Source organism: Stegostoma tigrinum, chromosome 30 (assembly GCF_030684315.1).
Source record: "Stegostoma tigrinum isolate sSteTig4 chromosome 30, sSteTig4.hap1, whole genome shotgun sequence".
NCBI lineage: Eukaryota > Metazoa > Chordata > Chondrichthyes > Orectolobiformes > Stegostomatidae > Stegostoma > Stegostoma tigrinum.
The window spans coordinates 20,138,857-20,283,035 of NC_081383.1; the positions used below are offsets into that span (position 1 = coordinate 20,138,857).

General features: G+C 39.8%; 1 protein-coding gene across 3 annotated transcripts; it reads right to left on the minus strand.

The window, feature by feature from the left end:
- Positions 1 to 1,008: 1,008 nt before the first annotated feature.
- onecut3b (one cut homeobox 3b) lies at positions 1,009 to 100,876 on the minus strand. 3 transcript variants are annotated; one of them, XM_059638490.1, is made up of 4 exons: positions 99,734 to 100,652; positions 52,185 to 52,254; positions 37,144 to 37,194; positions 24,882 to 24,980 (listed from the first exon to the last, which is right to left on the minus strand). In XM_059638490.1, the coding sequence occupies exons 1-4, from the start codon at positions 100,644 to 100,646 to the stop codon at positions 24,938 to 24,940; spliced, it is 1,077 nt and encodes a 358-aa protein (XP_059494473.1). In that variant the 5' UTR covers positions 100,647 to 100,652; the 3' UTR covers positions 24,882 to 24,937. The 3 variants fall into 3 exon arrangements, with proteins under 3 accessions (XP_048415944.2, XP_048415945.1, XP_059494473.1); XM_048559987.2 differs by lacking the exons at positions 24,882 to 24,980; positions 52,185 to 52,254 and adding an exon at positions 1,009 to 2,966; XM_048559988.2 differs by lacking the exons at positions 24,882 to 24,980; positions 37,144 to 37,194; positions 52,185 to 52,254 and adding an exon at positions 1,009 to 2,966 and having other exon boundaries at positions 99,734 to 100,876.
- Positions 100,877 to 144,179: the final 43,303 nt, after the last annotated feature.

The following is a 144,179-nucleotide window of genomic DNA, read 5'->3' on the forward strand; positions in this document are numbered from 1 at the left end:
TTTTCTGGCTTTTGTAGTTCAGATTATTTTGGACAGGATGATTCTCTCTGCGCTTAGAATGGTGTATCCCTCTGGCCTGAAGTGTTTATCTGGAATCTATAAGGTGATGAGCAACTCTTCAGCAATGATTCTTCAGAACATAATCCTTGCTTGAGACTAAATTAATTTGTGAATTATTTTATTTTCATACACGCAACATAGAAAGTATGCTTAATCCCAAAATGACCTAGGTATTGTTATGGTTGGACAGTGAAAGATACAAAATGTAGCCACAGATCATTTAAATCTCACACATTGAAATATATAACCTAAGTAACAGTATTCAGTTTGTAGGAATATACAGAAGAGAATAGTAACAAGGAATGGTTCAATGGACAGAGAAAGACTTTTTTATCCAGTTTGTTGTCATCCAGGAGATAGATTCATTTCACTGAGCTCTTCTACAAATGTCCTAAGCTTATGGATTCAGTGGGATTTCTCAGAAAAAAAGTACTTATGTAATTCTTTGCTTAACCTGAACCTTTGATTATTTACATAATTTACATGATCCTGATCCTGAAGGAGTTTTTGGTTCTATATGCTCCCTTTTTGCTTATAAACTGATGAATCATAGTCACAATTGAGGATGAAAGATGTATGGGGAAAATGAGAGGGCACCCCCTCATTTCCAAATTCTTTTAAGACCTAGGTATGTTCCTCTCTCTTTCTCCATATTCCACATCACAGAATTGCCCTTACTGTCACCCCCAATATATACCAGGTTAAGCCTCTGCTATGAATGTATAATTTAAAGCATAATGTTTAAAAATGTAGATGAGTAAAATTCATAAATTAAATAAATACATAAATACATACATAAAACAAAAAGTTCACACTATGCATTTTGCAACTATGCAAGTATCAATTACATTTTGAATAGATTGCCATTTAAGAATCTTCCCAGACTCAGAAGCTTCTGTTTTGTTTTTATAAAAAGCAAAACATGTGCACTAATATCATCATCAGGGCAATAACTTTAGGCAATCATTGCATTTGTCTGGGGCAGATTTTGGCAACATAACTTGACACCCGGTCTGTTAGATTAAATTCAAGGGCAGTGCGGCCCACTGTACTCAGTTGTCTCAGCAAGATTAGATGTGCCCCTGTAACTCCATAACGTAGGTAGGATGGCGAAAGGCTCAGCAGAAAACTCTGCTTCTAAAACTGAGGTTTACACAAGTTTCAAAGCACAGAGGTCTACAAATAGTCATCGCTTTGGTTCAAGCAAGGCACTCGTCTTGTGGTCACTCTCTACTAGTAGTCTCCTGCATCACTGTAAAAGGTTTAATGAATTTTGTTATCAGGGTGTATTTGCGATTTACAGGGTTGAGAGGTTGAGTGCGGGAGAAGTTACAAAACGCAGATCGTGCAAGGAAATCTTTGGTATCAGACGTGATTTTAAAATCACAATTGAAATTCAGTGAGGTAGCCTTTTTGGTTCTCACTATAAATGTCTCTACAAAGTTCACAACTGGAAGCCTTTTTTGGTTTGCTTCCCACTTAATACTACTAGATTTGGTTAAAGAATCAAGCTTTACCACATCACAACAAGACAGAAACAACATTAGAGGAGTTTTAGCGAAATACCGATCAGACATTCCATCTGTGCCTCTTCAATAGTACCTTAATATTCATTTTTGACAATGTACTATTCATCATAATGTTATTACTCTTACATACCAAAAGTTTGGTTATTTTTGGTTCTTTTCTTTTGTGAATCTGGTAAGTCGTTTTTTTCTCTCAGTATACTAATTTCGTCTTCATCAAGGTGCCTAACTTCCACAGCAAAGCGAATTAGTTCATTGAAAAAGAACCTTTATCATTAGATGGTACTCTACCCGCATTTTTTTTAAAATTCAGTATCCAGTGGTGTTATGCCTCATGAAGTAGCACGAGACATTTAAAAAAAAGATTTTGTTTTTCGTGGAAAATTCTGTTTTAGGTATAGTATATGGCACAAGTCATCTTGTAGGTATTGCAACAACAAGTCATGTCGTACCATCGCAATGTGATTATCATTAAGGCAGCTGTTGCTATTGGCACAAGTTTTCCTCTCTCTCTCTTCGTTTCTGCAACTAGCCATTGAGTGACAACTCATTTTCAATCTTTACTTTTTCTTTTGGGGGGGGGGTGGTTTGAGGACCGAGGGGGAAGGGAATGGGGACAAAGAGTTGCTTTGGATTCCAATCCTTGTTGAAAAAGTTTGTATCTTTTATCTTCTTTGGTAACAGAGACATTTAGGAAACAAATTCCATCCAGACTTAAATATCAACAAACACTTTTTTAAATATATTTAGTCTATGACTAGGTCATTTCCTCATACAGGCTATTCTACAATGACCTTTATAGTGCGAGAGTTTGTCATGAAAATTACCCGAATATGTACTTTTTATGTGCTTCCAGACCCGCATCAACAGCCAGCGACACAGTGCAACTTATCTCCCGACCAGCTCCTTTATAACCCTGCCGTGGAGCAAGGTGTACACGTGTCTCCGATTTGATTTTCTTTGGAATTTATTTATTTTTAAAAATTGTGTTTTTATTTGGTTTAAAGCCTTTTTTATGTTTTGTTTTTTTTTGTCTTAATTTCAGAGTGTAGTAGCAGGCACGCTTGCTTGCCCACTATCTCCTCTGTCACGCTTTTGTAAAAGTGCTCGCAGCTGACGCTGGTGGCCCAGTGGTGGTAGACGGCTCATCCACCCATCTGTCCATGCTTCGTCTGCGGGCGTTCATGAAGAAGTTGCTGACTGTGTTGAGCTCCAGCCCCAGCTGCTGGGAAATGGTGACCTGCATTTCTTTGGATGGCCGTTTGTTTTCCTTGAATATGGCAATCAGTGTGCGACGCTGGAGATCAGTGAAGACAAGCCGCTGCTTTTTGGGAGTCGTGGCTCGGTCTCGGTTTTGCTCTTGTTCTTTACGCTTGCAAGCTAAAGGGGGAGGGTAGGGAGGGAGGGAGGGAGGGAGGGAGAAAAAGAACAGAAACAAAAAAATTAAAATGAAATGACAATAATTAAGCCACGTGTTGAGGCTGTGGAAATTACTCCTGTGGGGTACAGCAAGTCTGTATTTAAAGTTATAGCTCCCTTCATTAAAGTCGTGGCTGGAAGTGAAACAGCTTTAAGTGAGACATTGTTTCCCGTAGGAATTAATGTTAAAACGCGAAGTAGGCTCCTGTATACAATTTTTTGTTAGGAAAACAATGAGTGAGTTGAATACTTTACCGTATGCGCAGTGCCATGTGTTCCTAAATAAAATAAGTTGCAAACTAAAGTTATCGCTAAATATTGAAAAAAAGGGCAGTTGGGTATCTAAGGATCTTATTCAGCAGAAAATAAACCACATTAAAATGAAGTGGTGTAGTGCTTTCCTAAATACTCTACATTAATAAAAAAAAACTTTAAAATGAATAAATAATATATACAAGAAATAAAAATGTGATTATAATGCACTTTAAACCAACCTGTTTAGAAATGTTATTACACATCTCTGGAGCAGGGTGAAACTTCAGGTCTCCTGGATCAGAGGCAGGAATCTTACCACTGTGCCTCAAGAGCTGTGTTCTACATGTAATCCTGATGAATGTTAGAATTAAACTTACATGCTAAGGTTTTAGAGATAACAAGGTGTAGACCTGCTCTTGAGATGCTGCTGGCCTGCTGTGTTCATCCAGCTCTACACTTTGTTATCTTGGATTCTCCAGCATCTGCAGTTCCTATTATCTCTGATGCTAAGGTTTTAATTGACCAGCCCCCATTTAGCATAGAGGTTAGTCAGTGCCAGCAGAACTATCTGTACCAGCCAATTCAAAATGGCAGCCAGGGCAGAAATGGACACTGTCAAAGTAAGAAGAGCATGGGAATGGGGTTGGGGTCAGGATGGAGTTGACAAGGAAGTGGAGAACAAGGCAGAAACAGGAGGAAGGTCAGAGGGACTGAATGTGGGTGCAAAGCATGGAGAAATGGCCTTGAAAGCAGGTAGGCTACAAGTCAGGAAGTTTGACAAGCAATATTTAAACTGAAACTCACAATGCTAAACAAATATATTACCAGTATTAGAGTAACAACATGAAAGCAAACCAGCATGAAATGAGTCATGTTTTAACTGTGACTAATTCCAACTGAGCTAACTATTTGAGGGAATTTTCTACAGAGGAAAGCCTTTTTTTGCTAATTGTCATTAATGGATAGCCTTGGCAGCACAAACAAAGGTGAGAGTCACTATTACTTACATAACTGTGCATAGCAGTCTGTGGTGACTACACGTGCAATTAAACACATTCATCCAGAAGTTACTTTCCAAGAGGGCTAGTTTCTACAAAAGTTTTCTGAATAAGGCATTTCGCCCTCTAATTCCTTTTAAAGCAAAAATATATTTTATTCATAAAAAGAAACCTTTATATACATACACAGGTGTTATAGCAGTTCTATGTTGTCTTTGCATATGAAGAACAAACTAACATTGGAATTTGACTTTCCCTTTGACATACATTGAGGCAAAGAGAGGGTCTGATAATTGAATGCACCCTCATTGTATTTCGACATAAAGACTACACTTTCCCCACTGTGCCTTGGCGACAGCTGCCCCAAGCTTTAGTGTACCCCTCAGTCTACAACACTCTGTCAAGGACAGCTCTTTGCACTGGAAGAACAAGAAGTTCCCGGCAAAGACCAAGGAATGTCTTGCACTGAGTTATTGGTGTCCCAGACGCAGTCGATGTTTGTCTCGGTGTGCATCCCGGGGAACAGACCATAGAACACAGAGTCCTGCATCATGAGATCGCTCAGGATGAGCCTCAGCAAAAACTGTTGCATCTCTGTATAGATGTTCTTTGCACAGGCACATTCCAGAAGGAGATGTGTGACCGTCCTCCAGCACCCCCCACCACTCACAACCGTTTTGAGGACAGCGCGTGTTGGTGGAGAGAGTCCGTTCAAATATATTGAACTATAAGAAGAGTACAGCAGGCCAGGCAGCATCAGAGGAGCAGGAAAGTTGATGTTTCGGTTTGGGCCCCTTCTTCAGAAATGGGCATTCAGATTTCCTAAGAACGGTCCCGAACAGAAACATTAATTTTCCTGCCCCTCTGATGCTGCCTGGCCTGCTGTGTTCCTCCAGCTCCACACTCTGTTATCTTTGACTCCAGCATCTGCAGTTCTTACCACCTTTGAACTATAAGAAGTTGCTCTGCGTGCCTCATAAAAGGTTGCAGCTTGTTCAGTGGGGCATTCTTTCAATAGTGCGGTAGGTTTTAATTGCTGCAAAACAATTTCTGCAGCACTGAAAATGAACTTTTATAAGTCTGACATCTCATTCCTTCAGATTTTATTTATTGTTGGAGATTTGCAATTTTTTTTTCATTCTTTCTTTTCCTTATCTCACTCACTCTCTTCATTTTGCTTTATGTGTCTGATTTGATGTTGAATTTTATATTTCAACTTACACTTTCTGGTTCAGACTTTGAACTGCTATAAAAGACTATAAATACTCTTCAATCAGAATTGATAAGAGGCTGATTACCCTCTTGACATTGGTCCCACATCCCCCAAAGAAGCTGCTGTGTGTTTTGCATTGTGCTGCTGACAGGAACTTATCTTACAAAGAGCCGTAGAATTTCTATGGGCATGTGCGAATCTACCAAATATTGCACCATTGGATCACTTAGCAATATCTGATGGATTACATTAATGATTAATAAGAGCAAATGTACAGGTAGGGAAAATATATTTATTTGTTAGGCCATCACAATAGTCCCAGAACTTGGATCACAATCAGTTCTTCAACAATGTGTTCCAAGTGTCATGAAGAAAAGCACTATGTCATTTCAGATCTTTGAAAAGGAAACTAATCTGACTCTAACCTGACACAAGAAATAGGAAAAAAGCCATCATGACTCTGCCTATAGCTGCAAGTTCTAAGTGGATTATAAAAAGACATGCTGAGGTTCATAAAGGTTCTTGAGCTATCAAGAATTTGCAAGCAGAAATGAAGTGTGAAAATTAAACCTTTGCAGAGGACAACAGACAAGATGAAGAATGTCAAAGGAATTTGTCATAATTGACTTATTGGGTTTGTGGAACATTTGAATCTAACCACCATTTTGTGCTTTGACTGCTCTGTTTCAATGTGGCTAAGAACAGTCAAGGTACAGAACTCCAAGAAGGTCTGGATAACAAAAGCCCAGAATTGAGTTTGACTAAGACAGGGAAATGTGATAAAGTTCATGGAAACCAAATATATTTTGTTTAAGGAAACTGAAATTATGCAAAAGTGTCAAAACCTCAGAATTAGTGAAGAACAGGAACTTTCTGCCTCCCAAAATTGCCTATTTACACACAAAAAAAACAACTACTCAACCGCAGAACCCATCACTATTGCTTGATCTAATTTTGTGTTAATCTCTTCACAGCATCAAGTCAGTTGGTGGTCCTGGCTTTCCGCTATCTTGCTTATATTTGAATTATCCCTGGGGTTATATTCTTAGTCACGTATTGAATGACTATGCAGTGAAGCGAGCTGGAAGCTTCACTGTACGTTGTCATTTGCATTCTGTCCAGCTGCAAAAGGTTTGTGCATAGGCGCTTACTTATATGCAAGAGGGTTGGAAATACATCATGGGTGGCAACACAAAATCAGTGAGATAGTATTGTTTGCTGAGTATACAGTGCTTTGATATCAGTCCCACTGCTATTAATGGATCTAAACACCTTTCTCTACCATATAACAAGCTGATCTGATGCCATCCTTTATGCACCACTAACCAAGGTGAATTTTTAACCCTAGGACTCTCGTCCTTCATAATTATTTCTTAGAGGAAATTTAGTACGGGAGAGAGGCAGCAGTAATTTTCCCTTGCTATTAAAAACGTATAATATTTAGTTTGTAAAGTGTTCATGAAATCCATGATTTGAAACCCACTCTCCTGCAGTGCCACAATGATGCCACCCGAAGGTTGCAGGAACAGCAACTCATATTCCGCCTGGGAACCCTGCAGCCTAATGGTATCAATGTGGACTTCACCAGTTTCAAAATCTCCCCTTCCCCCACCGCATCCCTAAACCAGCCCAGTTCGTCCCCTGCCCCCACTGCACCACACAACCAGCCCAGCTCTTCCCCTCCACCCACTGCATCCCAAAACCAGTCCAACCTGTCTCTGCCTCCCTAACCTGTTCTTCCTCTCACCCATCCCTTCCTCCCACCCCAAGCCGCACCCCCAGCTACCTACTAACCTCATCCCACCTCCTTGACCTGTCCATCTTCCCTGGACTGACCTATCCCCTCCCTACCTCCCCACCTATACTCTCTCCACCTATCTTCTTTTCTCTCCATCTTCGGTCCACCTCCCCCTCTCTCCCTATTTATTCCAGAACCCTCACCCCATCCCCCTCTCTGATGAAGGGTCTAGGCCCGAAATGTCAGCTGTTGTGCTCCTGAGATGCTGCAGGGCCTGCTGTGTTCATCCAGCCTCACATTTCATTATCTTGGATTCTCCAGGAGATGGATTTCTGTAAAGGACTTTACACTGCTGAGCTTTGTTGGAGTTAGCTATTCACAAGTTATATATTTGTTTTTCTATGTGTAAAAGTGGAAATATTATTGTAAACAAAAGCAAAGTAGAAGTGCAAGATATTATCTTGGAACTCCTGAGATGCTGTTGGGCCTGCTGTGTTCATCCAGCCTCACATTTTATTATCTTAGAAGTGCAAGAAAACTGAGGAGAATTGTAAATGGGATAACAAATATGTTAAAACAGTGCACACATGATTTGCAGAGATTACAATATACATTACTTGTAGGTTTATCTGCAGTAATTTCAACATTATTTTTGTTAAAGAATGAGGATCCCATGAAGAGACTAAGGAAAAGAACTTCTTCTAACTCAGTTGTACCTATTCTTCATCTGTGCATCCAATATATTCAATTAGCCAAACTTATGAAGAAAGGATTTGGACCATTACCTTATGCAATTATGCAATACCTTTCTATTTTATTAATAAATATTTACAATTAAATATATCTCATTTGCTGTGTTATAAATCCTGCTTTCTCAAATAGGTGCAGTCTAGATGGAGGGTCCAGACCCAAAACATAGACTTTCCTGCTCCTCTGATGCTTTCTGACCTGCTGTGCTCCTCCAGCTCCACATTTTATCAGCGCTGACTTCCAGCATTTGCAGTCCTTACTATTTCCCAATCTAGGAATGTGTTAGTATTAATAATTAGTTCTTCGGATACTGTCTCACAATCTAACTATGTTATCAAACATGTTAACAGCAGAGAACCAGTACAGGCAAATATACATGTGAGAAAGCTACAAATAAAAGACCTTAGACCATGTCCATTTATAACAGCTATTTTTTTCTTTATTCATTCACAGGATGACAGCGCCACTGGCTAGGGCAGCATTTATTGTCCATTCCTAATTGCCCAGAGGCAAGTTAAGAGTCAACCACATTGCTGTGGGTCTGGATTCACAAGCAGGCCAGACCAGGTAAGGAAGGCAGGTAGGCCTCCCTAAAGGACATTAGTGAACCAGATGGGTTTTTCCAACAATCGACAATGAATCACAGTCATCATTAGAATCTTAATTCCAGATACTTATTGAATTCAAATTCCACCATCCACCATGGCGGGATTCAAACCCAGGTCCCCAGAACATTATCTGGGTCTCTGGGTTGACAGTCCAGCTATAATACTACCAGGCTGTTGCTTCCCCAAGCTACAATTCCGCAAACCCACAACTATCTGGAATTCAATAGAATTTCAGTTATGAAATTCATACTATAAATATGGACAAAGATAGCAAAGCGCACAGGTGTAGGATAAAGGGTGGAATTTCATGTGTATGGTAGGGAGCCTGGCACACATAATAAATTCACATGGCACCCATACCAACCTGATCACTCATTGAACAAAATTCCTAATTGGTGGAGGAAATGCCAATTGTTGGGACTCCTGTCTGCACCAGGGACATTTAGTTGCTGCACTTTCTACTGTAGGTTGGATACCCTCATCACCTCCCCCACCCCCCCTGCCACCACTCCTCCTTCCCCCGCAAACCCCACCCCCCAATAAAGGCTAACAGCTTTGCATTACTGGCACTGGTCACTGGTGGTATTGTATTGGGTTCTGCAGGGAGGATTGAGAGATGGATCCTCCAGGATCAGGTAAACAAAGTGGTATGGGATTTTGAGGACCCCTCATCCAACAAAGTGGCTTTCCTTCACCGACAGGGGTGGGAAGTGGTGGAGTCTCCATTTTTCAGCCCCTCCAACCTTGTGTCCACCAAAAAGAGTCAGCCAATAGCAACAACAACAAAAGCAAAGTTGCTGGAAAAGCTCATCAGGACTGGCAGCATCTGTTAAGGAAAGAACAGAGTTAACATTTCGGGTCTTGTGACCCTTCCTCAGAAATAGCAAATTTGCTTGACTATCTAGTTTAGCAATGACTACAATAGCCATCTTCTTTTGTATTCTAAGGTCAAACTTTGCAGAGGGTCTCCCAGTTTACCATGTTATCTTTGTTGGAAATCTTTGAGCGCAGGCAGCTATTTTCATTGTTTCTCTGGGTTTATTTTTTCCAGATTTTCTGAAATTATAGCAGAATACTGGGATAACATTAGTGCAAATCCCTGCTAGCAATTTGAAGCCTGTCAGTGTCAGAACATTTCTTTCTCAGTGTCTTTAGTTTCTCATTCGTGGGTGATATGTAATTCTGCCAGCCATCCTTTTTCTTTTGCTACAATACTAATCCTGGAACACATTGCTCTGTTACTTGGTTTCGAAAGACTATAGGCTGCAAAAGGCAACAACAGGTAACTGTAGGCCCCAAAAACTCTACTCCCACTAACTAGTGAATGAGTGAGGACCTGCAGTTCTATTTTTACTCAAATTTTATTTTCTAAAAGCGTGTGATGCCAAGTTTCATTTTATAGATTATTTATATTAATGTCACATTTTTATAATCTTCTGATAATTATAAATGATCTTGGTTAGATGAAAGACACAGGATGTCCGTCAGAGAGTCAACAGAAATTCATAATTGAAGGGGTGAATGTTTGAATCCCAAGAGTTTTCGATCAGAAGACTTTAATGAATGACAGACTGTTTAACCTTCAAGTAGAGAAGAACTACCTTTCAGTCTATCACTTCTACTGTATTCCAGCCAGCCCACATGCAGTAGCAGAGAAATCATCAGCTGAACTCTCAGGTTTCCTCTTCTTTCCCTTGTAAACATTGGCCCACATTATACTCAAATGATTTGCAGGACACAATCTTGAAACTGAGGTATATTTTTATACAAACGATGAAGTCAAATGAGTTAATGAACACAGTCATCATAGAATCAGAGATTATCACCTGACTGAAATATTGGACAATTGATTGCAGCTTCTGTATCACTACAATTCATTATGATATAATCAGTTCAGTTGGAAAATCCAAACATGTCACAGACATTAACACTGAGACACAACTAATTATACAGAGACAAAGTAACTGGAGTTATAGTGAGTGAAGCTGCTGTTTGACCATTGAACACACTCGGATCAAATTTCTATTGTAGCAGAACTATTATTGTCCTTTTATTAAACAGACTAATAAAATTGGACATGACAATAATTGTCTCACAGTAACCTCTAGCTGAGTTCCACTAATATATTGCTGGAGGCATATTTAACAACCATACTCATTAACAAGCCCATAATCATCTACAAACAAATCTTAGAGCACACTTTTGTTATGTATTGCAGTATCACAGATTCTCTCCTGGACACCATAAGACCATAAGAAATAGGAACAGGAGTAGGCCATTCAGTGTCTCCCATGCTGACTCCACTATTGAATAGATCATGACTGATCCAAAATCCCTCACAAACACTTGCCTGTCCATTCCTCATAGCCCTTGTTCCCCTGCTGATCAAGAATGTACTTATCTCAGGCTTAAATATACACAAGAACTTGCCCCACAGCTCTCCATGGCAAGGAGTTCCAAAGAGTCACAATCCTTTGAGAAGCAATTCCTTGTAATCTCAGTCTTATACTGGTTCCCCTTAATTCTGAGACTATGACTTCTGGTCCTAGATTCTACCATGCGGGGAGATATCATCTAAATATTTATTGTGTCAAGGTCCTTAAGAAACATATATGTTTCAATGAGAATGCCTCTCAGTCTTCTAAAGTCCAATGAGTTCTAACCTGTTTAACCTTTGTTCATAAAACAATCCTTCCATACTGGGGATCATGTCTGCGAACATTCCCTGAACTGCCTCCAATGATATAATGTGTTTTCTTAAATAAGGGAACAAAAATTACTCACAATACTCCAGACGTGGTCTCACCAGCACCTTGTACAGTCGCAGTAAGACTTCCCTACTTTCATACTCTAAACCCATTGAAATAAGGGTCCACATTCTATTAGCCTTCCTGATTGCCTGATGCACTTGTGTGCAGGTTTCTATAGTTTTTCTCAATTTAAATAATACTATATTCTTTTATTGTCCCTTCAAAAATGAACGGCTTGACATTTTCTACATCATACCCCCACATTTTGCCAACTAAAATAACCTATCATTGTCTCTCTCATAAACTGTTTGTAACCATGTTGCAATATGCCTTACCACCATCTTTTGTGTTGTCTGCAAATTTGGCTACAGTCCATCTACTTCCTTCTTCCAAGTCACTACTATATATTCTAAACAGTTGCAGTCCCAGCACAGAGCCCTGTGGAACCTCACTGGTCACAGGTTCCCAAACTGAAAATTAATGCCTTATCCCCACTCACTGTATCCTGCCCATGAGCCAACTTTCTATTCACATCAATACACTACCTCCAATTCACGTACTCTTATGACTTAATCTTGAATGGACTACCTTGTTGAATGCCTTTTGGAAGCCCAAATATCATCTGTTGGTTTCCCCTCTATCCAATCTGGTTGAGATTTCCTCCAAAATTCTAATAAATCAGCCAGATATGATTTCCCTTTCATAAAGCCATCTTGACTCTATTTGATTAGATTAAAATTTTGCAAATGTTCTTCTATTACTTCTTTAGTAGTTGACTCTCATTCCTTCCCAACAATAGATGCTGGGCTAATTGGCCCAGAGTTACCCCTTTTTTGCCTCCTATCCTTTTTGAATAGGATTGTCCCATGGGCAGTTTTTTAATCCTCCACTGCTTCCCCAGAAACTAAGAAGTTTTTGAAAATTATAACCACTGCATCAACTATGTTTGTAGCTACAACTTTTAAGATCCTAGGATGTAAGTCTTCAGGGCCAAGGGACTAAATTCCACCCCTGCATTCTTTAGTATTAATGGGATGTTCGAAGTATCTTCCACAGTAAAAACTGATGCAAAATATCTGTTGCCGTCTCTTTGTTCCACAAAGCTATCTTTCCATATTCATTTCCTAAGGGGCTTATGTTCACTTTGATGTCTCTCCTTTTTATTTATTTAAAGAAGATCTTATTATTAGTTTTTATATTCTTCACTAGTTTACCTCCATTTACTCCACTACTTTTTAATATCCGTCTATATCTCTATTAACTTGAGTCCTCCACTGTTGGATTCTGAACTTATCCCAGTCTTTGTGGCTATCATTGACTTTTACCTTCTCATATGCTTTTTCTTTCAATTTAATACTCTCCTTAAATTCCTTGGTCGGCCATGGTTAGTTTATTCCTCCCTCAGAACATTTCCTTCTTACTGGGATATATTTTTGTTGAGAGTCATGAATTACCTCCTTAAATGCTTGTCACTGCCTGTTTACTGTCATTCATGCTAATCTATCCATACAGTTAATTCAAGCTAACTGTATCATTGGAATTCCCTTTATTTAAATTAAGCAGTTATTTATGATCCAAGTATCTCACACTCAGACTGAATATTACATTTTAATTGTTCCCTTGCTGTTTATTACTTCAGCAAAAAATGGACTCTGTATCATCTGAGCCTAGATTGTCTCTCAACTGTTCTCATTTAATCTCTTATTAACAGTGCTACTCCACCCCTATTCCATCCCTCTTTTCTTTGTGAAAAGTCCGGCATCCCTGAATGTTGTGTTCCAGTTTTGAACTCCTTGTAACCATGTTCCCATATCACAATGAGATCATATTCATTTACCCTGTTTTGCACTGTTATTCTTATTCCAAATGCTTTGTGCATTAAGATACAATATTGTTTTCTTGGTGTGATATGACATTCACACATTTTGACCCTTCCTTTTCTAATATCAGTTTTCTGGGAGCAGTCAGCCCCATCAATAACCTGTAATCCTACTTTCTCCTTTACCTTTGAACTTTTTTAACTTTCCTTGCAACTGATACCTCCCACACTCTCCCCTGCCCATTATTTAGTTTAAATCTCTGTCAAAGCCCTTGTTATGTGATTCACTAGGATTCTGATCTCAGCATGATTCAGGTGGGTCCTGTTCCATCAGAACAGCTCCCTCCTTCCCCAGTACTGGTGCCTATGTTTCATGGATTAAAACTCACGTCTCCCACAACAATCTTTGAGCCACACGTTCACCTGTTTAATCTTGACCCTGTGCCCATTAACTTGTGACTCAATAATCAGAGATTATTATCTTTTTGATTCTGCTTTTTAATTTAACCCCAAACTGCTCTGATTCCCTCAGCAGAACGTCTTTCCTTTTTTTTACCTGGACTGTTAGTACCTACGTGGACCACGACAACGGGATCTTTCCTCTCTGACTCCAAGTTTCTCTGAAGTCTAGATGCGATATTTTGAACCCAGCCACCAGGCAGGGAACATAGCCTTCGGGACTCTCAATCTTGGCCACAGAGAACAATGTCTACTCCCCTGACTGCAACTAAGTTTCTCTTTTGTCCCCTCTCTTGCCCCTTTACTCATCCTCCTCACAGCTCACTGTCTCATCTGCACAGGGAGCAAGAACCTCAAACCTGTCAGACAAGCTCAAGGAATGAAGCTCCTTCAGCACCACCTCCTGGATTCCTCTACTCTTTATGTGTGTGTTTCTAAGAAACCTTATATTTTTGTAACATTAGTTCTGTGTTTTAGTATTTTTAACTGGCCCTGTTTCCATAGAGTCATCCTGTCATTGTTTGACACTTAGAATAACAGCAACTATGGCTCATGAAGTGCATAATGACTGATTGAAAATGGACATGGTTTTGGTATTTGAGTAATAAAAAATAATCTTGCAACATTATCCAGTGCTTCTTAAACACTGCATTTATGATTAGTGATTATTTTTAAAACTGTTTAACAATAAATATATTTCAATATACATTAACCCCTTTAATACTGGTCAATATTGCTCCAATAGGAGAGGTTTTCTTGTCTATTCTGTAAGGTTTATTTGTGACTCTCTACCTCTTTAAGCTTTCGGTGTGAATAGACTCTACTGAAAAGTAATAATGTGAAACTCTGAAGAAGGCAGTGAAAGCAAATACAAGTAATCTTAAATAAGAACAATTTAAAGTTCAAATCTGTCTTTTTTCACACATAGGTCAGAAGCTATTCATTTATTTATAACAAGAAAACACTAAGCCTGGCTTTTGAGAATATACTGAGCACTTTGCTGATAAAGCTTAACACAAATCTTCCTGGCTCACTCTAATTACTGCTGTGAGAAAAATCAATTTGAATGAGACAGAGAGCTATTTACCACTAGTGTCTAAGCTGTTCCCAGGCCATCTCATTCACAGCTTGCAATACCCAGAGCAAATCAGTAACCGAATGTCCAGTGCATTCAAAACATTCTATTTTCATCAGGGAAGTCAGACTTACACGTTTATAAATAACTAGAGATGTAACTCAATTGAAAAAGGTGTGGCATTAAATGAGAACAAAAGTGATTATTTAAGACAAAATTCTTTTGATGCAGAGTTTTTCAGGAGGATTCCTTTTTTTCTGTTAATTATCTCATAGCTATACTCTCCACCCACGGTCCCTCGTGACCATGTCAAGCCATGCTCCCAACCCATTACCTCAGTCCCTGATATTCATCCTGTCTATTCAGCCATTGCCCACAGCATAGAAGCAACAAAACCTTATAGTGACAATAGGATATGTAAAAAACACCTTAGAAAATTCATTCATTACTCTGTGGTCTTAAAAAGAACTCCTTTTTACTGCAAACTAATAAAGTATCAAACATGCAGACACTTTAAAGTATTGACAGCAAAAATTATAAGCACCGAAAACCTCAACCTTGTGAAAGTAAACATTGTGCAATTGACAGTAGAGATTAGAGACACAGAATTGTCAATTAAGCAAGGAGGCAGGAGTTTTAACACAGTAATGGATATGTAAGCTTTCAGACAAGCTCAGCAAAAGGAATTGTAAGACAGATCTTGATTGTGCTAGATAATGCAAATATCCAACTTTTTAGCTTTAATGACAACCTTGACTATTAAGTAATGTTTGATTTATGTTTGTTTGTAACTGTAAAAGTGTTCAGATATGAAATCTTTTCCATCAGTTATTTCAGTTAGACACTTGGGAGCTTCACAGGCTGAATCTTATGCTTTATTGACCAAATCTGAGTTGCATGTAGTTTATTGGGGGAGTATGCCACCACAAGACCTTACAAGTCCTCTCGTGATACCTGCTAATATGTTCTCTATAACCATCCTACCCACTGGCATTTACCATGTCTACTTTCCATCCCATTTTAGCATGTGCTAGTGCCACAACAACTCGCCACTTGGTGGTTATCCAAGATTCCACTTGTACCCCTTGAGCATATGCCATCTTTAAAAAAGCCTATTGTACACCCAGACAAGTCTGGAGCAGTTCTAGACATTTCATGACATTTGCCACAGACATGCTAGACTGGGGAAATTTAGACCCCACCTTCTGGGCAGGATCCTGGGGGTCCTGCCACATGGCATGATATACAGGTAATTCATCCTGTTTCCACAGGATCATTGGTGGAGGTCACAATATCAGGCCATGCTAACCTGGTCTGAGGATGCCACCCAGGTTAGAGCAGTGTCAGCCATCTGGAGGAATGCCCACTTTGTAGGAAGAAGGGCAATATCCTTCATGAGGGTAATGTTGACTATTCACTCCCTGAAACCTCATACTCTATCTTAGCTACTGTATCTATCTTCCTCACAGGTTCACTCTCTATTATTCCTCCTACATATGCAACATCTCCCCATTTGCTCTTATCCACCCCAATTCCCAACACCTCTAACACTGTATGCCATCTACCCTACCCAATTGCTTTTTTAGGACACTTCCTACCTGGACCAAAAAGTGAAAACTGTGCCATCAACTTTCAGCTCCTGAAGTACCTACATTCTTCTCGTTCTGTCAGGAAAAGCAGCGCACAGGAGAGCAGAGAGTCAGGCCAGCCCATTATTTGGCTCTTCAGCCCTTACTAGGAAAGGATCCTGACTTTGACAAACTAAGACTAGACTGGCATCATTGACTGCCCTTGATTTGTGTGACTGGACTCTCTGACTGAACACTATACACCTTGACTGAACAAAGACCTGCTGATACCAAGGACAAGCTTATTGGCTTGCAGTCCGCACTGGAAAACAAGCCAGATAAAAGCAATAATAAAGGCCTGCTTTCTCTGGCTGAGAGGGCAAAGTGTAAAAAGCCATTACAAGGAAATGTAAGGCATTGATGGATTGAGCATCAAGGTGTGCTCAGAGTGCATGAGTAATATCTCAACAAGCAAAGTGCTTGGAGATGCCGCTTGGACCAGTCCATGAGTTGGGTGCTTGACCCTAAACACACTGTATCCTTGCTGCAGCTTTACAATGAGAGTTGCCAGTGCAGCTCATGATACAACACTGAAATGTAAAAGCAACCTGTAAGTGATAGAAATATGCCATGTGAATCCTTAGAGGCTAGTGCATGCCAGATGCCAATGTCCATGGACTTTGAGTGTGTATGGTTGATGCCCATGGAGTGTGTCCTAAGATGTTGGTTCCCAGAATGAGTTTAATCTACAAGGTTTTCTTTCACTCTGGTTTCCTTGTAAAGTTTTCCCAATGTCAAGCTTGTTTGGTGGGTTTCTAAAGATGGGAAGCTGAGATTTTATGAGGTGGGTTGTGGTGTTAACAAGGAGTTTGACAAGCAATAATCCACTAACATCACACCACTGAGTAGCAAGAATCTCTCCATACCACTTTTGAAAGACATAAAAGATGGATCAATATAATCTCGAAGTCAACATGGGTCTCACTGCACATGTCACCCAAATCTGCCGCATCTCGCCATAGCCCAACTCACTCAAAGGCCAATAAAATTCTGTCCCATTTGCTTTTAGAAGATATCAGTCTCCATGGGGATTATGATGACTGCATTGAACATGTTACTTCTGTTATTAAAACTTATGTACAATGCATTTGTTTTACATAGAACATTACAGCACAGTACAGGCCCTTCGGCCCTCGATGTTGTGCCAACCTGTCATACCGATCTCAAGCCCATCTAACCTACACTATTCCATGTACGTCCATATGCTTGTCCAATGACGACTTAAATGTACCTAAAGTTGGCAAATCTACTTCCGTTGCAGGCAAAGCGTTCCATTCCCTTACTACTCTCTGAGTAAAGAAACTACCTCTGACATCTGTCCTATATCTTTCACCCCTCAATTTAAAGCTATGCCCCCTCGTGCTCGCCGTCACCATCCTAGGAAAAAGGCTCTCCCTATCCACCCTATCTAACCTTCTGATTATTTTATATGTTTCATTTAAGTCACCTCTCTACCTTCTTCTCTCTAATGAAAACAGCCTCAAGTCCCTCAGCCTTTCCTCATAAGACCTTCCCTCCATACCAGGCAACATCCTAGTAAATCTCCTCTGCACCCTTTCCAAAGCTTCCACATCCTTCTTATAATGCGGTGACCAGAACTGTACACAATACTCCAAGTGCGGCCGCACCAGAGCTTTGTACAGCTTCACCATAACCTCTTGGTTCCGGAACTCGATCCCTCTATTAATAAAAGCTAAAACACTGTATGCCTTCTTAACAGCCCTGTCAACCTGGGTGGCAACTTTCAAGGATCTGTGTCCATGGACACCGAGATCTCTCTGCTCATCTACACTGCCAGGAATCTTACCATTAGCCCTATACTTTGCCTTCCGGTTACTCCTACCAAAGTGCATCACCTCACACTTGTCTGCATTAAACTCCATTTGCCACCTCTCAGCCCAGCTCTGCAGCTTATCTATGTCTCTCTGCAACCTACAGCATCCTTCGTCACTAACCACAACTCCACCGACCTTAGTGTCGTCTGCAAATTTACTAACCCATCCTTCTACGCCCTCATCCAGGTCATTTATAAAAATGACAAACAGCAGTGGACCCAACACCGACCCTTGTGGTACACCACTAGTAACTGTTCTCCAGGATGAACATTTCCCATCAACTACCACCCTCTGTCTTCTTTCAGCAAGCCAATTTCCGATCCAAACTGCTATATTTCCCATAATTCCATTCCTCCGCATTTTGTACAATAGCTTATTATGGGGAACCTTATCGAATGCCTTGCTGAAATCCACATACAGCACATCAACCGGTTTACTCTCATCTACCTGTTTGGTCACCTTCTCAAAGAACTCAATAAGGTTTGTGAGGCACAACCTTCCCTTCACAAAACCGTGCTGACTATCCCTAATCAATTTATTCTTTTCTGGATAATTATAAATCCTATCCCTTATAACCTTTTCCAACACTTTACCAACAACTGAGGTAAGGCTCACTGGTCTATAATTACCAGGGTTGTCTCTACTCCCCTTCTTGAACAGGGGAACCACATTTGCTATCCTCCAGTCGTCTGGCACTATTCCTGTAGACAATGACGAGTTAAAGATCAATGCCAAAGGCTCGGCAATCTCCTCCCTGGCTTCCGAGAGGATCCGAGGATAAATCCCATCCGGCCCAGGGGACTTATCTATCTTCACCTTCTGAAGGATTTCTAATACGTCTTCCGTGTGAACCTCAATCCCACCTAGTCTAGTAGCCTGTATCCTTGTATTCTCCTCGACAACATTGTCGTTTTCTAGAGTGAATACTATTGAAAAATATTCACTTAGCGCTTCCCCTATCTCCTCTAACTCCAGACACAACTTACCACTACTATCCTTGATTGGGCCTAGTCTTACTTTCGTCATTCTTTTATTCCTTAGAACATAGAACATAGAACAGTACAGCACAGAACAGGCCCTTCAGCCCACAATGTTGTGCCGACCATTGATCCTCATGTATACACCCTCAAATTTCTGTGACCATATGCATGTCCAGCAGTCTCTTAAATGACCCCAATGACCTTGCTTCCACAACTGCTGCTGGCAACGCATTCCATGCTCTCACAACTCTCTGCGTAAAGAACCTGCCTCTGACATCCCCTCTATACTTTCCACCAACCAGCTTAAAACTATGACCCCTCGTGCTAGCCATTTCTGCCCTGGGAAATAGTCTCTGGCTATCAACTCTATCTATGCCTCTCATTATCTTGTATACCTCAATTAGGTCCCCTCTCCTCCTCCTTTTCTCCAATGAAAAGAGACCGAGCTCAGTCAACCTCTCTTCATAAGATAAGCCCTCCAGTCCAGGCAGCATCCTGATAAACCTCCTCTGAACCCTCTCCAAAGCATCCACATCTTTCCTATAATAGGGCGCCCAGAACTGGACGCAGTATTCCAAGTGCGGTCTAACCAAAGTTTTATAGAGCTGCAACAAGATCTCACGACTCTTAAACTCAATCCCCCTGTTAATGAAAGCCAAAACACCATATGCTTTCTTAACAACCCTGTCCACTTGTGTGGCCATTTTAAGGGATCTATGTATCTGCACACCAAGATCCCTCTGTTCCTCCACGCTGCCAAGAATCCTATCCTTAATCCTGTACTCAGCTTTCAAATTCGACCTTCCAAAATGCATCACCTCGCATTTATCCAGGTATTCCTTAAATACCTATAGAAAGCCTTAGGGTTTACGCTGATCCTATCCACCAACAACTTCTCATGTCTCCTCCTGGCTCTTCTGAGCTCTCTCTTTAGGTAATAATAATATAAAACGTTAACTCTGTTTTCTTTCCACTGATGCTGCCAGAATTGCTGAGATTCTCCAGCAGTTTCTGATTTTGTCTGTTTCAGATCTCCAGCATGTGCAATTCTTTGTTTTAGATTAATTTGGTTCATCGTCCCATAGTTTTCAGGAAATGAGGTGGAGTTTGTGCCTTGGGAGCAGAGTTCGTGGTGAGGACTGAGGGCAATGCCTTTGGTCTTATGAATATTTACTTCAAGAAAATTTCTGGTCATCCAGCACTGGATGTTGGACAAGCAATCTGACAATTTAGGGTTGAGTTTCATTGTTGAATCCAGTTACAAATTTATAAGTGCATGGAAAACGGTGGAATAGGTTTTATCACTGATGCAACTGTAAATCTCTGCAGAGCTCCAGAAAATATAATTCATTCCTATATGTATGCACTCTACATTCCCCAAGTCCATTTTCATTCTGTTTGACTATTAATTGGGATTATTGAGAATACTCTGTTGCTTTGCATGCCCTTTATAGAAGGTACAGTTATCAGACTAAGCATTATTGTCAGCTGTAGGTGCCTGATGCCTACCAGTCTAGAAAACATTGCACAATTCTATAACACAATTGTAATTTCACTAATTGTCTGTTATATTTATCATAAATTATACTATTGGCTGGATTTAATGTGCCACTGTTGGGCATGTTGTCATTTCAGCAGTGGTGGCAGGGTAGCATGTAAAATGAGTCAGGTCGCTAACATACAATTTTCCCATCCACTCTCAAGCTCACCCATACAGTATACTAGGTGCTAACTTGGCTGCTGGCATGCCATACAGAAATACATGGTTACTGGTAACTATAGAATGTCAGCGAGTCTGTTGACTTGGGTAACACGTAGCCCAGGGGAAAGTATGGCTGACATGGACAGTTTGGCAAGTGTGGGAAGCCCAATTTTATTGGGCTAAATATGTAAAGCTGGAATGGAAGGAGATGTACATCATTCGGAGGCATGACCCTGTATGCATGGGGGGCACCAACTTCCTTCATTTGGTGAGGCTTGCCCTGCCAGAACCCAAGCCTTTACTTTCTCTCCAGTCTCTCAGGATCTCCCCTCACCACAAAGCAATGGGACTTCACCTTTGTTGGGCAGCCTTGTTTGTCTTTATACTTTGTGTCTTGGCAGCACTTGCTACTCAGCTCTCGTGCTGTTGGATGTAATGAAGCTGCCAGTCAATCAGATTTATTGTCACTTCTTCCCAGATGATAGAGTGAAAGTTTAATTATTAGCAAAATTAGACAGCTCACTATTTATTAGGGCTGTAGAATGGTTTTACACAGAATGAGTTGGTATCAGCTGACTTCCTTCTGAAGGGTGGATCAGCAATGTCCCTCCAAACCCTCCTTCATAGAATGCAACATGATAGTTGTGCTGGATGCAGACCCAACATTCTTTTCAGAAATAAAAGTCAGTCATTTAAAATGTATTACAACAATAATTTTATTTAAGTATGAGTTTCACTCTTGCTAACAGAGTATAAAATGTATTGTTGATTCATATAGTTTTTTTAATATTAACTTTCAGTGTTTTTATTCTTAATTCACAATAGGATAGCCCAGTGCTGTACAATGAAATTACATTAAAAATTTAGCATTAGTGCAAAACATTTTCTGCTTTATGTTCTGACTAAAGGGCGGCACAGTGTCTCAGTGGTTAGCACTGCTGCCTCACAGCGCCAGGGACTCTGGGTTCAATTCCAGCCTCAGGCAACTGTCTGTGTGGTGTTTGCCCATTCTCCCTGTGTCTGTTTGGGTTTCTTCCGGTTTCCTCCCACAGTCCAAAGACATGCAGCCTAGGTGGATTGGCCATGCTAAATTGCCCATAGTGTTCAGGGATGTGTAGATTAAGGGGATGGGTCTGGGTGGGTTGCTCTGAGGGTCAGTGTGGACTTGTTGGGCCGAAGGGTCTGTTTCCACACTGTAGAGATTCTATGAACTTCTAAATCTATATCAGATAAATCATGTTGAAACACCGAAATGAAGTAGCTGCAACTTCACTCTTCATACTCCAGGGATTCCACCAATTTCTGCCTACCTGATAGCAAACCCATGGGGAAAACTACAAAATGTCAAGAGCACTCCATCACAAGGTTGTCCTGAATTCTGTTAAAATGCTGCTTCCTTAAAACATGTTTACTGTAATGCTTTGGCAAGGAAATGGCCAGCAGTCTGTTGAGTATATCTTTTGAAACAGCCACTGCTTTCCTTACAATGATCCTGGAAGTGGTAGTCCCATGTTCCTATTCCCAATGCATCTATCTCATTTATTTGTAAAATAATCTTATGATTTTCTGTTACACTATCCCAGTTTAGTATGCTCCAGATTTCTAAAGGTAAAAAAAGTTAGCCTGAATCTCCTGTTTTATATTGACATTTTAATTTGTTCTTAAATGTGATACCCAACAAAATATCTTTCCTGTATTTACATTTTCTTTAACTTTAAAAATCTTAAAGCCTTCAATCCTGCCTCCACTTATCTTCTTCCATTCCCAAATATCCTCAAATAAGGCCATGACAGAACAACATAATTCATCGATTTATCAAAATCTTCTAATTCTTCAGCACAAACATGTACTTAACTCAATGTTGTTTGGTTTTTGTTTGCAATTCTATGTTTCTGTGGTATTTTGGGCAGAATAAGGAGGTGGGGTGTAAGGGGAATGTAGTTAACAAGTTGAGAAGATTTATTGCACTCTTTGAGATTTCTGTCACTTGAGGCAAAGTCTGTGAAAATTGGATCCAATGCTCAAATTGGGAAGCACCTTAGTAAGTACAGATGGTTCCTGATTCACGGCGGTCCGACCCACGAATGCTCCTACTTATGAATGACAACCCATGCAGGGGCTGTATTAATATTAATTTTAAAGATGTGATGTAAATGTTTCATTGTACTTATGAACGGCTATTTTATGTTAATCCATATTGTGTTCTGACTTGTGTACAAATCGACTTGCGAACATACTCAAGAGTGTAACCCATTTGCAACCCAGAAACTGCCTGTGTACACATGCCAAGCAAGGTTGAGAATAAGAGAAAATCTATTCTATGTAATGCTCTCAAATGCCAGGAGATATTTTGTGAGCAAAGTAGAGGTAAGTCTGTGAATAATACAGCTTTAAGACATATAGTTGCATTCAAAATACTTATTTCATAAATAGCAAACAAACCCATGCAAATCCATGTTTTTTAACAATATGTTTGTTGCCCTACTGCCAAAGGTCATCCTACAAGATATTCCATTGTAGCATTATTTGTATGCTTCATTACACAGAGAGGGAAATGGAATTCTTACCAGCAACGTTTATAAGAAAATGAGACACTTGGCACTTTGTCCCATTTCAGGGTAGCCCAAACTGTTTGAGGAATGGTCGCTGTAGTTATGGAGCCAAATGCACCAGCCTGTTTGCATGTGGTAAATTTGCATCAATAACCAAATTAAATGAAAGGAGCAGTTATCTTTTTAAATAGTAGATTGAAGGATAAGTGTTAGCCAGCATACAAAAGAAAGTTCACTGCTCTTTAAAAAGCGCTTTAAGATTTTTCACTTCTACCTGAACTAGGAGATAATAATATGCTCTTTGTGCTGAATTGAAATGTTTGTCTACTTTAGCTCTTCAGTCTCTGGAGCATCGCTTCAACTGACAGCCATTTGCCTCTGGGTCAATTGAGCCAAGTTTCTAAATGTGTACACTAGAAATTAAGATGAAATTTCCATACATCTGTATATAACACTTCATTCTCCAGTAAGTTGTGATCATTCTACTAGCACATTCACTTGACAATGTTTCATTCTGGTGATATGTTGTGGATCTCCTATAGCAATGGAATGACCTCAAGCCATTGAAGAATGAAATCCAAATGATCATTGTAAACCATTCTATTTCCTTGTTGTGGCTCAGGATGTGACCTTAAGTCTTTTAAATTTACTGTCTTTTCACCATTGGCAGTTAACTTTTATGATGATGAAAGTACACCATGGGGTACAGATACTAAAATACTCAACATATTTTTCTGAAGTTCTCCTGTAGTTATTTAACACAAGAGTTAACCTAACGGTTAAGGATTTATATGTATGCATTCCAGAATGTGATTTCAAGGGTGGGAATTAACTCTTTTTGCCAGTCAACCATTCAGTTCCCTTTAGTTTGCTTAAGAGCCATATTTCCAAAGGAAAGTAGGTAGGCATTAAAGCACACTTTGAATTTTCCTTTATTAGCAATTAAACTGATATCAAATTGCTATAATTGGAGCTCTACCCCATGCGCCTTGTGTTACTAGGTCAAAAATCACACAACACCAAGTTAGAGTCCAACAGGTTTATTTGAAGACACAAGCTTTCAGAGTCTCACTTCTTCTTCAGGTGTAAACCCGTTGGACTGTAACCTGCTGTCGTGTAATTTTTGACCTTGTCCACCCCAGTCCAGTATCGGCACCTCCACATCTTGTGTTACTATGAGGTAGCTGCTACTTTGCAATGACACAAAAGTGACAGTATAACTGTGTTTTAACTCTCAATTTGTTATCAGCTTCCTCAGTCAGGGTGTCTTAGCCTTGTTCACCTTTGACCAAACACCAAAAATAGGTCAAGCAGAATATCAAGCTCCTTGCGCAAAGACATAAATCGGGTTACGGACTTCATGACTTTAAGCTGATTCTTTTCATGTCCTCATAAGACCAATGTTTCCACTTGCACTCTTAAGATATAAATGTACTTGTCAAGAGACAAGAATACTATGCACATGTTACCACTCTTAAACAGAGTGCTGCAGTTGTTATAAGAGAGGATTCGAAGCAGCTAGGATAGATGGGCTGCTGCTAACCACAGATCGATGTCACTCTTATCAATCTTAGTCTGGTCGTGGGCTCCAACTGTAGTTACATTTGAAGTAGCTGAAACAAAATGAAAAAAATCTTGATTCCATAAATTCCAGCATGACATAAACCCCACAACAAAATATAAATTGTTTCTCTGGGCCTTGATCACAAAACTAAGCTGAAGGCAAATTTTCCTAAATGGATTAACATGATTTATCGTTCTAATCTGTGTCCATGTAAATGTCACATTTTTCTGTTTTCTCTGTGAATTCATCACAAGTATGAGCTTCAGCAAGCAACAAAGAATTAACAGAGCAGAAATTCTTGATTCCATATGCATTTGAATCCTATTAAGTGCAGTCTATAAAGAAATATAACCTGATCAGATTGATTTTATACGGTGAGGTTTTTGGTGTGGAACTCTGTTGTTTGAGAATCACATTCGGAGCACAGATTCTCAATGCATCAACCCCAGATAAACATCCGAACCCACACTTCCTGTGAGTGAAACACTGCATTGGAAGGTTTATCTCACTCAATTATTGTTTTTTTTGTTTTAAAAGAGAGAATTTTATAAAATTGATGTCTTTAAGATAATTCCAAACAAAACTATGTGGAAACAGCAGAAAACAATGAACAATAATACGTTACTCCTCAGGTTCAAAAAATGCAACTATAGAAATGTTAGATGTACTGGTTATGATTTTCCAAAATTTTGTAGATTCTAGAATGGTCCCAATAGATTGAAAGTTTTTGAATATAACAGTGCCATTCAAGAATGGGGTGAATTCAAAAACAGAAAACTGCAGGGTAGTTTGCCGAACAGCAGTTGGTTGGCAAATGCTGGAATCTGTCATTAAGGAAGTCTCACCAATGCACTTAGAAAATCATAACATGATCACACTGAATTGACATAGTTTAATGGAATAGAAATCATGTTTGAAAAAAGTATTTGATGAAAGTGCCAGATAGCATTATAAAATAATGACTCATAATATTAAAAGTAATATATCACCATGGATGGAGATTTTGTGGACAGACAAATTTCCACATCTCCCTTAATTCGTTCACAGTACTATTGTTGAACATAGAAATGTGGTCCTCAGACCAGCTTATTATAACACAATGTGAATTATTAAACACCACTAATGTCACATTGATTACAGAGTCAGAATGTATATTTAAATACAGTAATATAGGGACGGTTGTGAAGGGAATAAATCTGGACAGGAGAAGAAATATGTCATGAATGTCTGAGAATTAGCATTGAACATTCTATTGTTTAAAATCTGCATCAACAATGCAGTAGTTCAGTTTGAATTCAGTCAGCATTGGAATTGAACCCGCACTATTGCCATCACTTTGCATTGCAAAACAACTGTGTTGAGTTCACCATGAAGGCTCTGCATTCTCAAACTTATCCCTCATTTGAGACATGGTGTCTTTCAGGCTAAGCTGACCACCTGTCATCTTGCTTTAATGAGAGAGCAGTCTATGGTTCTCTGGGACTATGGGGACTGTTGTGTCAAATCCATAGGCAACAATTTCCCTCTGTGTATGAAATGTTAAATGTTACATATATAAATCTGGCACATTGCTGCAAACTAGTGGAACAAGGGAGCATAATCTGAAACTATTGAAGGGTCAATTTAGAACAGATGTCTTTACTGTTTGCTTGGTGATCTTGGCAACCAAAAAGACAACAATCTTAAATTCATTTAAAATCCTATTAGATGAAAGATTATGAACCCATTTTTTCCTGGACAGATTAACTAAGAAGAGCTCAGTTGCATTCTTCAGTTATATTTATCTTATGATCTTCAACAATTGCAATGCAATTTTCAATTCTGTCTGTCTACAGTCTTCTGTCGTTGTTCGTCCCTTGTAATTACATTTTAAGGATGTGAACAACTTAACTTGTCAATTTGAGAGACTGTTAAGTTGTTAGTCTGGATATTGATGTCCCTTCTATTCATGGGTAAACAATAGCTTCCTGAACGATCTTGGAAAAGTGCACTCCTGCTGGTTGTCTCACAACATTGCAGTTTGTGATCTGTGTGCAGAACACTGGGCCTTTCCTCCAAAACAGTTCACCAGTCAATGAGGAAGGAGCAATATGCAATCAGCTCTGAGATGGAATTAGAAACAAGGAGTTACGCATCTGAAATAAATTTCAGGGAAAGAAAAACTAACTGATTATTCACCAATGATAATGGGAACTGCAGATGCTGGAAAGTGTGAAGCCGGATGAACACAGCAGGCCAAGCAGCATCTCAGGAGCACAAAAGCTGACGTTTTGGGCCAAGCCCCTTCATCAGAGAGTGATTATTCACCAAGTTGCACAAATGGAGATTAGAAAAAAGCTGGTCTGATTGGCCAACGGCTGCCATGAAACAGGCATGTAGTTTGTTAAAATTAACTAATTCCTCACCTTTCCAATTCAAATATGAATGCTGCATAGTATGGGATGAGATGACTTAAAAAAAACAAATAATCAGAGAGAGGTTGACTAGCTATAACTTATGGAATACAAGGTTGCTCAATACTTATAATTAGTATTTAGTTCCAACTTCACAACGTTGAATGAGTCACTGGTGAATTGTGCACCAAAATGCCTTTCAAGTGAAACTCACAGTGGAGTTGCACAACTGCTTGACATTGCATTTAACCTCACATCTGCTCCTTCCCTGAAAAATTTGTACCTATTCATGCATAAATAATGGTGAGTGCTATTAGCCTCACCATTATTTTGACAGCAGAATATGGCCCAATGTTTGGCAGTCCGTAGTTCATGAAAGCTTAAGATCACCAGACTGTCAATATTAACCTGCAGCCACCAAGATATTCATTTCCACTTCAAGGGAATCACGGAGTAAGTGAATCAGTTTGGTGTCACACTTCTGAAAATCTGAAATGAAGCACAAGCATATCAGTCATGTTTAGGTGTTGTGAGGCAGGGTCACCGGACCCAAAACGTTAACTCTGTTTTTCCCTTCTCAGATGCTGCCAGACCGGCTGAGCTTTTCCAGCAACTTTGTTTTTAGTCATGCTTAGAGATTTTTTTTCTATTTTAAAACAAGACAGAAAGGATTTGTGAATGAGTTTGTTCAAGACTTGTGCTTCAAAAGAAAGTCAGTTCATACTGGTTTGAAAAATAGCTGCAGCTGGAGAGATTGAAGGTGAGTATTAGACTCAGTCTATGTCAATGGGTTATGGACTATTTCAAAATGATAGATGCAGATAAGTTGTCTCATTGTCTGTTCATCAAGCCTTTTCAGTTTATTATAACAGGTAATATTTTCTTTAAACTCATACCCCAAGAGGTGAAGAGCAGAAGCTGGTTTTTTTGGCACACCTAGTATTTTGGACATAAAGATAAAGTCACCATAGTCCTACCAGACCATAGGACTGCTCTCTTATTAGAAAGAAGGATGGCTACTGGTGGTTTAACTGAAGTGTCTTCGCACATCAGGCAAGGAGAGAAGTTGAGAAGGAGAATCCTTCGCGGTAACCTCTGATGGTGGGGGAATTGAACCAGTGTTATTGGAATCACTGTGCAACACAAACCAGCTGCCCAGCCATGTGAAGTAAACAGCTCTCCTCTTTTGGATGAGGCACTGAAGCAAAGCCTGGATTGAGTATTCAGGTGACCAGGAAAAAAAAATACATAGGAGCAGAAGAAGGCCTTTCAGCTCATCAGGTCAGCCACACCATTCAATAAGATCATGGTTAATCTGATAATCCTCAACTCTACTTGCCTGCCTTTTCCACATAACCATTGATTCCTTTACCGAATGAAAATCTGCCTATCTCAGCCTTGGATATGGTTAATGACACAGCCTCAACAGACCTGTATGGTTACAAAGACATTTCTCCTCGTCTGGCTCTTAAATGTGCGCCCCCTTATTCTGACATTATGCCCTCTTGTCCGAAACTCTCCCAAAGAGGGAAAATTCCATAGCACATAGAATCATATAGAACTGAAGAGGCCTTTTGGCACATCCAGTCTGCGCTGACCTATCTACATTAACCTTTCCAGCCCTTGGCCCATAGCTTTGAATGTTATGACATTTCTAGTCCTCATCTGCATATTTTAAAAAAAGTTTTTCCATTTTTTTTTGCCTGTACTGTCCTCCCAGGCAGTGCATTCCAGATTCCCACTACCCTCTGGGTGTAAAACCTTTCCTCAAATCCCCTCTATGCCTCCTGCATTTCACTTGAAAATCATGCTCTGTATTGACCCTTCAACTAAGAGGAACAGCTGCTTCCTATCTATCCTCTATATGGCCCTTATAATCTTACACCTCAATCAGGTGCAGACAAAAATTTGGAGATCTCGTCATGGCACAACATTCATCTTCTAACGACCACTAGTAAAACACATTTATTAGTCCTTTAACTTATTGCTGATCCTGGTACTGTACTGTGAGTAAATTGTTCTGTTAGCCAGGAAAACAACAGTGATTGCATTGCAAAAGTATTTTTTGTTTGCTGTAAAACACTTGCCAACGCTCTGAAGATATGAAAGATGCTACAAAAACACAAGCCCATTCTTACTCTTTATTTTCCAAGATTCTCATCAATCATTTTTCAAATTTATGGGAGCCAACATTATAACAGAAGTGAACTGCCCCTCACGTTGCTGTTGTTGGGCAGTAACAAATATAATGTCATTATCCTTCTTAAATCAATTTGTGTGGCTCTTAATACACCTGTTGGTAGCCATAGGATTTTGTTTCCCTAACACCTTGTGCTGGACAGAAACTAGTTAGAATATTAGAAACTACAGAGTTGAGTCATGCTGGCTGATGTTACCAAACGTCGTCTGAATTACAGAAACCATCTCCATACCTGCAGCCTACTCCATACTCAATCCAAGTAATTGCCCTGGCACGGTATGAATGTTGGATAGCAGAGAAATAGATCTGGGCACTAGGCTGTTACTACATTCTGACTTAAGAGGGTGAAAGTGCGTAGTCCTTATGTTGTCATTCACAACACCAAATTCAAGATCTGGCAGCACTAAAGACTATTGTGCATGAACTCCAGAACTGCCTTCAGTGCAAAGAACTGATTGTGTAGCCATTTCCACTGATAGCAGCATCAGATAAATCTAGCAGCCCCACTATTTGTTATACTTCCAATGCCGACTTTCAACGAACGTAAAAATATATATCATTTGTACCATGCACAAAGCGAAAATCATCTCCATGCGCTTGTAACTATAAATGAGGTTTGCTTTTTTAAAACAAACTTTTTCACCCTCTCTTACCACTGGGGTATGCCAATAGCAGATTCCAAGTCATTACATCTGTGGCACATTTAAGCAATGAATACCAAAAATCATTCTCTATATCATTTTGATCAAAATCTCTGGATCATAATTGAAGAAGCTACCTCATCTTCCATACAATATAGTATGAATACTAGATGTCTTTAAGGCTAAATGCTATCAAGGCATTTTCTTTTGGAAAATTGTCAAAAATAGTCACATTCTGAAGTCAATTAGAGACCAAAAAGTAGATTTTCATCTCCTGATGGAAATGGGAATGGTTTTGAGAAAGTTAAGAAAAGTAGGATTATTTTACTTCAAATGTGAATTTGTAGTACCGTCCTTCTTCACACTATTTCTGAATGTTTTTTTCATGGGTCAAAAAGGCCTTGAGTGTGAACCATATTCTCACCTCCTCTGAGGTCAAGGTCTCCTGTGTGTAAAAATTGAAAATGTGAATTTTCTCCCCTATGCTATTTTTGCAATTTTAGAATTCCTAATATAAAATCAGGTTTGACAGCTTGTTGCCAGTTGAGGAATCTGAAACATTCTTGCAGATAAGTGTTAAATGTTTTCATATGTTTCAAAGTTTTTATTAGATGTTGAATTGTAATGTAGATGTGTTTTAATTCAATGATCGATCGTAGGCCCTGTCCTTCAAAAATAGGTTGATTACCGCATTGACCACCATTGTAGAAGTGCTGGCATGTAGTTTAGTCTGATTCCCAATAGAGAATGACATAATATATTCCCTTTGCTGGTAAATTCGTCTGTCATGTTTTGGGCTGAGATTTAAATGTCCACCTGTCTTCACTGATGAAATAAATAGCCCTGCTCTTGAAGGTTGAAAAAAAAAGCACCCTTAATACTTCACTTATTGACAGACAATCTACACTTTCTGCATCTTAGCATAAAATGCAGTTTGATATTTCAGTTTTAGTCGACTACATTGTCGATATTTCCCACTTTATTTTGGTAATGGGGTCTATTATGAATACGTGGTTACATTTCAAAAGAATTAGATCCCTTTTTCTTAGCTAGGATGCTGGGCTCACATTTTGAATGAATGATTTTATTGTCATCTGAATTTTATAGTGCCAGAAACAGTAAAACACACTGAAAAGTTTTTTTCTATTCTCACCAAGATCCAGTGCCAGTTTTAAGAATAAGAAAAAAATAAGAAAGATATAGCTTAAAAAGAGTCCATCAGTCCTGAGCCAGTTTGTTCTCAACAATGCCTTTGCCACAAATGCTCTGTCACCCCCACGCTGCCATCTACACTAGAACAAACAAACATTGAAGATAACAAAGTGTGGAGCTGGATGAACACAGCAGGCCAAGCAGCATCTCAGGAGCACAAAAGCTGACGTTTCAGGCCCAGACCCTTCATCAGAGAGGGGGATGGGGAGAGGGTTCTGAAATAAATAGGGAAAGAGGGGGAAGCGGACCGAAGATGGACAGAGGAGAAGATAGGTTGAGAGGAGAGTATAGGTGTGGAGGTGGGGAGGGGATTGTCAGTCCAGGGAGGATGGACAGGTCAAGGAGACAGGATGAGGTTGGTAGGTGGGAAATGGAGGTGCGGCTTGAGGTGGGAGGAGGGGATAGGTGAGAGGAAGACCAGGTTAGGGAGGCGGGGATGAGTGACCACTCTTCAGGCACCCTCTTTCACTGGGCTGATTCTCTGCCACCGCTGCCTTGCTGCCACTTGTGCTAGACAACCAATGTCAGAGTCCTGTCTCTCGCCGGTGGGTCCACCTCATTGATGTCACTGTGATGCCCTTCTGCCAGCTCTTTCCCACCACCAGTGCTGGATCCAACCAATGACAAAGTCAATGATCCTCAGCACTATCTTTCGCCATTGGGCCTACCTCACCGAAGTTGCCTCAGCCAACGATTTCAATGCCAGTTCCTGTGCTTACCCCAGAAAAGTATGTAGGGGCTAACTCAAGTCGGTAACTCAACTTGAGTTTGTACAGGGTCCACTCGAGTCTGTGTTGGGCCCACTCAATTCTGTACTTGCCCCACTCAAATCTGTGCTGTAGTTCCTCACCACCAGCAATGCCGTCCAAGTTCAGGACAAAAGGCAAGTAAAAAGAGGAAGAAAAGAAAATTGGTTGGTCCAGATGAGCCCTGGCTCAGGTGCCTTACTCCCCTGACATCTTAATGATGATGATAGACAATTTTAAGAGATCATTAAAGGATTATCTGTATTTATGACATATCTATTAGAACTTTTTAACATGTCCATTTCAAAGTGTCATGAGGTCTACCTATAGTGGATATTAAGGAAGAGCTCTGCAGGATAAAAGGAGTGCCTTAGGGAAATGAGATGAATGAAGGGCATGGGGATATGATTGTCACATAGCGTTCATTGAGATCTGAGGGGACATGATATTGTGAACCATAAGAATGAAATTGGAGAACTGAGAACCCAAATCCTGTCTACTCACATCACCAGGAGACCAAAATACGATGTGTCTGGGCAAAGGTGCTGGAGTCAGTTTTTAAAACTTGAAAAATGGGACAACACAAAATCCAGCCCTAACTGAAGTTTCAGCTTGGCATCTGCTCTTCAATCTCTGGTGCCTCGGCTTGAGAGGTGCTGGTGAAGGGGGCAGAGGAGGTGGAGAGGGTAAGGCCATGACATCAAATTCAGAAATACCAACACGAAATACCAACAGGTCTTTCCATCTTTTAAGATTTGTCAAGTCTACACTGTTGGTTGAATTGTGACACCAGATGTATAATAGGCGTGTGCTCAATGGCATAAAAATAAGCCACTGTAATATATAAATATATTTCCTTAGCTAAATTGAAGAGATAAAATTGTGTTTTCATTCCACTTATCTTCTTATCATCCTGAAACTGATACTTTACACAATAGATTTGTCCTCAGATGCTAGCAAGGTGCACACCTGAGCATTAAAGTCTGACAAATTTTCTACCTTGCAACACGTGAGGACAAATAATGCCCTCATCTATTGACCACGTGCAAATAGTTTGTAAGGCTTGGCAATCTGTAACCACTAGGTCTGGAATTCCATTTGATTTGCCAAAGATAACTGTATTTATGATATTGAACTGTACAACCAGTGACAGAATTTTACACTGCTGCTTTCTAGAGAACCTCCCATGATGTTCATAAAGTTGAAGTTCACAATAACACTCAGTATGAAGAATTACAGCTGTCTATTTTTAATGTTGTCAGCAGTGTTGCATTCCCACTGTGGACAAGTTTCAAGAGTTCCAAGAATTGAAAGAAAATGATAGATCTGCTTCAGGTAAAAATAATTCTATTCAATAAATAGAGCATTAAAATGACTGCTTCTAACAATTGCTTTCTTGCTCATTCCTTTCTAACAGTTGCAGATTGAATACATATTTGAGGAGTAAAATAGAACCCCCGTACTAAATGAAACTTCTATCTATATATATAAAAGTGCTGCTGAGATTAGAAGACACCTCTAATATCTATTGTGTGATATCTGATCAGAAGCTTAGTGACTGAAACGACGGGTCTGTAGCATCCACTCATTTCTCTTCATTGGTTAAAGTTTTTTGTATTTGCATTATTGAGTTAAGAAAACCGTTTTTCATTCATAATATCATCTACGGTCTCAGAAAGATCACACCTTTAAAGTTATCACCAGCATGTCAAATTGAGGTTGTATTTCATTCATGTATTTCATGCTGTGGGAGACAGTAGGATGTAGTTCTGTTTGGAGATTAAATATACATCCTTTTGCCCCTTGCCTATCAAACACAATAGACAAATGGCTCCCGGCTCTTCCATAATTAACACAACTATTAGTGTTTCTGCTGTGGCCAGTGTGCAAACAGCAGTGCTGAGTTATGTATGAACTGCACAGTACTGCAGTACTGTGCAGTACAAATGACCTGCCAATGGTTATCTGTTGTGCATTGTACAGGACTATTGCTTACATATACATTATGCTGGGTATTATGCTAAATAAAAAACGCAATGTAGGATTATTTTGCTCTTTTCAATACATTTGAAACCCAATAATCTTGTTAGTTTTCCTCAATTTATTTAGATAATGTTTCAATCCCACAAAAGTTTCCGGTAAGCCATAATTAAACAGGGTTATTTCTTAACTGAGCTCTATTTTAAAAATTATATTTCCAACTCCAATTTTTTATTTCATATGACAGAACTACAGACCTGACCATATAAAGTATTATCCTCTCCACCTCTTCAATATGTTGTGGAGCTTGTTATAATTAGAAAAATCAATAATAAAGACTTTGTTTGACAAAAAGTACTTGCACGTCAGCATTTGAAGAGACAGCCTTTATACTACTGTTAGCAGAGGCAAATGTTTTGCTTCCCACAGAGAAAAATGCTCCTCTGGGATATGTGCAATGTCTTCTACGTTCCAGATTTCCTTGTACTTCAATGATCAGACCTGCCTGCTATTAAATAATTCATACTTGCAACCAAAAGCATCTAATCTAATAACTACTCAGGAGGATTCTTTTGCAATTAAGCAATTCTCAGGAGGACAGTGTTTGTTTTTCATTTCCCATAGTTATATAAGAAAAGGAGAATAGCTTACTCTTCCTTCTTTATTTTATTAGATTTCTTGCACTGGTCTCTTAACAATGATGCAACAGCGGACTGAAACATTGAATTTGTCACAACTGCCTGTCTCTTTTTCTGCTACCACTATATGGAAGGTAGAGTTACGAAAAGAAAGGCAAGTTTCTCCTTACACCTACCTACAAGCACCCACACTTACCTCACACCCCCCGGTCCAACAAAAAGAGATAATAGATTAGAGAATACTAGAGAAGTTTTTAATATGTCAAGCTAACAACTGAACACATTTATTATAGAGTCAGAGTCATACGACATCTCAATCTGACCTAGTCCCATTTGGTGCATAACCTTCTAAACTCTTCCTATTCATATACCTTTTAAATATTGTAATTGTACCAGCTTTGTACCAATATCATTCATATTGTCGGCATTCTACTCTGCTAACTGTATGCAGGGTTCTCCAACTCTGAAAGACCCTTGAATGGGCACCTGTTTGCTCCTTGTTGTATATATCCTCTGTCCACCTGCTGGTGGAGCAAGCTATAAGGAGCAGGATAGGGTGCCAACAATCATCAGTAACTAAATAGGAAAGCTTGGATGTGTGTCATGACATTCTGATGTGCATTGATTTTCCTGGTACACTGTGGTGGTTTCAATGATTATACAAAAGACAGCTTCAGTGTCAGACAATGCATTCAGTGTCTATGTTAAAGCACCACTTCTGGATTGAGAATTTTGTTTTCACATGTGCCATGATGATTTCTATTTCACAGAAAATGCGCTGCCTAAATGTGTTTAGCATTATGTATGGATAACCAAAGGATAAACATCTATGGTAGTTTGCAATAAAGAACACCTGATAATTTCCATTTTATATCTTACTGGTTTATTGGTGCAAAATCATTTTTTCCTACTTTAAATTCTTCATATAGGTGCCTTTTATTCGACAGTGAGGGGACTGGTTAGCTCCATGGGCTAGATGGAGGTCAGAGCAGTATCAATGATCCAAATTCATTCCTGCTTCTGTTGAGGTTGACTTGGGAGCTATGTCAAATAAAGGCAAAATTATGTGGATGCTGGAAATCTGAAACAAATATAGAGAATGCTGGAGAAACTCATCAGGTCTGGCAACATCTGCGGACAGATGAACAGAGTTAACGTTTCAAGTTCGGTATGATTCTCCTTCAGAACTGAGGCCAGAACTCAAAATTTTAGCTCTGTTCCACTCTCCAGGGTTTCTCCAGCAATGCCTGTGTTTGTTTGGGAGCCACCTCCTTAACTTGTCCCTTAGGGTGGAAGACGAAGGCTATTCACTTTAACAAAAACTGTCAAGGGAAATAGCTCAGGATGAGGCATCGAAGCATGTGCAGATCACTCATGAAATGAAATCCACAGTTCAGATATATTAATAATATAGATATATTAATAATATAATAAAATTAATTTTTATTAGCAACAGAAAATGACACAATCACATTTATCTAAGTATGGCCTTTCCAGTTTTTGTCATTGAGCGGTAATCTGGACCTTTGAGACAGTTTGTGACAGGTTTACTTGACAGTAGAAAGGGCTTTGCCATAAAAAGTTAAAGATGAATCATGTGGTAATTACTCCATCGGAGAGAATGAAAGGAGAGAAAGACTATATGAGCAGACTGACCTTAGACGTTTACACTTATTTATTGAATATATTAGATCTTAGCTTGAATCCCATCTAGGTCTAGAACAGACAGGAAGAATTCAGGAAAGCATGGTGTACTTTTAGTAAGGCTGATGAACAAATATGTTATCTAGAGAGATAATTGGAAATTACAGTACAGGTAGTTCTCCTTTAACACAATAGTTGTGTTCTTGTGCAACGTCGCACGAGTGAAAATGAACACAGAAAAATTGTGTATAGGGAAGTCACTATGGAAAGTCACTATGCTGTCCAGTTTGTGTTGTCTGAATAGCATCCACTATTCACCAATTGTGTTACCACCAATTCGCGTTAACGAAACCCGTGTTATAGCAGAAATACCTGCAAATGGTAAACATGTAAATCAAAAAAACCGAATGTGTGGTATTCATTAACCATGCTTGCAGATAACGTGTTAGTATTGTTACAAAATGGAAAAGGACCAACTTTGCAAAGTCTGACACTATTGTAAATTGTCATAGATCCTATCAAGCTTTTCTTTAAAGAATATTTCAAAACTTGACTGAAATCCTATGGAATGTATTATAAAAACCTATAAGAATCCTTAGAACTCCATAAATTTGGTCGTTTGGGGAAAATACAAAAAGCATGAATCATTTCTCATTATATCATTATAATCTCAGTCTGGTCTGGGCAATAATATAATTGACTGGACCGACAGGACTGGTTATTTAAGGGAACCAGACCAACGTGAACATCTGCCGTACCTTTCATCTCTACCGTGGAGGATTTTAAATCCTGTCGGCCCACTCTTCCGGCTGGAGGATCAGCATACAGTGTGAGTAGTCGTGTACAGGAGGAAGGATGAGAAGAGGGAAAAAAATTAGTGACAGAAAAGTTTAGCTTGTACATAAAATAAAGGTTGTATTCGCACACAAAGAACACACCACAGGAAACAATTTCTACTTCCCTTATGAATGCCAAACCATTCAATTTATATAATGAAAATGTTATCAGCACACTGCTGATTAGCAGCATTTCAGATCATTTTGAATGTGATCTGTAAGTCACTCTTCACCTCAATATAGTGGCCTTAATTGAAAGAGCAAGTGAAGGTTCCAATGCCATACAAAGACTCAATATACTAATTTCAATGGAAGTTGTAAAGGGACATTCGAGAAAGTTTAACAGTTCAAATTCTTAACAATTAATCTTTTAAAATAGTTTCAAACTTAGAGTAATGAAAGATCATTTGAAAATAATGCAAGACTTTGGAATGGTAGTTTACCTTTAAACCTAAGTAACTAATATTGCCCATGCTTTTGATTTAAGAATCATTATGTTTTTCCTTATCTAGGGGATGCATTTCAACTCTTTTTACAATAGTAGGTAAATATTTGCTATCTTTAATTATTCTTCTCATCATGCTTTCCATTTCCTAAGTCCAATCCATTTATGCAACAAAGCCAAAGGATTCTCCAATTACGGAAATGAACAACAAATTCTTCATATTTCTATTAGGAACAGGTGACATCAAAATCCCTTGGGGTTAAAGGGCTTCTATTATTGTCTTTGATGCATGTGTGAAAGATGATATTGCATATGTTGAAAAAGAAACCACAGTCTTGTTGGATTTCAAGTATTTAAAGGTACAGTCCAAGCTAAAATGATAATGTAGGTGAGCTGAAAGATCACATTGTTATGGACAGCACTGGTCTTCGAAGAAAAATGCCTTTGGCTTGTACAGAAATTGAGAAGCAGTGAAAGAACCAGTGTATTTGAAAATTCCCACTAAGCATAGTTCCTTTGCTAAGGCAGCTAGACATTTTTGCAGGGAAAGAAGAGAAATCTGAGGAATGAGTATACTGTTCTTCATAGACACTTAAGCACTGACTTGGACCAAGTCCTGGTGGGGTGGGGCATACAAGAGAGGTGTGTTGGTGGAAGATACTGATGGTGGAAACCTTCATTCTTTTTGTGCAGTGAAACTATTAATGTTTTATAACAATTTAAGTTTATCACATTGTTGTACACAATGTAGAGAAAAGTGGTTACACTTCATTAGGGGAAAAGTATAACAGATAAAGGAATCTGCAAAGGTGAGGAAGCTATTCACTTGACATGCTAACCTGGCTTGGTCCTATAATATACTCTTCCTAACCTACCTAATCTTACAAAGGAGCTGAGCAAAACCCGAGAAAACACGCAAGGGATTACTATCCCTACCAAGGCAGTTCAGCAAAAATCTGCAGAGTGTTATTACAAGCACAAATAAATCATGACTTGTTTTTAACCAGATTGATTCTCTATAAACCCAAACAACATTTAAGTAATAGTGTTGTATATAGAATATTTATTCCAGCAGCCTTCAATCACTTTCACAATTACCTATCTATCCAACTTCTTTCCAAATTAGTTAATGACATGGCATTTTATTCTTCTGATGACAAAGTATTTTTCAGATCTGATGTTTTGTGGAAAGCTTCTGCCATTCTATACATCTCACAATTACAGCAAATGGTATTTTTAATGGTTACTTAGATATACCATTACATTTTAATTTCTACTAAAAAATTTCTAAACTAATTTTCACTCAAAATTTTAACTCTCTAATTGAATTCATGCAAACCAACAAACTTGCAAGCACATTATTGTCTACATCTTCCAATGTTTTAAATATGAAATTAATATCCTCAATCCAACTATCCAGTTCATTACGAACAAGTCCAAATCTGTCAATCTGTTCTTGTGCTGTATCTGAGTGCTCATATCATCCTTGATGTTTTGGTCCTTTCTATAAGACATCAATATTGTTTGAAAGGTAAGTTGCTGTCCATATTTCAAATAAGACCACTTATTTGTCTTGCAGAAGTTTAATTGGTAAGAAAAAGCAATATGATTTCTTTTCATGCTATTGTTCTATATTACTAATGTTATCAAGATGCTTCATTGTAATATTTTTTGAGAATTTGTATTTAAAAGATTGAACAGTGGCTCAGTTGGAAAAAAAATCAATTGAAGAGTTTTTTTTTAAAAAAGAGGTAACCAAAATAAAATGGAATGTTTATTTTTAAGGCTATGTCTTGCAAGAGAAATTACTTAACTGATTGCTTGGACTTGCTTACTGGAAATCATTTGCCTGGTTTTATGGATGCCAAGAGTTAGGTTTTATTTGGACATTGTTTGGAGTTCAGTAGGTATACAGCCTATTGAGAGAGAGGGAGAGAGAGAGAGCGAGATCGAGGCTAGACAGCTCATCACCTGCTTTTCTGAAAAAACCTTTTTGCAGGATCCAATATGATAACTGAAATACTGAACCAGTCATTCTCTTGAAAAGTTACTGAATTGTTGCTAATAGCTGCATGAATGATATTTGCAAAGGCCCCATGATATATCGCTGTGTTTAGACTTTTTGACATGAACAAAATTCTGACTGAAAGCCATTTTGAACACTTAATATGTTCTTAATTTCTCCTCCAAGACTAACAATTATAGGCCAAAGTGTTCTTTTCCACAACTAATCTCTGCCGAGAAAGTGAGATAACAAAGTGTGGAGCTGGATGAACACAGCAGGCCAAGCAGCATTTTAGGAGCAGGAAAGCTTTCCTCATCCAGCTCAACACTTTGTTATCTTGGATTCTCCAGCATCTGCAGTTCCTATTATCTTTGCCGAGAAAGTTCCTTGTTTTGTTTTCTTTAAGCAGTTTGCATATGTCGGCTTATTTAGAAGTGCAAATATTTATAACTGTGAATTTCAAACTGGATGTTAATCAGCTTTACATCCATGCCAAATAAGTCCTGTTTTCATAATAATCAATAATTTTCTTGTTTGTTTGTGAATCTGGTTGATGGTGTTTTAAAATTCTAAATTTAACTTAGGTTAAGTATGCAATTATCCATATTAGTAATTGAGTTAAGTATTTGCATTTACATGTGAGCAGTAAATTCATTGGACTCAATTTAGAGAGAGACAGCTGGCTTCTCTAATCTCAGTCATAACATTAGATTGACAAGTCATTGACAAAATCCTTAGGGAATAAATTATCCAAAACACTTGATTATAGCATATTACCCACATCCTATATAAGTTACAGAATAGCATTTTGTAGGCAAGTAACCTGAGTGAAGTAGATTGGATTGCAAAGAAAGCAGATTATGTTGTCATGAATAATTTTTCCAGCAAACTAGTTTAGAAAAAGTAGATTTAAAAGTTTGTAGGTAACCTTTCAGGAACAAAGTAGAGATATATTAGTAATGAAAAAGCTGTAGAATAAGGGGAAAGCCTTTAGGACTTAGATGAGGAGCAACTTCTTCACTCAAAGGGTAGTGAGTCTTTGGAATTCTCTACAAACAGGACACTCAAAGTGCTATTGCAAAGTATGTTCAAGACAGATATTGATAGATTTCTAGATACCAATGAAATAATGGGATGTCGAGATAATGCAGGAAAATGGAATTGAAGTGGGTGATCAGCCGTGATCTAGTTGAAAGGCACAGCAGACTTGAAGAGCTGAATGGTTTATTCCTACTCCTACATTGCAATGCTATGTGGCAGGACAAATTACAGTGCACCGTAGTACTCCTGTCAACAAGCTCACCTATAATCAAATGTCAGACTGGAATGAAAAAAAAAACTTTCTCCCACAGGATGTGTTTCACTCTGTAGTGCTGAATTGACTCAAGTATGGAATGGTATCCATAGAGATTATTTCTCCATTTGGACCCGACAAAATGGTCAAAGACTAATCAAGAACTTTGGAGAGGGGGGAAAGTTCAGAGAGTGAAATTATATTAATTGAATTCTAAAAACAAAACAAATCTACATGGAATTTGTACAATGCATCATGTTAACAATAAAACCCACAAAGAAAGAAAATGTGATATTTTAAATCCCTAAATTTAATGAATAAGTTACTGTTTCCATATTGGCTGTGTGATCTTTCAGTTCAGCTGCAATCTTAAATTACATTCATAGCCTTGATAAAATGTCTGCAATTTGACAGATGTCACCACAGTCAAAATAAATGACACCAGCACGCAGGTTACTCTACTTATCATGTAATAGTTCAATTTATGTCTACTTGAAAATGTACATTATAAATGTAGGTTAATGAATGTGGGAACATTTTCTATGATTGTATTTGTTAGCTGGGCGTGAGAAACTATTTCTGTACAAGTTTTACAAACCATTACAGGTAAATATTGCAGTTTCACAATACAGCTTTTTCCATTGCAACATCTCAACCTAACAATGTGCTGTCCATTAATAGCCAGGGTGGTCAGTTGAAATGTCAGCGTTCAAAGAACAGATGAGGAATTCTGACGTTTTGAGCTTGGAATCAGATTTAACTTTGAATCCAAGATTTAGACTTTCCAAATTCAAAATATAACAATACAGAGTTCCAGTGGAACCATCACTAACCACCATGAGAGAAACAAATAACATGCATGGACAGCTGCTCAAAGATCTTGTGGAATTGATGCATTGGATGGGGAAGTATTGTCAATAACACCGGGGAGACCAGTGCATCCAGCCACCAGCAAAAACACCGGGCCGGGAAGGGCAAAATATTGGCTTGCCAGTTATTCACATACCACCGCAGAGATGAATACATCTGATGGATAATGATGCTCAATAATAATATCAGGGAGACTGAAACTTTGGATGGTCAGTCACTAGCAGTACAATCAGGGGGTCTACCACACTGTCAAACTGGATACACCCCATTTCAAAAATCACAACCAAAATGGCATTACCGGCTGGATATCCATCATCCACACTAACAAGGAGATACATAGGATGGGCAGCCATCCCAAACAGCAGCAGCAAAGAATCTGATGTATCGAATGGAATATAACAGAAAACAAAAACTTGGGAAATCTCAAGTAGCTTAGGAGCTTCTTGACACCACCATAATGATTGGTGATCAGGTCAACTGGGAATGCAATACATGAGAGATACTGGGAACTGCAGATGCTGGAGAATCCAAGATAATAAAGTGTGAAGCTGGATGAACACAGCAGGCCAATACATGAGGATCATTCTGCATTTTGCCCTTGAGATGCGGGAGGTAGACAATATTCAAAAATAATCACAAAAACAAAATAGGAAAAATAAAACAAATTTGAATGAGATTTGTGCAGTATCCTTAAATAGTGACAAGATTCTCTGTTAAACATATAACCTTTAATTCTCTTCTAACAAACATATACAATAATAAGATTACTGGGGAATTCAGGAGAATAGAACAGATTCTCAATGGCTCCTGTTACTAGTAAAATGAAGTGTTTTCCTAGCTAATACTACCACAAAATCATAAAGGAATAGAGCTGTGCAACCTGTTTTGGTTTGTTGTTAACAGCATTCTCCATAAATTTGCCAAGTGAACTTTCAAAATGGTGGATCGCTGTAATGTGTACATATCCTGCACATTCTCCAAAAACAACTGGTTTAACTGCAAAAGGCTTAAACAGAGGCAAAATTTTGAGGTTTACCTATAATCTTAAATTGGATCCCAAAATCTATTGTATACTCATGCTCACTTCTTAAATCTCTAAACAGAAAATTTTATTGCCAATTTCCTTTAAATGTACTAAATTTAAGCTGTGAACTGTGATTTCTAATAACATTATTTAGAACCTTATTTTATAGAGTTACTGAGCCCAAGTCAAGAGGGAGCTAAATTCAGCCAGCTTTACTGAAAAAGACAAAATCAGGAACCTGCTTGGGGTAATAACTGAATCCTGGAGTTTACTATTTTGAGCAGTGGTTAGAGCAACAGCTAAAATTGTCTTTTGAAAGCAACTGCTTAATAACGCAAGACTACCGAACAAATGAAGCACTACAAATTAAGAAAATTAAGCATTGGATGATCTGCTGGAAGGTACCTATGAGGCAAGAGAATCCAAAACCCACCAACTTCCTCATCCTCCATCCTCAAGTAACTGCAGTCAGAAAAATTCTGATGTTCAGCTTTTGCTGCCCAAGAACAACAGGAGCCTGACATCCAAAGAAAGGATGTCAAACCTCTTGAAATCTGTGTAAATCAGCAATTTCACACAAACAATACCTGCATGAGATACAAAAACTCTCCCATTAATAATCAATCAATGCCAGGTAATGGTATAAAAATGGATTCCCAGCTATAATAAAAGCAGTCCCAGAAATATTCTGTTTAGTTGTATTTGGTAAGTCTAGCAAAAACTCTTAGACATCTATGAAAACACAAATGCTTGCATTTATACAGTGCCTTTTATGATCTCAAGATATTTCAAAGTGATCTATAGCCAATGGAGTAATTTTTAAAATGTTACTGCAAAACTGTAGGAAACATACAATCCCTACAGTGTGGAAGCAGGCCATTGAGCCCATCAAGTCCACACTGACAATCTGAAGAACATCCCACCCCATTCCTCTAAACCTGCATTCCCCCATGGCTAAGCCACCTAGTCTACACATCTTTGGACTGTGGGAGAAAACCAGAACACCTGGAGAAAGCCCAGGGAGAATGTGCAAACTCCACAAAGACATCTGAGGGTACAATTCAACCCTGAGTAGACTTGATCGGGTGGATGCGGAAAAGAATGGTTCCTCTTGTGGGCGAGTCTAGAACGAGGGACCATAATTTATAAATAGAGGGTCACCTATTTAAAACAGAGATAAGGAAACAATTTGTAAGACTTTGAAATTCCTTCCTCAAAAGGCTGTGGACACAAAATCTTTAAATAACTTTAAGGCAGAAGCAGATAGATTCTTAATTACTAACAGGATGAAACATTATTGAAGATATACAGGAATGTAGAGTTGAGGTTAAAATCCGATCAGCCACGAACTGCCTGAATGGCGAAGGACTAGATGGTCCAGTATTGTTCCTTGTTTGTATGTTTGTGTGTTGAATTAGTCCCTAGTGCACAGGTTTATTGCTAAATGCTACTCTAGTAGCCAATTTTAAAAATGTTTTTACAACCTTTGGCTCTGCTGTGGCCTTGCCTTTGAGCAACATTGAAAAGGCTTTTATGCTGGAAAGTTGAAAGACTTATTGAGAATTATTCACATTACCAGACAGCAATGGTTGTTCTGTGAAAATGTTTCCCAAATCACAGATATCAGAAACAATTTCATAATAATTCCAATGGCCTATTTGGTAGATGCCTTGATTATGTCATGAGTATCATTGTCCATTCTTCACCCCACTGTAATTGAAACAAGGGTGGCAAGACCATTACCACAACAGGAAGCCATCATTCTTTATCAAATGAGAATTTCAAAATTGTTATTTTAAAACTAGTAACAAATGACAGCTTCAATGAAAGTGGCTATTCATTTAGTATAATTCCACACTGAAGGTCACACACCAACTGGAAATAATAAGAACCAAATTCTTCTCTAGTCCTTGTAGAATCTGAAATTTTGCACAGAGATCTGATTGGTAACATATGGCAGAATTCTCCAAGGAGCTCAATGATGGAGATATTGGCAAGAAAGCTGGGAAAATTGTGTGAGATGGCCAACTAAGAGCTTCTCCATGTTGACAGCAACAAGTTATATTTTCTAACCAAGCATTGAATGGCGAGTTGAGGTTCTTACCAATGAGAGTGAAAGGCCTATTTTCATGCTTTAACACCTTATTAATATCTAACCTTGCCTCACTTATATGCCACTTCCCTTTCTATCATATGCTGGATAGAAACTAGACAGCAATAATTCCAGACATGAAAGTCAAAGGGATTACCTGGCTAACTTAGCTCACCGCTTGCTCCTCTAGACCTCCACCTTGGACCACTTGGTACAAATATCTCAGAGTACTCACCATGGGCAGCAAGTATGGACTCCCATTACCTGTGGATGTTGGCATCTAACATATGCCAGCCTCAATGCATCATCATGGTATCATCTCCGACCCCTTTCTTATGCAAGTCAAAGTTATGCTTTGGAGTGTCTTGGTATCTGTCATTGAATTACTGCTGCTTGGGCACTTTGCACCCAGGGATGGACATCCATCTCATGGATGGGATTAGGATACATCTCAGGACTGCTTTCTCTCTAAGTGCTTACTAACTTTGTGTCTACTTTGATGATCACAGTATCTCTTCCTTGTCTTGACCTTTTGTCCTTTGGCCCTTCAGCCAAACCTTAACAACTCACAATATTCCTCTCCTGCTTTGCTGTTTGGCACGGACACAAAACCAGGCAGCTTCATGGTTGTCAGCAGTGATCAGTCAATATGTTGAGGTGCCAGTGTTGGACTGGGGTGGACAAAGTCAGAAGACAAATAAAACCTGGTTATAGTGCACCAAGTTGATTTGAAGTCACTAGCTTTCGGAGCATGGATCCTTTGTCAGGTTACATCACCTGACAAAAGAGCAGTGCTTCGAAAGCTTGTGTTTTCAAATAAACCTGTTGGACTATTATCTAGTGATAATGGGAACTGCAGATGCTGGAGAATTCCAAGATAATAAAATGTGAGGCTGGATGAACACAGCAGGCCAAGCAGCATCTCAGGAGCACAAAAGCTGACGTTTCGGGCCTAGACCCTTCATCAGAGAGGGTCTAGGCCTGAAACATCAGCTTTTGTGCTCCTGAGATGCTGCTTGGCCTGCTGTGTTCATCCAGCCTCACATTTTATTATCTTGGACTATTATCTAGTGTTGTGTAACTTCTGACTGTGGCCAGTCAAGGGGGAGGATATCTGGCTATACAGCTTTGTGCTATGTCAGTCCCACATGTTTCAACATTTAATGTAACCGCATGTAACCAAATGGCCATGTCTCAAAGTCAAAGGAGAAGTAGAGGGGAGCTGTCATCAGTCAGGGGGTCCCAGCACAGTCACTCAATAGCATCGTCTGATTTTAGACCAAGAGTTTGAACACCATCAATTGGCCTCTTGGACTGGTCAGCATCAGGAGTGCAAATCATTACAATCCAGAGAGTAGACCATGGTCAGTTCTGCAGGTTCAGTGCGAGCAGTCAGGAGATTTGTGGTAAGTCTGTGGGAGAGCTACGTACAGATTGATAAGGGGCCCGGTTTATCATCAGTCAGGGCTGTTCATCAAAGTCGATCGGGGAATGGAGACAAACAGTCCTGGAGGTCAGCTAAATAAATATTAAGAGTTATTATCAGGGAGCAGATGCAATGGTAAGCAACTGGTAGAACTCACTGTGGAGACTGAAAACAATAAATTAGTATTAGACGAGACAATAATTGTGAAAGGGCGAAATTTTACATATAAGTAGGGGAAAGAGGAGGATTTGCGATACTGTGGCTTCATCAGGGAGATCCTGCAGCTCAATGGTGAGCCTGACTGAAGTGTAGAGCCAGGGCTTAAGGAGTCAGGATAAGAACTGCAGACGGAATTCCAAGTGATATGTCTGTCTGTCTGTCTGTCTGTCTGTCTGTTGGCGTATGTGAACCTGTAGAGAATCAGGATCTTGGCTGGACTGCCAGTTTCAGGAAGAAAGGAACTTGGAGGTTCCAAGGTGTCTTTGATGACCAGGCTGACAGGTTAAGCCTGAAACTCACTGTCTCAGGTGTGACAAACATGGCCTTCTGTATTCAGTGACACATAAATGCATCCTGGATGTGGGAAATGGCTGCAACCACTCTTAGAGTGGGCAGAGTCAGCTTTCTTCCCTCTGAGCACACTTATGAGATATGAAGCCTTTAAAGTGGCAATTACATTGATCAGATGCTTACACAGCAAATGTTGAAGATATCTGTAAACATACTGCACGTGAAATGCATGTAGTGTCCAATGATGTGCAGTGCAAATACTAGTCCCAAGCAATCGGGACCATGTCAATTGGTCATTGCAGATTGAAGCTGGTCATCACTGTGAAGCAGGAGGAATCACAGGTAACCTTAACAGTGGTACTGCAGGCTACAAAGATAATGTAAAATCTCATAGGCTGCACAGGGGCACAGAACTGATTTTCTCTGAAATATGGGTATTCACCAACATGCTCTTATATGAAATGTTGCCTTTCTTGGGTGATGTGTATTTGGGAGAACAAGATCTCAGTAATGATACAGCACTACAATCTCCTGTGGTCTCTTTGTGACTGACTTGGGCTACATTCATTAGAATAGGGTCCTATGTCAAACTTCCATGTAAAGACATTCCATCGACCGCCTTGTTGGTGTACTCCATGTCCAACTGTTTACAGGAGTATGTAAAACCATTGTTTGTACGTGATTCAAATGCTGAGTACTCATATTACAAGGGACCTGTTCTGTCTCTTCTGCTCCCCACACAAAGTAATTGGAAGGGTGACTGATGGATCCAGAGTCTATTGTCCTCAATGTCATTTCCTCTAGGTGAGTCAGGCACAGTTCTCTGCGAGCTGAGCATGTCCTGGGATACTATCACAGAACCTATACAGTTGCTGGAGTGGGACTGCGACATGAAAGAGTAGGTGGCCATATTACATCCGATTCCACCTCCACATGGTGACAGGTGCACTAAACTTTTATGCATCTGGCTGTTTCTAAGAACCCACTGGGGACCTCTGTAAGATCTCACAACACACGACCCACAAAAAATGTATAAACACTGTTACTGATGAAGTTTATGCCAGATCACATGCCTCATCTCGTATCTCTGTGACAAGGTCACTGCTTTGGGCAGTAGGCTTTACCCACGTTGGCATCCCCCAGGTACAGAGTGTGAAAGATTCTGCATGCACACTGCAGGGGGAAGGCCATAACATAATAGGGCTGAATTCAGCAATAGTATAAGATTCCATTCCAGAATGTGTAAATCACCAGTAGTCAACAGTGCAACATCTTAGAAATAGGTCCAGGAACCCTGGGAGCTACCACAATGCCTACGTCCTTGAGAGGTCTCATGTTCATGGTTTGTTTTCAGCTCCGGATGCCTTACAAGGATGGTTAATGGGAGAATAGGTCTGCCCTCTGACACCATACTGATGAGTCCTTTATGCAATCCCCATGACAGAGGCCAAGTGTAGATAAAATGCAGCCTATTCTTCATCCAGGACCATACTGAAGGAGATGACAGCCCTCCTGACAATGACTGCAACTGCAGCAGGGAAGGTGGGTGTGTGATGGATGTTGAAGAGCTGGAACAATGGAAGCAGTTTGCTGAGGAGGAGGATGAGAAAATTAAACAGTCAGAACATCACCTTGTGCATGACACAGCACTAAACCATCAACAAATCTGATTGGACCTCATTGACACTTGGTTTCAGTAGAATGAGCTTGATGCAGAGATTGCTTATTGACAGTAGGTTTGTTGGTGTGCTAAAGGAAAGTAGACCCTGTCTGTTCCCAGATTAAATGCAATTTGTGTGTTTGTTTATTTTTCATTTTTGCGCTTGCTACTAGAAGTGAAATTTGTGAATCATTTGAAGGATTTCATGCACATTCATTTCCCACATTAAACAATGAGAAGATGTTAGGTTGCACAGGGGAAAGAGTAGCACTACCTCTGTCAGTGTTCTCACTTAGGATGATGCTATGGATAGATAGGCTGTGTGGTTTGACTTTTAAACAGCAATAGATGTGACCTGTCTGGGCAATGATGTGTCAGCAGTGCCATTTATCTGCCCCGAGATGCATTAGTTTGTGGATGCTGTCATTACGTACATAGTGAAGGGCATCTCTTGAGCGCTAGTGCTTGACTGGGTGCATGGCTGGGCTTCAAGAATGGCACCTGGGCCAGGGACCGCAGAAATCCCGGAAGCGACGAGTATTTCGGCCTACAGTGAGTGGGGAATTCGATGAGCAGGGCGCCATAGGTGGTACATTGGTAATGAGGTGCATTTGTAAAGATAATGTGATAGAACTCCATAAGCTTCACAGAGAGAAAAGCATGATGAAACTCACAAAAAATTGACTCTTAGCTGGTTTCAATCAATGAAACTTGGACCTGAAAGCTTTGGGTAGTGTTCTCAGGGTGCTGCAGTTAATCACTAGTGAAATTAACCAACTGTTGACCTTGTTGAGCTGTATCCATGACCTCTTCCAAAAAAAAATCAAGTCTTTTTCAGGAGACCTTTAGGAATGTGTCCTACTTGGAGCACAACAGAACCTCCGAGCAGATCTTTTATGGTTAATTGTCTCAAGGCAAATGCCACAAGCAATATAAATGCCATAAGGACACCATCAAGACAGCCTCCCAAACTTGTTGGGAAACACTGCAGCCACTCAGCTTGTGTGGTGGAAAATATTGCAGCACAGCCCCAGGTCTGGCTACAACGTGTTCAGCAGGACACTGAGGTGGGGAAGTTGCAGAAATTTCCCCCAGCATTAACAATAACATCAACGTGAAGTGCCAGTTCTGAGGATGTGCCTGCTGATCTTGCTTTAGACCCTTCAGACAGAGAAGATTCACAGTAAACAAGTAATTCACCTGCTGCTAGTACATACTTAAATAATCAGAAGTTTACTAAAGTGATTTCTATGATACATCTCGGGAGGATGAATTAGCTAATACTACACACAGCACCAGTAGTAGACAGAAATGAACTGGATCCAAAGAAATTGAGTGGCTTATTTATGTTAGCCCTTACCTACAGTGTAAATATATTAGACTTTTCAAGATGTCTGTATTACCACCTGACATCATAAATGACATTTTCTTGCTTTAGTTAATCCTCCTCTGTAAACCTGATGTCGAGATGCTGGTAGAGATAGTAGGAACTGCAGGTGCTGGAGAATCTGAGATAACAAGGTGTAGAGCTAGATGAACACAGCAGGCCAAGCAGCATCAGAGGAGCAGGAAGGCTGATGTTTTGGACCTAGATCCTTCTTCAGAAAGAAGAAGGGTCTAGGCCTAAAACATCAGCCTTCCTGCTCCTCTGATGCTGCTTGGCCTGCTGTGTTCATCCAGCTGTACACCTTGTTATGTTGAGATGCTGGTATTGGACTGGGGTGGACAACGAGTGTTTCTGGTTCGACTAGTCCATGGGTGCTTTGTCATCTAGCACTTCCTTGGAGCAGAGAAACCATGCCATGTGCTTCGCAACCTTCAACACATTATCGATGGCGATGAGCACCTTACCATGATCTTCTCTACGCCTCTACCTCTCGCCTGCAATCCACCACAAAACCTTGAACAGACCTTTGTTTGCAGCAAACAAACCAGCCTTCAGGACACCATCGACCACAACACCCCACAACCCTACCATGGCAACCTCTGCAAGACATGTCAGATCATTGATATGGACACTAGCATCACACATGGGAACACCACCCACCACGTACATGGCAGATACTCATGTGACTCGGCCAATGTTGTCTATCTCATACAATGCAGGCAATGATGCCCTGAGATGTGGTTTTTTGGTGAGACTATGCAGATGCTACGACAATAGATGAATGGACACCATGCAACGATCACCGGACAGGTGTGGCCCCTCCCAGTGGGCAAACACTTTGGGGGTCAAGGACATTCAGCATCCGATCTTTAGGAAAACATCCTCTAAGGTAGACTTCCAGATACACAACAACGGAAAATCACTAAGCAGAAGCTGGTTGCCAAGTTCCATAGCCATGAGGACAGCCTCAATCGTGATCTTGGGTTCATGTTGCACTACAGGTGACCCCACCACACTATACACTTCCATGCACACACTCTCTCACTCACTCTTACACAAACTCGCACACTTACACAGACCATCTCACACACACACACACACTTACACTCTCTCAAGCCCACATACACACACACACAAATTATTTCATCCAAGATGTTTGTGTAGTTGCCGATACTTTCTGTTTTGCTCAAAAAAAATAAAAGCTGACCCCATTTAAAACATAAATTCGAAGCAAAACCTCATACTTAAAATGCACACGTCTGAGCTGAGATGTCATCTTTTGTATACATTTGTTAAACCTTTAATTATCTTAGGACAATGACCTGAAAATAATCGCGATTTAGCATTTCAATTATTAGTCTCCTTCCTAATTGATTAAAGATTCAATAAAAGGTGGTCAGTTTTAGGGCTGTTACCTTTCTGTTTATAAATTTGTGATATATAACCTCTCTCTCACACTACACCTGAGGAAGGAGCCGAGCTCCAAAAGCCTGTGTTTTCAAATAAACCTGTTGGACTATAACCTGGTGTCGTGTGATTTTTGATATGCTCTGTAAATGTACTGATTGTGGAACACTGAATTCAGTTTCCTTCTTGGAAGTAAACTATTGGTTTCAGATGAGGTAATCAGCAGCTCATCCTGTGGTTCATGGTTAGCAGCCTCTGCAGCAACATTTAAGGCTTGCAAGTGAATTGCAAAAGCATTAGAATGAGGTGCTCCTTCCACTTAAGTACAGTGTCAGAAATACAAACATTAATTAACCTAACACACCTTCACTGTTGTATTCCACACAGAACCCACTTACCCTGAACAGCAAATGATTTGCAATGATGAAAATATGCAATGCAAGTTAGTCCCTACATTACTGCCCAGTAATTATTGAGTGGCATAGACATTAGGTTTAATGGTGATATTTACTTCTAAGTAATTGTATTCATGCCCTCATATTGTTAGGCTCAGTAACTCCTTTGTAATTACAGTGTAAGATATTGGTAAAATTGACCAGTAGCAGCACTTTGCTCATGCTTTAATACTGTCTAACAAGACAATTTCTACACTCCTTGAACTCCAGAAAAGTGTTTAATTTGTTTCTGAAAATAATCAGCGAAACACATAAGAGGACTGTGCTGGACATTATTTTTAATGTTTTATAGATATAAATTAGATATGGACAGGCATTTCTACAGTGTCAGTTGCTAATGAAGGATTTTGTTTTACACAATGTCTGGGAAATTCAGACTCATCAGTACCTGAGGATGTGCTTTACAACACCAGTGGCAACTCCTGAAGACTTCTTTGCATTGCGAGACCGTGTAGACACTGTATAGGGAGGACAAATTTCAGGTGACAGAAGAAATATAGGTGGATCCAAAGTAAATGCCCTAACAGTTGATTATTGCTGTGTCATTGTATTTTATAGCACTGCAGGTAAATGTATTTCCAAATAAATTACACAAAAATATATTACTCAAGCACTGATGAAATAGAAAGCATGCATTTACTGCGGTTTGCAACACACCAAGAATTGTTTTGGTCAAAGCTGATGCCAAAAGTTATAGTGAACCAATGACTATGAATGGGTGAAAAATCTCTTGTGGGGTAGCGATGGTTAAAAAAAGCACATTTGGGGTACACTTACTATTTGTTTCAGGGTCTGTGGTAGATTCATTCTTGATTAAAAAAAAGTGCACACTTATGTACCAGCGGGGAAACTTTGATTCAGTAAAATGAATGCTTTAAATGCGTATGTGAAACTAAGAACTCATTTTGGCTTAAAGTCTTCACAGCTTAACTTTATATCTGACCAGAATCTAGCTAAGTCAATTGAAACAAGCAGTCAATTTACATTAGATCAACGATGAATGGTGTGTGAAAGCAAAAATGTTCTACGTTCTGTTGCAGACTTATTCAATCACTGGCAACTGTTTTTGTTGCCATTTACTGTTTTTACTTCCATTAGTCTTTTGTTTACAGTGCATCCTTAATGCTGCCCACGATCAAGCTTATCACCCTAAATCATTCTCAGTAAGGAAAATTTGAATGATTCTAAAGTCAGATTTAAGATTGTTGTTTACTTCATAGCAGTTTCTGACCAGGGGATGGCAACATTGCTGTTTGTAAATTGCTTTTCAATGATGGTGCAATATTCCATGAGGGAATATTTCTTTGCACAAAAGGGATTATTCACACCACCATTTCCAGTCGCCATTCTGCTGACTAAAGAAGGGAAGTTTACTAAAGTCTAAATAGCAAAAAGGTGGATAGTGCGCAATGATTTATGATAGTCTGGTAAGAAAATGCACATTTCTGACCAATGAATATTATCTAGTAACAGCCACCATGTTTCAAATTCTATTTTCTTCTCCATCCCTCTGCAATAACAAATCTCAAACACCTTTAAATTCTTCATCAACAACACTTCAGTCACCTGTGCTCTCTTTTACTCTTGTAACCATGCCTTTCCTTCTTGTAAGACACCTTGGAATGTTTTGCCTTATAAAAATCATTATAGCATTTGAGTGTGTTCATAACTGGTGTTTTTCCAAAAGGAAATGAAAAATCTTTAAAGAAACACTTCCTCCATTAAAACGTAATAGACCAGCTTATTTTCGCTGTTGGTGAAGGGCAGGTATAATATTAGTTTCAAAGTCAATACATGCAAGAGGTGTAATTTGGGCCTCAATGCTATTGCAGTAAAATCATGAAAGCACACTTTATACATATTCACAACTTCTCTGGAATTCACAAACAGAAAACAGTCTTTGTCTTATGCCTTACTTGTGGTTTTGAAAACTAGCAAAAAAAGTATTAAATGGTTTTCTGTCAACACAGTACACTGTAAGGCATATATATGACAGTTATTAGCAAACAAACAAACTGCTAAAAAAAATCATGTTCGTAATTTCCATATTCCATGAACCACAAATACTGAGGATTCCAGGATTTCAAAGATGTTAATTTAAGTTTTGATTGGGAAAGTTAAAAGATGGTTTCAGTGGTGTTGGATCTGTTCTTTTTTTCAAGCTCTCCAAATTACAAATAATGGTTTAAATACATAATCACATTTTTGCTAAAGGTTAAAGTAGATTTCCTTAGTGTAAAACTGTGAAATAGCACTTTTTCAGGGAAAATAACTTGCAACATCATAAAATTATGAATGTTGAACTTTGAAATGTGTAATTACTGTCTCTGCATTTTCATTAAGAGCGGCAGAAGTGTTAGCAGCCATTTGAGTGAAATGTGACATGATGATTATTTTAATGCTTTGCATTTTGAATGGGTGGCTTAAAATGATATAAGTATCAATAGTTATTAAGTCCAAAGTGAAGTAAACATAAAATGGGACACAAGGTGGAGGGCATTGGGGTTGAGGCAGGGTAACAGAAACTAGAGTGTTCATAGAAGCAAATTGGCCAACCAAGTCCTGCACATGCTGACAACTTCAGTTATAGAGAAATACACTCAGGTATCTGGTGGGAAAGACACCAACAAATATCAACCTAGAAAGCTAGCAAACATTGATGAACAGCTTTTGAAAAACACAGGATTGATATTGGCTTAAGCGGGCAATTCAAGAACAGCACTGATGCATAAAACCTGTTACAGTTAAATCATTCTGAAAGAAGAGATTTTCACAAGAAAACCCAGACCTTTGCTTTTTGAAAAGAGATTATATCAAACAATGTTAAAAATGAATACAAGTCAATGCAATGCACATTATTCAAACACATCAGACTCCTAATAAAAGTATATATACTGAATAAACCTCCGCTCCTCCATGAACCAACATGCAAGTGAGCAATGCTAATTGTTAATATCAAATTTCCTTTCGGATAGATTTTCTAGCGCGCTAACCAAATACATTGACTACAGACATCAAGTTTCTTGTTTTCAGATTTAAGAAATATAATTATTATTTTAGCAGTTTCAGATCTTTCAAGGAATCCTATATTCTTGGTAATTATGAATCAATTGACATTCTCCAGTCAGTCAACTCTCCTGTACCATCCTGGAAACCTTCCAACCACAATGAAATTTTGAATGTTTCAGATAAAATAATTAAAAATCAGCTGTAGATCTAAAAGAAATTAACTGTATTGATGGGATTGTGCATTCACTCCATTACAAAATATGCATGCAGCATCATGGCCTGTGAGTTTGCAGGATAGAAATAGCTCTCTAGGATCATTATCGTTCAAAATCTGCGCTTATAAATGATACAGATTGGAAAAAAAATAAGCAATAATGCTTCCAAGGAACATATGTAAGTAAGGCTTGGTACACAAACTCATTCAATTATTTCCTTTGAGATTAAAAACAAAATTGCCCTGTCTAAATAAAGGCCAAAATATTATTTCCTGGTAATTATAGATAGAACAATTAGATATTCAGTTTAATTAAACAAACAGCCTTAATCATCTGGAGTTTGAACATGATTCACGATCAGCAAGCAGTCTTTCCTTGAAGTTAATTATCATTCAGTCAAAATACGACAATTGCATAAACAAGTGGACTCACTTGAGGACCATTATAACATATTACCACACTATTTCAAAGCATAAATTTGCCTATAAATGACATTCATTCCCTTAAATAAGAAAGATAATAAAATATGGATTCATGCAAGCATGAAGGAAAAATCCAATGTCATTAAATTACCTGTGCATTTCTAGAAAGGGTGCTTTTACATTTGTACATTTCCAGATGCGTTCATACAGGGACTAGTCAGCACAGTTGGCTAGAATGGTTCAAAACACACAACAGTATGGGTTCAGTTCCCTTTCCAACTGAGGTGGACCTGAAAGCATCCTTTTCACTCGCCCCCTGAGAGTGGAAGCCATGAAAAGATCTCAGGATGAAGAACCAGCAGGCAGTAAGCCAAGGGCCTGCCTTCAGGCACAGCACATGTGAAATAAAGATGCTCATATTTACTTTAAGCACATTACAACTTAGTATTAATAGATTACTGATCATAAAAAGGAACACATAAAGTTAAATATTGTTTTTGAATCAAGCAATCCAACCATTGTTTACCAAAAGGTTCTCTCAGCAGTCTAACGTTCCTTGCTACAGTTTACAAAGTAAATCTGCTCCTACATTCACAGAAATTGTAGGCATTAACGCACTTAAGCTTTTACTCCTTTAGCCTATCAGTTCTGAATGGAAAAGTGGAAATTACTGATGCTTTTTCGGGTTTGCAGATCAAATCGTGTTGGCAAAACAGACATTCAGAAAATGTACCCCTCTTTAATAATAAGTGCTAGTTATGGATTGTTGCTCAATAAATTATGAAATATCACCATAACGTATCCTCATTAAAGCATTTTCTGATATACTCCAGACCCTAATTCTTCTTAAACTGCATTACTGTTAACTCACTTACTTATCAAGTAACCTTGTAAAATAATTTCTCAATAATGGTGGGTCATGTGAATTACATAAAGAGGCTGAATGTCAAGGTTGCCTGGTATCTGCTTCTCATCTTTCCATTTCACTCAACTGGGTTGGGAGGAAATACAAACAAAAATTGGAAGAATGACCAAAATTTGTTTCAATGTAATTCAGGAATAGCACTGATACAATTTATAAAAATGCTTCTGAGTAAGAAGTTTTGGAAACATTTCTGGGGAATACGGTGGAAAAAGTACAACACCTTTAATAAATGTAGGATATAGTATATAAATTGATCCAGCACTCAGGGATTACCAATTTGCAACTAATTTGTTGTCATATTCCATTCATATCCAGTCAATTCTCTATCTCTCAGACAGCCTTAGGATAAAGTATTAAAGCATATAAATGTCCTACCTGACCACATGGTTCATTGTCCAAATACCACACATTCTCTACCCATTCCTTCTGTGCAACTTTCCCCTCATTCCTCCCCTGTACCAAGTCATCACTCTCCACCAATCCACCCCTCCCACATTCACTCACTCTCCACTCATTTTGCGATCCACCCACCCACTCATTCATTCCCAATCATCCCCCTTCACATACTTTTCAACTATTCTCAAACCACTCTTTACCCATTCTTGCCCATGTTCCACCAATTTCCACCACAAGCTTCTACCAATCACCCGACACTGAAGATCATGATATAGTTGGACTTCCAACAACAAAACAACAACTTTCTTGTCAAAACACTTAAAACAGACAACTTAGTGTACTGATGTCTTGCAGAAACTTCACTCTTGCCCATTTCCAATGGCATTATATGCAAGTTACATTAATACTTACTCGCTGTGCTTTGGGACAGATCCACAGAATGTACAGTTTACAGATGTTAGCATCCTTTTCATACATTGACCAAGGTTCATAGTGTTCATTCCTGGGGCTAAACAATTGGTTTAATTTTACAGGGGAGGAACATCAGAAAAGGATTAGGCCATTCTGCCCATTGAGTCCGAAGCAAACACATTTTTGTCTTTTACTCATCCTAACCCCATAACCCCGAATGCCACTGGCAATAAGAAATCAATCAATTTGTACCTCAATCCTACGCAAAGACTAAGCTTTCCACAACCGTCTTTTGTAAAGAATTCCAACGGTTCACAACGCTACGAGTTAAATTGTTTCTCCTCATCTTGTACCTAAGTGGCATCTGTCATATTTTAAACCATGCCCTCTGGTTTTAGACTCCCCAAATAGGGGCAACATCTTATCTGCATCTACCTTGTCCATCCCTTCAAATATTTTATAGGTTTCAATAAGATCACCTCTCATTCTTTGAGACTATGGAGTATATGGGCTCAGTTTGCCCAATCTGACTTCATAGAACAGGAACAAGTGCAGTAAACCCCCATTGCCCTCCCTCTATGGAAATATCTTTCCTGAAATAGGGAGACCAAACTGCACACAATTCTCCAGGTGTGGTCTAACTAATGTCTTATGCACTTGAAAATAGATCTCACTACTCCTGCCATCAAATTCTCTTGAAATTAAGGCTATGATTCCATTTGTGTTCCTAATAGCTTGCTGCACCTGCTTGTTTGCCTTCAGTGATGTATTGAAATGGACATCTAGGTCCCTTTGTACAGGTACAGTTTTCAATATCTTACCATTTAAAAAATACTCTGCATACCTGTTTTGTCTACTAAAGCAGATAAGCACATTTTTTTCACTTTATATTCCATCTCCCAAGTTCTTGACCATTCACTCAGCCAGTCCAAATCCTGCTGAAGCCATTTTATAAGTTCCTCACAACATACACTCCCACCTCATGATGTATCATCTACAAGTATTACATTTGATATATATTGTGTAGAGCTGTTTACCAAATATTAAACCTTGCAGTTCCCTATTAGTCACAGACAGACAACATGAGAATCCTACTCTCTGTCTTCTGTTAAAAGCTTAAAAAACTGTGGATGCTGTAAATCAGGAAAAAAAAACAGAAGTTGCCAGAAGAGCTCAGCAGATCTGGCAGCATCAGTGAAGGAAAATATCAGAGTTAACATTTTGGGTCCAGTGACCTTTCCTCTGAACATACCAGTATATTATTTGCTATTCCATATGCTTTAGCTTTTGTAACCAGTCTTCTGTGGGAGATTTTATTAATAGCCTTCTGGAAATCTAAGTATGCCGCATTCATTTGCTCTCCTTTATCAGGTTTGTTAGTAACATCTTCAAAAACCTCCAAGTTCATCAAACAGTATTTCCCATTTGCAATTCCATACTGACTATATCCAATCAGATCATTATCAACCAGCTATCCAATTTATCCATACTTTTTAACAGATTTTAACATTTCCCTCCTTCTGATGTCAGGCCAATGACTTTGTAGTTTCCTGTTTTTGCTGTTGCTCCCTTCTTATATAGTAGGGTGATACTTGCTACCTTCCAATCCACAGGAATTATTCCAGAATGTATAGAATATTTGAAGGTTATCACCAATGCATCAACCATCTCAATAGTCACTCCTTCCACCACCCCTCGGAGTGAAGACCATCAGGTCCTGGCGATATATCAACTTTCAAACTTGCATCTTCTTCAGTGAAAAATGATACAAAGTAATCATTTAACTTATCTACCATTCTCAATTCTCCAACTATAAATGCTCCTGGCTCAGCTTTTATTAGATCCATATTTGTTTTAGCCAAACATTACCTTTCTATGTACCTACGGAAGCTTTTACAGTCAGTTTTTGTGTGTTTATCTTTGCTTGCTTGCATTCATTTTCTGTTCTGCCTTTCTTTATCAGTTTCTTGGAACTCCTTTGTGGTATTCTATAACCTCCTGATCCTCAGAATTACTGCTATTTGTTGCAACTTCATAGGCATTTTGTTTTAACTTTGTGCAAAGCTGAACTTCTTTGTTCGTACAGGAACATTAGGACATCTTTTGAGTTGCTCCCTCCCACTTTGATCACAGCCTAACTGATGTTAAAAAAAAAATTCCCGCAGTGATATTTTACTTTGGGCAGCAAAATAAGCCAAGGGTCAGATGTACACCGCTCAGTTAAAAAAAGTCCCACCTTCAAAACCTGCCTGCTAACCTGATTGGCTGGCAGTTTCATCATCCCATCTCTAGACCACAGTGATGAGGTCCAAGTATTTAGGAAGGTGGTGTGTTATGTATACGCCGGTCACAGTTTATGTCCCCCCACAACCTAAAAACATGTCCAGCAGTGGTGTAGACTGCATAAAATCCAGCCCCATGTATGTTGATAAGTTATTTGATCAAAGTGGGAATTACATCTTGATTCAATCCTGTCCTTATCTGGTGTCCATACATTTAAACTCAACAGCAGTCTCTGCGTAGTGTTCATTGTTAGTTTCCTTCCTGACTCACAGAAGCAGAGTCAGCACCATCACCAATCATGGTACAAAATGAACCTGAGATCCTATGGTCTGTCTACTGTCTACATGTGTTAAGTGGTCACTTAATCCTTTAGAACATCAAAACAGCATTTCTAACATAATAAAGCCATTGAGGAATGGGCGAGTAGATTGAAGTTGAGGTAGAAGATCAACCATGATTTTACTGAATGATGGAGTAGACTTCAGGGGCTGAATGAACCACTCCTGCCTCTCCTACTTATGTTCTGATAATCTCTCCCATTATATTACAAAGAGGTTACTGTTACATTTTTCCAATATCCACTGTATCAATTTCAAAAGGACCCTTTGTTTTGTGGCTTTTTGTAAATTTTTATTCCTGTCTCATTGTGGTTGAGAAAATCTGCCTGGCTTTAAGATTTGATTTCTAATAGTTGTGAGAATATAAACATTCATTGGTCCCAGTTTGAACTGGAACTGCACCACTAGGAGCTCTTGTGGCACTGTAGTAGTGCCTTTGTCTCCAGACCAGAAAATCCTGGTCAAGTCCACCTGCCATGCAGGTGTCAGATTGGTTAATTAATGTCTTGGGACTCCTTCCTTTGTGGAACTTCTGAAATGACTCATACCCAGTCCAGTAGGATCTTCTGCCGGTGACAGCCTCTCTGAACCTTTTCCTGAAAGTAGACAGCGGCATTTAATTGAGATCCTATACTGGCTTAAAATCAACTCACCTATCTTTGATGGTCCAGATTAGAAATTTCAAAATGGTGTTGAATGTTATAGACTGTGTTGCCAACTTTCACAACTGAAACAAATTTTATGAGTTTATTTTGTTGTTTGGAAGCTTAGGGCTGAATATACGAAATGGTCGTATTCAGCATTGCTGTTTAATCAGAACGGCCAGCGCTCCAGTGACAATGTTTTGCAGCTTCTTCTTAACTTAAAAAAAAACCAGATTAACTAATTCAGTTGATTTGTATCTTTTGACAGAACATTGTCTTTATCAACTCATCAGCGCAATTTGTTTGTGTTTTCATCAGGCATCATGTGTACTGAAGAGTAGCTTTTGTAGGCAGTTTATGAATCTACGGTGGCCATGTCAATGAGTGTTAATGAAAGTACTTAAAATAGTAAAGGTAGAGATAATGTAAAGACTCCAGCCTGCGTTATATCTTGTTGTAGTTCCTCCCATGCAAATAGTCAATACTTTCATACAGATGGTTCCACTTTTTTTTTATCAACCTCTTCAGTCATGTTCAAACACACCTCTAGGACAGATGGGACTTCATCCTAGTCCTTCTGGCTTTGATGTACCACTGCGCCACAAGCATCCTTGGCTCAGCTTATATCATGTGCCTCAAAATATCTGATCATATCATCAGGCATTATATGATCAGCTCTGAAATTATCTGCCAATTCAGCCTTTTTTCTCACTTCTTCAATTTGCTTTTCTCTAGTATGTTTACTAATTTGTCTTTCGCAGTTGTCTTCTGATAATGATAGCTGCAGCTTGGATTCTGGTTGGGTACTATTTTGTTTAAACTGCCTGGCTGAAATTTCTATTCTCGTGACATAAGCACTTGGAGTGCTGCTTTCTCAAGTGTCAGAGGTAATGCCTACATTCTTGAAACATTTAAGTTAATTCTAGTGGGGATTTTAAAATGCTTCGAAGAGAATTAAGGAAGACCTTGGGGCTTTTATAATCCACGCTCGTGTCACATTGGTGTATCAGTCTATATTCAAAGTGATACAAGACTCCAGTTTGCAGAAATCACTTCAGTGGAGTTGCAGCACTGTAACATAGAAAATCCTTTACAGTAATTCCAAGTTAAGTTGACTGTTAATTGATGGGACAGTTTATATTAGTGAATTGTTAGAACATCCCAATGTGTTTCAAGTACTCTTTATAATGAGTTATGGACCAGACCTGACCCCTCAGTATATTTTAAGAAGGTAACCTAGACCCTAGCTTTTCTTATTTTAAAGGTATATGTGAAGTGCCGTGTTCCAGATGCAATGTGACTGGTCAAACTACTCAACATTAAGAAAACAGAATTTATTTAAACACAATCGTTAAAATACAAACGAAACAAAGAGGAATTTAGACTAACTTTGGAAAACTTAACCAAACAATAGACACAGTATCCACACTAATTAACTGTTCCACTTTAGTAACATCCCATAAACACAACCCTTGGCAAATAGGCAAATTCTGACTCAGATTTTCACATGCAGTTCTCCAATTCAGGAGGGAAAAATCATCAAAAGCCTCGGTTAAATAAGTTATGAGAAAGAGAGCCATATCATGAGTGTAGCATTCCTTCAGTATGGCACTGGAGTACTAGGCCTTATTTTTGTGGCTAAATCTGAAGTGAGATCTGTACCTACAGCCTTCTAATTTTGAAGTGGGGGGTTACAACTCAGCATCAGTTGAAAAAGAAGTTAAAGGGTTAAAAAATAAAGCAAAACACAAAGAACTGTCGATGTTGGAAACCAGACACAAAAAACAGAAATTGCTGGAAAAACACTGCAGTCTGGCAGCATCTGCACAGAGGAAGCAGAATTAACATTTTTGGGTCCAGTGGCCCTCCTTCAGAATTCATGTTTCAGATAAAGAGCTAAATCCTCACCTCTGAATCGGGTGCACAGAGGTGGATTTCCCGGGTCCACAAACTTGATTTTTAAAAACGTCTGTCCAACTTTAGATTTTTGTCCATTGCAGTTGTGTTTCCTAGGAATAAAGCTGGGCCAGTTCTGAGGTACAGAGGAATATGACATATCCAAAGACAGGGTGGGTATAAGGCCCAAGGGTGGTACTTCTGATTTCTGTGCTGGTCCACCATGATGGAGAGCCTAAAAAAGAAATTGCTGAGGAAATTCTGTGGATGGATCACTCAATCCAAAAACATTAATTCTGATTTCTCTCCACAGATGCTGCCAGACCTGCTGAGCTTTTCTAGCAATTTCAATTTTTGTTTCTGATTACAGCATCTGTAGTTCTTTCAGAAGCCTCCCTAGGTGAAAACCTAGGCCCAGGAATTTGATTCAGAGAACTCATTAGGTATTTCTGGGACTCATAAGAAATTTTGCTGTAAGGAAAAGAAAGAAAAGGGAAAGAAAATTGCCAAGAAAGGATTAACAACTGATGGAGAAAATTCCAGAAGGAAAAAAAAATCAATTTGGGCTCCAGCTGTTGCTATATGTAGAACAAACTGCCTGAAGCTACAAATAATAAAATGTGAGGCTGGATGAACACAGCAGGCCAAGCAGCATCTCAGGAGCACAAAAGCTGACGTTTCGGGCCTAGACCCTTCATAAGGGTCTAGGCCCGAAACGTCAGCTTTTGTGCTCCTGAGATGCTGCTTGGCCTGCTGTGTTCATCCAGCCTCACATTTTATTATCTTGGAATTCTCCAGCATCTGCAGTTCCCATTATCTCTGAAGCTACAAATAGTTATTTTTTTCCCTTCCCTGATGTTGTTTCTTATAAGTCCCTTATCTTGATTGTATATATTTGTTTAAAATATTATTTCGTATCCTCTCGGTATACTGCATTTTTATCATTTTATGAAAGCTTCTTCACTTGTTCTGTTTTATTTCTACATAAAAATTAATCACTTCCCTGTGCTTTCACTGCTACATTTGCCTGTAAGCTTCCAAATCTCACAGTGGTGCAGAAACCAACATGAGAAGGGCAGCTTAATGCTCAGGCGTGATGTAAGGACAAAATTGATGCAATAATTTCTCATAGAGAAAGTGAGAAGCAGTGAAAGAAGAAAGAAAAAGGTGGAAATGAAAACAATGAAAGTCAGCCAATTGTAAACAAACTAGTGCAACAATTTGGTCTTCTAACTGGATCTAAATAACAATTAATCACAAAAAAAGTATTAAAATGATGAAGTAACAATTCATTTAATTTAATGTGGCTGATGAGTGATAAAATAGAAAATAATGGCTTCCTGAGAATGATTACAAGGAATAATTTAATCTTAATTATATCATATAATGTCAGATTGAATCAAAGGAAAGTCTACCTGAAGTACTTTCTGTTCTTTGTGATCAAACAATTTCTTCATGAAGTTTAGATAAAAAGGTCAATTTTCCTGAAGCTTCAAACTTTTACAGTGCAGTATCTCACACGGATAGGTCAGTACAGTGACAGAGGACAAATTGAATGGAAGAACTGGGAGCTGGGTGAGTCAGTTGTGGGAATAGCAAACCCTCTGATTTTCTCTGTCTTGTGTAGGAAAGAAAGGCTTTCCAGTTTTCACTCTTATTCCCAATCAGATATGAAATAACTCCCATCAACAAGTCACTCTTTATTTTACACATGCATGGTACTTTGACACTGGTCTGGCTTCCTAGAGTCAGCTGTCAGAGTGAACAGAACTTCTGACAGTTCTGTTTATATCTGTCAATCAGGGCTCCTTGATTGGACCAGGTTAACAGCCCCATTCAAAGACTTCATGCTCTATGACCTGCACCTGGCTGACCTTGTTACAATCATTATATCATTCCCTCTCTAAGTCCAGAAATGTAGGCCTGTTCTTTTTCTGGTAGCCTCTCCTGGGGCATTTTCACACCAGGTCCGGTGCCATTGGCTCAGCCTCGGATATAGGTGGACGTGTATTAGATTGTAGCCTGCCTCTTGTGCCCGGAGCATCTCGGAAGAAATGCATCCTCTTTCTCAAGTGGTAAAAGCATTGAGGCTGTAAGATTTCTTCAATGCTAGGCAGAGGGGGAGGATAATGGGTGCCAACAGCCTTTCTGGCTGTTCTGACGGGCAGGGTATGTTTTGCCCCTGCCCTGTTTGTGGGTTTGCGGCTTTCATGTAGTCCACATTCTTGTTCAGGGTCGCCTCACCTATCTGAACTTTGTATGTCATGGGACCTGACTCGCGTCAACCATTCCTCTTACCCATGCCTGGCCATTTTGCAGTTTCACCAGCAAACTTTGCCCCCAGAAATAAACTGACTCTATCACTTAGAGGGGTCTAGTGCCAGCACTAGCATTCCTGATATAATTTTAGTCTACCCTCAGGCCCAGGTAGATCAGGTTTAACCTGGCGCGGAGTCTTCTCCCCATCAGCAACTCTGCTGGACTTGTCCCTGTAGTTGCAAGGGGCGTGGTCCAATAATCAAACAGAAACTGGGACAGACATCGTAGGAACTGCAGATGCTGGAGAATCTGAGATAACAAGGTGTAGACCTCGATAAACACAGCAGGCCAAGCAGCATCAGAGGAACAGGAAAGCTGAAGGAGGGTCTCGGCCTGAAATGTCAGCTGTCCTGCTCCTCTGTTTCTGCTTGGCCTGCTGTGCTCATCCAGCTCTGCACCTTTTTTTAATCTCATGAACTAGGACAGTTTGGTGAAGTTGTATTCTGTACCTTTAAACCTATGTTCAAAGTTTGGACTGGTCTTTCTGCCAGACAACTAGATGATGGATGGTATGGAGCTGTCTTTATATGCCGAATGCTGTTGTACTTTAGGAAATACTAAAATTCCCTGCTGTTAAAAGATGGCCCTTTGCCTGTGACCAAAACTCCCAGGAGCCTATGCATTGTGAAAGATGGGTGCAGCTTTTCTATCATCGTCCTGTGTTTGACAAATGCACTCCAAGCACATCGAACCACCTTAACTGGGCATCCACAATGACTAAGAATGTTGAGCCTATGAAAGGGCTAGCATAGTCAACGTATAACCAAGTCCAGGATTCACCTGGGCATTCCCTTGAATTTTTGTTCTTGTTGACACTCTGAACACTGCCTCACCAATGTGGCTATGTCTGCATCCAATCCTGGGCACCAGACATAACCTCTTACGAACATATTCATCTTGGGCACCCCTGGATGACCCTGGTGGAGTTCAGCCAGTATCTGGAGGTGGTCTTTGTTCGGGACAATCACGCTTGCTCCCTTATAATGAAATTCCATCCTTTTTGGTGATCCAGTCTTGCTAGGTCCAGAAAGGTTTCACTTCTGTTTGTGATGGACCTTTTGTTTCCCCATCACCACCAGCTGTTTTAATTTTGTCAGGACGGGGTCTTTTTGCATCTACATCTAATATTGTCAGCTGTGACTGGAAGGATGTCCGGAAAGTTTAAACACAGATTGGACTCTTCTGGTGGCAGCACCTCCGTTAGTGTATCTGCCAGTGGGAGACAGCTTCAGGCATTCTTGTTTGCTACTCATTTTCACGGACAGTGAATAAGAGGCACCTGCTGAATTCTGCCTGAAGCTGTACGCGACATGGCCCTGTCCTCTTAGAGCAACCTTGGCAAGGGTTTGTGGTCTGTTATTATTACAAATTTATATCCATAAAAGTATTTTGGAACATTCTCACACCAAACGTGACCGCCTAATTTTCCTTCTCTATCTGAGTGTATTTGCGCTCTGCATCAGCCAGTGTCCAGGGAGCACATCTCTCCATTGGATCATCTGTGAGCTAACACTATCCTGACACCAGATGGAGAGGCATCGCAGCAACTACAAATAGTTTGCTGGCCTCGATCCTGAAGAAAATTTTAACTGTTTAGCCAAGACTTGGCTTTGTTTTGGGGCTTTGTTTGCTGTGGGCCAACCTAGAGTCTCTCGTTATGTCTGGAGTAAGGCTATGCAACTGCCTTCACCCAAGAGGTGTTCCCCAAGCTCAGTCGGCCTGGCGAGGGTGTCCACTTTCATTGGCATACCCTGCAATTCACATGTTTCACTTGCTGCATTTTCTAATGACAAAACCAGGTGTAGTGCCTGTTTTATTAGGCACTTTTGCATGGTTACATCATCAATCCTACATACAAAATGGGCTGTCAGCATCTCATTAAGGGCTAAACCAAAGTCACACACTTCTACCTGTCACCTTGACCTCATCAAAAATCCAGATGTGGTTTCCAAATGCTCTTGAGTTCCTGAATAAAACCAACAAACATCTCAGAATTAGATGAGGTTTGGGGTTGTAACATTCCTTAACTAGTTCCAACAGCTGTTCAAGGGATTTGCATCTGATGCCTGAGGAAATGTTAGGCACCCTAATAACCAAAACAGCAGTGGGCGCAGGAGAATTACTCATTGCTTTTCATCTGACCCTATGTCATTTCCCAGAAAATAATAATGTATTCTTTCCAAATACTGGGCCAAATCTTCGACAGCAGGATCGAATGAGTCATGCTTTGCAAGTAACAGCCAGAAATGCTTACCCCAACTCAAAGATAACCGTTGCGAACAAATTTCTTCATCAGCACTTTATTTCTCCTGTCACTACTAAATTAACTCCACAGAGGCCAGTATCCCATCACGAGTTTACCTTTTATTTACATGCATTGTACTTGACACTGGTCTGGCTCATTCAGTGCCAACTCTCAGAGTGAACAGAATCTCTAACACTCTGTTTATACCTGTCAGCCAGGGTTCCCTCCCACAAGAGCCAGGCTGTGGTGGCTGCATTAGTGGAACATATATTCATGAAAATATTTTTAAATTATCATAAATTATTGTCATACACTTTCTGCTTTCACTATATTGGTTTGTTCAGTCCTTTGTGTAATAATCTTATGTATTTCTCAAGAAGGTCAGTTGTGCATGCTTTTGACTATGCTATAACAGAATAAAACTGGACTTGTGTACTTTAAGGGGTAATTATATAGCTGCTTGAGAAATGGGAAGAGTGAAGGCTTTTGGAAGAAAGCGGGAGAGTGATTCATGTGTGACCAAACACCAGCAGAGACTTGAATGGATGCATAATTTACTTCTGAGCTTTTCTTTTTAGAGCCAGTATTTCTGCATTTCTTTCCCTAGTGCTGGACAGGTACAGCAACTCTTATTTGCACCTCACTTACCAAAATATGAACCTGTTAGCATTTCCTATAATGACCAAGCCAGTCCCAAATCCACCTCCTCAACAAATATTACACCATCAGGCAAAGGAGGCATGTAGCTCCAGACATGAAGGCAGCTTTTTGGTGGTCTCCATCAAGATCTCTATTCATGGTTATCTTGCAATAAAAAGTCTCAAGCCCCAGGGATTTATCCTGGGAAACCTGATGGTCATTGGTGTGACATTAATAATTCTTTAGTACTTAGTAAAAAATGGACAGAAATGGAAAAAAATTATCATCGTAATTCTCTGTTGCTGTTCAGTGGGACGATTATGAAAAGAATAATCTCTGCTGAAAGATGCTTGCTACAACAGTTGGAAGAAAGTTTGATAATACTGCAGAATAATCCCTTTATTATTGAATAAAGAAGCTCATTCCTCAAATGGTTAGCTAATATCACAACTTATGCTTCACATATCAGAACATTAAGAATGGGGAGGTGCTAAAGAGTGCAACCTACAGCCTTTCCATGTGCTATGGGAGATACAGAGAACTGATGAATGATTGTTCTTCATGTTAACAAAACGTAGCTAAAATAGTGATGTGTACTTAATTGGATTGAGCTTGATGTCTCCCAATAGATAATAATGTATCTCAGATGTGAATTAAGTAGCTACTAAGTAACATGTAACAAACCTTTATTGTTTGATTAACTCGGAGCCTTTCTTCTGCCTAAGATAGCAGGTGGATATCCTTTCCCATGGGTAACAGTGGCTCAACTAATGCTAGCAAGCTGGTATAATGGTGGCAATGGTGACACTCCACAAGATATAAGACCATAAGACATAGGAGTGGAAATAAGGCCATTTGGCCCGTCGAGTCCACACCGCCATTTAATCATGGCTGATGGGAATTTCAATTCCACTTCCCTGCACTCTCCCCATAGCCCTTAATTCCTTGTGAGATCAAGAATTTATCAATCTCCACCTTGAAGACATTTAACGTCCCGGCCTCCACTGCACTCTATGGCAATGAATTCCACAAGCCCACCACTCTCTGGCTGAAGAATGACTCCTCATTTCTGTTTCAAATTTACCCCCTCTAATTTTAAGGCTGTGCCCACGGGTCCTAGTCTCCCTGCCTAACAGAAACAACTTCCCAGTGTCCACCCTTTCTAAGTCATACATTATCATGTAAGTTTCTATTAAATCTCCCCTCAACCTTCTAAACTCTAATGAGTACAATCCCAGGATCCTCAGCCATTCATCATACATTAAACCGAGCATCCAGGGATCATCCGTGTGAATCTCCGCTGGACACGCTCCAGCACCAGTATGTCCTTCCTGAGGTGTGAGGCCCAAAATTGGACACAGTATTCTAAATGGGGCCTAACTAGAGCTTTATAAAGCCTCAGAAGCACATCACTGTTTTTATATTCCAACCCTCTTGAGATAAACGACAACATTATATTCGCCTTCTTAATCACAGACTCTACCTGCAAGTTAACTTTTAGAGAATCCTGGACCAATACTCCCAGACCCCTTTGTGCTTCTCCTTCATGAATTTTAGAAAATAGCCCATTACTGTTTTCTTTTTTCTAAAGTGCAAGACCTCACACTTGCTCACGTTGAATTTCATCAGCCATTTCCTGGACCACTCTCCTAAACTGTCTAAATCTTTCTGCAGCCTCCTCACCTCCTCAGTACTATCTGCCTGACCACCTATCTTTGTATAATCGGCAAACTTCGCCAGAATGCCCCCAGTCCCTTCATCCAGATCATTAATATATAAAGTGATCAGCGGCAGCCCCAACATCGAACCCTGCGGGACACTACTTGTCACCGGTTGCCATTCCGAAAAGGAGCCTTTTATCCCAATTCTCTGCCTTCTGTTAGACAACAATCCTCAATCCAAGCCAATAGTTCACCTCAAACACCATGGGCCCTCACCTTACTCAGCAGCCTCCCGTGAGGCACCTTACCAAAGGCCTTTTGGAAGTCTAGATAGATAGCATCCACTGGGTTTCCCTGGTCTAACCTACTTGTTACCGCTTCAAAGAATTCTAACAGGTTTGTCAGGCATGACCTCCCCTTACTAAATCCATGCTGACTTGTTCTAATCCGACCCTGCACTTCCAAGAATTTAGAAATCTCATCCTTAACAATGGATTCTAGAATTTTACCAACAACCAAGGCTAGGCTAATCAGCCTATAATTTTCCATCTTTTTTCTTGATCCTTTCTGAAACAAGGGGGTTACAACAGCGATTTTCCAGTCATCTGGGACTTTCCCTGACTCCAGTGACTTTTGTAAGATCACGACCAAAGCCTCTGCTATTTCCTTAGCCACCTCCCTCAGAACTCTAGGATGTAGCCCATCGGGGCCAGGAGATTGATCAATTTTTAGACTTTTTAGCTTTTCTAGCACTTTTTCTTTTGTAATGCCTACCATACTCAACTCTGCCCCCTGGCTCTCCCTTATTGTTGGCATACTACTCATGTCTTCCACTGTGAAGACTGACGCAAAGTACTTATTAAGTTCTTCAGTGATTTCCTTATCTCCCATCACTAGCTTTCCAGCATCAATTTGGAGCGGCCCAATATCTACTTTTGCCTCTTGTTTGTTTCTTATGTATTGAAAGAAACTTTTACTATCATTTCTAATATTACTGGCTAGCCTACCTTCATATTTGATCCCCTCCTTCCTTATTTCTCTCTTTGTTATCCTCTGTTTGTTTTTGTAGCCTTCCCAATCTTCTGATTTCCCAGTGCCCTTGGCCACTTTATAGGCTGTCTCTTTTTCTTTGATACATTTCCTGATTTCCTTTGTCAGCCATGGCTGTCTAATCCCACCCCGGATAATCTTTCTTTTCTTTGGGATGGACCTCTGTACTGTGTCCTCAATTACACCCAAAAATTCCTGCCATTGTTGCTCTACTGTCTTCCCCGCTAGGCTCCGCTTCCAGTTGATTTTCATCAGTTCTCTCTCATGCCCCTGTAATTACCTTCATTTAGCTGCAACAACATTACATCCAATTTTGCCTTCTCTCTTTCAAACTGCAGACTGAACTCTACCATATTATGATCGCTGCCTGCTAAGTGTTCCCTTACTTTAAGATCTTTTATAAAGTCAGGCTCATTACATAGCACTATGTCCAGAATAGCCTGGTGCCTTGTAGGATCCATCACAAGCTGTTCCAAAAAGCCATCCTGTAAACATTCCATGAATTCCCTTTCTTTGGATCCACCTGCAACATTATTTACCCAGTCCACCTGCATATTGAAGTCCCCCATGATCACCGTGACCTTGCCTTTCTGACGTGCCCTGTATTTCCCAGTGCATCTTGCGCCCCTGGTCCTGATCACTGTTAGGAGGTCTGTACATAAGTCCTATTATGGTTTTTTTGCCTTTGTCATTCCTCAACTCCACCCACACAGACTCCACATCTTCTGACCCTATGTCATTCAGTGCCATAGATTTAATTTCATTCTTAACTAGCAAGGCAACCCGCCACCTCAGCCCACCTCCCTGTCTTTTCGATATTTGGTTCTGACAGAAGCTAACGTTTAAAGAACGTAGTGCTGATTACAACATTGTAATATTTATTTGGCTTGGAAGTTGATGTAAAATCCAGATAAATGAGGTAGGAGACGTTAGTCATAACTGACAGTATTGTCCATATGGTGACATTTTACAGTAAATGACTATAGTTTTGCAAATGCCTCTGAACTCAGGAAATCCTCTAGAGAAAAGATGTCTTTGGTTGCATCCTTGCTTCATGCCAGGACCTTAAGGTAATGTTTATGGAAATGAGGGTAAGGGAAAGTACTGCCGGACTTAAAAAAAACAAATAAATGTCACATGAATTTCCATTGATAGTGCAGCACAGAAACAATCCATTCACCCTGTCAGGCCTGTGCTAGCATCAATGCTCCCACAAGCATTGTCCTATATTAGTTTATTTAGATGCGGCCTCATTAATTTCTCCTGCATTCTAATTTCACTTTCTTTTAAATGCGTTGTTATTTAATGCCTTGGTGGTAGGTACCATTGGTAGCATTTGTTTAAAGAGCTGCATCATGTTACAGGGCAATTTGCATTTGTGTCACTCCATCTAACCATTGCAGCAATGCATGCATGATGCAAAGTGTATAGAGGGTTATGGGCTAATGGGACTAGATCAGTTTAGGATATCTGGTTGCATGGACGAGTTGAACTGAAGGATCTGTTTCCATGCAATATGTCTCTATGCCATCATTGCAGCCTTACATACAGTTAATTGTATAACATATGCAGTCAGAATGGCTACAGTGCTAATTGATCTCAAGGACACACTTACTTTTCATTGTTATTAGTTATAGACCAGATCAGACCCCCTCAAAACCTTTTAAGAAGGTACCCTAGACCCTATTTTTTTCTTATTTTAAAGGCAAATGAAAAGTGTCTGTTCCCAATGCAATGCAACTGCTCTAACTATTCAACATTAATCAGAACACAATTTATGTAAATACTATAGTTAAAGTACAACCAAAGAAAGAAGAATTTAGGATAACAACTGCACTGGAAAACTTAACAGAATAATAGATACAGTAACTACTACTAATTAACTGTTCCAATATAGTAACATACCCCTCAGCAAAAAAGGAAAATTCGGACACAGATTCTCACATGCGGTTCTCTAATCCTGGAGGAATAGGCATAAAGAGAAAATTCAGAGACAGTAGCAGCCAAGAGACATTCACTAAAGTTTCCGATCCTTTAGAGACCCCAGTAGCTTTTGCTAAAAGATAAACCTAAAAAATACTAAAAAAAAACACCTAGAAGGCCTGGTCTGTGGGAGCTGGCCATATGCAGGCTAGTTCCATTGTTCCAACTACTAAACAATACTCCAAGGCCTCACAAGCTGTTTACTCAAGTGGTCTTCAGTCACTTTCTTGGTTCTTCTGCCTTACAATCTCTCTTTTAAAAAAGGATAAAATAACCTATTGAAAGCCACAGCATTGTCACATTATACATCAAGCTGAAATTTTATACTGATGTGTCAAGTGGATTGTGGATTGTACACAGTGTTTTTACAATTGAGTGGCCCATTTCTTCATGGCTTGGAGTGGAAGTTAACACTTCCACACCCACTTGACAGGCCATCTTTCTTTGAAGATTCCCTACTCTGTTGAACCTTTGTAAGAGCTGTATGGGTTGTTGGATATCTGATGATTTGAGAGAGAATAATTTGACTGATTCTAATTTTAAAATATTTTATATAGGTTCAAATCAACAGTTAGATAAGTCATTCCAAGGAGATAATTCTTCAGAACAAAAAATCACCAAGAGACAGCAAAATTGTTTACATATGTTTAAGAATGTCCAGATAATTATCATTTAATGTCTGATTTCTTGGGTAGGAATGACAGGGCTAACTTTTGCTTGTCTGGAGGGTACACATTTTAATGAATCTCTTACTCATTAAACTGAACTTAATTGTAGCAACTGTGGATCCAATGATGGATTGGACAGCCAGGGGCAACCCATGGCCATTTTCAGGAAACCCAATAGGCATCTGTGCCTTCTTGGCAATTAACTGCCTGGCATTGAGGTTCCTGTCCCTTTCTTTTAATCTTGATTTGCCACATCTTAACTCTCAGGTTCTTTAGCCTTGACGGGTTGGCATGCCTTTTATTTCAGTACTTGTGGAGAATTAGTAAAAGGAAAGAGAAACTTTAGACCAAAATGGATGGTCATCTTATTACCTTTAATGATCCAAAAGGGAGGGACAACAAGTGATTTATTGGTCACTGCTGGGACTTTACACCTTGAGGAGCAGTAGAATGCGGCAGAATAGTGCTAATGGGGGTCAGGATTGCCAGAGAGTTTGTCCACTATATGGACATGCTTGGATAAACAGCAGGATCTACAAAGAGATGTCTAACTGCAAGTCCTCTTGCTATTTTGTGTCTGCAGAGAGGTAACATAGCTTATTTCTACAAATGTTATGTTAAGTGAGGTTCCTCTTTCCAAAGCTGATTGTACCAACAAACATCCCTTCAAGGTGCGATTAATGATCACGCTCATCGGTTCTTCTTATGCATGCTGGTCCCAAAATACTATGCAGTCTACGATACTTTATTTTAAAAAAATCTTCGAGCAATCAGGAATCAGTGGTGCCTGTTCAATCAGTGTTGGCCATATCTGCCATTAATCATACAGGAAGGCATTTATGAAAAGACCACGAAGAGCTGTCTCCTCAGGATTTGGGTTGGCAAATCGAATTGTGCCAACTACTGAATGGACATTATCTTTTGGCAATAGAAAATTTGACAATGTGTTCGGACAGTCAACTGCAGCCTGGAAACAACTATATCAACTCTTAGCGATTCTGCAGTGCTGATTTAAGGATGATGTAGTGGCACAGGGAACTATTTTCTTCATAAGTATTGTCCTGTAAATAGGAAGCTGGTTGCTATGAAACATTATCAGACATCTGGAATCAGTCAGCCATGGCTCTGTTGATTTCACATTTGCCGCTGAGTCAGGAGGTAGTAGGATCAAGATCTACTGCAGAACATGAGCATAAGAGAATCCAGTCTGCCAGTTGAGTGTGGCATTGAGGAAGGGCTGCACAGATGGGCATGCCAAATTTTGGATCCGGCATCAAACTGATCTATCTGCTCCGTGAGCAGAACATGAAAGATCGTGGTTTACAATTCTGAAGGAAAACAAAACAGGTATCCCTAGCATCCTAGCCAATATTTATCCCTCAATCAACATCACAGAAACAGGTCCTCTGGTGGCATAACGAAGTGTGGAGCTGGATGAACACAGCAGGCCAAGCAGCGTCTTAGGAGCACAAAAGCTGACGTCTCGGGCCAAGATGCTTCATCTGAAAAGCTTTTCTGATGAAGAGTCTAGGCCCGAAACGTCAGCTTTTGTGCTCCTAAGATGCTGCTTGGCCTGCTGTGTTCATTCAGCTCCACACTTTGTTATCTCAGATTCTCCAGCATCTGCAGGTGCCATTATCTCCTCTGGTAGCATTCCTGCTGCTGTTTGTGGGAGCTTTCTGTGTGCAAGTTAGCTACCATATGCCTCACCTAAAAGTGAGGCGTTTTGGAAAATAGATTGGAGGCTGGAAATCTTATCTCAAAATACACTTTATTGATTGAAAAGCACTCTGAGATGTTAATAGTTAAGAAAGATGCTACATAAATGCACGGCTTTCTCTTTGTTTCATTTTTTGCACATAAATCACTGTGAGATGTGCAGCTACACTTAGCCTTTCTTCTCCATTTTTCCATGTCTTAATTCCCTGGTTCTTTAGCCTTGAATGGTTGACACGCCTTTTACTTGAGTATTTATGGAGAGTTAGAAAGTGGAAGGAGAAACAGCAGACCACAATGGATTGTCCTCTTAGAATCATAAAATCCCTGCAGTGTGGAATCAGGTCATTTGGCTCATTGAGTCCACACTGACCTTTTGAAGAGCATCCATCCCAGACCCAACCCCTACCCTGTCCCCGTAACCCCACATTTGCCAAGGCTAATTCACCTAGCTTGCACATCCCTGGACACTATGGGTAATTTAGCATGGCCAAACACCTAACCTGTTCATCTTTGGAAGGAAGCCCACGCAGACATGAAGAGAATGTTCAAACTCCATGCAGACAGTTGCCTCAGGGTGGAATTGAATCTGGGTCCCTGATGCTGTGAGGCAGTAGTGCTAACCACTGAGCCACTGTGCTGCCAATGATCTAGAATGAAAAGACAAAGACCCGTGTGCCATTATGATCTGGTGAGCTGCCTTCTCTTCAAATCTGTCTTGTCTTCACATCATTTTGTGATTAAAAAGATCATTCAATTGCTTATAGTGGTTCAAATTTCAAAGTTATTCCTCACACAGTATAATGGTACTGCAGAAAAAATGTTTTTAAAACCTAATAAGACTCTCACCAGGGTATTCAGATTGCAAATCTGCAGCTGAAAAAGCTGAGTCCTGGCAGAGGTGCCTAACCAGGCCTTTGTTGCACTGTGCATCTATGCAGCCCACTGCGATCGATGGAATGTTTTTAAATTGCATGGCAACCAAATTAGTCGTTTGAGGATTTTGCACTGTAAGTCATGCCCTTCACCACACACACAAATCCACAGGGAATTTGAGAGAAAAAAATGTAAGGCAGAAATTTAAACTCTATCTCCTTTTAGTTATATTGATTGACTGGCAAACTATCATGTGATTGGAGATCACATGTCAATCAATACTGTCCACAGTCTTGCATATATACAAGAAGGAAAATCATAAACCCTTCGAGCTATCATTGATCTGCACAATGGAAAAATTTCAAATTACTATAAGCCATCAAACAATGCCACTTGGTGATTAATGATCATTGCATGGTGCCCATTTTGAAGATCTTTGCCTTTTAAAGGGTTGCCAATGAATACGTTTGTACAGCTGCGAGGTACCAAACAAACAGCTATTTCATTATTGTCCATCAGTTACAGAAATACCAGGTGGCCAATAAAAATGTCTTAAAAAAGCATTCTTGATCCCACTGGGCAGGGTCAGGAAATTAGCAATTACAGCAACAATTTACAGCACTCAGTCCGTTACCAATAGCAACAATAATGTTCAAGAGGGTGCGATTATGGCAGCGCACGTTGTCTTTCTATTGCCTTCTTTTTCGGTTTTCTCCTTCAGGTTCCTCTCAGTTGAAGATACTGACATTGTGCTTGATGCAGTTTACTACCTTATCCAAGTCGCCATTTTTCACATGTCAGCCCGTTTCAGATTACTCATCTCAAGATGGCAACAGAACGAAGTTTGTTCTCTCTGACATACTTTCCAATAGGAAGCACATGATGATCATCAGTAGCAGAAAAAATAAATGATTTGTCACTTCTTAGTCCAGCGATGCTGAGAGCAATTTAGTGCATTTACGACTCCATTTCCAGGGACCAGACAACAGATTGGAAATTAAATATAGTAACACCCTAAAAAGAATGGTCGAACATGACATAAGACTTCACTATTGACATTTTCCAACATCACAATTTGTGTCTTGTCCTTTGATTTCAGAAAGAGTGTTTATGGCATCAAATTGTCCCAAGGTAGTTCAAAGATATGATTCTGGCATGGAGAAAAAAACAAGATAACTGATGGCTGAAGAAGTTAACAGAAGGTCTCTGAAAGTGGGGACAGATAATGACATTATGGAAAACTTCCACAATTTGTAGTGAAATTGGAGGCTGCAGTTCAGAGGGAGAAGGGAATATGTAGAAGAGTCAGAGAGATGAGAATATATTGAGATGCAGGGTTGAGGTAGCTTTCACAGCCAGGCTGACACAAGGCTATGTGAGCAAATCCTAAACAAGGATAAGATTGAAATTAACTCAATATATATCTTTAGAATAGAAGACTGCATGGGGAACCTGCAATATTTAACCTGCAAGTTTAAATTCTTAACAGTGTTTATCTTCTGTAACTTAATAGGAAATTCTATTTTCTATGGCTATCAGTATAAGAAATCAACACAATTCAAATATGTACTTCAATATGATAACATTATACCTTCATTTTGATGCACTGGGACTTGATTTGGTGTGAAAATTCCTCCAAATCTGCTGATGTATTTTCTTTAAATCGATAAAGCACGTACTTAAATGTTACAAGTTCTGATGATTATCAGATGTATAATAATTAATGAATGGAAAATTATATAATGTAACATTATTTGCAAGCCAAACAAAAACAAATGGGGCTCTTGGCAGCAGTCTGGCCTCTCGTGTATTTAGGAAAATGCTTGTGCAATGAACTTATTTACAAAAGCTTTCTGTGTCTGCACTTATGTATTAATGATTGATTATTCTGAAACTGACTAGGCCATATTTACTGCTATTTTGACAAAAACATTAATTTAATTGGCATAGTAATGTACATTGCTTATTCACCAAGGCAACTGCTATTCAGTCAATTGTATTTAAATTAATTAGTGAGAATTGCTACCAATAAACTGATAATTCAATATTTACTGTCTAATTCTGTGTGGGCCTGGCACAGCAAATATTCTCTCCGTGCAAGTGTTACTGCTTTAAAATCATTTTGTTCTCATTAACCATTTGAAAGCACAATCCATATTGAGAAACAATGGCAGACCTCTTTCTCTGCACTTACCTATTCTGCCTAAACCATGTTAAAGATTTTTTTTCTAAGTAACACTTAGACTATATACTACATTCACATTCTAATATATGAGAAAATAGCATTTATCAATCTAACAAATACGCTGATGCACATGCTATCAAACTATGACATCCATTTGCAGTTATTTTCAAGCAATTTAGTATTATTAGGCATTTGCAGTGATTTCCAGTCATCACAAAGCTATGGTATCCTACTGTAGTCTTAATTCTAGAGATGTTATATTAAAGTTGGGCAATTCACCAATTTCTAAGACTCATTGGAATTGAATAAATGAAGGGATTGTGTTTATGTATTGAAACAGGACCTGTAGCAAGGCTGGTCAATGAATGTCAAGACCAGTATCTTCACCAACTTCTCAGGTCCTCCAAGATACACACAATACATATTTTATTTAAGCAAATCTAAAAAATGTTGAATAAAAAATCTAGAATTATAGAAACCCTACAGTGCAGAAGCAGGACATTCAGCCCACTGGGTCTATGCCAATCTTCCCATTCACCCCTACTCTGTCCCTGTAGACCTGCAATTCCTGTGGCTAACCCACCTAACCTGCACACCACTGGACACTATGGGCAACTCGGCACAGCCAGTCCACCTAATCTGCACGTCTTTGGACTCTGGGAGGAAACCAGGGTACCCAAAGGAAACCCATGCAGACACAGGGAGTAGGTGCAAATTCCACATAGACGTTGTCCAAAGTTAGAATCAAACCTGAGTCCCTGGTGCTGTGAGGCAGCAGTGCTGACCACTGAGCCACTATACCACCCTGCTTTGATGAAGCACTGACCAACAATTTTACTTTAGAAATGTACCAAATATAACAAAGAAATGTTTTGCTTCCACTGTATCTTTCCCAAAAGTATCAGTGAACAAGCATAAGAGGATGTGTAAAGGCCAATTTGATCACTGCAGCATGATTCATTGTGACAGCAAGAGCATGCTAATAGTCTTACAATTGAGATAAGTTAGTTCGTGGTAAGCAAACTGAACTCCGTACTCCTATCTGCATAGTGGCTTTCTAATCTCATTACACCTTTCTTTAATTAGTAGTTTTCCACACAATGGCACTTTTCAATGATAACCACCATACATTGAACATCACACAAAGTAAGGTCAACCATCTACACCTTAAATGTATCCAACTTTATGAATTTATTTTATGAGGAATGATTGGCTGTGAATCCATGGCACAGCCAGTTAAAGCTTCGTTGTGTGGGCCCACTCCACTGCATTTTTATTTCTTTTAGAAGGAAGTAAGAAGTAAATAAAGTTGGGCAACTTGCAATTTAAAATGCTTTCAGGTTTCACTCAATAGTAATAAATTTACGACTTACAACAAGACTGAAGACTGAATGAATACTCCTACATTTTCTCAAGTATCAGAGGTATCTACTTTCTAGTTATCACCTTCTGCACATTCTTGATGCAGGTTTAGCAGGGCAGGGCCTCAGCACACCTTTGAACTCGAGTCAAGGTCATTTATTACTCTTAAACAGGTTCCCAAGGGCAGCTTGTCGTGATAAAAGTTGGTGTAAATTGCTCTGGCAGGTAGCTGGCAGGTAAGTGCAATATCCCTGAGTTTGAGCAGTCTTAGTCTAGCTTTTAATAAGTATGCATTGCTGGCATTCTTTCATACAGATCTCAAATCAAGAAAAAAAAATAAATTGACCCTCCCCACTAAAGAATAGATATAAGCCCAGTTAGGGATAACCGTTAGCTTCAGATGGGGAGTGTTAATCTATCATGGATCAATCATAAAGTGGTTAATTCCTGTTTTAATGAAAGAACTGAACACATAACTTTTTCCATAATTAAAAGAACCACTGATAAAATTCTAGGAAGGTGTTGACTGTAACTTATTTGCTTTCATGGTAGTGATTTCAAAGTGAATTATTGATTTTCAAATTTCATCATCTGATTTTAATAACTGGGACCTCATGAAATGTTCTGAAAAGGAGGAACACTGAGTTAAAATGGCCACAGCAATCAGCTCACTACATAAATTAGCTCAGCTTTCTGAAACCAAATGAAATAAAGAAAATCATCTGAACTAAAATGAACATTATATCAAGAGACACTGAAACTAGTCCACCCAGTCAAGAGTAAAAGAAGTTTTATCTCCTGTTTTAATTTATACCTATATAGCAGGTTTCACATAGTGGAAATGAAAGACATTGCCTGCAGTTATCAAACTTAGGAACAAGGAACTCAAGCTTTGAAATACATAAAAAATATTTCAGGGAGATACTTTTGGCAGAGACTCGTAAATAGATCCGTGACTGGAATTGACTAAAGAAAATGCAGCCTTGCAGTCTCTCAGGGAAAAAAAAATGTACCTGGTGTCAGATCTGATTGAAAAGAAACATCAGAACACCAAAAACTCAAAGAGACGACTGAAATATTCATTACTGCTGGGGATACAAGATATAAATTAAATAACAGTCTCAAACTAAACTTTATAACATTGTGCCTGGGTGTGTGCTTGACATCACATTTTTATTGTTTTTCTTGAGATTAGCAAATAATAAACTGTTCTGTTTTCACACTATGAAACCTTTTAATTGGCTCCTTATTGATACAAAGACAGTGGATAACTACATTTTTGTTTGAGAAAGACATAACCTCATGCTATAAAAAAAAACAAATGTTTTGTGGACAATGAAGAAGGTTGAAAGAGGAAAGCAGAATATAGTTGACTTGGATTTAATCATAATCTTGTGGAACTGTCAGGTGGACCTGGAAGTCATCAATAATCCAGCATGGATTTAACCAAATTACATGGCAGCTAACGGATTAGCACCAGAGTCAAAGGCTGGGCTGCCTTGCGTTACAGTTGGAACTGATCTTGCAGTTTTTTTGAAGTGTTTTGTAATTTAAATCTCTAGCATTTGAACTTCTGTTGCTCCAGCACAAAAAAAACCCACAGTCCAGGGACAGAATTCCTTCAGAATTAATCAGGATCACTTAGTGTCTTCAGTGAGTTCACGTCAGGTCTGAGCTGGCACAATCTAGCACTTAAAGAGGAAGAATGAGAGGAAAGGTGATTCCTGGGCTGCCACTGCTATCTCTCCCTTTCTTTGCAGGTAGCCTCAAAAGTGTCCTCCCCTTAGGGACTCACATCTGAAACGGGTTTGTCTGTACCTTCGTTATTTAAGGTTTTGGACACAATACTTCTGGAATCTGAATTTCGTGCCTGAGAGTCTACTCCTCAGTGTATCAAATCAGCTTTATACAGACAATTTGTCTCCAATCCTGTGATTCAGTCCATGGGATTGCATAGTTGCCTCTATTTGCTTCAAGGGTAGAAATGGACTTCGATACTAATCAATCTAAGGTAAGCCAGTACAGATAATTTTATTCGCCGTCATCGAGTTTACTACTTGCTATAGAAGCATGGTATGACTTGATCCAACAATCTGAAAGGGATTTTGTTGTCTTATGAGAGAAAATTTAGCTTGGCATTATGGCAGACTGAAATCCAAGGATTTGCCTTGTGTAGTTGCCATAGAATTATTATATTTAACTTTGTAGGGAACATTGCATCTGAGTACACATCACAGTCGAATGTAATAGAATTGGAAATTTTCTACAGTAGAGAGTGATGTTAAGAGTAGTTTTAAAAACTCTTCTTTCTAAAACAGTAACTATTGTATCAGCATATGGAAACAATGATATAATGTTATATCATACAACATTGTTGATATTATGCTTCTTCTATAATCATGATCTTTAAATACTTTTTAAACAATATAATTCTAATGATAGAATATAATAACAGACAATATGCAGGTTCACATGTGTTTGATAGATCAATTAGATTGTCAGTTCTCCTCAAGCTACCAGAATCAACAATTCCATCTTCAAAGCGGGATTCTTCCTCATTAGCTTCCATTTGATAGACTTTCTTCAAACCTAGCCTACCCTCGTACAATCCACAGAGATGATCTGTTGTTTATCCCCATTAATTACAAAGAAATTGATCAACAGCCACTACCTTGATAAATGATGAGACTGGATGTCATTCTCCAAACAAATGCATCATTATATCTTCTGCAACGTAATAATTCGCAGATGAGACAATGTCGCAGACCACTGTGACCATCTGTACAGTTTCATGTTGATGTAAAGCAACATTAAACGCAGTGAAACATCAATTCTAGCAATACAACTTGAGATTGCTCTTGATGAACCAACTCTATACCATACAGAAGCTGAATATGTGAAACTAACACTAGTAGGTCAGATACCCCCTGGAGTATGCATGGCATTCATATAATTGTATTTTGAATGCATTTGAACTATTTGTTTCTAATCCTCAAAATCACTTGCTAATTTGATTCCTTTGCAGTGTTCCAAACACATTCATGTTTGATATTGAAATAGTGGGGACTGTTGATCCTGATGAAGGGTCTAGACTCAAAACATCAGCTTTGCTCCTCCTCTGATGCTGCTTGCCCTGCTGTATTCATCCAGCTCTACACCTTCTAATCTCATGTTTGATAAAGAGGCCTGTGATCTCAGGGTGACATGTTTAAGGAATACCTTTATGTAATTAGCAAGGCTTAAAAGACACATAGTCTCTGCAAAGTGTAGGAAGGAAGGTTAGATTTAAAGAAAGACTAAATGTGGAATAATCCCTTATTGAAGGTGAAAGTGATGATTCTGGATTAGGAGAACTGATACTCTAGTTGATCTTTGAATATATGCAAAACCATATATTGTCTGTTATTATGTACCATTTTATTGAAAGGTATACCTTTTATGGCTCACGAAAAACTTCAAGATTTGACAGGAAGAAAATATGAAAGAAAAACAGTCAAAACTTTCTGGTTAAGCATGCTGAAGACCACTTTAATTATGTATGGCAGTGGGGATGCAGAAACATTTTGAAACTGGTATATCATTCTATACAAGGTATCATTAAGCGTGATGGTTTATACAGTATTTTCATACAATATTTTTCCTTTCACAGTTACATTCCCCTTTTGTTTTGTTATCTTTCTGTCTTCTTTCTGCACTGTCATCGTCCACATAGACCTCTGACAACGCAAACAACCACTAACACGTGGACAATAACAACCCAAACATGATGACTCTTTTCATTTTCTCTCTATTCCTTTGGAGAAGCCCTGGACTTCTATGCAGTGGTTTCTCCTGCCGACAGAGCTGAGATTCAAAGCTGAGTATCTGAGGATTCATCTGCCAAACCTATATCAGCTTTTCTATAACAGTGTGCATTAGAGATCCAATACAAATCACAACAAACTCCCTAAGAACTTCACTTTCATTAATTTTTGCTATTTAGAATTCATCAATATTTAAAGAAGGAGTTTCCACGCCAGATTGCATTGCATTATCTCACTTTCACTTGTCAGCATTTAAATGTGTCTATACATTTTGAAAGGATAATACCTCCCGGCACCTTTAGGCAAAATAGGTTTATGAGTTCGTATTGCATTCAATTTCACTGTTTGGTATCCAGTGATGGAAAAGGCTTTTTTTTGACAAATAGACAAAACAAGAATGATTTGTTTCAAATCCTCAAGTTTACATGCCAAGTTGATTCCTTCGCAGTATTCCAAACACATTCATGTTTGATGTCATTTAAAAAGAAATTCCCACACAACTCACCTAATGGCTTATCAAATCTATCCAGAGGTGAGATGTAAATACCAAATTTGACTGTCAGTTTATGGTGGTTTTGTTGATCTAGTGATAATATGGTTACATTTATCTTTGTTCCTCCTGGTAAGGGAGTGCTCAGATTCATACTTACAATCCAGCAACCCATTCTGGAAGAATACTTAAATGGATTTTAAGTGAGGACAGGATTGAGCCACAGAAATTATGACGCTCCAGGGTTGAATAACCTACTGTGGGAAACACACAAGCCAATTTTTATCACTGAGGCAAGCTACTGTAGGGCAACTGCTGCTTTTCTGACCTTGATGCAATAATTAGCCAATGCCTTCAGAAACAAAGGGTAGAAAATTTATCCTGTGAATATTACAGAGCAAACATAATTTGTTTGAGTTCATGATATTCAAAGTATTTGACAAGGAAAGACAGCTTATGACTATAAATTCATTACCACAGGAAACAAGAATGAATCCTAATAGGGTCTCATTTTCAGTTTGATTTACGAAATGTTCCAAGTACCACCCACCTCTGTCAGAAGTGTTAACCCATAACTTATATCTCATATTACTAAATAAACATAGTTCTTGTGACTATAATCTGGGTTCACAATTAATTGTTCACACATAGTGCCTTTCCACCCTTGGTTACATCACTATCCTGACCAGAGCTCAACTGTTTACTGATGAACATGGAAGAAAAATGGGCGAATATATCCTGACACTACATTGGCATGTTCTGATATATCAGTTGCACAGTTACCTCATTGGAAGACTGAGGGGGATGCTGTGGATGGTATAAATCTAAACGAAGACTGGAGAAACTTAAACATTACTTATTTTATTGTAAATGTATATTCCAGAAAAACAGCTTTGTTACCTCTAAGCTACTGATGACCCATATTTAATACCACCTACACACTTGGCTCTACTTATTAATATCTGTCTGGCCAGCTTGTCTCATGGTTTATTGTGAAATCCATGCTACAATGCATGAACATATTCTCGAGTTGTTATCATTCATTTTCTACAGTCATCGAAGAATATGAATAATTTTGGTAAAAAAAAATGTTTATTACAGGGGCCCATTGGGTTTCCAATGTGTTTGTTCAGTTAGAAAGTTTTTAAACAATAAAGTTTCTGACTCTTACTGCCTAGGCACACAAAATCATTTGGCTGATGCCAATAAGAATCTGATGTTTTCATGGAAATGGGGGGTGCGAGGTGAAAGTGGCTGACCAACAATTAAGTAGAAATCAATTACTGAAAAAAAATTCTTGACTTTTCTCAAAAGGGAGCTCTATTCTCAGAAGCTAAAGCAGACTAGCCAAAGTGGCTTTTACACAACAGCAGCATTTGCAATGGGTCCTGAGATATGTAACTAGGTTTTAATGCAATACTTACATAGGTCCAAGCACACTCATGTAGAGACCACCCTGTAGCATTCTTTTCTAGCTAACACAAGACACGTAGAAAGACTGGCATTTTGCAGTTTGTCAGAAGATAACATGAATGAAGACAGTTTGATTTTCTTGTGTCTCATTGATCCTATGTTATAAATTTTGAAGAAAAAGCAATGAATACTGAACTTATTTACCATAATGCTTCTTCCCTGCTTCAGAAGCAGAAAAACAGACAATAAATTTTCAAAGGAATAATGACTGATGCCATGAGCAGAGAAATCAGTCCCTTTCAGCTAGCTTTGCAGAAGGCCAGTGATGTGTTTTTTTTCTGATAATTTTCTTTATTATATTGTAAGACATCAGTGTCAGTTTGGTTCAGTGGTAAGTATTTCTGTCTCCTAATTAAAAAACCATGAATTTAAGCCCCGGAGCTAGAACTGAGCAACCACTTAGGTTGGCACATTATTGCTGCTTTATAGCCTGAGATATTAAAACAAGGTCTTCATTTGCCTATTCAGGTCATTAAGAAAAAAAATCAAGGGACTATTTGACAAAGAACAGTGGATTCTGGTGTTTTAACCAAGATTCGTCGCTCAACCAATTCTGCAAATACAAGTTAAGGTCATTATCTAGTCTGTAATTAATCAGACCTTGCAATGTGCAATTTGGCTGTTGCATTTGCCTACAAAACAGATTTAGTTGTGTAGAGTTCGGCATAATGTAATACTTTTTTTGGCAATTCTGTTTTTTCTTCTATAGCATTGGTTGTGAGAGTTCCATTCACTGTACACTCCTATTATTGTTTAACTCAAAAATAAGTGTTAACTTCGAACCTGAATACAGTTCTTCCAAAGCCCACCTTACTTTGGTCAAAGAAATTCAGTTGAGTTTCACTGAAACTGGTTGCATTGATCTTGGGAATTGAGGTGAATATACTAGAAATAAACTATGAATAGGCATTACATACAATCTAACATATAATTTTGTACAAAGTGCCAAAATCCACCCATCTGCCTCAAAGCATTGTTAAATGCTTTGTGCTGAGTATAAAAAAATCATGATATCTAAGTTGCATTTTTCTATCAGATGCCTATTAATTGGAACAAAGTAATATAATTTTACTTTTGGTCCATTCTTTCAGAAGTTCACTGCTGTTAGAATTTGGACTTTGGAACAAAATCAGATAAAAACAAAATCAAACCATGAAGTACATTTCTAAATATTCTTATGCAAGTGAAGAATTAAGTGGAACTGCTTCTGTTGGCAATATAACAATAACTCCCTCTCAAGTTAAAGGAGATCTCTGTCTGCATTATAAGTAGAGGATTGGAAAGATATGATTTGGTGAGGAAAATCAAAGGAACAGCTCTTATGATTAATTTCTCAGACTTGTGAGAAGAAGAAAAAAGGAGCAAGGTGAAGTAAGTTTCAAAGAGATTCCTTGGGCCAGATATTTAGTTACTGAAAGACGGCTCTCTGATAGTAAAGCTGAAGCGATGCAGAACAATGAGGAATTCAATCAGAGTGCTAAGGGTGATCAAGAGTTATTTGGTAAGAAATATGTATTCAGATAGGCTGAAGGATGATGTAAAATTAAACATGAAAATACATTGATGGTTTTAGGGAGGTACAGTTGACTATTGTCCACAGACATATGAAGCAGTGCAGGAGCAAATTACTACTGATGCTACAAACTGTACTGAAAACAAAAGACGAAGATTCATCTAGCCTCAGAATGTTAGCTTGTTTTCTCTCCATGGATGCTGCCTGGCCTGCTGTGATCTCCAGCATTTTTTGTTTTCAGTATGGAGAAGTACAATTGTTCACAAATAACATAATAGTATGTAAATGATGAATTGGATATGACAAAGGATGAAAACATTGATGTTCTGAATATTATCCACATCTGAATATGTAGAACAGAACAAAACTGTAAACCTTGTTACACCAAAGCACATTGGAACTTCACTGTTAAAGAAATCCATCTTGTTAAAGGTGTATTGTTGGTATTCTCACAGTCGGGCAGTGAGCCTTCACTTAATTAATAGAAAACAGCAAAATAGCCATATTTTGGAAATTTAACTGAATCTATATCAATAACACTTAAAGAATTGAAGAATGAACAATGAAGCCCATGTTTAACACAGACCTGCATGACAGTTGAGGGTTATGAAGCTTTGGCTCAATAGAGGGAACTGTCAGTTTTTAATATTCCATTTGCACAGATACTTGAAAAATATTTATACAATCTTAACTACATCTGTGCCAAAATAAATTCTATTTTGGGGAAAGATAATGACTTTAGATAACCTGAGGTGACCCAATGATAGATACATTGCTTTCAGGTGGAAATAATCATACAGAGAGCATTTTGTAATAAGTCACAGTCAATTCTGGTTACTATTACATTCCTAATAAAAACCGCCAACAGGTTTTGGCCAGTACTTGCAATGTCTCAAGCTTCTGACAGCATTGCTGGTGTTTAGTTTTCTCAGAAGTTGTAATGCTTCCTCCTCCATTGTTATGATGGCTTGTTCCTCCAATTCCAATAAATTTTTGAATCTCTCCACCCCATCAACACCCATGAAAAGACTAACTCCTGATTTCAGTACTATTCCAGGGGTGCAGATATTCCTTGACAGCAGGTCAAAGTGACTCATTTTTATTTGTTCTCAGGACCAGGGTAACACTGGTATGATCACATTTCTGTAGAAGGGTCCAGACCTGAAACATCAACTTTCCTGCTCCTCTGACCCTTCCTGACCTGCTGTGTTCCTCCCGCCCCACACTGTGTTGATTATGGTCACATTTAGTCCCTAAGTAGCTTGGCGTTTTGTTTTCCTCCTTAACCCCAGCAATGCCAATCTGTTTGAAAACCCAGACAGAAGAAGGTTATTTGACAGCAGAGATGTCACAGCCAAGCTTTATCTTGTGTTGATTTGATTACCTACAGTGTGGAAACAGGCCCTTTGGCCCAACAAGTCCACACTGCCCCTTTAAGCATCCCATCCAGACCTATCCTCCTATAACCCACACACCCCTGAACACTATGGGCAATTTAGTATGGCTGATCCACCTAGCCTGCACATCTTTGGACTGTGGGAGGAAACCCACAGAGACATGGGGAGAATGTGCAAACTCCACACAGACAGTTGCCTGAGGCTGGAATCGAACCCAGGTCCCTTGCGCTGAGGCTGTAGTGCTAACCACTGAGCCATCGTGCCACCCCATTTGACAGATATGCATGCACATTTCCAGGAAGGGGAAGTGGATTATGAGCTCTGGCTAATCCAGGGGTACTGAGGCCAAAGACAATGTGTGCGTTGTCCCCTCCTAATGAGCTAACCAAGAACAGATCAAGCCTTATGCTTTATAATGACAGATCATTATTAGCCTGGGTTGTTTAATTATATAAACTGCATTGGGATCCCGAGATTAGTGCATTATCTTTGGTCCAAAGTAATCTTCTTCATCTAAAATATGATCAATAGGATCAATGTGAGCTCTTCTCTATAATTCAGAAAGGATAAATCACTCAGTCCTCTTCTAAGAAAAGCAAGTCACTACCATAATTACATTCCTCAAAAGGAGAACCTTCTCCTCTGCTCCAACAAGCTTGGCTTGGAATATATCCCATCAAGCTTTTATATTCTCGTAAAGTGGCAAATGAAAGGCGTAGGCAAAGCTGCGCCACATTCCTGACCTCCAGGAGAGAAGGTCATTTCCCAAGCTACTCCTGACTGAAGCTATTAATGACTCGTCACTGCTCCTTCATACTATTAGGCTTGTCTTTGAGAAATCTTAGATGGAACACCTAATCTTCCAGGTTCAACAAGCGAATCGGCCATGATTATGGTGCTAACAGCTAACGATGAAAATCTTTGTAATTTCATGTGAGAAACAATCTCCAGATTGGAGGTTTTGAGAGATCTCGGGGTAAGAACTAGCCAACCTTTTAATGTGAGAAGGATTTTGTCCCATGTAAGTCAAACTATATCTGAAAGACAATTAAAAGCAATGCAAAGATATAGCTACTACTATCTCTATGCAACGATATTGACGTGAATGTCGAAATTCAGCTGCAGTTAGTAACGAGCAAAGACAGTTAAGAGCAATTCAATGCAAAATAAAAAGGCACATTTGACGAAAAAGCGCATTCTAAAGCGCAGTTCCTAATTTCTCCTGCAGTTGATATTATACACTTTGTAATATTCTGTACAAGCTACGGTACAGTTTATAACCCTGTTGTCTCGAAATAGGGCGTTCACCACATTCATTTACGCGCACGAGAGCACATGCTGGAAAAGCATTGAGTCCAGTATGCTGGTGACTCGCAAGAAGGTGGTTAAATAGAGTATATTGGTTAACGGTTACTTGACAATCTGAGTCCTTATTTGCAGCGAAATAAAATGGATGACGAGATTTAATAGAGTGCTGCTTTAACGTTGGCCTGGTTAAAGCCTGCCCAGTGAAAGCGATTACACAAAGTCTTCCCTGTCGCTCTGTAATGAATGCTGGAGGACTAAGTCAAATGAGCCTGTTTACACTCCATGCAGGTCGCAGCGGACAGCATCAGACCGCCTTGGAATGTGTTCCTACTTGCACAATTTGATAGTGTTGGCAAGTTGGAACACAAAGAGGTGATGCATAGTGTCAAACCGGTGCAGTAGGGGGAGCTGTTGCGACACTGAGATAGAAATATAGAGCTGGAGCAGGGAGAGGGATAGTTATTGAGCAGTGGGAACCTGAAAATGCCTGATACCACTTCAAGGGGCAAACATTCCACTTCCCAGTACTGTCGTCTACATTTTGTCTTAGAAAAAAAAACATTTTCTTAAAATTAAATAATTAATTTGATCAACATTATATGTTTTTCCATATCAAAAACTCTTTAAATATATAACGAATGTGACTTTCTGATTGTTTTAAAATGACCGAGACAAGTTACCACCTAATTTTTACGATTTGTTTACTAATTTAAGTAGCAATTACTGTGGACTGTGTAAAGATATGTTGAATTAAACATTCTGGAAATTGATTTTGAATCACGCCGTGTTTCCATATCAATGTCATTGTGAACGAAACAGAATAACAGCAGTGTTAGCTCTCTGATGAAGGGTCTAGGCCCGAAACGTCAGCTTTTGTGCTCCTGAGATGCTGCTGGGCCTGCTGTGTTCATCCAGCCTCACATTTTATTATCAGTGTTACTACCTTGCACGTTTTATATCGTTTTGTGCTGGTAAAGATGAAAATCATTCAAACTGATTTAATCGAAACCAAAGACCCAACGTCGATAAAAGATATCGAAATAATTTCAGCGTTTCTTCAGCAGTTTAAGTCATACGTGCACCTAGGAAAATCATGTTTTTATCTGATCTCATTCGTGCTAAGGATTAATTCAATTTATTTTTCTGAAGGTTAGGCTTGAAATCGAATGTCGATAATCGGAATCTTACTTTTGCTGAGCAAGGATTTCATAAAACGTTCGCTGCCTACATTCACAATCTCTCATTCCGAAAAGTTTAGAAAGAATAAAAATATGAAAAGATTGATGAAACCCCAAACACGTTTGATGTGGATTCGCGTTTTACTGAGACTCTTTGGTTGAAAGTCCTCAAGAACGAACGAAATTTACTTTCCAAAAACCGAACGAAAGTTGTTTTGGGACATCGGTGAATTCTAACCAGAAGCTGCGACAGAACTTATATTGTGAGGGATTCGTTAGGGGCTCCTGTTGCAGATTTAAAATGTTAACTTTTTTTTTGTATCAGTTCGATCTGAACATACACAATCTGTACGTGTCAATTCGCTGAATACTGGCAGAAATATGAGAAAGAATAACATACCTCAAAATATTATGGGCAACACCGAAAGGTGCGCCGAATATTGTGTTTGTTTTTTAGTCAATTATTGTTTCGAGGTAAATTTTGTACAGATTTCCTGGAGAGATGACGCCACTTCTTTAATTAAACTGGGATGAGATCGCTGGGTCCACTAACCCCACTAACCCCGCCCCCAACCCCCCTCCCACCGTCCCTCTCGCCATCTGGAATTTTTTTCAATTGCGAAATTCGAAAGGTGAGTTTAACTCAAGACTACGTTGTCACTCTTAAAACCACATGTCTCTCTACAAAAGCTACCTAACAAATAAAATTTGACAGAGCAACTAGTCCAAGGGAGGCGATGAAGGTTACTCTCTTTCACATGTCTTCGTCTAAAAATTGATGGAGAGTTTCACCTGGAATCTGTCTGCCCTGACTTTGAAAGCAGTGCCAGTTTTCTACTGCCAATCCGCCCATTCGTCCAGCTTCAAGACAAGGAAATTGATTGAACTAAAACTGAAAACTAACATTCAATTCTGATATCTGCACAATGGTTTTTTTTTAATGTTTAACCACAGACAGGTCGACAAACAAAAACACGCGGAAATGGCCTCAAGCTTTGGGGGTTGTAATTACTAATCGATTTCAATTGTAGTGCTCCCCTTTCTAACCACAGTAATTGGTCGCTGCTCTCTGGAATTTCAGATTCTGCCTCCTATCCTTAACACAGTCTGTTGGAATATCAAATATCTGGAAGACCAGCAGGAGAACCGAGTAATTTTGATGGAAACCGCAAGATTGTTTCGTCGCTGTAAACATGTTGGTTTCTTTGCAGTCGAAATGTGTCGGAGTATTTTGAATATGCAATTATTACCGACCTGCTGTCCTTGAGTGAACGGCGCACGTGAACTGATTACAATCCAGAGATTTGGAGATTGAGGCACAGCTATGGTTATACTTGCAGCAATGAGGGCTTTGGAACATTAAAAACTAAAAGACAGTCAAGACACGAACAGTCCGCGCCGCTTAATAGAGACAATTCCTTTACATGAGACATTTGGTTAGGCTCTAATTGATTGCCAGGGGATTTCGATCAAGCGTTTCCTAATATGGACGATATGATAAATGCTGGTGTCCCAGTTAACCAGTTTGGCTCATGCCTCCAGAAGGGCGGGTTTGAGAAGCCTAGCGTGCGTAAACTCGTCGGGACTACCACGACATTCTCCGTTTAAACATGGACAATTCAGAATTCTTGTTTCTTTAATAAAATTCTGACTTTTGGCATTCTGTTTGAAACGATGATAGAGATTTATCAGAGATCGCTAAAAGCAAGGTTCGGACTATACTCAGCAACGCGCGAACCTACTTATTTGCCAGAACACCATTTTGTTGCAGGTGCCATCTTTTAAACAAACGCGTTATTTTAATGTGTAGCAATGGAAGGATTCTGCTGTGGTTTTAGTGGATTAGATATTCTATCCTACAGCAGCAACTAGGCATTAATTAATGATGTTTAGCTTGAACATTTCCGAATATTGTCAACATTTAATATCTACGTATTGTAATGTAATGTTTGGGATGTAGAGCGCTCTGTGGGATTGCAAGATTACAATATTATTTCGGGAATTCGAAATCCAGCCGTTGAATGTCATTTCATACAATCGTTACTGACTGCCTTTACATGCTCGACCATAAAGAATCATTTTTGAAATTCTGAGCTGCACTTTTCACGGATGGACAGGTGTGCTGTGAGAAGTAACTGAGCAGAAAGTACTAGCCACTGTGGGCAGCTTTAAAGGATTTGAGCTTTGCGGGAGCTGTAGGGACAATAATTTATGTACATACGCTTTCTGATTAATGCTGCTGAGCATTTTCAAGTGATGGTCTAGAAAGAAAAATGGTGTCCTCGGTGTTTTAAGTCGAAAAGTGAAACATTGGCGAACGTTATGATCAGGATTCATAATTTTGTTTTTAAATTTCCTTTGCCATTCTACAGGCAGCCAGAAGTGTACTGAACATCAAATAAATAGACGAGATTCTCACTCAAAAGGCGCTTAGCGCCATTACTAATGAAAACAATGAATCTGAATAATGCTAGTATTATGGGGTCAGAAATCTAAACGGGAATGCGGTCAAAATGCATTTTAACGGCAGAAATCGCCCCCACTCGCTTCTATAAGGGTTAGCCAGTGGACTAGGATGATTGGTCACTTCGGAGCGCTATGATGGTTTTTGCCTCAGTCCTTTCCTCTGTAAGTTTGACCCACTGGTCTCTCAGGTTGCCCCACTTCAGACCTTGTTATCTCAGATATATCTGAGCTTTTCACTTCACCTCGCCTGCTACAACAAAGAAAACTCTTCCGGGAAATGCTAATGATGTAATCTTTGATCACCTTCATACAGCTTTCTCGGTTCTGGTTAACAAAACGGGGTTAGGTGCATGAATTTAATCCATCGCGGCTTAATGTAAAACACTCCGCTTTCCGATCTCTTGGAATTTGATAGAAACATCTTCGGTTATTATTACAAACGGCAGACAATTAAATCTTGTTTCTTTCATATTTATAATGCCAGTTATGAATAACATTGCGATCATTCGACATTATTTCATTATTATTGTTGGAATGACAATATGAAACCTTCCGGTGTTTTCACTGAAATGGAATTGTGGGCATAATAGTTCCTGGGTGTTATCAGCATTCCAGTTTAGCTTCGTGTACACAGATGTTATTATCTTTTAAACTATGGTTTAAACGCCACATCCGATTGTTTTTATCCCAAATTTATTTCAAACAATATCAAGATATTCAATGCCAATCCATCATATTTTGAACTGCACGCAAACGCCGCGCTCTTAAAGTAAGTCGAACACAAAGTCTAACATGGTCGCATGCCTGTTTAAATTCTAAACTTGTCAAATCATGTATTTTGCTTTGTTAATGATTAAGTACTTGAGTATTATCAGCAGCAGTATAATAATTTAGTCACCCCCTCATAACGTAATCACGAACTAATGTCCGCAGCCGTTCTACTGTTTCAAATCAAGAACAATCTTCACCAAAGTGACCTCTCGCAGTAAAACAGTCTCGCTTCCGTCTTTCACTTCTCCAATTTATTGCAAAAACAACGAATTCCCATTTCGGCTGCGGCACCGGAAAGATCAGAAGGGTTGGCTACCGTGTTCAAAAGAGTCTGGCGGAAAACTACACAGACTGCGTGGTTTGTGTGTGTGTGTGTGTGTGTGTGTGCGCGCAAGTGTGTGTGTGTGTGTGTGTAAGTGCCCCTGTCTGTCTTCCTTGCTTTCTCTCGCCCTCTGTGGTACACAGAATCCCTTCTGAAATGGTCATTTTATCTGTTCTCTTGTTGTTACTCTTTAACTTTCGTTCGGGACCAACCCGACTTCCAACAGACTGCCTCCGAATTCAACAACGAGATATAAACGAGATAAGAAGGGCTGGCAGCAGCGACCTTTGTAACTAATTCCAAGGCTCCCTCAGCAGCAGCCTGATAAGTGGCGAACGAACCTCATTCATTCATTGAGAATTTCAATACCGTTCCCTTCAAGCAAGCTACATCCAGTAACCGTCCCGCTCAGGGCCTGGTCAGAATACACTCCACTTTTTGTTTGGTTTTACCAGAAGCAGCTCGATCTAATTGCACCATTGCAATTCTGAATGATATCTAACGAAAAAAAAACCCGGATAATTGGCAAAGCATCCCGCGAAACATTAAGCGGCGCCTAAAATGTAAAAGAAAATTATTTCAGTCGATTCAAAGTTAGAAGGTGAATCACAATGTGTGGGAAATCGATATGCCAAGTAGGTGTTTCTTAAAGACATGCAAATTCCTTTATTTATATCGTTTAAATGGTCAGGACTACTGTGTTTTATTTTGTTAGATTCCGCTTTCCGAAAGAAACCGCCGTATTTTGGAGGTGTTTTAGCTCATTCTGTCACCTATCCTGTTACAAATGGAAGCTAGTTTGCCAAAACACATTGATTTCCCCTCTTTTTAAATACAGCTGGAACTTCATCAATCGTGAGAGCAATCAAACAAAAATCTTCGTTTTTTGCTTTTTTTTGCTGTAAGCGTTGTTGTGGCAACCGAAACTCAATTGGGACGCTTTGGCCCTTTGGCGGAGCTATCCATCTGGCAGCTTCTGCGGAAATGCTCCATGGCCCGTTTTCTCAATGTGTAGTGCGGCCTATTTTCAGTTTAACTAAAGCTGCGGTTGCCGGCATTACTTCAATTGGCCGTCCTATTTCGGCGTTCCCCAGCCCACGTACACTCAGAGAGAAACACACAAACTAACACACACACACAGAAACAGAAACACACAAACTAACACACACAAACACACAGGCACACACACACAGAAACACACAAGCTAACACACACAAACACACAGAAACAAACTAACACACAAACACAGGCACACACAGAAATACACATACAAACACACAGGCATACACAGAAACACAAACTAACACACAAAGACACAGAAACACAAACTATCGCGAACAAACACGCCCAAAACGCACAAACTGACATATACACAAACACACAGACACACACAGAAACACACAAATACCACACACATACACACAGACACACACAGAAACACACAGACACACACAAACACACAAATACCACACACATACACACAGACACACACAGACACACACAGACACACACAAATACCACACACATACACACAGACACACACAGAAACACACAGACACACACAAAGAAACACACAAACTAACACATACAACACATAGACTAACACACAGAGGAACACAGACACAGTTTGGCGCGCACACAAACACACACACACAGACTAACGTACACCATACAGACTAACACACATATAAGCTAATACACACAGGCTAACATAGACACCGACTATCGAGAAGACACAGACTAATGCACACATAGGCTAACCCACTCACAGACTAACACACAAACTAACACAGACACAAACTAGCATACACACAATCACACACGCACACTCAAGAGACTAAGACACACAGAATCAGCATCACCGAGGATCGCGCGGGGATCATGCGTCGATGTGGCCACAGAAGTTAAGGAGCTGCAGGTTCGATTTCGTTAATTGGAACAATAGGGATGTATGGAGGGAAAATTTCACTGCACTGACTACCGATGGGTCTTGGGGAAAGCCTCAATCGCGGAGATCGTAGACGCCAGGCTTTTGATCACATTTGCGAGTAGAATGTGCCTCTCAGTAGCATTGGCAGGTTTGCTGTGGGATCAATATTGACTGGGTTCAAACTGCACACAACCAGCTCTCGTTGCTCTATCTGTTTCCCTCCCATCCACCATCTCCCACATTTTTTCTGTCTTACTGCCGCAATCATGTCATAAAACAGACGGCGTTTCCACTTCCCCCAAAGAAACAATTCATTTTTAACGCTAAAATCGGCATCAGCTATGTAATGCTAATCGATAATTTCACGTTGAAAGATAGCTCATTATTTCAGTGTGGTGCGCGATGAGGCAGTATGGATGAGTGCCTGTGTGCCTGATGTATTTAGCATGTACCTATTTGATAAATAATAGATGCATCTTTTTATGAAAGATTTACAGGCTTGCACATTTGTCAAGCATGCATTTCATTTAAGAAAAAATATATCTGGGAGAGACCAAGCAGGAAATTATAATCAAATGCAAGAATTATAGTCTGCAATACCGTAAACACATGAATGAACGTGTTGTAAACCCTGATGTATGATGCTAAGTATTGGATCGAGTTGATGGGGAGTGACTTTTTTGCGGCATTCCATGAGTCCAACAACACCAAACATGACGAGAGAAAATAAATGTAGCAATCCTTAAAAAAAAATCCTTAAAGGAAGGCTCTGCACCACGCACATACTGCCGAAATCAAAACCCTCAGAGATATTTGATAATGGGAACTGCAGATGCTGGAGAATCTTGAGTTTGTTTATGAGTGATCTGCTCGCCAGTCGTGCAGGAAAAGTAGTCCCAGGCGCGAATATGGCGTTAGAATCCCTTTCAATAATTGATCCTTAATCCACAATCCACAAACACAAGAGAAGAAGGTGGAGTGGACAGAGTTAGATCCAATGCAAGCGCCAGTTCAGCGTTCAGCAGTTATGTTTATTGATTGTATATCTACCGGTACAATCACATCAGCTTCATTTAAACAGCAGCATCAGCCGCTTTGTGGTATGCCCTGCCAGTGAGATCTGTACAACCTGCAGGTGTGGGGGTGGGGGTTCAATAATCAGGTGGTGAAAATGTAGCCCATCATCTTAGCATCTCAAACAAACAAAAAAAGTTCTTCTGAGTGCATCTTTAGTCCCATTAGAATCCATTTGGAGGGTTACTCTCTACACCCCATCATTTTAAACCTCTGCTTTGTGTTATCCATTAGATTTGATGTGTGGCTATATCTTGTTAATGAAGATAACATATCTGTAAAGATGCAGTCTGTGCCAACCATGTAGTAAAGCGGCTGTTCATCCCTAACCATTCGCCTCTGCTGTGAACCGGTCGACACCCGCTGAAATGGATACATTTTATGTTCTCTGCGAATCCAGAGAATTGCATTCAAGTTACCTCAAATACCAGAAACTTGAACTTTGGGAGAAACTCTGAAGTATTGAGCAATGATGGCATTTACAATCGTTCTAATACATTTGGGTTGTTCGAATACACGCTTGTATTATGATTAAACAGAACAGATTCCAGCTCGTGTGAGGAGAACAAGTCTGGTCATTTTAAACCAGTGCTCTGACATGAATTGAATCTGCGACGGATTCTCACAGCATTTTCTTTTCCTTTACATCCCGAATGAAATCGTGGCGCTAAACACATCAATCCCATTGCCAAGGTGTCCCAATCATTGCTGCCAAACATGCAAATGGTGGTGGTATCTACAACATCTGAAACCACCCCTATACGTTCACTTGTGATTTTTCTTTTCTGCAGCCTCACCATATACAGCATTATCTGGCAGTGTACTGCCGTTTCAAAATATTTGAACAACCCTAAAAATCGATTTCTTTGACTGTGATGAATTCCGAATTGTAATTCGAAGCTATTGATTTTGTGGTTTCAAACGCGAACCATTCTGTCTCCCTTACTCCTAGTAAAGAATCCTGGTTCTTTCTCTTTTTCATATTTATATCTCAATCTCACGAGTGCGACATTGCGCTGGGATTTCCGAACCTCCCTTGTCATCAGAAATTATTCTATGACAAGGAATAAGTTCAGCAAAACTCCCAAATATTTGTAAATTCCAAAGACCTTGCGAATGGCAAGATTCTCGGTGCTGACACAGTGATAACAAAGGAAGCTGAAGCCTAAATGTGCGGAAAGAAAAATGTCACATTACAACGCCATCCAGGAACTGAAGAGACACTGGCAGCTATGCACACCCCAGATGTGAGTATAGTGGTCAGGCTGGATTATGGCATTGAAGATTTATTGTCATTTAATAGGAGATCGCAAAATGTTATTTTAGGCTTGCCAAGTTCCACCAGTGCTGCACGGGTCAATAATCACAATCTTTAATGTTGTATGATTTCTAATAAAATATAACATTAAATATTATATATATGTATATAGCCGCCCAGAAGTAGATTTTATATTTTCAAAAACTTCATTTAAAACGTTTCCATCTCATTCCTTTATGTGTTACTAAATCTAAGAGCACTTGTCTCTATTGCGCTAATTTGACCCGACTCTTCCATACAACATTTTGGAACAGAAATAAAACACAAACGCTCGATTGAGTTTAACAACAGAGACACTTAAAAAGCCAATTCGGGATAGTTTAAATCTTTATTTATCAGACTCTTGTAAAACCAATGCAATCTGCATTACATTAACTGCTTTCCAATAGCGCATTGACTGTAACTAAAAGATGCCTCGATTCGCACCTAATTAAGGGGCAGGTAAATTGTGGGACACGTGGCACCGCATGGATTATACACCTCAGGACGGTCGTGTCCCGAAGATGCTCCGCACCTGTACTTTCCAAGGGGACGTGGCTGAATGAGGCGGAGAGGGTCCCAGAGATGGTTGGTGTACCGGCACATTATCACAACGATCACGCTAGGTGGCCCACAACTCATTTTAAAAACCCATTAAGACGTGCACGTCAGCCAGTTACAGAAATGGATAGTACACAGTACAAACACGATCGAATAGAATAGAGAGTTTTCATACCAACTGCACAGAGCTGCTACCCATCAATGAGATGGACCTCAGTTCAATCCACATCTGTGGTGCTACCTTCACTTAGCGAGCGAAATACAATGCAAGCACTCTTTCCAAAAGGAAAACACAGGTGGAATAATGGACACAATGCCTTTCCCTTCAATATGAACAATCTAGTCTGCTGGAAAGAATTCTTTTTTGTTTGCTCATCGATACAAATCATCTAACCAGCAGAACAACCTACCGCTCCCCCGCCCACTCCTCCCCAATGCCAAGTGTATGAAAGAGAACAGGAGATTGACTGCAGATTGTTTTGTTATGTGTGTGCGATAGTAGTTATGTACGAACCAGGTAGCGGGACATTCAACTATATTAGGTGAATGTGTTTCTGTCCCGAAACAACTAATACCGTGTTTACATAAGTTCAACCAGGGGAAGTGTGGGAGAAAATGACATTAATGGGAAAACCCTGGGGATCCTGTCAAAAAACAGGGAGTGTGAGCGGAATAGCGAACACTGAAATCTCTGTGCGCGAATGTAATGCACAAACACACACACACACACACACACACACACACAGAGACACACACACAGAGACACACACACACACACAGACAGACACACACACAGACACACACACACACACACACACAGACACACACACACACACACACACACACACACACACAGTCAAACACGGAGACAAAGAAATACAAAGCGATAAATAAATGAATGGGAAATATTACAGCACAAAGATGGTGAAGCACGCTTTGAATAACTGCTTTCCGTTTAAATGAAGGGAAATCATTCAGCAACCCGCCCGAAGTTTTCAGTATCTGTTATGGTTAGGTTTGCATTATGAATAGATTTGTATATTACAGTTTTTTTAAAGAAAGCGGCACGTGTAAAAACAAGCACCGAATCTCGGTGCATTCTCCGTCCTACCTGCAAGCCTTAGAGCTGACATCCTTTGGAATTCCGGCTCCTGAAGCCACTTCCACATCCTCCTGAATGTCTCCCGGCCGGATTTGAGCTTGCTCCAGGGTTTGGGGTTCCTCAGCAGGTCTGAGAGGGTCCCTTGTGACCTGCACAGGATGCGCTGGGCGAAAATGGCCTGCGGGATGCTGTAGCGCTTCAGCTCGGCGGTGATCCGCTGGGCCACTTCCTTGGTGTTGATCTCCTCGACCTGGTTGGAGCCTCCGCTTTGCGAGGCGGACACCGACGGCTGGCGGTCGCGCTCGGAGGACAGCAGGGAGCCGTTGGCCTGGCCGTGATGGTGACCGTGATGGTGCATGCCGTTGAGATGGGCCATCATGCCGGCTCCGGGAGCCGCCAGTCCCCGGGCCAGGTGCTCTTCTCCCCGGGACAGCATGGCAGCGTGGGACTCGAACCCGCTGGGGGACAGGATCTTCTCGTTGGCCATGTGCCCGCCGTAAGGGGTGAGGGGCTGCTGAGAGTTGTGCAAAGTGCCCAGTCCGTTGGAGAGAGGGGACAGCGGCTGCCCCATGCTCGCCATGTCTTTGTGGTAGGGGCTGTAGAGATTGCCCATGGAAGGTAACCCCCTCTCGTCCCTCATGAGGGTGAAGCTGCCGCTGACATTGCCGGGCAGCCTCTGGTGTGGGGGGTGATGGTGATGATGGTGGTGATGGTGGTGAGGGTGAGGGTGGTGGAATTTCTCAGACACGGTGGAGATGGGCGGCAGGTGCTGCAGAGGGGTCAGCGTGGTGTAGGTACTGCTCAGACTCATCCCGGGCGGACTCTCACACGACATGCTCATGGCCGGGTGCAGGGGGCCTGATAGGCTCGGATCCGGCCGGTACTCTCCCCCTTCCAGGATAGAAGCCATGCTGGACACCATGGCAGGCCGGCCGTGAGGCGCCAGGCTCCGGTGAGACGCCTGGCGATTGTGGGAACTGTTCATCAGGTCGCTGGCTTGGCTGGCGCCGTGGATATTCCCGAGGTTTTCCATTGTAAGCTCCATGCTCGCTGGGTTGGAGAGAGAGGTGAGGAAAAAGGAGGCATCAATCCCTAGCCATCCGCTCGGTCGAGCTCTCTCTCTCTCTGTGTGTGTGTGTGTGTGTGTGTGTGTGTGTGGGTGTAGGTGTGTGTGTGTGTGTGTGTCTGGGAGGGGGTGGTGGGGTGGGGGGATGTAGCGATCGGTGCTGCTGCTGTGGCTCTCTCTCTCTCAGATCGTGTGTGTGCGTCTGTCTGTCTGTCTCTCTCTCTCTCTCTGACTGATGCGCTGCTCCCTGGCTGCAGGTTTAACCGCTGGCAGATTGGGGCAGAGACAGAGAGAGACAGACTCTCAGTGCGCACACTCTCACATCCGAGTTTGACGTCAGCACTCCCCCATCTCATTACTGAATTTCCGGAAGGTTTCTTTTCCTCTATCTCTCTCCACCCTACCACCACCCCCCACTTCTTCCATCACTCCTGCCCTATGCATTCCTCCCATACGAAAGCCAGAAAGTTTCAGGCCGAACAACGCATGAGTGCAATTAGCGAAGCATGAACCTCGCCACAATTGCAGCCTCTCACTTCAACACTGACGGTTCAGCTTCACATCCAAGCCCCAGCACAGGCCGGCAGCTAAGCTCGGGCTGCGTTATCTCACTGACAAGGCTTTCTCTCACTGCAGATAAGGAAGGTATCACCTTCCAACAACCACAGCTCGAAATCTCGGAATCAGACCCGGCCCTCGAGGCCCATCTCTAAACATGGAGGATCATTTTGTTCACTGAGACGGTTGCTTCAATGTTTTAGGCAGTTCAGACATCAATGGTCGTTGACCGGGCAAATACAATCCGTTCCTTAAAATGAGTAGACCTCTCAGTATCCAGTTGCACTGGATCACAGTCACAGAAAGTTCATGGCGGGGCTAAAAGAGGCCATTTGCCCCATCAGGGTCTGCGCAGGGCCTGAGACAGTCACCCGAATCCAACTTCCCCATTTTCAGAGCCAAGCCTTTGAGGGTCGAGATTGTGACAGTTGACTTTTTTTTGATATGGAACAAGTTTGACAATTTCACCAGTATTTCCGTTCATACCACACACTACAGCATTTTGATTCTTTGCAACAGTGTCAAATTCAGAGCTGCACTTTTTGAGTTGCGGTGTCTTAAAGAGACGGGCTTTTAGGCCTGAATGACGCTTCTGTACAAGGTGACACATTTTACAATAAAACAACTGTGGATGCTGTAAATCCGAAACAAAAACAGAAATTGCTGGAGAAACTCAGCACGTCTGGTAGCACCCGTGGAGAGAAATCAGAGTTTATGTTTCGAGGCCACTGAGCCTTCCTCAGAACACGTTACAAAGTGCCCAGTGTTTGGGGAGAATTGTCCTTCATTTCAGCTTTTACACTTCCCTCAAATCTTCAGCCGAGAGATACCAGTGCGGTTACTAGGTGTACAGTGGTCATGATCTGAAGACACCTCGATTGTTTGTCAACACTGGGGCTTTTTTGTTGAAACCCTGCCGCTCTCCTGATCAATAGGTCCAATGTGGAACACTCGCAGCTGCTTTGCCACAGAAGTGCAGTCACGGCGCCCACTCGAAATTGTCATCGAATTAGTTATGCCCTAACAGCGCTGGGAAACATTTCCAAAGCCCAAGTTGTCAGCTGCATTGGAGCAGTTCTGGTGAGAGAGTTTGCGCTCGTTAGACTCGGCAGGTCTTCAGGTTCACCCGGGGACGCAGTCACACTGATATAAACGATGCGCTTTGATAAATTCACTTCTGTTTGAACTCGGGAGGAAGTAAACACGACGCTGAATTTGGAACCGGGTTTGTAAGGATAAAGTGGCATCATTTATGTGTGTGTGTGTGTGTGTGTGTGTGTGTGAGTGTGTGTGCGCGCGCGAGCGCCTGCACACACTGCCTTTATTGTTCAACCGGAAATGCTGATTTCTCCACGAAAACCTGATCCTTTTTATGGCCGAATGATGACTCCTAGCTTTAAGTGCCATTGGTAAGCGCCGAATGATGAAACTTTCCAGGCTGACGTGAGAAAGACAAATTCTGACCTGTGGTTGGGGTGGGGGTGAAAGCCTTTGGGGAGTCAGTGCAGTAACCAGTGGTAACAACATGAAAGTGTTGTATTAAGGGACTTGCAGAGGATTTGCAACATAAAGACATACAAAAACCCAGCTGAGAGCGCTTTGATCTGGAATATACTGAGGTCGAAGATTTTGGAAAAAAAACACTCCACAAATCGAGCTGTGATTTAGTGAACATCGCCGCCAGTAAATCCGGAGGCCGCACTTTTTCATCGCGGGAATGTACCCCAGGACCATACCTCACAATATATACAGCAGGCTAAAATAACCGAGAATAATCTCGCCTCCTCTCGGGTATAGAATATTCTGAATGACCTGTCGGCTGTACCTACAATTCACCTGTTTCTCTTTGTAGCCCCGTGCTATAGTCACCCTGCATTCAGCCACAGTCCCCTCAACATCTATAAAAAAACAGTTTACAGAAAGTTTGACATTTCTGTGTTTTCTGTTTGAAAGATGGGCTGCCTTGAGTGTTTAACGGTTACAGACTGCAGCGAAAACACTTTGTTTTCCTGATCTAAGAACACAGAACTTTACAACCGAGAGAGACGCTGCGGGTCAGACTGCTGCTCCTTTTCACTTCTCCTGCTAAACTGACTCGCTTCAGCTTCCGGATCTGCTGACGCTGAAATATATTAACTCAATTACAACTTGCTCATTTCTCTTAAACCAACAACACAACACCATTATTACCAGGACAATATGAACGTTTATTTTCACAAAACCCTCTATCATTTCCAAAACTACCGATTTCTACGTCGTCACAATAAATGTTGCTCAATTAAACACAAATTCAGGGTAACGTTGATTATCTGGGAAGAATATTATTGTTGTTCTTTACTTGTGATGCCAGTAAAGCTGATAGTCCTTTCCGCCACTTGATTTAGTTGAAAGCCAGTTTATTTCCTCGGCACTCCTTTCGTAATTAACAAAATATAATTTAGAAAGTAGAACGCTCGCTTCATTCTAGCAGGGATCTGCAACACCTCATTGCTTCGTCCAAATCAATAAAATATCATTAGCCAAAGCGCAGCCAAATGTGCTGAAAATCAGAACGTAAAGGATTTTTGGTTTTATTTAAAAATGGTCATTTCCCATTATGGCAGCAAGTTAGGAAAACTGAATTCGAAAGGATGGTGCAACTTTTAACATTTACGTTATATTATGTGTCACTGATTCACATAGTGGATTTCATTAACGTGATGATGCTAGTGAAAGGCGCTAAGTCAGGCCCTTTTCAAAGGATGACAACCATAGCCCGGCCTTTAGTTTAAAAATGCTCGTCACCACTTAATTAATTCAACTGTAATCATTAATGACGCCAGCACTGCCCTCCAATCTGCTGAATAACTGGAATGTTCCAAAATAAAGCTAACATTTTTTTTAAAAGAATTTCTCCTTGATTAGCTCTGTCGTGGATTTATTTAGGACATTAATTCCACACACCAATTGTAGATACGATTTCTGTAAACTCCGATTGATGTGGTTTTTAACCTGTACTTAAAAGTACTAATAGTTGCAATTGTTGCTTCAAAACTACATGTAATAACTACTCTTTATTTATCCCTTTTGAAGGGACCAGAGAGAAACAGTTTGGGGTGTGCAGCTTTTTTCTATCTCCTAACCATCTGGCAGCTGCTCTGGCCCGGCCAAGTATTGATCCATTTCTTTCTGCCTGTTCGCCCCTAGCTCGGGTTAATTCTTATCCACCTCTTCTCCAGCAAATTCACCTCGGAATTATCTGTGAGGGAAGAAAATGTAAGAGCTGCATCATTATTCCTTACCAAAATAACGCGCAAGATCTTGCCCCCCTCCTTCTACTCGCCCCGCCGGTAAGTAAACAGGTGTTTCCACCGGCTGTCGTACAATCAGTAGAAGCTCAATTTACGTTTGTTGGCTTGCCCGCTGTGCTATGTCTAATGCAGGCAGATTCAGAGCAATTCCGCACCCAAAAAGCGTTCCATCTTCGGCTCATAGATCCAGTCGCTGCATAATCAGTCAAAACAAGTAGGGGGCTATTCTTGCCGTTTTAACGAGGGACTGTGAACATGATTATATCGCTCACTGTTCGCAGGGCACTGAAAGAACAGATATTGCGGAATGGAAAATTGCACAATAAAAATCCCTAACAAAGAAACAAAAATCAAACTCTTTTTCGATGGAGCACACTGCTGCTATGGAGCTCTAATATTATCACAGATACCTTCTGCTATCATCTTATGCAGCATTGTAATGACAGAGATTAATTAGTTGCCATTAAATTCTCATTGGCAGCGGTTGTTATTCACTTGAAGGCTAGAGGAAAAAAAGTTTTGTTACGCATTACTGTATTCGTAAGTGAATTTCCCTGAAATCGTTTGTCTGTACACAGCTCTCAAGTCCCAGTCGCGTTGCTGATTTTATATAAACAGCTGGGAAAGTAAGTGTAGTTTGCTTACAATAACATGATGTAAAATACCCACCTACTCAAAGAGACGTCTTACCCGGCGGATTGTTTAGGTGCTCTTAACAGTAAATATTAACTAAAACAAAGAGTCGAAGACAAATGTATGCAAGTTTAATCACCGTGCAGGGTTCTTTCCAAATGCAAATTACAATTGACATGTCATAAGAACATGAATAGGATTTAATTAATTTATACGGCCTAATGATGCAACAGTTTTTGAGGTTGTGATTAGTAAAAGCAGTTAAGAAGTGCTAAAAGTACATTATATCGTCTCCAAGTGTCGAAAGTGGGAAAGATATATTGCCCTCGCGGCATCCACCTGGCCTGGTAGCGCTAAGAATGGAAAAAGTTTTGATAGGAAAGAGAAGTAGAGACTACTTGTATGTGTTTGCTTAACAGGCCAAATGGGCCACAGGTGTGGCATCGTCTCTCTCTATATAGCAAACAATTTAAATAATTTATAATCTCAATTTAAATGTATTGTATAAGAAGTTATGATAGATTGCACTTTTAGATACAGTTGCTATTTGGGTATCACAATCAACTTCTTCGCTCTGCTAATTTGCGCTTTGGCCGACATGGAAGGAACTTCCCAGTTTTTAACAATGTCTCACTTAATTTGAAACGTTTTGGGCCAATTTGAAGTCACTCTGTTAAAGTAAATCCAGAAATTAATGAGGGGCTCATCTTCAGTTAAAGAGCGGTTCAAATTACACCACAGCATTTCAGCCGGGAGATTGTGTTGAGTTCGTTTCTTCTACTAAATCACATCCAGAACATTATATCTGTTGAGAGCACAGATTTCCATTTTGCATTTTAAAGATGGAGTATCTTAACAGTGGGTGATTTAAGTAACGAATGTCCCTTCCAGTATCGATCTTCTGGCATTTAATTGGTTCTTCCAGAAAACAGGAGGCAACAGTAGTCAGGAAAATGCTTGTGTGACTAATAACACCAGATACGTGTCAGTTTCTTCCATCCAGGAGGCTATAGCAAGCCAGACCAGTTAAAACTAAAGTCATAAAAGAGCCCATGTGTTAGAACACATGACAGTGAGGCATGTTGGGAAAAAAGACAAATAAAAGTTCACGGACAATTAAAAGTGTTTCCTGCTGCAGTAATAGTCAAAAGATTGTTTTAACGCCGAAGGGAAAACGCTCTGTCTCAGTGTCGAATGAAAACACTTTAGAAGTAATCTTCGAAACAAAGGCTGAAGGGGGAGAGTGGGGTGGGGTGGGGGGGGTGGGGGGGTTGGTGGTGGCATCCTCGGGTCATGTGCCTGCAGTAGTATTAACACCCCATGTTTTGACTAAAGCACACTTTTCATGCCAAGAGCTGAGAATTTCGGTATTTGCCTGGCTAGCAAAGCCAGTCAGTTTTCAACTGCTATTACACTGTAAACAAAGCTTCATGAAGATACAGTACTTCTTGAATGTACCCGCCATGCCCAGTTGTTAAAAATTCTACACTGTGTCGGAAGTGCTTTGTGACTTGATGAAATAGCCATTTCTGCTAGCAACTGTGCCGCGTGGTTTAATATCGACAGATCGCCTATTGACTCTGCAGAGGACCTGCCTTGCCAACTGTTCTCCCTCCCCTCGGACTCCATGAATGTTGCAAGAAATATTCCTCAGGTGGACTCATATTTAGTCAAATTTGCAGCTGCAGAATTTCTGGAAAATATTGAACTGATGTGCCTTAATGTGGGCGCCTCTCGGACGTTGAGGTTTGGCAATGACAATAGAATTGAGTTCCTGAACTCAAATCAGTCAGGCCGTCCAAAGGGAAGGACAATTGTTATGGTATTCCGTGTACTTGGCAAACAAGGTGCTTGCAGTTAAACATCACCACTTATTTATATACGAGACCTTCAAGAATTACTCAGGAATTTAGCAAACATTGTAATATAGGTGAGACATATTCGAATACTAATTAAGCCAGAGTTACTGAAAATCCTAACGAATAGATTCTCTAATGTGTTAACATATTCAATGCACAAATCACAAACTCAATTCCCTTGAAGAACGAGCTGGCAGCATCAAACTGTTAAAGCAAACTCTTAAAATCAGGATGAATATTTTTCCAAATGAGTATAATTTTAGAATTAGATGTGTTATGCAGTGGCAGCGTTCAGTTTATCTCCATGCATTATCCTTCAGGAAGAAAACAAATAATCAACATAGTAACTGTTATTTGGTACAAAATGGGTTTATGTCATAAATTGCGTTGCGAATGTGTTGTAGGACGAGTTGTTCTATTCCTTTTATGTTAAACTGCTTAAAGATTTAACAGCGAGTGAAATGTTCTCAAAACTTAGCGGTTAGCATTATAAACTATTATACCAGCAACTCAAAAGCACGAGTTTAGTTAAGAGGTACACACATTGTAACGCCAGGCTCAATTCCATACTTATCATGTCTAGAAATTAAGCACTTCCAAAGTAAACAAGAATGTAAATAATAATGACTAGATCGGTAGCCTGCATCCCTGGTTTATTTAAAATTAACATTCAAACAACAGTCTGGAATATTGCCAATTGCTACATTGTAAAGAGCCAACCGTACGCCTTTTTCAATGTATTTAACGACTTTGCATTTGACTAAAATAGGATTTATTGATTTTACATACAAAGCTTTAGGCTGCATTTTTTTCACGCTGTTCTTTTTTTGTTAAAGAAAATCAGGACTTATTGGTTATTCCTTGGAAAGCTGTGGCCATAAAAACCACGACAAGAAATCTGTTCGTACATTAATCCGATTTCTGACAAATCGTCACGAAAATCCTGTAAGCATATTAAAAAGAAATACATAGATGGTAAACTCAGCACCCTAACTTTCATACCATTAGCGGAATACTCTTTTCAAATTATTTAAATAGAAATACTCAATACATTGACTTGAAGTCTCTGCGACAACAAATGGCTAGCTAAATGTTTAATTGATCTTAATCCAGCAATGCCGAATAAATCTTTTTTTAAAAAAAAACTGGTTAACAATGAGATGAATTTACATTCCAGCCCAATACACTGAGAATTATTAAATATCAGCTTATTAAACTTTCTAATTCATGCAAAAACATTCTGAAAACAGTTCCATTCAGAGCCTAATGACTCTAAGGCTCGAAGTCCTCACCTACAAAATACTGTCTCAATAATCGTCATTACACGCAGCCCCGATTGTTTTTAAAGATGTGGTGTTTAATGCAACAGAAAATTGTACAAAGCTCCACGATCACCGGGAGATTTTCAAACGGAACTACATATAGGACGTTTCTCGAATTTACAAAATCCTCATTGTCAGATAAACTGTAATGAGGACTAGAAGATTTGATTGATTAAATTATAAAGGGATAGAGGTGGTGGATTCTAACTGCAAAACGGGGCGGGATTTTTACTATGTTACTTGCAAGCCATCAAAGTCCAAACTTCTCAAAACATTTGTTTGTCACATTCAGCCTTACCTGTGTATTAACAGAATACCCGTCGCATGACTACAAGAGAGCATTCGTTTTAGTTTGGGCAATGACTATTTTAATGTAAGGAGTACATTAGAATATTTTTGTGAACATGGCCTCCACAATTATGCTCTACAGTTGCTGGCGGCGCTGAAAGGCTTCCTACACCTCCTGTCTATCGAGTAGCTTTGGCTGTACAAAACGTAGTTTCTGCTTTTCAACTAATAAAATGAATAAAAACAGATTAATTGCAACCCGAGTAGTTTGCAGTTTTTTTACACTGCAACCCAAATATGCAACGAATGTACTTATTCGGCAGGATTTTAAATTTTGGGACTTGTTAAATCAACATCTATGAAAATATTCAAGGACGCAGAGAAACTCTTGACCCGGGAACTGTAAAATTTATATAAAAATAGATACTAACTGGAGAGAATGTTTCGCCGGCCAAACACGTCTAGGCCACTTTTACATGTGTAGGCACTTTCCCCCTCAAATGAAAGTATTATCACTACCTGCAGCCTCGAATTTCACTGGCTTTGAATGAGGAACATAACTGGCCAAATATTAAACATCTCTGTCGGGTTATAGTCCTGTTTAAGCAATGTCTATGCGAACATGCGTTCAAAAATTCAACGTCATTATTACTTTCTCTATCCAAACGAAGGAGATTTTAACGGAGAACGATGAAGTCCCACAAGAATACTGCACCCTTCACAACTTCAAAGATGTGCAAAACTAATAACAGATAAAATTTATCTGACCTCATCTAGTTAGCAATTCTTTCAATAAAATATTAATGAAATAAACCCAGGGGGTGTGTTTAACTGATAATCTAACATCAAATTTTTGCAATATTCTTCAAATGGCGTTGCACATGTATTCTTAACGGCTGCCCATGCTTGTAAGGCCGCGATGGGGAAGGGACATAGACGAAACAGGGTATTCGTTACAATAAAAAAAAGTAGTTGCAGGCAGAAAACTATGTTAAAAGAAGTCGATATAATGCAGAAATACTTTTATTGTTTAGCTTCTGCAATGCAATCTGCAAGACCTTTCAGAGGCTAATGGAGCAATTAACATTTTGATTTTTAAAATCTATTTCTTCCCATTTTTAACTTCCATGTGAAAATTATCTTTCTCTTTGCAGGATTCTCACATTCGGAGAAGTTATTGGATTTCTTACATAACTGTGAAAGGCGAGTTGTTCTACTCTTTCATTCCACGTATTCAATCCCACTTCAATAGATGTCTGAAGGGAAAACGCGTTGTATTAATTATTAGACATGTAAAAACAGTCTCCAGTTTTAATGGCCTAGCACTCGTAACTCTACTTCCTGACGTAAACTTCAAGCTTCTTGACACACATGAAAACCTTCGGGGGAAAAGAAGCTAATCTTGATTTCGACTCATTTTGAATTATTGATATTTGGAACAAAGTTTAATGTCAATTAATCACCTTTCACCCACTACAGTCCAGGAATATTCTCAAGATAACCCCAGCCGCTTTCTTTTACATTAACTAAAATCTCGACTATTATTATGTAACGTATTAGTTAATTGTGTATGCTTTTAGGTAAAATGATTGAATGTATTGTATTGATACAAATGCAATAAGATGTGACGCTTCCTATTGGCAAATAATTGGTAAAATGTGAACAATTTAATTAATTTTGCAGTTACTGTCTCACATGTATCCTGTCCATAAACTGCGCCCATAAACTCCACCTGTTACCTACTCAGTGGTGCGTGTTCTATCGGCAATCGAGAATTACGTCAAAGTAGGAATTTTGTTTCTGAAGCTTGATGCTGTGCTTCAAACACTCCCGGATGAAAACGGCTTCATTAAACAGCGTGCCAGTGGTTCATGGCAATCAACTGGGACGTTGTAACCTTCTGAGGCTATTCACAGTTCCTGGAGTAACAAGGAAAATTGGAACCGCAGATTACTAATCCAGCAATCCCCCTCAACATCTTCGGCAATTGCGCCAAATATGATGGAATTCAAGATCATATTTCAATTATAAGTTTAACAGCTGTAACTATTACAACGTGTTAAATAAATGCACACAATAACTGATTTGCAAACTATGGTCAAATAAGTAGTGAGAAAAGGCGGGGGGGGAAGAGAGAAATGGATCAAACTGCTACTTAGAAATTAAGAGTTTGGGGGTATGTGAGGAGTCGCAACAAATTTACCTGGGAAAAAGCAAGTGAAATGCATTCTACCATAAAGTTCAAGAGCTCCACGGATGGCAATACCTGCTCTTGTAAACCGCGTAAAACTGATTAGGGAGAAAGATGTGAACTCTGTACGTCGCATTATGTGAATTTCATCTTTGCAAAGCTGCGCCCATCAGAATGAATGATTTCTTGTGTTGTGTTCGGGAAACTTGTCTGAATATATTTTGCAATTTGGGCAACACGGAAAAACTAAAAATTTGTGACTTGTCTCTTTCATCAGACCCACCCCGTCTTTACATTAACCAACGGCATTAAGATGGTGCTGACGTTTACAATTTATTGATTTTTTTGAAAGGGCCGGGAAAACCGTTGGAAGATTTAGCTCGGAATGGTGCAAATAATGATGATTCCACCCTAAGTCCCATGTTCATATCAAGGACATTGTTGTATTTTACAGGACGGCGGGGAACAGGCGGAACCAGCTGAATGGCTTCCATTTGTGTAGTAACTGCTCAATGAATCTAAGGACTTATGTCCCGAGAAGACAGCAGCGCAGAAATGAATGACTCAGTTCTCCCCATGAATCTCTCTCCATGAAAGTGGCAACTTTACAAATTGTGTATTTCACAGCAACGCAACTATCATCTTCAGGTCAACATGGACCAGTCAGTGTAATTTTACACTTGTAAACGCAGGCCATCGACATCCAAAAGGTCTCACCATGCAGCACTGCAACACACTCACATATGAAAATAAAATCCACAAAGAACTGCTGGCGTTAGAAATCAGAAACAAAAACATAAATTGCTGGAAAAGAACTGCGCGGCAGTCCTGTGGAGAGAAAGCAAAGCTTCGGAACCCAGTGATCCTTCTTCAGGCCTGCTGCGTTCTTTTTCCTCCCAGTCATTTCCGTTTTTGACTCTCACACAAACACTGGGCAGCGAATGCCTACAGTGTGGACCATTCGACCCACTGAGTGCGATAAGCTTCACTACAGACCCCACCCCCTTTGGCTAAACCACCGAACCTGCACATCCCTGGACTTTATGGGCAATTTAGCATTGCCAATCCGCCTAACTTGCACATCTTTGTGACTGTGAGAGGACAGACACGGGGAGAATCTACAAACTCCACACAGATAGTCGCCCGAGGGTGGAATCGAACCTGAGTCCCTGGCGCTGTGAGGAAGCAGTGTTAACCACCGAGCCACCGTGCCGCCCTGAGAAAAAACGGAATTAAGTCAATCCCACCAATTCGATCATCGCCACAATGTGATGCAGGTGATTTAGAAATTCTTTCCAGTAAATGAGAGTCACTGTTCATCCCCGAATGATTCCATTGGTTTGCAACAGGAATAGAGATCTAAGGGAACAGTTTTAAGCCAGCAGTACCGATGACATGTCACATTATAGACAGGTGACGTGGCGGGGATTTCTCCCCGTTTCATGACAGTTACAAAATTAGTAACTTGATTTTTCGAAGTGATCAAGTGGTACACACACCAAACCCAAATCTGACACCAGAACTCGGCACTTGGTGTTTTAATTTCAGATTTCCAGTATTCGCATTTTGTTTTTTCTTCTTCTTGTAAACCAAGGCAGTTATAAAAATATTCACCTCGGTCAAACGTATCGCATTTGTTTGAGAGGAAAGAAAAAATATTCTCATGATGAAATGACCAGGTAAATTCGGATAATACCGGAGCAATAATTGGAGCTATTAAGACTGGATTCCTGCAGTCAAACGGATAACGGAGAGCAAATCGTTTTGCTGTGTGCATATCTGCAGAATTTCTGGCTGCTCTAACATTGATAAGGAACACTGTCAATCAGGGAGTCTACGTCTCTCCGGCTGTTTCGGGGGACGGACGTGACTCCTGGTAACTTTCGAATCACAGGACAGCAAGTGGAAATCTAGTCCGCTGTCGAACCAAGTTGTATAAAAAGGGGTAGTTATCACTGTCAGGCACGTTTTCCATCTGATCTAAATGTAATTGTTTAGAGAATGGGGTGTCTTTCTTCTCTGATCTGGATACCTAATTAGGCAGTGGCAACCCTGACCATGCCAGTAATCAGTTATACAGTGAGCTAGCTTTCTTCACAGAATTCTAGCCAGGCAGGAAACCTGCAGTGTCAACCTGCTTCCCACTGACGAGATAGTTCAGGTGTGTTTTTCTGTGCTCGCTGGCGCGCTACCCACGATCATATTGCAGGCAAACAAATCAAAGAAAGTCGTTGCATTTATATAGCTCCGTTTAGAACCATAGGTTCAATGAACTTTACAATGCAAGGCCTGTCAGGTGGATATCAAAGAGAAGGGCAATTATCTCCGATGTCCTAGCCAATACTGACAGCCCTCAGAACAAAATTAAAACAATGTTTCTGATAATCCTTTGATTAGATTCCCTACAGTGTGGGGACAGGACCTTCAGCCCAACAAGTCCACACCGCCCCTTGAAGCATCCCACCCAAACCCATCCCCCTATAATGCGCACACCCCTGAACACTCTGGGCAATTTAGCCAGGCCAATCCACCTAGCCTACACATCTTTGGACTGTGGGAGGAAACCGGAGCACCCGGAGGAAACCCACGCAATCACAGGGAGAATGTGCAAACTCCACACAGACAGTTACCCGAGGCTGGAATCGAACCCGGGTCCCTGGCGCTGTGAGGCTGCAGTGCTAACCATTGAGCCACCCTGCCGCCCGATCCTTGACGGATTTGGGAGCTTGCTGCCAGCAAATCGGTTGTTGTGTTTCCTATTCTTTACAACAACTTGAAAATAATCTATTGACTGAAAAGCAGTATTGGGACACCCTGGAGCCCTGTAAGGTGCTATAGAAATGCAAAATTTTCCTTTTACTGCCAATTCGAAGTGTAGTCATTGTTATCGGGCAGAAAATGGCTTTAGAAACTTCAAGACTGACACAAACAGCAAAAAGATGAATGTCCAAATGCACCTGCTGTTTTAATGGTGTTGTTTGAGGGCTAAATTTTTGGTTTAATGCATCAGGTGAATTTAGCACACATCTTTGAAATAGTGACAGAGAGTTTCAGTTCTTCCTAAGAATGTTGTTTCATTTTAAAATCTCATGCGAAAGATAGCAACTCGTAGAGGATTATTTCCTTATAACACTGGAGTGGTCTTGAGCTAATAACCTCCTCCTCAGTGGTGAGCCTTTTACTGTCAAACTATTGCTAACAATTATGCAGAATGAGGCTGATAATTACCCTGCAAACCTACGGCATTGTATATATTACTACGAGACAGTTTTTATGTTGTCATGTAACTGTAACCTCTAAAATTAACTATGAAAATTGTAAAATTAAGCCTTACAAAGACCCAAACTTAACCAGTTCTTGCATGAGAATCTTCAGCAAGCAGCTAAGCCTGACAGATCATTAGGTGTAATTTTTTGTCTGTGTGGAGATAATGGATCTCAGCTGACATAGTTATTTGTGGCAAAATAATTGATTTTAGCATTTCTGAGCTAGGATGGAGAAATTGGCCAAATATTGAACTCTAGCTGTTACCGTCAGCCTCTGCTGGAACAACACTTCAGGGTGGCTGGTAAGAAGAGGGTTGGTGCAATATATTTTTATTATTGATCATTCTGTTTTTCACAGGGAAACATTTTTGAGTGGTTTTTAAGATTTGTTCATGGATTAAGGGCATTGCCAAGATTTGTTATCCATCTCTAATTGAAAGGTTGTGGTGAGACACCTACTTGAACTGCTGGAGTTCCACAATTTTGCTTCTGCAGGATTTTAGGAACTGCCACATATTTCCAATTCTACGTGAGTCCTAAAAGGGAATTTGGTATTTCCAAGCCTCTGCTGTGCTTGTTCTTCTAGAACCATAGAATATAAGAACAGGAGTGGGTCATTCAACCCTTCCAACTTGCTCTACGATTCAATACAGTCAAGGCTGATAATGCAATTCAGTATCTGAGGATCATATGGGGAAGGTTGGTAGAGGTTCATTAGTTAGGACTGCAGGTACATGAAGCAATTCCTGAATTGACACAAGCAACATCATTGTAATATGAGTGATTCTTTTTCATTGCGCCAAGTGCCTACTGAGAATTTTAATTGATGAGAGATAGTCAATTTGGTTGCTAATGATGAATCTGTCTGGGAGGTTGTGAGAAATATTGATTCTCAACTTCTCAGGGTTAATTTAGCATAGAAAGAGCAAAATCCATTAGAAGAGAAAGCAAAGCTTTAAGCCAAAACACACGTTCTGGCATGCAGCTGAATGAAACAAACACTGAAACAGAATGTTAAGGTTTACAATTCATAGAATTGCTACAGTGTGGAGGCAGGCTGTTCAGTTCATTGAGTCCACACTGATCCACCAAAGAACCTCCCACCCACCGACCTGCTTCCTGTAAGGCTGCATTTCCTATTCTTAATCCATGTAGCCTGCACACCCTTGGACACTATGGACAATCTAGCATGGACAATCCACCTAACCTGCACATCTTTCGACTGTGGAAAGAAACCACGGCACTTGGGGGAAAGCCATGCAGACATGGGGTGAATGTACAAACTCCACACAGCCGATTACCCAAGGCTTGACCTGAACTTGGGTCCCTGGTGCTGGGAGCCAACATTGTTAACCAGTGAGCCACCATGCCAACTCAAAGTTGAAAGTTGACTTTCAAAGAAAAGAAAACCAAAAATTAAGTCTGGAGACAAAAAGGAATGAGACATATGATTTGTTCTCCTTGAAAAAAATACAAAATAACAATGAGTTTGCAATAAGTAAGGATTTGCCTTAATTATTACTCCATATATTCACTGGTGTCTGTGAATAAAAAGCTTATCGATACAGAAACCCCTTATTTAGCGAAGTATAAAAAGGCACAGTATCAAATTTAGATCTTAGGGGGCTCCTTTTGTTAATTCCTCATATTATGCCATTCCATAATAGGTTGAACATTACAGATACATTATCACAGTAGAACAATCCACCCATTCATGAGAATGACCAGTACTGCTACACATAAAATCTAAGATGGACTTCACCAAAGCATTAGGAGGGCTTGGTTGTGATGCTGTCGATAATTGATTTCATTGTAACTGTTAAGCCTTGTAGGTAATCTTGGTAAGTGAAGAATATCAGATGTTTAAGGAACACTACACCAAAGTTACAGTATTATCAGAGAAGGGAGAAGGTTGAAGAAATTAAATAGTTCACAATGGTGATTTTTAAAATTCTACCGGGAGGACAGAACTCGTCACTTCAGATTTTAAGTTTGTATTAGTTTCACATTAGGAAAATATTTTAGCTGAAAATTCTGGGTCTACATTAAGGGAATCTCTGATATTGTTAAGTAATGAAATTGCTACAAAAATAGTGGAGGGAATGAGAAGGTTTCAGTCACCCTATATTTTGATAACTGTCTTTATCCTTCTGTTGGCAGAATACAGTTCAAAGTAGCTTTAACAACAGTGTGGTGAACACCCTGCCAGAGGAGGAATGAAATAACAAATAAGATTCAACTCACTCTGGTGATTTGTACTCTTGCCTTCAGATTAGATTAATTAGAAATTGAAAATATGATTTGTTTATAAGATTTTCTGATTCGGAAGTTATTGAAAATAATAAAATTAAAATCATTCAGTGGCAAAAATCTTTGTTAACCTTAAGCAGAATTTTTCAGATTGATACTGCATTGACTAGCCTACGTTACATAAGGCAATAAAACACTGATTATGTTGTAACTAATGATAGGTTTTGATACTGTAATGGTTGATAGAGTTTTCTTTGTAATATCACTGCAAAATTAATATATATGTACAATATATAATAGGGGAAAAGTACTTGCATTTAGATAGTGCCTGTAATGCAGGAAATACAGCAACCAATTTACACACAGCAAACTCCCATAAGCTATAACATGAAGATAACTGGATAATTGACTTTCATGGTGTTGATTAGGAGATAAATATTGATCAATGCATCAGGAATAACTCTTCTACTCTTATTTGAAATAAAACAATACATCTTGCATGTCCATTTGAAAGAGCAGACAGGGCCTCATCTTAACATGTGATTTGTAAGAGGGGAAATTTAGGAGAATTTGTTTTACACAGTGAGTTGTTCTGATCTGAAAAGTTTTGCCTGGCAGAGTTGCAGGTACAAATACAGTGATAACTTTGAAAAGAGCATAGAAAAGGATAAACATTGCAACGTTATCTGCAAAAAACAGGAGAGTGAGTGTCATTTTTTAGTAGTTCTAAAGAGTCTAAAAGACAGGCACAAATGGACCAAATGGCTTCCTTCCTTTCTGCATCATTCTTATATAAACTGGTTGCCAGATGAAAGGTTTTGCCCAGAATGCTAAAATTAGCTGTCAATCAAAAGCTATTATCAGTGTATTTATCAAACTGAAGTGCAACAATTACAATGAACAAAAAATATCTTTGGCATTCTGCCCAAACTTATTGCATGTATACACAATGCAGTCATCCATTTCCAATGCTGTCAATTTCTTTTCTGCACAACTATTACATCATTTGAGAAGCGTGACTGTAAGTGTCTGTCTTTTCTGATACATATAGATTCCATGTTGTTCCATAGCGCACCAGGTTAGGGACACATGTTTAAGTTTGAAATTGTACATTAAAAATATCTGAAATGCAGGTGGAGTAGTCATAATGACTTCCCTTCCCAAAATATCTGAAACTTGTCTTTTCTGCTTTTGGATAGTGATGGTTGTGCCATGTACGTATAAAATTAGAACAGAGATTTTTAGGAATAAAGCCAAGTAGGATTTTTCCACAAAGATAGTGGAATTCAGGAACCTCCTCTCTGATAAGTTGTGGAAGCTGAGTCAATTTAAATTTTCAAGACTGCGAGCAATAGGTAACAGTGTGAAAGGCTATAGGAAAAAGGTGAATAAATGGAGTTGGAATGCACAGCAGCCATGATCTCATTGAAATCTTGGAACAGTTTTGAGGGGTTCAGTGGCCTGCTCCTGTTGCTAAGTTCTGCTTCTGTTTTAGTTCCATAAAACTTGCATATTAAAAAATCTGCACTATACAAGTAGCCAATTTTATAGATTGACCATGTATTCTGGGAAAGTAATTTCCATACAGTAATTTGAATAATTTGCTTATTACAGAAGAAGATTTTTTTTTCTTTCCGGGAAAGGAATAAGAATAATATGCGTTTTATAAAAATATAGTAAGCGTAATCTATATAAGTTTTGTATTTGTTGAATCAATAACACTCGGCTAATGCGGAATTTCATCCTGGATATATTAACATAGAACTCTCTATTTTGGAATTGGAATTTAATGTTTCTGAAAATTCCTGCAGTGGCTGTTTCAAGTGAGGATTCTTAGGACTCTTTTTAAAAATGAGCAATAAGCTGCAGTTAAAGTCATGCGTTGATAGGTGTTTATGTTAAGTTTAATAAACCAGTGTAAAATTTCTTCAACTATGCTAAATTAAGAAAGAATATTATCTGAACAATTTTAAAAATATGCATCAGCTGTTGTTCCTTTATGTTGTAATTTAAAAACTGTGTTAACATTTCTTAAATGTTACTGTAAAGAAATTTAAACAAGACATAGAGGCATTAGGAAGTGACTGTATTTAACACATTTGTGATTTGCTTTGTCATCTTTTAAAGCTGAGTACTAAATTGGGTGCTATGCAGGTTAAGCTGGTGGCTTCCATGTCCTCACTTTATTGCTGCTTAATTATGATTAAGTTATTGAATAACTGAATAAATCTAAATTCCTGTTGAAAATTTCTGTATGCATCTTTTTTTTAATTGATACTCGTTAAACTTTGGATTTTGAAAACTATGCCAGTTAAAGTAAGTACACAATTGGGAAATGTAGAAGGCAGTATAACCTCTTTTCACCCTAACACAAATACACATCAATATTTTAAACTATCCACATAGAATAGTACAGAAATCACTCTGCTATACGATATGTATACTTGCCATCAGTATAAACCAATGTATTTTCTTAACTGCATTAGACATAATTTGTAAGCTTTTAGATTCTGCTGACTTCACATTTTTATCTCAGTTTTAAAATATACATAAATACTACCTTGGATATTAAGGTCATGACGATTTTTGAATGCAATGATTAATAATGTCCATTTAAATCATATTCTTGTCAACCATTCAGTATCATTTTGTTTCTTTTTATATAACATATTGTAAAAGTGCAACTTGACATAAACATGAAGAATCAAACAGAATTAAATACCTTGTTTCCTCATAAAATAGACATAATGTAAATAATTTCTGAAGTATAGTTCAGAATTATTAGAATATTCAGCTCTTATCCCCAAATCTATTTTGTTGTTTGTAACTGATTTGCTGCATTGAAAATAGATAGGATCCAGAAGCTGAAATAGTTATTGACCTTTTATCTTACCCACAATTCTAATTACAGTGCTGTCCTTTAAGCACTTATCTTTATTACCAGGTCGACTCAAATGATTATTGCTAAATTATGTGCCTTACAAGCTGAGCTGTGAAATATCACAGGTTTTCTCTTTTACTCAGCTTCCCTCTTTGATTTCATTTTGCCTAGAGTAGCATTGAAATAGATCCCTCAAAACAATTGAACTTTGAAATGTAGAAAGTGGCAGATAAATTGTAATCTTATGCTAAAAGATATTTCCAAATTAATGTTTATGGGAACAAACAAATGTGCTTTGGATTAATAGAATGACAGCTCACCTGGTAAATCATCTTATATTAACCTTCAGATCTTGACTGAGAACTGTGGGGAAGGTGAATCTTCTAGGATTGCAGCATTCATTAGTCAGAAGCCTAAAGCAGGTTGCCTCCTTTACTTGGCTGGCAAGTGGGGCATGGGATGTGGGTGAAAAACTATCAAGAGGCTGGAGCAAAACAAGCCAAAGATCAAAGCTTGATAAAAGCAAAACTATTAGACAATTTTCTCAGGGTGACGTTGGTGGGAAAGGGAAATGGAAATTAAATCATTATCCCAGAAAAGGAAGGAAAAAAAACGAATTATTTAATTGAAATGAAAAGCAGCTTTACCAAGATTAGTCTTCACATTTCAAAGGAGGTGCTATAAATACATAAAGCCAAAGGCTTCTTTCAATTTCTAATTAATTTGTGGGAATTCTACTGTGGATATATTTGAGCCACATTTAGCCACTTGCAGATTCAGATTAATAACTAAAGTAGCATTTAAGGTCCAATCTTCTCAGTGTTAAAATAACATTCTATTTCTCTATATTTTTAATGGAATTCTAAATTATTAAACATATAAATGTTTATATATAAACATGTAAATGTTTATCTGTCTGTGTGTAGTTAACGGTTGAGTTTTTCTGCTTTATAATGGTGATTATATTTTGATGGTAATTAAGTGGTTGTAAAGCACTTTGCAAGGTCATGAGGTCATAAACGATGCTACATAAATGTAGTTTCTTTGTCTCTCTTTTATCTTTCACTTTCCTTTTTTTCCAAATCATCTGTCAAAGCTTACTTAAAAAGTATTATGAGAATTGAAAGTCTTTAGGGATCTCCAGGAATATTTCATATCAATTGCATGTCCATTTTTGATTTTTTTCTTTTTACATTTATTGGTGCTCTTATTTATAGTTCACCAAGGGGACCTGGTTATGTGGAGTATTACAGCCCAAGGGCAAAGAAAATCTATTGTCACTTATTAAAACAAATCTTTGTTATTTCTCAACATGTTCTACTAATTCCTGTGTAGACCAATAATACTGTGTAGAGGCTTCCTCAGCTCATAATCCAAGCATTGTGTGTGAAAACATGTGCTTGAAATGTACATACAGGACATGGTTTGAATTCACCAATTGTTTCATGATGAAACACACACTGAAATGTAAGGTGTTTTATTTGTTAATGTTTCGTTACTGTTTTTGGCAATCATTAGCTTTTCAAATGAATGACATCCGATAAAAGATTTTAAACACAGTCCAACATCTCTGGCATTGCTGAATATTCTTAACTGTTTTTTAAACCACATCCAGTTTGTAGGGATTGAGTCATTTCCTTTTCAGCTGAAGCCGCATGTTAGCTTAAAATAAAACTTGTAATCTTACAATATCCTCCAGGAAAATGCTTCCAACGTTTTACAGAGCTATGCAAACAGCCATGGGAGCTTCTTGATAATGTTTTAGGATTTGGTAAAGGCAAAGTCTCAAGGAAGTAGTCTCCACCTTCTTGTGAGAACTAAGAAATGAGAAATAAAGCCCGCGAAACATTAGCCATTGGCTGCATTATTGACCTTTATGGACCTTATTGTATGGAGTGTTTTCTTAACTTTTCTCCAATGAGGCATTGGTGCCAAGCACATTAGTTAATCAATATCATCAGAGAAGCAAAAGTTCATATCCTGAGCTCTTCAGATCTGAGCGTGTAAGTGAAGGATGAAACTAAGGCAGGCTCCTGGCTGACAACTGAACTCAAAATCAATTCACTGCACTTAATTTAGCTGTGTTGTGAGGTTGCATTAAATAGGATGTGGAGGCAAAGAGACAATTTTATAATTTGAGTTTGCATTGAAATCTTTTCTTGCTTGTATGTGCTTGTACACAGCATGTAAAATCAAGGAGCTAAATTTGCAAATATTTATAAATAACACGGTGTGTGCATATGGACAATGTTACTGATCAAATGAAATTTTATATACAAATGATTAAACCTCAACTAGTCCCTCCGTGTTATTTTCTTCTCCTCTGCTTCTGTTACCGTTCATTGATGCCATTGACAATTTCAGCATTACTATGGAGTTCAGCATGGCCCTGCTGTTATTGATCGTTGCCATGGAAATTGTGAGCAGCCAATTGGAAAATGTACTAACGCGTATACTTAATGAATCTGCGGGATCATTGTTTGTGATGAAAAAGAGATACTGTGAAAAGCTCAATTTCAGCCTCACATTGCAACTAATGTATATCTTATAAGGGAAGCTCTGCATCGTTTTCTTTTTAAAACATAATCAATTTTCCCACTTCAGATCTACAATGCACCAAGAAAGAGAAACCCTCTTCACAAACGTACATCACAGGTCTGCAATACAGTCTGTCTCTCTGGATTTAAAACAAAATCATATGTTTGTTATTGAGGCGATTGACATCAAGACCTGAAAACTGAACATTTTACTATTTTGTGCAGAGTTTTTATTACTGATATCTTCTCATTTCATTGGAAGAAAACAGGCGGGAGAGGAGCAAATAGCAGAGACCCAGCTGTATTAGAATCACACTCACTTTGAGATCAGTGCATTTTCTGATAGCGTTTTGTCACTAGGAAAGGAACTTGACTGCTCTTGAGTAATTTTATGGAAGTGAAGCAGTAACGATACATTATATTTCATTTTCTTCCATTTCCAATTCACTTACATCCACTCAGACCTCCCTCTATGTCTCTGGTAGTCCCTTGATGTGAGATTGCTGCTTACTCATGGCACGACCTGCAGCTGGAGTCTTTTAGTATGGGGAGGCTACCACGTGGTTCTGGCTGACCAGGAAACTGTCCTGCTCTTATTGCCTGTATAGGGTTTATCGGTTGATAATCAACGTATTTAGCCATGTATTACACACTTCTTTGGTGATATTTTCATCTACATAAAATAGACAATTAAAATGAACAGGCAATGTTGACAAAAAGCACAACTGAAATTGAAAATACTCACTGATATAGTTTAAGGTTTTATAGAATCTTTTTTTAAAAATAATTTTGGTGATTTCACTTTTTATTATTATCATCCACCACATAACTGTTCCAATGCTATTTCAGTTGGAGCACAATAGATTTCTCCTGGAGATTCTTTAGCTTTTGCTTTTCAGGGAAGATGCTAAACACAGGGTCATAATGATGATTATACAGCAGGGAAAAAGTGCCGCAACTACCTAATGATTCCCTGAAAACAATTTACACAGACAGACACACTTTAGCCTATTTGAGGAACAAAAAGAGACTCTGCTTTATAGACAAAGCAATTGCTTAGTCCTTCCACATGCTCTTAAACCAGTCTACTAGCCACCTCCATCACAGATGGAGATCTGTCACTGATCACAGATCACTGTCAGTCATTGTAGAGGTTCCTACTGCCCTGAAACTCTATGCCATGAGGTAATTCCAGGGAGTCACTGGGGACATTGCTCACATCAGCCCATCAGTTGTAGACAGATCTATTAAGCAAGTCACCGATGAATTGTTTGCTTAAGTAATGTAATTACCTCTCAATGGACAACTGGCAGCAACATAACATGGCACTCCTGATGGCAGGATTCCCTAAAGCATAAGAAGTCACACTCACCAAGCAGTACAGGCTTCCTTCAAAAATCCAGTGACCTAAATTACCAGAAACAGATTACATCAGATCGCTCTTTCATGATCGACAACCTGATAACATGCAAGTTACTGATTGCTTCCTTTGGAGTTTTCATGATGCTTTATTCTAAAAACAATCAACTATTAAGATGTAACTAGTAGAATGGCACAAGGATCAGTCCTATGGCCTCAATTATTTACAATCTATACTAATGACTCACTGGATAAGGCAAGAGTAATGTATCCAAATTTGCTGATGATACAAAAGTAGCTTGGGGAGCCTCTTGTGATCAGGATATAAGAAATCTTCAAGGGGATATAGATAGATTGAGTGAGTGGACAAAAGTTGGCAAGACGATTTCAATGTTTGAAAGTGTGAGGTCATGTACTTTGGTAGGAAGAATCAAAAGGCATCCCACTATTTAACTGGAGAGAATATCCAAAGAAGTACAACACAAAGGGATCTGGGTTGTCCTGTGCATGAAACAGAAAAGGTTAATGTGCATGTGCAGCAAGATGAAGACCAAGACAAAGATGGTGCCAGGGCATGACAAATCGTTCTGAGCTGCCTACTGCAGATCTTATTCCTCCATATCTTATAATCATTCTGCTCTTCTAGACCTCAATTCTAAGTCTATCAGAATTACTAACAATGTTCTCTTAAATCTACTTTCAGGCTTGAAGATTATCTGACCAACAAAGCCCAATTACCGACACTCGAACAATGCTGGAAGCAAGCCCAGAGGGATCAGATACCTTTCAGCTTCTCGCAAGCCTGATCTGCCCGTGAAAACCCAGAACTGAGGCCTGACCAGTGTGAGAACAGGACCTGACCCCATGGTGACCTGACATCGAAGAGACTTGACTAGAATGACAGCAAGACTCCCAGAGTGCTCATAAATGTGACTAGTGCCCTGGTCATCATTGGGCACACCCACGTTCCTTACTGATCCTGGAACCTCAAGCCCAGAAGGATCAGGGGACTTCTAGCTACCTGCAGGCCTGACCCCTCTGGAGTCAAATTCCGAACAGCTTGGGAGGAACACCTGACCCCATGGTGACCCAACAGCGAGGATGCTGGTGAGACCACTTTTGGAATACTGCGTACACAGTTCTGGTCACCCATCTGTAGGAAGGATATGATTAAATTGGAAAGGTTCAGAAAAGATTTCCCAGGATGTTGCTGGGATTGGAGGGTTGGAGTTATAAGGAGAGCCTGGGTAGGCTGGGACTTCTTTCATTGGAGTGTAGGAGGTTGAGGAGCGACCTTATGGAGGTTTAGAAAATCATTAAGGTAATAGATAAGATGAACAGCAAAGGTCTTTGCCATGATGTGAGGAATTCAAAACTAGGGGCCATATTTTTAAATTGAGAGCAGAAGGATTTAAAGGGGACCTGAGGGGCAACTTTTGTTTTACACAGAGAATAGTTTGTATGTGGAATGAACTTCCAGAGGAAGTAGTGGATGCAGATACAGATACAAAATTTTAAAGACATTTGGACAGGCATGTGAATAGGAAACCTTTAGAGGGATAAATGCCAAATACAGGAAAATGGATCAGTTTATATTGGGAAACTTAGTCAGCTTGGAGGAGTTGGACGGAAGGATCTGTTTCCATGCTGTATGACTCTGTGACTCTCTCACCTTCCAAAGGGAATTGAGAAACATGTGTATTCTCAGTTTGCAGAGACGTGGCTCACTCCTGGACCAGCTGACTGTGCCTTACAATGTGAGGGCTTCCTTGTTCACCGAATGGACTGCACAGCATCTGCAGTCAAGGCTTGGGGTGGTGTGGTATGCTTCCTGATGAACGCCTCCTGGTGCTCAGACATGGCAACCTTGGTGAGCTACTATTTGCCATATCTATAATATTTTACAGGGAAGTGCTGTCCCTACTTCTTTCCTTGTGGGTTGACCTCTACTATCTTGACAGGGGTCTACAACCTAACCCATGTGGAAATGAAAAGTGGTCTAGATGAAGTATTCAATGCTACAAACACTCCTGAGACGGAATACATCAAGGCCAAGTTGGCATGGTTGAAGTCACCAGCTATGGTGACTTCAACCATGCCAACCTCAAGCATGTGCTACCCAAGTACCAGAAATATGTCTTCTGTCCCACCAGAAGTCTGGACATCCTTGACCTTTGCTATACAACCATGAATGATGCCTACTCTCCCATACCTTGTCAATATTTTTGAAAATCAGATCACAATGCTGTGGTCCTCCTCCCATTTACAAGCAGAAATTGAAGTGTGAGGATCCAATACAGAAATTACTGTAACGTTGGTTTGAGAAAACTGAAGGGCTTCTATGGGACTGCTTAGCATTGGTGGACTGGTCCGCATTCAAGAATTTAGCAGCCAATCTAAATGAGTATGCCATTACTGTTACATACTTCATTAATAAGTGTTTAGAAGACTATATGCTGAAGAAGTTAATCTGAATGCTCCCCAACTGGAAACTATGGATGCACCAGGAGATCCACTCCATACTGAAATCCAGATCTGTGGTGTTCAAGTTGGGTGCCCCTGGCCTATACAAGAAATCCAACAGCAACCCTTGCAAGGCCATAAGAGACACCAAAAGGCAATACCAAACCAAGGTCAAGACTCAGACACCCTCCATTTGCAAGGCTTACATAGCATAACGGGCTACAAAGCGAAGTCGGACTGAATCGTGGACAACAGTACATCCCTACCTGATGATCTCAATGCAATCTACACTTACTTTGAACAGAAGATCAGTGAAAAGATGTCACCTACCTAATAGCCTCGGATGCACCTGCACCCATAGTCACTGTTGCAGATGTCAGATTGTCCTTCTTGAGAGAGAACTGATAGAAAGCTACTGGCTTGGATGGAGATCCCAGCCAAGCAATCAGAACCCGTGGAGACCAGCGAGTGGGAGTATTCACTGACATCTTTAACCTCTCCTTACTTTGATTTGAGACTCCCACATGCTTCAAGAAGACCACCATCATCCTGGTTTCAAAGAAAGGGCATGTAGCATGCCTCAATGACTACCGCCTGACAGGTCTGAACTCCATAAATATGAAGTGCTTTGAGAGGTTAGCCATGGCTCATATTAACTCCAGTCGACCACATTGTCTTTATCCCATCCCCAAACACAGAGACCTAGGTCTCAGTCCCCCCTCTGCAAGTGGATCCTTGCCTTCCTGACCTATTGACTACAATCAGTAAGAATAGGTAAAAAATCACCTCCACAATAATCTTCAACACCAGTGCCCCGCAAGGCTACATACCCAGCCCCCTACAGTACTCCTTATACACTCTCAACTGCATAGACAAATTCCACCTCAAATCCATTTACATGTTAGCTAATACCATTACTCATTATAGGTCAGGTCTCAGACAATGACAATATAGAGTACAAGAAAGAGATTGAGTACTTAGCAGCATAGAGTAAAGACAACAATCTCTCCCTCAACATCAGCAAAATGAAGAAGCTGGTCATTGACTTTAGGAAGCAGAGCGGAGGGCACATCCCTATCTGCATCAATGGTGCTGAGGTGGAGATGGTCCAGAGTGTGAAGTTCCTGGGAGTGATGATCACCAACAATCTGTCCTGGGCCCCCAGTGTCGTTGCAATGGTTAAGAAAACATAACAATGCCTCTACTTCCTCAGGAAACTAAGGAAATTCGGCATGTCCACAAAGTCTCTTACCAATTTTTATTGATACATCATAGACAGCACCCCATCTGGATGCATCATGGTGTGGTATGGCAACTGCACTTCTCAAGACTGCAAGAAACTACAGAGAGTTGTGAACACAGCCCAGTCAACTACATAAACCAGCCTTCCATCATTGACTCCATCTATACTTCCTGCTGCCTCATAATCACAGACTCGTCATACTCCAGTTATTCTCTCATCCTCTTCCATCGGGCAGAGGATATAAAGTTTGTGTAGACATACAAACAGATTCAAGAACATGTTCTTCCCAACTGTTATCAGAATTTTGAATGGACCTCTCACATGTTAATATTGATCCATCTCTCTGCACCTTTAGCACAGCCATTACACACTATTCTGCATTCTGTTCTGCTACCCTGATGCACTTTGTATCGTGCCACCTGCCTGTACAGCACACAAAACAACACATTGCACTGTATCTCAGTTCATATGACAACAATAAATTAAATCAAACCAAATCAAGTAATTAGAAAGGAAATAACATTTTGGCTTTTATTGCTAGGGGATTGGAGTTTAAAAATAGCGAAGTCTTATTCCAACAGTACAGGGCATTGGTGAGCTGTATCTGGAGTACTGAGCGCAGTTTTGGTGTCTGCAATTCAAAAAAGGATGCCCTGACATTAGATTCAGTTGAAAAGAGATTTACTAGGCTGATTCTTGGGATGAAGGAAGCAGAAATTGCTGGGAGAAATCCAACAGGTCTGGCAGCACCCTCTGAGACAGAAATAGAATTAATGTTTCAAGTCTGATATAAACATTTTTCAGAATTGAAAGGAAATGGAACAAAATGATTTTTATGCTGTTGACAGAGATCGAGGAGGAGCAAGTGGAACGGACTGTGAGGATGTGCAGAACAACAAACAAAAGAGATGCAAATGGTGATATAGGAGAACTATCCCACCATTAGTGTCGAGTTTTCGAGCAGGAATGTACAGGCATGACCTCTGCCACATCTCAGTGAGAGATTGCATTGCATCTTCCATGACACAAGCCGTGATCACTATAAATACAAAGGCTCAGAAGGCCACAAAGTGAATATTTAGTATCATTGGAGACCTATGTACCATCCCTAACACCACATTAGTATATGGTATTGATGTTATTTATGTTAATTAGCATTGATGGTGCCCCAAGGCATTCAACCAGGTGCACTTCAGACAAGGTAAGCCAGGCAGTGACATGTTGTATTGAAAAGGTAGAGAGTTGCGGCCTGATATACTTCATCAAGTCATCCTGAGGGCTACCCAGGCTATCTGGAATTTTTAGGCTCTTGTAGTAGTACAGGAAAGCATTATAAGCCTTACAAATGTTGACCCATTCTGGCCAGGCGCTTTCAGAGGACTCTTCCTTGCACTAAACACCACCACGCACACAGCCATCATAAGCCATGCACCCTGATTATAGTAGCCTACTCCCACCGTAGATGCATTGAGGATGCTTCTCACCACAGCACACAAAAATGTTTCCAAAAGCTCACTTTGATACAGTAATGTTGTATTAGTGTTTACATCATGGGTGTCATGGAAGGACAGTCAAAGTCACAAATAAGTGTTGTTCTGTGCTAATTTGTGTGAGCTCCTTCCTGAAGTTGTCCATTTCACTCTCTGGAGAAGTGGCATTATTATCTTGCTTGTAAATGTGATGTATTGGATTGTAAGGTCAACATTACTGTAAGAAAATGTGCTATCCAGAGGCACACAGCAATGCTGAAGAATGAATGGCATTATTGGTAGCAGATCAGGATGCACTATCCCCTTGCCTGACATATGTGAATCACCATAGCTGAGGGATTGGATCCTGCCTGATAATGTGGATACTCTTCCATTTCTCGCTTGGCTTTTACAACACCTTCATCACATGTTGCTTGTGATGCCTTTTCTTCCTCTGGGCTTATGTCATCACCCCTCTGTGTGCTGAACTTATTGAGTGCACATGATACCACCACTGCCTGTGATACACTCTCTGGGTCATAGTGCAGAGCACTTTCAGAGCAGCCTAGATAACAGAGGTGCATCTTCAGAAGATCAGTCTTTTATTCTGTGGTGACCATTTGTGCAGTCTATTGCAGACAGCTGACCATGGCTCTGAAGCCAATTTGCCCTTTCAGTCTATGTCCTCACCGTCCCGAATCTTATGTACTCTCTACCACTCGTGTACATTTAAGAACTCCTTAATGTAACACTGAGAGGCTGCTTGGCACTTACCACAAATATCAGCTGAAACCCCTAGGAAGAGCCAGATGCGTCGAAATTCCAAGTTGTTGGGATGCCCAACATATTCCCATGGACACATATAATTCTACATTTGTAAATGGCAGTCTGTGATTGTCTACTTTGAGAGATGCAATCTCTTCAGGTGCTGCATTGCTCATATTTGCAATGTGTCATTCTGGTCCTGCAGACTAAATTGAGAACCTGAATCTACCTCTCCTTTGCTGTCTGGCCCCTTCTTTTCGTGCAGTTTCCTGTTGCTGGTGTGAGGCAGTGTGCGTTGCTTGCTGTGTTGGTGTTCATCAGCGTCACACATTGCCCGCAGTTCCTGATGATGAAGAAGGAAAGGGTAGATCATTCCCGAGCTGCCACGACCTCTGCCCTTGCAGCAAGCCTCAAACTGTCTTCCCCTTAGGGACACAGATGTGATGCCACTTTAAGGGATGGTCCTTCTGTACCTATGGTGAGTGCTATCCCTATAAAATTTTGGACTCAGTATTTCTGGGATCAGAATTTCCTGCTTGAGCCTCTGTCCAAAAGTGTTGGCTCAGTTTTTACATAAAGAAAACATCTTTAATCCAGTGCCTGTGAATCAATCTCTTGAAAATCAAAGGAAATGTCACACTAAGTTAGGGAATAGAGAAGCATTGGATGTAGGAGCAGGACTAAGTAATTCATAATTTTGAGCCTGCTCTGCAATTCTGTCTGATCATGGTTGATCTGGCTGTTGTTTCAACCCCACTTTCCTGTCTTCCCCCACTGGCCCTTGACTCCCTTGTCTATCAAAAATAAACTGGCTTAAATAAATTCAATGGTGCAGCCTCCATTATTTTCTGAGGGAGAGAATTCCACAGAATAAAAAACACCTGTTCATCTCATCGCTGTCTTAAATGGGAGGTACCTTATTTTTAAACTGTGTCCCCTCTTCAAGAAAAAAATATTCTCCAAGTATCCATCCTCTCAAGTCCCTTCAGGACCTTCCAGAGTTCAACAACATCACCTCTCATTATTCTAATTATACAGTGGTACACTGTCAGTCTGTTCAACCTATCCTCACTGGATAAGCTCGAATTATCTTTGAAGTGAGTCGAATGTATATTTACTGCACTGTTTCTAATGCAATTATATCCTTTCCAAACAAAGAAACTAAAACTGAGTATGGTGCTCCAGGTGTGGTATTGCTAACGTTCGTCCTCCTGGTACAAAACACCAATATTCTATTTGTTTTATTGATTATCAAGCTATGACAATAGGTAATCATATCATAGAATTCCTACAGTGTGGGAAGAGGCCATTCGGTTCATTGAGTCCACACTGACCCTCTGAAGAGCATTCCACCCAGCCCCAATCGAACACCCTATCTGCATAATCCCACATATTATCATGATCCACTCCCGGGACAATTTAGCATGTCCAATCCACCTAACTTGCACATTGTTGGACTGTGGGAGGAAACCAGAGCACCTGGAAGAAACCCACGCAGACGTGGTGAGAACGTGCAAACTCCGCATAGACAGTTGCCTGAGGCTGGAATCAACCTGGGTCTTCGGCACTGTGAGGTAGCAGTGCTAATCACTGAACCACCTTGCCACTCCAGTTGATCCCAGGATTCAAAGCAAAGAGAAACAATAGTTGATAGTGGAAGAAGAATGCAAAGGAAACAAAAGTCATACAGTGCTGTTTCTGGCTGAAACTCCCTGAAAAAAAAATTGACAACCTTTGAATGGAGTGACTGCTAGGCTATTTGAGAGGGGCAGTTAAGCGTGAATGACATTGCTGTGCATTGGGAGTCACATATTGGCCAGACCAAGTAAGAATGCCAGATTTCTTGCCCGAAAGCGCATCAACAAACCAAATAGCATTTAAAGAAAATCAGTTACACTGTCATTGTGACCGTTACTGATGTTAGCTTTCAAGACCATTTTTTTTAAAAACAGAATTATTTAATTTAAGTTCCATGGTGGGATATGCAACTTTCCCAAAGGCATTAAGTCTGGCACTCTGGATCATTATTTCTATAATGTTGAAACCATATTGTTGTCTGGTCTGTGAAAGAATTAACAGAAATAACCGGTTATTAATTCATTAATTTAGGTATTCTTTAAGTTATTTAACATGCTATAAATATTTGCTGAGTATTTTTCACCCTCCACGATCTTTCCACCACAGCGAAAAAAATAAAATTTGGACAAACCTGGCTTTGTTTCATATTGACACTCTGTGCTAAACTGAGAAGACAATATGCTTCCTAAACAATCTTAAAATCTGTGAATTATTATAGATACCGTCTAATTTAGTATCAATGCTAAATTCACTCACTCATCACTCCTGCATAAACTTTAACCATAATTAAGAACTATGAAGAATGGATTTATTTTTGTTTTAAATATTCATTCAGCTGACAGTGTATTGTACAGCAATGACTCTAGTGTACCTTAACGACTGTCCCAATTTATGAAGGAAACCTTTCAATATGAAAGGTAATGAGAGGCCTGGATAGAGTCGATAGGCAGAGACTTTTCCCCAGGGCAGGATTGACTGCCACGAGGGGTCATAGTTTTAAGGTGTTAGGAGGAAGGTATAGAGGAGACGTCAGAGGGAGGTTCTTCACCCAGAGAGTTGTGAGCGCACGGAATAGTTTGCCAGTGGTAGTCGTGGAAGCGGAGTCATTAGTGACATTTAAGCGACTGCTGGACATGCACATGGACAGCAGTGAATTGAGGGGAATGTAGGTTAGGTTATTTTATTTTTGGATTATGATTATTCCACGGCACAACATCGTGGGCTGAAGGGCCTGTATTGTGCTGTATGTTTCTAATATGTTTTCAGTTATTTAAATCAAATGCATTAATCAAATTGATTTACAATGTGGTAACCATTGTTTCTGAGAAATGGTCATTAGACCTGAAACGTTAATTCTGATTTCTCTCCACAGCTGCTGCCAGGCCTGCTGAGCTTTTCCAGCAATTTCTGTTTTTGTTGCTAATTTCCAGCATCTTTCAGGTTTTATTTAGTAGAGCCATTGGACTAGATATTCGAAGGGCTGTAGCTTTGTGGAGTCAGAGCCCTGTGTATTAGTTTGTGGCTGGATCTACAATGCATTTTTGATTTATATACTAAGTTGAAACCATAGTTGTAGGAATCTTTAATATGTGCAAAGTTTGGGTTACATATTCTTTGATTTAGCATCAATTTGGGATGAAACAAATACAATTAAATTGGGCTGTAATGGTTATTGTCTAATACCTATTACTACAAGAAAACTGATCGGGGGGTTCTGTTTTGAAAAGCTGCTAGTTCCCATCAGCGCTCATAATGAAGCTATTACACCATATTTAAAGTGAGTCCTATGGGCTTAGTTAATCCTGTTCCAGTTTCCTTTCCCAAATCTCACCAATTGTTTTAATTTCAACATGTCAATGCTGAAGAAGCAATATTCCAGAGATGCGTGCTAAATTCAAGAGACAATTTTATTTGCTACAGATGGAAGTCTATTTTACTTAACTTGCATATTGATTTTTTTGCTGTTTGTGGAAAGTTTATCAGGATATTTATTGCTTTGTTCAGTCAGTTCTACAGAAAGTGCTGTTTTGCTTTGAAGGCATGGAGCATATTTTCATAGAATCTGGAAGACTGCATGTATCTTTAAAAACAAGTGGGTAAGACATGGATGCAGAAGTCCTGCCCCGTTTTCAACAGATCTAAAGCCAAGGGAAGGGGGCAGGGCATGAATTACACAGGACCAAAACCCAAATGCAACGGGACAATTTGAGTGTTGTGCTGAGTTCAGACAGAATCCATTTTGGGTGGTTCGAAGGCAGTATAGGAGTCAAGATTTGATGCAGTAAACAGAAATGCTCTTGAAATATAAAGTCTCTTCAGGTATCATGATCTGAAATTTTATTAAATTTCCTACTCTTTAAGAATTAAAAAATAAGCTGAAGCTATCATTGAGAATTAAAAATAAGTCCTTTGCTGGATTGGTTTGATTGACAAACCATCTGGTGTAGGTTAGGAAGAAATGTAATCATTTAGTTGCGCAATTCAATGAAGACTATCTCCCCAAGGGGATTGTTGTGGGGAATAGAAGAGCTTGTAAAGGCTAACAGTGTTTAACACAACTGTGAGAAAATCCTAGAGAAGCATGGTGAATATGCTAACCAGCTCATCTCAGCAATCACCTGCCCCAGTGACCACCTACAATTTGCTTCTGGGAGTAGTCAGCCCCTGGATATCATGAAGTGATACACCAACTGCTACTTAAAAAAGAACAACACTGTTTGTATTAGGCAAAGCGATCTCTGCCTTGAACCTTTTGCCATCGAATATTTTCAGGAAGCAAATAAGTGACCTTTGCCACTTTAGTCAAGTAGTTGCTCCCCATAACATCAAGAAAGTGATTGATGCTATTAATTGCTTGTTGAAATTGCTCAACTAGCCATACTATTCAAGGGCACTGAGGGATGGGAATTTAATGCTAACCTAGCCAGCGATACCCAAATCCATGAAAAAAAGAAACTATTCCATCTGGCTGCACAATGCATTTATTTTGCAATGGAATCAAAGAAACAGCAAAAAATAAAGGGAGATCTATGGATTGGCACAGTTCCCACAGGTGCAAGAAATAATTGATAGCATGTGTATTGAACACAGCCCCATATGACAACCTGTTCAATTTAATGAATAGAAAAGGCTTCTATTTCTTTAATATTCAGCTATTTAGACACGCCAGTTGTCTTATGTTGCATGTGTATCCAGGAAATTCAGGATTCTATTATAAAGTTTTCAATGCATAATAATCCATCATGTCACCACTTATGATAATAGAGCCATGTATCAGGATGCTTGATTGGTGATCAGAGTTGCCCCACATGGGGTGCAATGCTAGCAAGCTTTGTGCAGGTAGAAGGAGCAACATTTATAATGACGCTTGCAATAATATGAGAAGCATTACAGGCAAAACTACAGGCTTTCAGAAGTTTCATTTTTAGTGCTTGGTTAAATCTGGTGGAGCAGCTACATGACACAGTCAAAACTCATTATAGTTAGTTGTGTGCCATGTAAAATTCCAATGATGAAAGGCCTGCTGCTTCTGGAAGCAGAAGGTGAGATTAGCGAAAATAGAGGGGCTGTATTGAGAAGCACCTCCGACTCCATAGCATAAGGAGGCTGCACAGGAAGGGAGGGATGTGAATGAGTCAGCTACAGCAAAAAGAGCACAAATGTGTTGTGGTGTGTTCAATGTATCGAAGTTAACACTGCAAATAAAATTACCACCTCTGCTTACTATTGGAATATATACTTCATCTACAATATATATAATATATACTATATCCCTACATTGATACAATGAGTTCCTGATATCAAAGGTTTCTACTGATTTCCTGATATAATAGACACCTCACATTCCCTCTGCCAGCATCTTTGCTAGAAGTTGCCAGTTTAAACTGATAACTCAATGAAATTGAACCAATTTACAGAACAATAAACAACCAAAGAAAGGCCAGTTCCTTCTTTGCCGAATGCAGCTACATAGGCAGAGTCAATACACCCTTTCAGAAATTTGGCAATGCAATATTTTGAAACTGACAAAACATTTCTGGATCTAGTTTGAAAACCCTCTGTTGCCATGCTTGCACACTCTTCTAATCCGTGGATTCTTTGCAGAGATCCCCCTCTCATGTGTACAGTGTGCCTGCAAAATCCAGCTCTGTAATGCTGACAGTTTTGCTACTGGTTTGATGGTCGACTTGCATCCATGCCATTTCTGCCCACTTCCAGCACAGGCAACTCTGAACACAAAGTTACTGCGGGTATTAGTGGGGTCGGGGATTGTGTTGCCACTCAGTATCTGCTGCTGATTTGACACAAGTGGAACCATTTTCTGTCTCACTATCTGATGAACGTCCTCTCTTAAGCACTCGCAGCTGATCATCTGCTCAGCATTGGGCATATTTAGAGGATTATCGTCAACTTGAAGCTCAATCACCCATTACTTTCTATTGGCTCCATTTGGAGGTGCTGCTTATAGATGGTAAATGCTGGAGGCAATGGTGATGAACATTGGTTGCTGTTGGAAGGCCTCTGGGCACACCAATTGTTCCCAATGGTGGGTGCCATGATGGCAGTTTCTTTTGGACTGCGGCATGAGAAGGAGATGGCACAGAGACAGCAAAGAAGAGAAACTGCATTCAGAGGGAGGAGGGGACAAAAGGCTCTCAGAAGGAGGCCTTGTCCACTCTGTGTTTCTTAGAAGAGCTTCCTCTTAAGCCAGGAACAGTGTATTTTGATTTGATTTGATTTGACTTATTATTGTCATTTGTACTTAAGTACAGTGAAAAGTTTTGTTATGTGTGCAGTACAGGCAGGCCATAACATACAAAGACCATAAGATGATCGAACAAAGCATGGAATACAAAGTACAGTTGCAAAGAAGGTGTACAAAAAGCAAGATCAACATTAGATTTGAAATTTGAGAGGTCCATTCAGAAGTCTAATAACAATCAAGATAAAGCTGTTCTTGAATTTGTCAGTGCATATGTTTATTATTTTGTATACTCTGCCTGGCAGAAGAGGTTTAAATCGATTATATCCAGGGTGGGAGTGATCTTTGATGTTGGCTGCCTTTCTGAGGCATCAAAACGTGCAGATGGAGTCAATGGATGGAATGTTGGCTTGCGTGATTGTTCGCTATGATGGTGCTCGTGGAACTCTGTCAATTTGAAACCAGAATTGCAACCTCACAGTAGGACAAATGTAGCACTGTGAGAGGCAGTGAATGTGACCGGGGCCTTCAACTTTTACCCATCAGGATCCTTCTGCCTGAAATACGTTACATCGCTACTAACTCCCAGTTTACTACCTACTGCTGTATCCGAGAGGCATCAGAGACTCCAAATATCAGGTAGAGAGACTTAGTCTGTCTGAAGGGAGAAGCAGCCATAGCGTGAATATGGCTTTGTCAGGATAGCATGGTTTAGGGTGCAATCAACTCGACCCTTGTGGCTTTGTGGGTGCCACTTCACAATACTAAGATACACTGGAACTATAATTGTTATCTTTTGCTCATTTAAGAACATTTAAGAGCAGTACAATGGGAAAAAGAAAGAATGCTGCATAAATATTAGTGTGAAGGGAGAAGGTGAAATATTCTGAAAAAAAAATTTAAACATTATTTTAAAAGTTAGGTTTAGAAATCTAGCAACCAATATTGATGGAGCCATTTTGCGATTCTCTGAACATTTAGAATTATTTTCTAAGCACCCAATTCTGTTGTTCTACAATAGGCTTTATACAAATTGCTATTAAAAACTCAATTGTATCTGACTGAAAAATTTTTAATGGGGATTTCTACCGGTGATGTGAGCGTGGATCAGCATATTTACTGGAAGGACGGAGTTTAAGCCTTGAGGTGGGAGGGTTGGTGTGGCAGCTGGAAGTGCACTACATAGATTGTGCTGGAGCAGTGAGTGACAGGGCACAGTCTGCGCCACCGCATGATGCCCTCGAAGCAGCTGCAGGAGAGGGTGCGGTTAGGGACTGTCGTACATCTCCTGCTGGAATGTGTCTTTGCAAAAGAAGTCTGGAGAGAAATGCAATGGTTTTTGATTCGCCCTTGATTCAGCCCCATGATGCAGGACTCCGAACTCTGTGGTCTATTTCCTGGGATGCAAACCGAGACAAACATCGACTGCATGTGGAGGACCATCAGCTCAGTGAAAGACACTCTTTGGACTGCCCGAAGCTTGTTGGTCTTCTAGAACCAGGAGTTGACCCCAACCAAGTGTTGCAGACTGGGACATTCCAAGGTCCAGGACGATGTGCTGAGGGATCATGCAGTTACTGCCAAGGTGTAGTGGGGAAAGACCACAATCTGAGGTCTTCCTGCTGAAGTTAAATGGGGGTCCATTCAGTTAATGGACCCTTCTGGTGCCTCAAATGCATGTACATATAGTCTGGTTCAACTAAGGGATACCTTTGGTTTGTTTGGATAGAGTCAAACCCCAATGTTTGCTTCTTTCCTTGATATGCTACTGTACAGAACTGAACTGCGTTTGTGACTATATATATTTTATAATATATAGGAGATATATTATATATATATTATAAATAAAGTATATTACTGAAATTTTAAAAAGTGCAGAACTTCAGTATTTCCATATTAATTAGCTTGTGTTAATTTCAAATGTGACAGTTTTCCATCAAATCTTTCCCCTTCCCCCACCACACCACGGAAAATCTGAGATATTGAGTTTTTCTGTTGTGTGGGACATCTTGCGCCTGTAAGCCTGTTGGAGAAAGAGGAATAGGAATGAGGATGCAAAATATTGTTTTAGAAGTAAATGCGCAAGCCCAGAGAAAACAACATTGAAAATTATTTTGCCAAGTTCTCCATCTCAGTCAACACAAAGCAGGTGCATAAATGGCCAAGCACTGTAAAAGGGAGAAGGCTAGGGCATATTTTAAAATTTTTTTTCTTTATTCATTCACAGGGTGAGGGCATCATTAGTGAGGCAGCATTTATTGCCCATCCATAATTGCCCTGAGAGCTGTTAGGAGTGAAAGAGTTTAACTTAATTTACAGGCTGACAGTGTCATTGGCTAGGCCAGTGTTTATTGCCTGTCCCAGAAGGTAGTTAAGAATGAACCGCACTGCTTTGGGTCTGGAGTCATATGTAGGCCAGATCAGGTAAGGCTGGCAGCTTCCTTCCCTAAAGAGCATTAGTGAACTAGATGGGATATCCCTCCCAACAATTGACAATGATTTCATGGTCATCATTAGACTTTAATTCCACATTTTTTCCCTGCTGTGGCAAGATTTGAACATGAGTCCCCAAAATATTTCCTGGATCTCTGGACTAACAGTCCAGTGATAATACCACTAGGCCATTGCCCCCCCCCACCCCCTATCCCACTTCATATGATTATTGAAAGAATCCGTGTATCTCCTCCACAGCTCTAGAACGATGTTAATTTTTATTTTTGTTTTATCTTTATAAAAGTACCTATGCTTTTATTACAGAATCAAAATTCCACCTGGTCTTGAGCAAAACAGCACACTGTGACAAAGTCCTAAAGTTTAAAAGAAAACACAATAGATTACTGTATTGATTCCTTTTTGACGAAGGGAGGGGTATGTGGTTCTGCGCATGTGGGAACTGACCAACTGACCACAGAGGCACAGAGGAAACTCTATACAGAAACTATCACTGCCCAAAGAGCCACAGTTGCCAGGCAACCAGCAGGCTGCAGAGATGATTTTTAGATTGCAGTTGCCTCTGATCAATTCTGCTACATGGGTGAAACTGACCAGCCAAATCTCCATTACTCCCTGTGGTATCGATCAAGTGCTTTTATAGGCATTCAATGTGGCCTAATAAGCTTCGAGTAAACAGGACCAAGGTTTTACTAATAGCCAAACAGTCAAACATCAACCCAGTGTATCTCTGCTAAACTGCAGTTAAGCTTGTTTTAAAAAGAACTATCACATTTATTGATACATTTGGTAACAGTAGACGTGATTGGGTGAAGAGCCCCACCCTAATGAGAATTTCTGATTGCCTGCACTCCACAGGCATTGGCTATTTGTCAATAAGAGCCCTATTTTCTCCTATTGCATGCTAGCTGCACTCTAGGGGGCTGCAGGTTCCATATGGTTTCATACATTGTTTTGCCTTTCATTTAAGGTTAACCCTTTCATGTGCATAGAACTGCATTTATCCTACCTGTTGTCCTGGCTGCAAACTGAGTGACATTAATTTCATGGGCATTGATAATTAAGGATAATGGAAGTGATATTTCAGAATAGTAAAAATAGATGACAGGAATTAAATAGGATATGTCCTCTCAGTGATAAGAACACCCATACAAGTGGAGTTGACTGGATAACTAATAAATGGAAGCAATATCTTGTATGATTTGTATTAATAGCTGAAAATAAAATTTAATTGTGGTGTGTGTTTCATACCTGTCTGTATTGCTTTGTTTCAGGTAAGAAAATAGGGGAATGCTGCTAGATATACATCTTCTCACTAGTGGTGAGTAGCATTGGAAGAAATCTATTTTGTTTACACTGGTATTTCTCTGCATGGATCCCATAAGCTGATTATACTACACATGTGAACAACTCTATCACTGCAGAACTGTTAAAAAGGTGAGCAACACCATTAAAAAAAATCTGTAGCTTGGCACACTGAATTTCCTGTTTACATCTAAGTGTGGAATTCTCCCATTTGCAGTTAAAGTACATGTTTGAGTGAGGTTCATGGTGCCTGATCTAACATGCTCAGAGCAACTTTTCTTATATAATCTTCCCTCTTCACCTCAGTCATTCTGTAACTGGGGTCCTGCTGCCATATTTAAAGCACAGTTGCACAGCACTTTGGATGCTACATGAGCCACCTCTCACACTTCTGCTCAATTGTTATAGCCCAGAGAAAAGGAAAGCTCAGACCCCAAGATACTGGTGAATGGGATGGTGGAACAGTCTGCCATCTTTTTTCAGATGCCAGCCACAGGTGGCCAAGCCACTAGATTTTGCAAGTTTGGACATAAATTGTAATGTATGTCAGTGCTGTGTCCTCATTGAAATGGGATGCCCAGACATGTAGAAAGAAGCTCAGTGATCTTTTGGCCTCATCAAGGTAAGTGCCACCATCCTCTCTTTGCTACTGAGCAGTCAATGGGCCTTCACTCACTTTAAGGATAAGATTGTAGTAGTGCATGTACTCATGTCCACTCAATGGCTGTCATTTACCCCATCCTCCCAACTACTAACCCTTTCCGGCCCACTGTGCTTTCTGCTCACTGTTTTGGTGAATCCATGCACCTCTCCTGGTAATGCATCACCACTAACCACACCTTCATCCAGTTCCATTAGACTCAATCCCTTCCTTACCTCATTGCAGATGCAATTGTTGCACAGCTGGACCAGGTGAATCAGATCTGGCAGCAGTCATTAGGCATCAGGCTCCTGAGGGGAAGATTTTTGACTTCACTAGACAAGAGCATGACAGTTCATGTGGGATAAAGAGATCTAAATGGTTAACCAGCTCAATAGGATTCATTGTGCTGTGCTCAGCAGCTCTCCCTTTAAACTAGTACAAACAGCTTCTTAATCAGAACAGATCTTATCCTTCTTAGAAAACTAATTTTCTCTCTTCTCTTATGCAGAAACAAGTTGTAACCAGCTAACACCCTCTAGGAGGTCAGTGATGGAAAATCCCTACCTATGAAGCAGAAACTGCTGTACCCTCATAGGAGGAACCAGCAAGCCTTTCACCTGTACACCTCCACCAGCTCCGACATGGTCATCTTGGTTGGTAATCTCCCTAGGTTAGATTCAGGAGCACAATCTGGTTAACAGCATTACTGAAACATCTTTGCAGATGGTCGAGGGAGAAATGCCTCAGGTCTCTGGCACCTGTTCAGCCCCAGGTAGAAGAGGACCCCATGGTGTTAGTTCTTAATGAATTTGTGAAAATTCAGACAGGCACAAGAACAGTAGGTATATTTGTCAGATGCACTTGGTGAATTGGTTTGAAGCATGGAGTAGTTCACCAATGTTATCAGTAAGAGGCTGGTTCTGGCATATGTGTGCCTCCATTGATGACTGCCAAGAGAACCAGGTTCAGCACTCTCAGTATCTGCCAGATCAACGCATGGATATGCACTGTACTACTCTGGACATGGGTGCATCATTAGCAAGGCAAAAGAAGATAAAGGACCTTCATCTCACTCTAGATGCCGCTTTCCATTCAGAGAGACAGGTTTTGCCTAAAAACACCCACGTGGAGGATGAGCCCCTAGATGCCCCAAATGTTTCTTCTCTGGATAATCCAGAGGTGTCCAGTTCCTCTACCTCACATTGCCTATAACTGCAAAGCCTACAGATGGTCAAGCCACAGAGGCTGAGCTGGGCATTTGGGTAGGAGCCACTCAGTGGGCCATGGTCAACTATGTACAAATGCACCAGGGGATGACTGCCCAAGTCTTCCAGGAAAATAGGGCCAAACACAAATCACAATACCTCCATTCCAGTGCAGAAGATCAACTACTGTTGGATGTAATGGGAAACAGAGAAAGAAACAAATGTGTTGAGGGCATTTAGATGGAATGGGCGAAACACCATTGTAAATAACCTTTCACTTTGGTAAATTTGTCTTCATATTTCATTATTAAAATGTCAGTTGTACAGTAATTTTCACTGTCAGACTTAGTTAATTTCATCCTTGAGCCATATTTTCAGACATCTCAAAGATTCAAGAAGTTGTAATAGCTAAATGTTACTTATCTATCAAGTAACCAACTCCTTGGCTGCAGATAGCATTGAATGTCAGGCATCCTTGAACCAAAATGTTGAAGACTGTAGCCAAGGTGCTGCACCTTAATATGGAAAACAGAGGTTAAATGCAAGGTGCAATGATTGTGCTTAGATCCCATCAGATTACATCATTCCACAAATACACCCATCTTGGGAATGAGAGTGAGGAATCAGTAATGACGCCATACATTTTTGGAGAGAAAGCTTGATTTGATCTATCAACTTCTCAAGGCAGTGCATTCCTTCTGCCTTTTAAGGCTGAGAGGTGTATAACAGGCAGTTCAAATGTTCACACTTCTGCACAATGCATTGTTCTGTTGCAAATAGCTGCTCAAGTGCTGCCTTTCACAGGTTCAATGCTGTCCTAGGGGATTCTCAAGTGTTTCAGGGCAACTTGGCAGTCTGTACACGATCAGAAATGCTGCAGACTGACCAATGATGGAAGGTTCAATAGGTGATTCCTCAGGATTCCTCTCAACTTCCTGACTATCACCAGTGACTTCACTGCACAATATTTGGATATGATAAGATGATTGAACCCTCAAAAGCTACCTAATCATAGTGTGACATTAGCTCACCATCCAACTGACTGCTGCTTTTCCCACAGTGTTCAGTAGGGTATGTAAAGTGCAAATAATTCAAAGTAGGATCATCTCAAAATATTGGGTGTACAATAAGATAGATAATGAGACATTTATTTGGCAACAAAAAAGTCAAGGACTGTAAAAATAACAAGACGTTTACATTAAGTAAGAACTGTTTGCTGGATTACTAACGGAATGTTAGAAAATTAACCGGAGTACAAACAAAATTCATTCATCCTGCAAACACATTTCAACAGGATTATTTCTTGGGCTTAATGGTTCATTGCTTGTTAATGCTGTCATGAAGTATTTTTCTGCTTAATGTCCTGATCTTCATCTTTCTTCTCAGAAGAGTGTTGTCAAACCCAAATCTACATTTGGAACACTCTCTTTTATTGGCTCCAGGTGTGAAGAGCACAGGGTGCCACGATGATGGAGTACACTATGCATGTGCTGTTCAGTAGAGTCCTGCCAGAGCAGCCCAGGAATCAAATCCCATCTGTAGGAGTTCTATAGCCTGTTCCGCTATGGCCCTGATGGAAGCGTAAGCTGCATTGTATCATCATTCTGTGTCAGTCTGAGGGATTCATTGGGATTTCATGAGCCATCCCGGTTTGGCCCAAGGGCCTTGAAAGGAAGCAGGAAACTCTTTGTTTGCTACCATCTATGTGCCACAACAACATCCAGGACCTCCAGAATTTGGTCGTATATAAGTGAAAGTCTTTTTTTAACTGTTTTGCAAAATGTAATTAAAGAGGTGAAAATTGTATTGTAATTAAAAATTTAACTGTTTAAGTTGGAGTGTCTGAAAACATTTGAATGTTTAATTTTCACTGTTGAATTAAGCAGTAGATCTTGTTCTGTTCAAACACCCAAGGACCAAAGCAAACCAAAGAACCAACTTGGAAACAAAATATTTCAAAGATGTTAGTTGCTGAGGTCTGTTCAATCCATATTTTTAAAGTTTTTTTCTCATAAGCAACATCACAGAGAGATAATCTTGTGACTATAAGCTTGAAGAGATGCAATGGTATTGCTGCTGTCATTCATAAGAAACCTGTATTGATTTGGAGTGATCATGAAAGAAGCGCAACAGCACAATGCCAGTGTCAAACTGTGATGTGTTGCCACTTTCAGCTCTACACTTGCAATGAACTTTCACATCAATTCAGAGTACAGATTTAGCCATATCAAAAATGTGATCATTTTAAAGGCTGTCTCATATCGACTAAACTGGGTAAAGATTTTTAAAAATACTTTCACAGGATGTGGGTGTCACTGGCTTGGCCAGTGTCCCTAATCCTCTTTGGGAAGATGGTGGTAAGCCCCCTTCTGAAATGGCTGCAGCACCTCCTGTGTGTAGATACAAAGACAGTGCTGTTAGGAAGAGGATTCCAGGATTTTGACCCAGGAGAAGCAATATATTTTCAAGGTCAGAATGGAGGATAACTTACAGGTGGTAGTTGAGATATATCTGCTTCCCCTGTTCTTCTAGGTGGTAGATGATAAGGGCTGGATGGACTATTAATAAGCTGCAGTAGTGTTTCTGCCTCGCTATACCTCACTGGTGGAGGGAATGGATGTTGAAGGTGGTGGATGGGGTGCTATTTGAGTGGGTTTCTTTGTTCCGGATCTGGAATCCTCAGCTTCTTGAGTATCATTGGAACTGCATTCATCCAGGCAACCGGAGAATGGTCTATCAAATTCTTGACTTGTGCCTTGTGCTTCAGGAGATAGAGTACTCAACACTGTGTTTCCCAACCCCCAACATAGTCCTTTAGCAAAATATTTACATGGCTGGTACTGTTAAGTTTCTAGTCACTAGTAACCCTTCAGGATGTTAAGAGTGGGGGATTCACTGAGGTCATTGCCATTGAATGTTAAAAGGGGAGATAGTTAGATCATCTCTTATTGGAAATAGACATTGCCTGGCACATGTGTGGTGTGAATTTTTCTTTCCACTAACAGCACAAGCCTGAAACTTATCCAAAAGTTGTTGCATATAGGCATGGAACATTCCAGTATCTGAAGTGTTATCGAATGGTGCTGAACATTGTGCACTCTTGAGTGGATATCCCCATTTCTGGCCATATG

Coding starts and splice junctions, on each gene's coding strand:
- onecut3b (XM_048559988.2), bottom strand. CDS start 100,769: ATGGAGCTTACAATGGAAAACCTCGGGAATATCCACGGCGCCAGCCAA. Junction 2,967..99,733: donor GTCAGCTCTAAGGCTTGCAG/GTAGGACGGAGA, acceptor CTCCCCCTTTAG/CTTGCAAGCGTAAAGAACAA.